Source organism: Trachurus trachurus, assembly GCF_905171665.1.
Source record: "Trachurus trachurus genome assembly, chromosome: 5".
Lineage (NCBI taxonomy): Eukaryota > Metazoa > Chordata > Actinopteri > Carangiformes > Carangidae > Trachurus > Trachurus trachurus.
In genome coordinates this window covers 23,597,070-23,708,808 of record NC_139896.1, presented here as the reverse complement: position 1 = coordinate 23,708,808, position 111,739 = coordinate 23,597,070, and the positions used below count along the sequence as shown (strand labels likewise).

Here is a 111,739-nt window from a genome sequence, read left to right as displayed (position 1 = left end):
GTTATCACTCACTGCCTTTAGAGGGCAAAATAAACATAATGCTCTGTGCAAGAAATAGAGATGTCAGTGTCTGTTGTCATGGTGGTGTCTCAGTCACTGTTGTTTCCTTGATACATTATTGTGTTGAGTTTTGTAAATGGTGATGATTAAATGGAAGTGTGTTAAAGCAGTGAGCCAATCGGGTGCAAGCGTCCTGAACCAGTCATTGACAGTGAGGACAAACATTAACCATACACGTTAAAACATTCACACAAATAAAAACACCATGATCCCTTTGTTCCCGCAATGCTTCACTGACCTTCCAGCTGGTGTTAAAAGTTTTTGACTCCGTTTCACTTCACAGTTTCACAGTTGTCATTCACATTTTATTTAATTGAAATTAAGGGTTCTGCTGGTTCTTCCCTGGTTTTTACCTTCAGCTCTACTTGGGTCCAGTCCAGGCCCGGTCCGAGTGAGGCGACGGGGCGCAGAGCTCCGAGTCAGAGTCTGACTCGCCCTCGGCGATGTACGGCCGGACGGTGGCGCACCGGGCGGTGGCGCCTCCCCCCCGGTGGTCGCCCAGGTTGGTGGAGGAGTAGAAGCTGCTGTTGAGGAAGTCCAGGTTGTCTCTGGACTGGGAGATGGAGAAGCCGCTGAAGGAGCGCTCCAGCTCCTCGTGGTCCACTGACGGGATGGAGATGGAGGCGTCGCTGTCCAGCTTCGCCTCCTCCCCTCCTTCTCCTCCTCCCCCTTCCTCAGCCCCACTGGCCCCTCCCCCTCCCCCTCTCTCCTGTCTCTCGGCCCCCCCTCGCTCCCCGGTGCTGTGGCGATGCGACCGGTTCCCGCCGTGTCTCTCCCCAGCTGGAGGCGGCGGGAGTCGAACCAGTGACCCGTCTCCAACGGGACTCGGACTGTTGCCATGGCTACGCTGAGGAGGGTGTCGGGGCTGTTGGTGGAGCTGGGAGCTGATTGGCTGCCAGGAGGTGGAGGGGGGGCAGCTGGGGGCGTTGCAGTTCCTGTGTCCGGTGGAGCTGCTGGAACGAACCATCTTTGTGACGACCCGGGACTTCTCTGTAGGGTCACCAGTCACCCTGCACAACACGTAAACAAACAAACACAACATGTAAACAAGTGTGAACAACTGAAGGGTGCAGGAACATCTCTGGTGTGACAGGTTCTGGTACGTTACTGTTTCTGCCCTGTCACTCGCTGTAACTGTGTGTTCCTGGTTCTGTTCTGTCTAAAAAGTAAAAGGTAAAAAAGGTAAAGGTAGACACTGACTGCAGGATTTTAGTGCTGGACTGGCTCTTCTCCAGGTGATCCACCGGGCTGTGGTAGGGCGGGGCCGGGTCTGGCTCCTTGGATCCGAAGTAGGCGTCTGTCTCAGCCTGAGGTATCCCCATTCGCTGAATGTAGATGTTAACCAGGAAGTCTAACTTTCTCTCCATTGACTGGACCTAAGGACAGGAGACAAGCAGAGGACCAATCAGACTCAAGGCTGAAATGACATCAGTTTTCAGCTCTGCTCTGCTTAGAGTTCATTTAACAGTGGCTCTTGGTTACCTGCTTCTCCACCTTCCCCAGCCGTCCCATCATGCTCGGATCCTCAGGGAGCTCCTCACCGGCTGCTTTGGGACGGTCTTTGTCTGCAATCGGCGTTCCTCTGCCAACTATCTGATCCACTCTGCCAATCAGAAGACAGGAGACGGTGTTGGAGGCTGAAGAAACCTCAGATGCAGCATTATGTTGGGAGTCAGAGGTCAGAAATTTAGTGTCATACCTCGACTGGAGGTTCTTGATGCGGGCAAGCATGTCCAGGTGTCCAGCTGAGTACTGCTCGATCACGTCCATGACGTCATAGGGACGAAGACTCTCCTTAAATTTCCTCTTAGATACCATGAAACGCATGATGCTGGGAGAGAAAGAACACAGGCAGGAAGTCAGATGTCAGCTAACTGCTGATGGTTGGGGAGACCTCTGGTGGGATCAGACAATAGTTGCATGAGGCATGTGGCGTCTATTGGGTCTGGACAAGTCTCTCTTAGGGACAGTCTGGACTCTAGACTACTTTGATCTCCTAGACCTGGAAAGTCCTTTAAAAGGATAGTTCAACATTTTTGCAAATTCACCTATTGCCATAATCTCTATAGTCATAGAGGTAGGTTCATTACCTTTAATTGTCAGTGCATGTTGTTTTGAGAATGGTGGTGAATGTGCAGGTCACAACTTCTTCACAAGAGCATTTTGGAGTTGTTGGACTGTGTATTTGATGAGTTTTGAGGGAGAGTGGACCTGTACTATTCACCTCTATTGTGTTAACTAAGCAGCTCGCTACTCTGTCCCGCAGATCTCAAAACAACATGCGCCGATAATTAAAGGTGGGATTGTGGCATAGGCGAATTTGCCAAAATGTTGAATTATCCCTTTAAGAGCTGGTTTGGAGTGTAGACTGATCAAGTCAATGCAAACAGCTGGTCTTGTTTCCATGTAGAGAGGTTAGCTCAGAGTTTGGTGTGATCCTGAATGGAGTTGGAGGGAGGACTGCAGAGCTCACAGAGGAACCCAACACTAAGTGAACTGTTAATTCACCTGTACGTTTCCACCGACAACCAATAGATGGCATCATGAGTCAGGCACATCAGTTGCAGATTTCAAAGTCAAGATCAAAGTCTTTGCAGATATCGCACTGGACGATTTTATCTGTATACTGTCAGAACCAGCTGACCAGACAGGAACAGACATGGTCCATCACTTGTCAAGCCAAATCAGATTCATCTTCAGAGACACAGTCCTGATGCGGGTCGCCTCCATTAGTCTACAGCTTGGTCACTTATCCTGGACCATGGTGAAGCCAAAATGAGAAACTATAGACCGAAACCAGGCTTCTACTAATACTTGACTTTTGGTGCTAATCCAGAATCCAGTACAAGTACCAGTCCTGGTTCCAATACCAGACTATTGAGACTGCATCAAACCTCTGTTTGATGTTGAAGAACCTCCTACAGATCTGAAGGTTTAAGGTCAAACAGGAGGGGAGCAGTGGACTGTAGGACACCAACACCACCAAAAGGGATAAAAAATAAAATAAAAGAATAATAATAAAAGAAATGTCTTACCAAACAGCACAACAGAGGAGCTATAGTGGCAGACAACAGAAAACAGTGAAACAACAGAAAACAGTGAAGCTAACTTGAGGTCAGACTAACTGGTCTTACCCAACAGCTGATGATGACCTTTGACCCTGGGGTGAGCAAAAATAAATTAAAACAAAATAATGTGAATAAAAAGCAGAATGATTCAGTGCATAATAACCAGCAAAAAAAGGTGAGCAAAGCGATGAATGATGAGCAGATAAGCTAATAAAGTAAAATGATTTCTCTGAGTGAAATAAAAACAAAACAGTTCGTACCAGATGGCTCTGATGGTGACCTTTAACCCTGGGGTCAGATCCTGAGGAACAAACTCACAGTGACAGCTCTTGTTGTCATCGGCCATGTCTTCTCCTGGCAGGCTGGCCTCTGAAACCACAACAACATCATTGTCAGAAGCGTCGGCCAGCACCCCCCACCTGAACCATGTGACACTGCAGCACATCACTCAAAACCCACAAACTTACTATGTCTTCGAGGATCCTGGGAGAAGAATTGATTAAGATGAGGTCCAGCAATTCTCAGGTTCAGTCCATCATTACACTGAACTGCAGCATTCATTCAAAAAATATTGAAACTTTACTTGTTCTTTATTTCATATTTGCATGGACTACTATTCAACTGGCACACATTTTTTGTTCATATCATTTATATCGGTGCAAGTAATATCGAAGATGAACATTTTAATGGCCTTGATGGTTTTGAAATACAGCTGGCACTTTTGAGCCTAGTTTTGTTACAGTGCATATAAAAAATGCCTTTCACATTACAGTAAATTTTAATGGTCTCAATGGTGTCAATGGAAATCTATATCTATATCTATATATATATCTATATATCACATGATGGTCTGTGTTCAAAGCTTTAAAAAAAAAAAACATACATGATTTTAAGTACTTCCTTTTTGCTGCCCCCACATTAAGAATTTTATTTATAATAATTGCTTATTATGCAAGTAATTTGTTTGTTTGTTTGTTTTTTAATCGAACTACAGCCCTAATTATTTTAGTTTTGTTTCCAAACCATAATATTTTAAAGGGATAGTTCAACATTTTGGCAAATTGGTCCATTTGCATAATCCCTAATCCCATAATAATGGGATTTCTTGGTATGTATCAAATACACAATCCAACAACTCCAAAACGCTCTCGTGGACAAGTTGTGACATACACATGCACCACCACGCTATGAGATAATAGTACGTTACGAGACAGAGTTGTTTTCGAGGATCATGCAAAACCGCTGATGCGCGTTCCCATCGGGAGCAGTTTTTCAGCAAGCAGGGGTCACAACTTGTCCCTGAGAGTGTTTTGGAGTTGTTGGATTTGATGAGTTTGATGACAGATACCAAGAAATTCCATGAGCCAGCATCTTGTGGCTCTGCTCCGCCGTTGTAAAAATAGCTTGCACCGACAATTAAAGGTAACACCTACTCGAAAGACTATAGGAATTATGGCAATGGGGCAATTTGCCAAAATGTTGAACTATGCCTTTAACTGGATGTTAAGAACCAAACTTGTCCAAGTGTCCCGATTGAACCTGTTTTATTTGAGTAGAAGCTCTGACTCTGGAGAGACCAACCCTGATCCCAAACAGGGATAACAGAGCAGCGTGGCTCAGTGTGTGTGCGTGTTTTCTGACCTGGGGAGTTCTTCTGTCTGAACTCTTCATTCTGCATCTCTATCAGCACTACAGGAGGAGACAGAGGAGACAGAGACCTTCAGCAGGGAACTCATCATCATCATCATCATCATCGTCAGGGCAGAGGACACCAACAGAGAAACAAACACCGGTCAGATACGCAGGCGTTTACAGACTTAGAGAAAACAGTCCAAATTCATTCAATTCTCAATTTCAGTGCAGATACATAATTATTTAGCACAAAGACCAGATGCAAACAAAAACTGTTAGCCTATCTTCGCATAAAGGCGAGGCGGAAACTGTTAGAAAAGCTTAACTTAGCACAAAGATGTGTAGGAGAAAACTGTTAGCCTAGCTTAGCACAAAGAAGCAGAGATAAACTGTTAGCCTAGTTTAGCACAAACACAAGAAGCAGCGAGAAACTGTTAGCCTAGCTTAGCACAAACACAGTGGGAAACTGTTAGCATAGCTTAGCACAAACACTAGCAGCAGAGGGAAACTGTTAGCCTAGCTTAGCACAAACACTAGAGGCAGAGGGAAACTGTTAGCCTAGCTTAGCACAATGACTAGACGCAGAGTGAAACTGTTAGCCTAGCTTAGCACAAAGACTAGAAGCAGAGGGAAACTGTTAGCCTAGCTTAGCACAAACACTAGAGGCAGAGGGAAACTGTTAGCCTAGCTTAGCACAAACACTAGAGGTAGAGGGAAATTGTTAGCTTAGCACAAACAAAAACAGGAGCATAAAGTCTAGGTGTACAAGAAGAGAAAACTGGCAAAGCTTAGCAAAAACATAGGTTGCGCAGGAAAACTGGGCCTAGCTTAGCACAAAGACTAGAGGCAGAGGGAAACTGTTAGCCTACCTTTGCATAAAGACTGCAAGTAGCCTACTGGGAAAGTATTTGCTATCACAAGGCTAAAATCATGTGAGATTATTCAGTTGTTGAATGTTAAGTTAAATAGCAAGGGGTAAAAAGCAATCATGTGTAAGCCAATTAAATCCAACTAAAACGAGGTAGATCCAATATAAAACACCCAGGTCCTGTATCAACCAGTTTTCCCAGATGATGAGGGTTGGTCTGTTTCTCCCCATTTCCTTCCCTGTCTCCTTATCTCCTCTCATCCCAGTAACAAATCATATGTTTGGTTCATGTCAGGTTTTGCAGGTGTCTGGTTTCACTGTGCTTTGAGTGCTTGCTCACGATGGTAAGTGTTCGGTTTCCCCCAAGCTCACTCTGGTAAGTGCTTTAACGTAATACTGCTATGATTTTGCACTGTATAAATAACATTAAACTTGTTTTAAAAAGTTTTTACTGACTTAATGTGTTTCTGGCATGTATTAAGTTTAAGTATGGTGTCCTGAAGAAGCATTTTTTTCTGCATACATGATTAACAAAAATATAATTTACTCTATAACACATCTACCTCCAAAACATTTAAGCACACCTCAGACGTCTCACTGCTGCTGTGGTTCCTGGGCGATTTGTAAGACCTGGACACTGGACTTGGTGCCCAGTCAAGTGAACCGAGAATTACTCATTGAGAGTGAGTCTAGAGAGTTTTAAACTCGTACCCAAGCTTGTTTGCAGTTTGATGTGTCCATTTTACAGATGTCTAGTTGTTTATAATGGAGGTCAGTGGGAAAATGATTTTTAGCTGCAGTACCTTGAGTGAGCAATTGGACTGAAAGGACCAGTCCTCGCTCTCGGCTCTGACTCGCCTTCATTTACCTTCAGAGTTCTGGCGGGAGGCAGCTCCGCGGATCCTGAAGGCCTGTCGGGTTCTGCTGCGTTCTCCAAAGCTCCAGCTCTTTGGGACCTTGCTGGGACTGTCCTCCAGATTGGGTTCCAGGCTTGGGGACCGCCGTAGGGCCTGGACTCCCCCTGGACCTCCAGGTACTCCAGGACTAGGACCCACACCAGGAGTACCACCAGGGGCTGTAGGAGCCACTGAGGAGAGGAAGAAGTGAAGGACAAACCGAGGTCAAGTACAGGACACAACATAATCTGAGCTACTGTGTCCTCATCAAGACTTTGCTCCACATCATAGGAAACATGACATTAACCTGATTCATTTAGTGAACTGTCCAATGACATCAACATCTTAAAGATTTTAGTTGTTTGACTCACCATGCTGAGGAGAACCTTTTCCTTTGGTCCCTGAACTCCTCGGCGATGAGAAGACCCTCTCCTTCAGACTGACCTTCTGACTGCAAACACACAGATTCAGTTGGACCTTGTGCATTAATTTGATGTTTTCAACCTTTAAACCTTATTTCAATTTAAGTTACAATATGTATTTTGTTGTTACTTTCTATCAGTGATGGTTAAATTTATCCGATGAATTAAGAAAATCCTTTCTCAGGAGATTTGAATAGCCTGTTTGTAAAGGTCAGAGGTTTTAGGGTCTCAGTAGAGGATTTTCCTGACGTAAGAGTGAACAAGGACTCTGGACACGCACCTGGGAGATTGTTCAGTCTGGACATCTTTCCTGCAGGGACATATAGACAGGTTGTTATTATAGTTTTGTTAGAATTTAATAATTAATAATTTAATTTAATAATTTTCTTGGTTAATGGTCATTGACACTGACTTACACATTCAACTTTTAAACCTTAAATTTACCAATTTTCACCCGCTACATAAACATCTATGTCTCATCTACAAAAACTCTTCACCTTCATTGGGTGCCTCTTTTTCTCCTTTTATAAGACTGTCATCAACAACGTTAATTTTGTCTGTGAGCTTCCAAATGCCAATATCAACAACACTTATTTATAACATGGACTTGTTATTAAATTTAGATTTTTCCCAGCAGTTTGTGGTGTGTTTGCTCAGTTTTATCAAGCCTTGTCTGTTTTGTACAGAAGGTTTATAGCCCACCAATGTCTCATATACGTTTATCTTACTTATAATTATTATTGTTGCAGTACTTGGTAAATTGTTTATTTATGTGACTTGTTACATTTCAGACCTGAATGAGAGTCCCGATTTGTTCTTAAGGTTCCTCAATAAATCCAACTGATTGAGAGGAGGAATCAACCTGTAGACAGACAGATTTACACGTGAGGATATGAAGTGACTATAAAACAAAGATGTCTGCAGGTGCACAGGCGCAGTCCTACCTGTACATGGGGACAGAAACTGTCCTCTCGTAATAATCCCAGGTTGAAGTCAGATCTGTTCGGGTCAGATTTGTGGCATAAACCCGCCATGCCGCCTAGAGACAAAAAGGGAGTGGTTGTTGCTATAGAAACCATGAAAAAGATGTTAACACTGCAGGAAATAAGCTGTTGTAAAAGCACCACTTTGGAGATGTTGAACAGATGTAATCTTCAATTAGCTGTGTCTCCGATATCTCCACAACCACTCTGAGACGTTGGGTTGTTTGTGGCATAATGTTGTGAGGCTAGTAAGTGTTTTCAATCAGTCAGTCAGCATTTCCGTTCACAGTGTGTCGGACTTCTTTACTGCAGAAATTAATCAGAGAGGAAATCTGTCAGACAGCCAGCAGCTGTCACAGATGACGAGCTCAGACAGACTGAAGTCTGAAAAAACACTGTCAGAAAAAATGAGTCTGACCTTCAACAGCCAGAGAGGAGAGAGTGAGAGTCTGACTGAGAAATGAGATACACTAATGTGTGTTACGCTCAATACTTAAATTGGATTATTTCAAGTTTCACTTGGAAAACAGGAAAGCCTTCACAGATGCAGACTCTTCTCTTTGGATTAAGACTGACCAAGGGAAACCTTTGTAACAGCATGAGTGTTAAGGTGTGATTCACGTTTTTATCTGTCCCGGGCCACTTAGTGAAAAGAACCACTGTTGACGTAATGGCTACAAAGACACACAAATATAAAATCCAGAATTAAACCTGATACAATCTATTTAACTCATTTCAGAGCAGCAGCACACTGTTTGGATTGGTTTTCATCTGATGGATGACACAAGAAAATTATACATGTATTGTGTTTTTGTGCTCTGACTGCCACATCAGCAACAGGGCTGAATAACTAGCTGGAATCATGTGTGAACATCATAGGTCAGTCTACGTTGGCAATAAAACCACGGTCATCTTCTCCGCCTACTTCCCCACAGCTGACCGGTCGGTGTGCAGGTGGGTGTGATCTGTGATGTCAGAGTGTTGGTTCACCTGTATGAGTCCAGCTGCTGGGTTTCGTCTCTTCTCAAAGTGTTTCTGTCGGTGCTGCTCCTGAACCTTCAGAGCAAATCCAGAACCCAGGATCCCCTGAGGACGGACACATGAACAGGTAACAGGAGACCAGGTGAGCTGGATGAACCGGGAGGCAGTGCCTCTGTCTGATCATTTGAGTTACTCACAGCGGGCAGAGCGAAGAATGAAACTCCGATCAGAGTGAAAGTTGCTGCCAGAAGACGTCCATTCCAGGTGATGGGGAACTTGTCTCCATAACCAATGGTTGTCAAGGTGATCTGAGACAGAAATGGACCAATCAGTCACATCAGAAGATTAATTACATTTTAAATTTAAATCACTGAAAATAGTGAAATATTTCCCTGGATTCATAAATCAGAGACTAAAACCAGATCAGTGAATCAGAACTCAAGGTTAGGAAATTCTTGATTAAACCGTATAAGTTTAAATCCTATCGACTGAAGACATTAAACAGATGTTGTGTCCTGTTGTTGCTAGTTCTCAGTCCCGTTTAAATCCACCACATCATGTTAACAGGACTGCCCGTTGTCCTAACATCTGCCACAGTGTGTGTGTGTGTGTGTGTGTCTGTGTGTATCAGTATGTATTGGCCTCACCAGTCCCCACCACAGTGCGTCAGCGTAAGTTTCAAACTGTGCGTTGTCTTCTTTCTCTGCCAAATAAACCAGGAAACTGGCCAGAATGAGACACAAGAAGCCGATATACCAGGCTGTGATCAGCTCCTGCAGAGGGGAGAGAGACATCAATTCAGATTGAGTGAGAGATTATTCTGTAATTACACTGGTTTACCGCAAGTTTTGTTTTCCTGATGTCATTGTCATATTGTTCTGCGACTGTTCTGTAAATTTAATCTGATTTAATTCTGTTGAGAGGGAGAGGGAGCGTCAAATCAAATAACTACTTGGTGCATTTTCTGCAGTTAGAAGAAAACTTTACAAGCAGATCAAACAAACCAATCAGAATAGGTTCCCTTCTGTCAGCTCTCCTGATCAAATAACAGCCAATTGTTCAACTTCAAATCAATCCTGCTGCTTTTCAACCACTAATCAAAGAAAATCAAGTTAACTTATGACAGCTATCTGTGTGACACTGGAGCGACCGACCAAGTAACAACTGTCTTAATGAATTATGTTCTTCATTCCTCACATTTTAAGGTTCAGTGATATTGTTCATCCGATAAATCCATCAATAAAGCTTATTGAATTCAAATGAAAAAAAGTTGAGGGACAGAGAGACATTAGGTCATACAGGAAGTGAAAGAGAGAGAGAGAGAGACATTAGGGTAGACTGAAAGATTAGATTCGGTAGAGTCAGGCAGGTGAAGAACAATACATCGTGTCCGTACACTGAATTTATTTCTGACACGCACACACACTTTGTAGGATCCGAACAAACTGACACTGAGACATGAGACACCAGAAACACGAGAGAGAGGAGGAGGATGGGGTAGGAGGTGATCGATAACATTGATCAATACAATGCGAGATCAATGGAAACGATCAGATGTCAGCAAAATGATACCAAGAAACCAATAATGCTGACACACAGACACACTCAAAAGCACGCACGCACAGTTAACCCATGTGACCACATCATGTTTCATGCCTAATTCTCCCTGCAGCTAAATACTGAATCAATAAGGAAGGTGATCAGGAGGTTTAGGTGAACCCTAGCATCTATACGTATATACATAGATAATTAGATATGCTGTATATATTTGCATATGAAAGCAGCCAAATGCCAGCTTACATGTGAGCATTTCAACTGCTCTCAATTTTAGAGGCATCAAGTGACAGACAGGTGACGAGGGGAACACAGGTGTTTCCAAGTTTACCTTGCTGTGGGCGTAGACCACAGATCCCAGCAGTTTCCAGGTTCCTCCTCGTCGGTCCATCCGGATCATCCTCAGGATCTGAAGGAACCGAAGAGACCGGATCGCCGACGTGGCGAAGACATTGCCCTGAGTCCCCGCGGCCAAGACTGAGATGGACGCGATCAGCACCATGATGTCTGGAAGAGAAAGGTCAGTGCTCGGAGGTCAGAGGTCAGAGGGAGAGACAGGTCGGAGGTCATGGGCACAACATCCACAAGCAACACCTGTAGAGCTGATTCAGGCCAATTCCCATTATTCATTTAAAAAAAAAGAAAAAAAGACTCTCTGTGGTGCCAAGAGCTGAGCAAAGAAAACAGCGTCCAATTTATTTATGGCACCATAAACAAATTACCAACCGCGCTCGGAGAGCTGCACCCTGGCAGCTGAGTGTGTTTCTGCCTGCCATACTTTTGGGAACAGTGGGTGAAATGAAAATAGTTGCAGGTACTCAGATCTGATTTGCACATCTCTGCAAGTATCCATTTGATTACCTACGACAGTGCACTTGTTTCTGCCTTTGAACCTGTAGTTTGATTCTTAACTGCCTCTCAAGTCATCAGATCCACCTTACCCAGGATAAACATGTTGTCATGTTGTCATGACGACACTCACCTGTCTGATTTGTTAATGTCATTGTAAAAGATCATGACACACATCTGTCTAGGCATAACCATGTTGTTCACCAGACTCACCTATGACACAGAATGGTTTTCTGGCAAATTTGAGTCGTCCTCTCCATCCTCTGTACCGACAACAACAACCTGCAGCCCAGATCCTCACCATGTACTCCACCCCGAACACCACGATGGTCACTACTTCCTGTTAAACAACAACAGCAGCAACACGCTGTTAACAACCAACTAGAGCTGAAAACTAGCCACTTCTTTCATCAGTATTTTCTAGATGGAGTCCGCTACAATGAAGGGATTCAGCGAAAGAGAAAAACAGGAAATCTTCACATTTGAGAATCTGGAAGATATTTTGGGGCATGTTATGCCTATATTTGATAGGACAGACTGTGTAGAGAAACAGGAAAGTGGACAGAGTGGCTGGGGGAATGACATCCAGTAAAGATTATCGGGGTCAGGAATCAAACTGGCGATTACCACTTTGCCCTATGCCAACCCAATGGGATGTGCTGTAACCACTCATCCACATCATCTCACCAATTAATCGATTAATTGCTGCTGCCGCTGCTAAAACAAACCCACATGGAGGAAACATGAACTGAAGTAAAAAAAATATCAAAGCACAGGAGGAGAGGAGCTATAAATATCAGAAATCACAAGTTCTATTCACAGAAATGTTCCAGTTCATCAGCTGACCTCAGATTAGATTAGACTGAGGGCTGCAGATAAACGGTGCTGTTGAGAGGTTTTACCAGGATGTAGAGCGCGTCCTCTGAACTCTTCTCGTACTCTTTGATGGTGGAGAACACAGACAGAACCAGACAGGAGAGCACCAGCAGGAACCTGAACACAGAACATTCAACAGTAAAACACACATACTGTACTCTGCCGTGGGCATGAAAACTGATCTCAGGTCTTTGTTCCAGGGGGAAGCTTTAGACTGTGACACCTGATCTTATTGCCTGTCTTCAGATATTGATCCTCAGCTCTTCCTGAAAGTGGAAACTGACCTGAGTGCAGCTCCAACCCATTTGTTTTAATCACTGATGTTATTAACGTCAGTTTTATTTTTCCGTTTGACCGATGATAATTTTCTCTTTTATTTGATGCTTGAGACAACACTTTGGTGCCGATATCGATCAATCACTCCTTGTTTGATATTGATTATTATGGTTTAATCAGACTCTAAGTTTGTTTTAAAGACCAAATCTCTCAGATAGCTGTAAAAAAGTACATCAACTGAAGTACAAATCGGAGGTGTCCATGTGACTTTTGGGCTTAAAAGAAATATATATAAAATTTTAGATTAGACTAATTAGACAGATGATAGATAGATAGATAGATAGATAGATAGATAGATAGATAGATAGATAGATAGATAGATAGATAGATAGATAGATAGATAGATAGATAGATAGATAGATAGATAGCCATTATTCATGAATACATTATCATAAATATATTATTTATATAGTATTACAGTAATTAACATAGCTCTTACATTAGCACCTAATATGTCTGTTGTAAATATAATTTTATTGTATAATGGGGTACTTAATTAAATGAATAATGTATCCATTTATGGCCATAACATAACATATGGTATCTTGTAGTGTAGTCTGTTATTACGGGCACGCAGCGGTCAGTTTATTAGGAACAGCAGCTGAGGCCATGTGAGTGTGATGCAGCAGGTCTGTAATGGATCCTCCTGGTTCAGTTTGAGGTGCTGACTCAGCTCTATCTGGTCACTGTGGAGGCTGCAGTTTGTGCCGCTGCTGAACTGTGCTTCATGACACATGGAGGTGCTTCTGCAGCTTCACCTGCCTTCACTGATGTGAACAACGGGGTGGACAAGAAAACAGGAGCAGCTGTGTCCCGTCTCTCTCAGTGTCAACTAGGTGCTGTGTGTACACAGGTGTACGGGACAGGTATTTACACGTAGGCATGGTAGATGAAGGCCCATCCCCGAGGTCTCTCCAGGACGTTGTACAGGAAGTTCTGCAGTCGTCTGTAGAGAGCGTTTCGTTTTGGAGGTTTCTTTCCTCCGGAGACGCTGCTGCGCTGCCTTCGAGGACCCTCTTCCCCACCTGAGCACACACACACACACACACACACACAGATTTACTGATTCTGAGGCTGCAGCGATTAGTCAATTACTTAATTAGTGGACTGACAGCTAATTATTGAACACCCATTCCTGTAGAGTAATTGTTTTAGTCGTTTATCAATCACAAGCACACAAACATCCCCTTAGTGAAATGTTTGTCCTGTTAGTGTTAATTACATTTTGATGTAAACATTTCTATTCCTCCCCCGCTCATACAAATTGGTAGCGTTTTGTTTCTTTAAGTAGCATCAAGACAATTATCATAATTTGTTATGTAAAAAGAAATTATTCTTAGTCTTATCAGCATTATATTACCAGCAGTTCCATATTTTAAGAGGACAGTGAAACATCAATGAGACTGAAACATCCCAAAACTATTGTCTGGACAAGAGCACAAATGAAACAGACATAACACATTATGGGAAATTGAGAATGAGTCTAAAATCAAGATTTAGATATAGCATCAGTGAGGTAATGTTTAACTTTAATCAAATGATGAAGGTTTTAGTTAATATCAGATAATTCAGACATAAAATGTTGAACTGAAGATCAGCTTCCACATATTTCCAACACAACAAACAATGAAATATGTGCCATCACCAGCCAATCGCATCAGAGCATTGTGACACGTTAACAATTAACACCTCTTCCCTTAGCGTCATTGGTCCAAACCTGCAGGTCCGGTTCTGTGTATTTATATAGCTATATTTATATAGCCTTCATACCCTGATATATTTCAATGCACCACAGTAAACATCGACAACCTCCCGGATTATTCCCGGATCTGTTCCTCGTGTTTACAAATATATTAATTCACCGCATCACAAACACCTGCTCCGTTTTTACTCCCGAGGCTCGATCTCTCACACACACTCATACACGTCATTGTTTACTGACAAAACACACACACGCACACATTATCTTCCAGTGGCATGCCATCTCCACTTAACGACCTCCGACCTCTGATTAAGTCGCCCTGATAGCCGTGGTTTCTCCCCGTTTACCTGAGATGAGCAGCGCTCCGTCCCTGCTGGACTCGGTCCCTCCGGCCTCCAGACCCACGAAGCCGACCTTCAGCTTCTTCTGGTCGGCTTGCGCTCCGGGGAACACCCCGCCGTTTCGGGATTTCTGCACCATGGCTGAGAGCTGCGACCCGCACCGATCTACTGCCAGCCCGCAGACAAAGCACTGAGGCCGGCCAGGCCTGGAGGGAGCATCGCTGCTGCTGCTGCTGCTGCTGCTGCGGAGAGGAGGAGGAGGAGTGAGGAGGAGAGGAGGAGAGCAGGGAGATGTAGAGGGAGACAACCCGTAGAGAGACAGGCCGGTGGCAGATTGTCAGATCAGCAGGTTTTTTTTTTTTTTTGGTTTTTTTTTTTTTTGCTCTGCTCCGACTTCCCTCACAAATAGGAAACAGAATGACGTCACCGACGGCTTATTGATCACTGATAAAAGACCTAAAAGACCAAACAGTGATCAGTTAGAGATCAAGCACAACAACAAGATTTATGTGTGCGCACACAGTATGTTTAATCATCTCATCTGTCATCACCATGGTAACAGGATGACCATGGGGTGGTAACCTAGGCAACCGGAGGAGGGACAGGTGGAGTTAAACAAAACAAGATGGGGGGGGGGGGGGGGGGGGGCAGGAGGAGATGGTTAAAGGCAGAGGAGAAATTAAAGGGTTAAGGATGCAGGAGAGCGAGAGTAGGAGGTAAAGAAGGAGAAATGGTGGACCAGAAGAGAGGAGTAGGGATGAGAAGTGAAGGAAATCAAGGAGAAGAAGAGAATGAGGGAGTAGCAGGAGGGTGTGAAGGGGGAGAGGGGAAGGTGGAGAAATGAAGGAGCAGAACAAAGAGGAGGAAGAGAGTTAAAGGAGGAGGTGGAAAAGTCCAATAGAATGTAGAGGAGAAAGCAAAGAAGAGGAGGAGGAGGAGGTGGAGAAGAAAAGCAGGAGGCAGTGCTTGTAGAAGAAGAAGAGGAGGAGGTAGTGTTTTGTTTGTGGAGTCCAGTTAAGCGGTTACATCGCTCACCAGTGGACCAATCAGCAGGTGAAGTGAGGTTTTTACATGTCACACAGAAACACAGCGGTTTAACACACACACACCATTTATTAGTCACACAGATGACATCATCACTCAGTAACACGTGTCATCAGTAAACCGCTAAGCTCCTATTCAAAAAACTACAGTAATAACTGATTCTGATTGGCTGATTTACAACTTCACACTGCACGGCTGTGTCAGGGATCGGGTGGAGGTCAGAGGTCACGAAACAGGGCAGAGTAGAAGGCGGGCTCTGAGCAGCGGCTGCGGTAGCGATGGATGATGTCATTGATCATGTGCTTCCTCCTGATGTGCGGCGGAGGGGCAGAGTCACTCTCCAGCCGCCGTCGATGGCAACAGTTGATCACCATCTCTCTGACCAGGATACCTTGAGACAGACAGAAGATCCTTATTAATATTAGATTAATTAACAGGATCCTTTTCACATTGAAGACAAACTGGATAAATCTACAGACGATATCACAGACTGCTTTTAGTTTTCAAACAGTAACAAACACGGCTCAGGCCCAGGCGCCCCGAATGAATGTAATGCTGCAGTAGAAAGTGAGTGTTGGAGATGTGACTGTCAGGAGACAACGCACCTGGAAAGAGCCTGAGCTAACATCAACAATGGGATGTTCAATAACATTACATTTGAACTTTAATTAATTCAAACCAACTCGGCTGACGAGGCAGCGGCACAACCTGATGTATTATTAGCACCTCACAGCAACCAGACACTGGCTCAGCTGAACCTAATGTGCTGGGAGCCTCAGTGTCAGAGTATCAGTGGTGGTGCAGGGAACATCCAAACGTTTAGATACGTCACAGCAGCAGGTCTGCTCTCATAATGATTAAAGGCAAAAAACAAGTAATGAGGTGGTGGGACATGAAACTTTCTGGAGAAGAAGTTGGCTCCAGGGAAAAGTAGGATTCAAATCGCTGTGTTGCAAGTCAAGGATAAAATTGATTTATTTACAATTTGAGTAGGAGTACACAACCAAAGATTAAATATTTAGTTTATACTGAACTCAACCCACCATGTTTGCTTGTTTTGTTAAATATTTAGTATCAAACTGAGTGAATATATATAAGAAATTCATCCATCTATTAGCTATACCAGTCATCGTGCTGGGTTGCAGGGGAAACAGGTCAGGCCATCAGTCTATCACAGGGCCAACACGTAACGACAAACAACCTCACACATTCATATTCACACCTACAGGCAGGCTAATTAAGCTAACAACAATAAATGATAATATAATAATAGTACATAAAATACTATATATATACATTATATAAATAAATAAGTCATTACAATTAAATTACTGGCCTTGATGTCATAAGGAAGTGTCAGACTCGGTTAGGAGACGAACACTGACCAGACACCAGCTGTGTAGCATGAAGCATGTTTTTCCCTGCAGCGATGAATGGCTTGGTTGAGGCTGCATTAAACAGCATGAGGTAAATGAGTTATGAGGGGACTGGTATGTGCTACAGCTGTGACTTCTGTATTATATCAGACAGCATCACATTAAAGAGAGAGGTCCAAGAGCTGAGCAGGATAGACTGATTGTTTCCCTGATACAGTAGTAATATTACTGCTACGCGCTGATGATCATCAGGTCTCAGTGGTGTTTATGTGAGGCTTCACAGAGACAGGAAGGTTGCACAGATACGTATATAGAGATAAAAAAAAACAACGCGCTCGGGTTGAGCGTCCCCCTCTGTCCACCTAGAGGTGGGGATAGGGATAAAAATCCTTTTACAAAGGGAAGGGGATGAATGTGGTAGTAATCATCTCTTCAAAATGTTGTTTGTAAACATGCTTAATTGTATTAAATGCTTGTGATATTAAAAAATGGTAAAAAATAATAATAATAATAATAAAAATAGAAATAAAAAAAGATTTTAAAAAAAACAACAACAACCTCACATCAAAATATATGTGAGATTACTAAGAGATGAATATTAATTAAAATATAGGCAGGGGTTGATGTGCCTTGATAATGTTTTGGGAGCTCTGTGGAGCCACGTTTTTCTCTTTTTTTCTTTTTTGTTGTGGGATAACTGTGTTATATTTCTTGACTGTGTTCAGCAATGTTTGTCCCGTGTGTGTTTTTTTCTCTTTTTTTCTGCTCTCTCATCACTGCAGCTGCTGTCAGTGATTGCTGATAAAAAAAAAAAACACCTGTGTATGTGGGTTTGCAATGGTTTACCTGTTATTACATGCTGAAGAAGGGTTTTCCCCGAAATGTTTGTGTCATAATAAAATACTTGAATTTTGAGTGCAGTCCTGTACGGTTGGTACATTTTCTATATACGCAGATATACTGTATAATCAGACAGAGAGACAGGTAGACCGAGATGAACAGAGACAGCTGGTGAAAGAGAGCCAGATGAAAGACAGAAAGACAGGTGGTGATGGACAGACAGACAGACTTACCCAGTGACCTCTTGCTGACCACACTCCCGCTGACCAGTGGACCAACTGGACTGAACTTGCTGGAGGTGTTCTCGTGGAAACGGATGCGGTAGAGTCCAGTTTTCAGCGGATGTATAAAGATGAGCTGGACGTCCGAGACACTGTGAGACAGGTTGGTGGACAGACATCATCAGGTTGGTAAAGAATCAGTGAGTGTCAGAGGGAGGACGTGTCCGTGTGTCTGTACCTCATCAGTTTCCCCATCTTCGTTGCTGACAGTAGATCGGACAGAGGAAAACTCTCTGAAACACAGACTCACTGGTCAGAGGGATATCACTCCTCCATCTCTACTGATGGTAAGTTACAGTTACTTAGTTAGTTACTCTCTGAAATGCATTAGTAATGGAGTTATTTACCAATGTCATCAAAGTGCTCGACCCAAACTATCAGCAGTTTAGATTCAGAGCCAATGAATGACAACACAGAAGGAAAAGACTTCCTGTCTTCAACTGGAGAAGTCTGGACAGACAGATGAGAGAAGGACAGGTCAAAGAGAGATGGGACTTTGATAGACATACAGTTCAGAGAGAGACAGACAAGTCAATGATAACCAAGTGAAAAGGGCTTTTATTTTGAAGGTACGCACTGTGGATTGGTGGGTGGAGTCTTGGCCAAGCTCAGAGTGGTGTCTGTGGTATGACGACTCAGTTGGAGACTCCGCCGCCTTTGGGCTCTTCAACCCAACAACTACTTTGAACAAAAAAAGGGATTAGAGTTAAAAGGATATTCCAGTTTTTTTTGAAGTTTTTTTTATTTTATTTAACCTTTATTTAACCAGGCGAAATCAATTAAGAACATGTTCTTATTTACAATGATGGCCTGACAAGAGGCATAAGCTTCTTGAGGGGGGGGGGGGGGGGGCTGTGAGGGAGAAAAGATAGGTTAAAAGACAATAGCAAATATACACAACAATACAAACATTCAGCAGAAACAAGGCATAAAAGTTAATAACAAGGATATTCAAGCATAGAAGACAAGATTATTACAAGCATAAAAGAGAGTAAATGTCTGTTACAGATATTACAGGATTCATTAGAGAGCAGTGTGTCACAGAAAGTGGCCTAGGCCAACGGCGGTAGGTATGGGCGTTCAACAAGCAGAAACTGAAGAAAAGGGTTAGATAGTTGAGTAGTTAAATAGTAGGGGGTTGTATGAGGTAAAAATGGCCACTAAGTTTAATATCTGTAGTAGAAAGCCCCCCCCCCACCCCCCACTGAAAAAAAGCAGCGCATTACGATACACAGGCAGTCCATTGTTGTGAATGAGGGACAATTCATTAGCGTATTTACGCTGCTCACGAGAAGTCTCGTTTCAATATCATACACCAGTTCAAGAGTAAGTTATAAAGTAAATATTTACAGTGCATCAGCTGGTCGGAAAAAAGTTAGTTTATCTGGAATTAACCAACTGACTCACTATTCCTCCATGCAGGTAGGCTTTGCGACGCGCTGTATCAATTCACCTGAAACGCTAAAAAACAGAACTATCTCTTTAAGTAGGCCTATTAAGTGGAAGGAAATACAAGCTAATAAAACTCCCTTCTCCTTATATGGTCATGAAGGAAACTGACCATGTTAGTCACTAGAGACTATATTTTCTGATTATGACATCATCAGACACTGACTGTGGGTCGATGATGGGACGATGAAGGTGAGCTCCGTCAGAGCGTCCGCGAACCTCAGGACGAACCTCTCCCCATCGAACACGCCCCCTCCACTGTCACCCAGCACAGCAGGGAATTCTGGGAGTCAGAAAACAATCAGTCGGAACAGAGTGACCTCTGATGACCTCAGACATCAAGTGGACCAATCAGAGCGCTCACTTGTCCTACTGCTGTCAGTGCTGCTCCCCCGTCGTGGTTCCACCTCCACTGGCCAACCAAGAGAAGACAGGAAGTCCAGGAAGTAAGACGGGACGTTACACCTGGACTCAACGTTCCTTAACATCTGCAGAGACACAGACAGACAGGTGAGTATAACTTCAGCAGCAGCTGATGTACAGGTGGGACAGACAGGTGTGTGTGACCTCAGCAACTGTCCTCTGTCCAGCTTTCATGTAGAAGACGAAGGCAGAGTCACAGTTTCTGAACGGCATCTGATCCAAACGTCTCAAGTCCTTCGGGAATCCTGGAAGAGACGGATCCAGAGACACCAGCTGAGGAGGGACGCCACCGGTACCTCGATCCTACGGACAGGTGAGGTGGGGACAGGTGAGACAACACAGGTCTAAATACATCAGTAGACTTCTGAATTGAGCTCTGTCCTCTGTACCTTCAGCGTCTCAGGTGTCAGCAAACCCAGGTTGGACAGGAAGAGTCTTGCCGTCTGAAAGCTGGTGACCGGAGGCGGCGGCTTGCAGGTCGTCATGACAACTGAATGACGACTTGCCTGTAGCATTTCCTCAACCTGGCGCTGCCTCTTACATGCCGCTCGCAGACGCTCCAGCTGCTGCTGCACCTGAGAGAGGAGGAGTTTAGGAGGAGGACTGGTACCTGAGGAACGCCACAGTAGATCCAGACAAGTAAAGACCTAAATATCATCAACTTCTTAACGTAGTTGAAGTTCCTACCCCCTCGCTAATGGACTCATGCAGCGCTGGTATACTCAGCTCTGCTTTGGGTGAAGGAACTCTGTCGCTGTTTTCAGGAACAAGCTGCTGTTTGATGGCACATCGTACGGCTGAATCCTCCTGGACCACACCAGCGTGTTCTGGGATCAGAGTTTTCTGCGTTAAAGGAACAGGCGAACATGATAAAACACTGATCTGGAGCCTGTTTGCGTGTCACTTTATTGTTATTACCACTTGTGTTGTAAATGTGTTTACCTGTGTAGGTGTTTTTCCCTCTCTGGGCTCCAGGTTGAGCTGTAGAGTCCAGCTGTGCCGCCCTGATGGACCTCTGATCAGCATTGTGAGCGATGGGCATGATGCTGCACATACCAATATGTTAAAGCATTATCAATGAAGCAACTCACTTTCAATTCAGTTATTAATAATTACACTGCATGTCATGGTTTTGGGGTTTTGTGTTGCGGCTCCTTCAGGGTCAGTGACAGGACTCACCCTGCTCAGTTCCTGGTGGTCGCTCCAGCATGGCCAGTATCACTGAGCTGTCCACCACAAAGTACCTGAACTTCCTTACACTGCTGTCACTCAAACTAGGACAGCCAATCAGAGCATCCTCATCCAGCAACCCACCAACGAACGGCAATCCTCCCGATACCTGCATCACACTAATAAAAAAACAAAAACAGCTTTTGTTTATTTTGCACTTTAATTTTCCAAGTCCAAGAGAACAGCGGAAACAGCAAGGTGACGTTTCAGGGTGTGTTTGTTTTGCTCACCAGCTCAATGTGGCCTCGGCTGCCTCCTTGACCCGCAGAGAGGCGGGGTTCAGCTCCTTCTCCTCTTTGCTCTTCACTTCCTCTTCCTGTCTGGACTTACTGCCTGAAATCCCCAGTTCCACAATCTCCAGAACCTCCAACAAACACTCCTGAAACACATAACACAACTATATAGCCTACTGCACACAACTAATACACGTGAACATATAAACACACACACATGGAGCGGGGTCCACAGTGGAGCCACGTTGCCACGTTGCCTCCTATTCACTTTGAATTAGGAAGTGGTCTGAGACTCTTGGACCTAGTTTTATATATATGTTGGTCAGTTACCTTTTGATCAGTTACTGACTGTGTGTTGGTCATTTACCTGATGGTCAGTTACCTGGCGGTTAATTACCTGTAGGTCAACTGCATGAGTTAGAGTTAGTTACATGTCGGTCACTTCTCTGTTGTTTAGGGGTACATTTGTGTCTTTATTATTCAATCAAAGAAAAAAAAGTCTTTCTTTTGATTGAAAAGGGTTTTTTTTGATTGAAGTGAAGTTTGTTTTGATTGAAAATATATTTTTTGTTGAATTGAATAATAAAGACACAAATGCACCTCCATAAGTTAAGTTTAGTTACCTGTGTGTAGATCAGTTACCTGTTGGTCAGTGACTCGTCAGTCAGTTACCTGTTGGTCCAACATGGCAGGGTGCTGAGTGAACCAGATGTTCAGACAGTGGAAGGCAGCGACGATGATGGAGTGAAGATCTCTGGAGTGAAGGGGAGGAGGACGACTGCACTGAAACACGATGTAAGTACAGACAGAACTGACCGCTCGCCTCCTCTCCAGCTCCTCCACCCTCACCTCAACCTGCAGGACCACACCACAGAGTTACAGGTCGAACAACGTCAGTTCCGGTGTGTGCGTGATGTGTGTGTGAGTGTGTGTCCACCTTTGCCAGTCCTCCCAGTACTTCTAGTGCAGAAAGACAAACTGCTGAGTCGTTCCTCCACTGAGACGTCAGACGCTGAGTCAGCAAACGCACAAACTGGACCCACAGAACCCCTGCTGCGTCTGATTGGACAGCTGGTTGTCATGGACACACACACACACACAGAAAAAACACATGGTCACTGTCAGATATCCACAACACACTGGGTCAATATTACAAATCATTACAGTGCAACAAATCAGAAACCAGATGATGATCATTAACCAGTGGTTCCTCTGGTTCGTCTGTTTCCACTGGTCCCACTAGTTCCCCCGGGTCCGGGTCCCGCCGCCCATCTGGTTCTACTGGCTCCACCATGCTGGGACTGATTTTCCTAGAAAACCCAGAATTACAACACTTAAAATAAACAAAAAAAAAGTGTGATCAATGTGCGATTCATCGTGATTAACTATGGAGACTCATGTGATTAATCACCATTCAATTTCTTAATCAACTGACTACTACTACACTACTTTTTACAATTTTTTTTATTTATTTACTTTTTTACTGTAGGTCTGTTATCTTTATTATGTTTTATATTTTTTGTTGTGTAAAGCACTTAAAAAGCTGTCTAGAAGTCAGGAGTAGACGTCAGTAGACATCAGTGGATGTCAGTAGATTCACCTGAGTTTGTCCTGCAGCTTGCACCAGAGCCAGGTCCTGAACCAGGTTCAACATGGCGGCTGCATCAGTTCAACAGAGACCAGTCAGAGCTGTGTTTAATGTTTCACTGTGTCGAATTATAAACAGAACCAGGATCTGCGACTGACCCAGGATCACCTGCGTGTTGGAGGCGTTCGTCTCCGTCTGCAGAGCGCCAATGAGAACGCTGATGAGGCGGGGCTTCAGGGACAGGAAGCTACCTGCTGTGACTTCAATACCGGTGATATGCTTGTCCAGCAGCACCTGCGCACACGCACACAAAGGTGAACGTCAGTGTCACTGGTTATAACTGGATGTCATGTCTGCTCAGGTGTAGGTGTTTAACCCGGTGTGTGGGAGGTTACCTCGGATTGGATGGATCCAAACTGCAGAGAGAGGGGCAGCAGGGACAGAAGGATGAGGATGGAGGCTCGTCTCAAATCCACCGGACTCACAAAACTCTTAAACCTCAGCAGCTCTCTGGGCGAGAGAGAATGAGAGAGAGAGAGTTACCTGCAGTCACACATGTCTGAATCAGTAGAGTAAGTTGTAGGTATCTGTAGGTGTAAGTAATGACCAGGGTTGGGAGTATCGCATTACTAAATAAGTAAGTAACTGAGTAACAAATTACTAATTCTACCACTTTTTTCAATGATGAGTTGTGTAACTTTTTCAAATTTAACAACACAATTAACTATTATTGAATGAAATCATTACTTGTTAATTTATGTGAAAATAGCAACAACTTTAAATGATTATTGTATGATCATTTATCTCCTGACTTACAGTAATGGACGTGGTCACAGCATGAGCCCAAGCCCACACAATGGTAGATCATTTAGGGTTGAATTAAAGCAGAAGTAAGCGGAATATTTGTGTTAATATAAGTCTTAAATAGTTATATCTTCCGACGGAAATCACTTACATAGAGTGTTTGGTCTGAAACACGGGTCTGTCAGTCACTCTGCTCTGCTATAAGCCGAGGAGAAAACTTTCCTTGTATCCTACAATCTTTATCCAATGAGGAGAGAGAACAGCATGAAGGGCTGTGTGTGCAGCCAAGGGATGCGCGTGAATGTGGTGACGTAGGGACGAGGGCGGGGACTGCTAACTCCATCGGCTGACAAGAAGTTAGCCAAAACGACCAGATCGCTTACTTCTGCTTTAACTGTCATGCAAATACATTAAAGCCTGTTTTGAAGACCTGTTGAGAGACATCTATCAGAAGTTTCAAAACCTATCTATTGTGTTTTATTCTCCCACTGATACTGATGGATGATGATAGACCTTTGGCTGGTTAGGTGTCTTGTACCACACTGAGCCACAGGAACACCGAAATAAAAGCCACGTTGACATTAATAAGTGAACAAAGGAAGGGGGAAAAAGTAGTGCAAAAGTCAGTTTCCCTTGTAACTAACATTGAGAGAAGTAACGAGTAAGTAAATAAACCTAATTACAAACTGTCAGATATTTGCCCAGCACTGGGAGTGACTCACACACACGGTTTGTGGTTGTTCTGACTCAGCTCTCAGAAAGAGCTGATCCTCATTTTGCTGGATCACAAACAGCAGCTCCCACAGCTCAGGTGGGTGGTTACCTGTGAACTACACATCAGTGTGGGTCATAATATCTGTGGATGAATAGTGGTTTGTGTGTGTGTGTGTGTGTGTGTGTGTGTGTGTGTGTGTGTGTGTGTGTGTGTGTGTGTGTGTGTGTGTGTGTGTGTGTGTGTGTGTGTGTGTGTGTGTGTGTGTGTGTGTGCGCGCAGCAGGAAACTCCTCTGTTTGACAGAGGAAGTGAAAATGTGCCTCAAGGGAATCCTGGAAGTGAAAGTAGTTATCTCAGCTCATGTGTGTGTGTGTGTGTGTGTGTGTGACTGCTTTCAGCATGTCACAGTGTCAGTCCTATACACTCTGTACACTTTGTACAAGTCATTTGCACCTATTCACACACACACACACACTCAAACTTTTTCAAGCCAGAAACAAGTCTGCATTAGTCTGTTGAGGCAGGAAATTAAAAAATATGTTTTTTCTGGAAATAAGGAAGAGAATGGGTCGTGGTGTTTCATTTAGAACCATTGATTCCATGATAGATAAAAAATAAAGGACATGATGTTCAGCATGTCAGGGAGGGCTTCAGCATCAGGATGTAGATGTGGTCACACAGGCGGTTCCTGGTTCTGCTGGTGGAGGAGAACCACAGAAAATTGCTGCTGCCTCGCTTCTGCAGCGCGTTAATGTCATGTGACATGGCGACGTTTCACAGCGCCAGTCTAACGGTCCAACACACCTATTGTCACCGTCCCCTGTCCCCAGCAAAGACTCACTGAGCCTCATCGAGCTTCATCAGATTGTAATGAGAAGTAATGTTCTCAGTAGTAATGTTTGCAGTTGTGGTACTTCACGCATTCACAGTAGTACTTGTACCTGTCGAGTAGCACGTTCTCCAGAGCTGGGATGAAGGAGGGGAGCAGCAGGTTGACTCCTCTCAGGTCGCAGCAGAACAGACAGGTGGAGTTTAACAGGACGGACGCCAGGACAGGGAGACACGCCCCCTCACACCCCTGGAGACCCTGCAGGAGAACCATGTAGAACCTGAGGGAGGAGACGAGGAGAACCACAATCACAACATCATCCATGTAGCTGGAGACCTGCACAGGTTAGCAGATACTACGTATGTACCTGGACAGGTAGACAGGCAGGATGTCCTCCGCTGACTTCTTACAGGTGACGATCCTGCAGAGCGTCCCGCAGGCCTCGGCTCGACCCGCCGCCCACCGCTCTGACATCACAGTGACATCACTGTGACCAGCTGCAGGAGACACAGATCTTATCATGCGGACACCTGCAGTATTCCCGTAGTACAGTGTGCAGCATGTGTATTACTGCAGTAGTACTGTAGTAGTGCAGACAGAGTATTGACCGGACTAACCGGGGTCTCGGTTGATCAGAGCGGCATCGAACAACCAGGAGCCAAACAGGTGCAGGATGGCATCCACGTTGCACCTGAGTGGGGAGGGCGGGGGTCTGGGACTGGAGCATAGAGAGGAAGGGAAGGAGGGAGGATGGGGAGAGGACTTGCAGTGCTGGGGGGAGGAGAACATCTGAGAGGAGAGAGGAAGGAGACCCACAGGTCAGAGGAGGGATCAAACGTACCGAGACAAGACAGAAGATAGGCGTACAGATATCAGACCAACATTTCTGCCAGTTGACTTGGAAACTTGTGCAGGTTTTAGTCGTCTGTGCATTGGGGGAGACGTGGTGGAGGGAGGGGCACTGGGCAGACTCAGGATGTTGACTGGGGTGGGCGGAGCACTGCCAGAACGAGGCCGGGAGAAACCTGAGGAGATCACGCAACATGAGGACCACTGTTCTGAGACTACAGATCCAAATCCACCAGTCAAGTCAGGGCTGGGGGGCGGGGCCTACCGTAGGCAGGGAGGCGGTCTCTGAAGGGGCTCTTAGTCACAGCAACACCTGGGGGGGACAAGGTAAAAAACAAACGTCCAGGTAAGATTAAAGGTTCGATTTTAATTAATGTGGTCAATAAAATTATCTTTAATCAATCGAGTTGACCTCTACTTTGATTGGTTTATTGATTAGATTGACATGATCAGTCAGGTTAATCTCATTTACCAAGAGACGGTATCCGGTCTCTGAAATTGATCCTTGATGTCATCCCTGGAGAAACACATCAACTGAATCATATTAGTGTAAAGTTATCATGTGTTTATCAGTGTATGCACTAAATGCACTTTTTTTCCTGCTAGGCTCCTCTGGACATTAATATAATGTAATATAATAATGTAATATGCACTTTTTGTACTAGTTCTGCATCAGTATTAAGCTGCTTTAATCGATAACTCGCCACAAAAACCACTGTCCGATTTCAACCAAACCTTCTGCGTTGGACTCCACTCGGTCCCCCCAGATTATATATTGGAGTTTGGAGAAATTTGAATTTTGGACCAAAATGCCCATTTTCGACACCCCCGGGGGTTAGAAGTTTTGAAAATCGCCTGTTTAGTTTTTGGTCACTGGTCCGGTTTCAACCAAACCTTCTGCGTTGGACTCCACTTGTTATTTATAACTGTGTTATTATGACAATGACAATAAAGTATTTAAGTCTAAGTACATAGACAACAAGTGTAAACAAGTGTGTAAGTAATGTGTGTATACCAGTATAAGTAATGTGTGTATACCATTGTGTAGGTACTGGGTAGTGCATGAAATGCTTGTATACCATTGGGTAATGAGTGTATGATATGTGTATATATTCATACATAGTAGTATAAATGTGTAGTATGTGTGTATACCAGTGTTTGGCAGCAGCAGCTCTGTTGTTTCTTTGTTGACCACCGTCACCCCTGCAGACAAAAATGTACATTTACTACTCACACCAACTACTCAGCATTTTGTTCACATATTGGTCCAAACAACGAAAGTAAGATTCAGATTGTAATAAAATTATTCTTCACCTTCTCTTCACACTGCACTGTGAGTGGGAAAACCACAGAGCAGTGAAGCTGATTGTGATAGGACAGTATGAGAGACAGGGAATCATAATGTCAAGGACTATGCCTTCATGGGCTGTGCTCTTCAGGGTGAGCCACTGTGATTAAGGTATACATATCTTTAAACTGATGATTTGTGAAATGATAAACGGGAATGTCAGACTGTCATTAGTAGGTTAGTTTGTGGTCTCGGTTCAGGAAGGGTTCAGGTTTTAAATAGGTAGACATCTGGTCAGGGAAGGGTAGGGGTCCGAAGATGAGATTAGAGTACCCAGGAAGGCATCAACCAGTGTGCTGACTCCTCTCATGGCTCTGAAGAAGATACTTGGCTGCTGACTGTCCCCTCCTGCTCCTCCTCTTGACACCTCCTCCTGAGAAGAAGGAGCTGAACCAACAACGACCGGGTGACTGAGTGAAGGCAAAGAGTGAGTGTTAGCGCAAAACACCATGTCATGAAGTCAACTGCATTTTATAGACATTAAAACATGTTTCAGGATGTGCTACCTGAACAAGTGTAGGAACCTGAACCAGGTCTGAGGGACTCTGTCTTCGTCCAGGTCCGGAGGGATCAGAGCCGCGTCCTCGTCTGGGACTTTAAACTCAGGGAAAGAGGGGCCGAAGGTCAGCAGCAGCAACCTGTCACAACACAACCATGATGGCACAACAACAATGCAATGCATTAATGTACCACCATTAACGCACCATTAATGAAATTATGTTACATTAATACGCACCATTAATGTAAAATGATGACAATGACAATACAATACCATTACACAGCAGCAATACTACAACACAACAACACTGACTGAAGAATGTAATGGAACAACGTGAAAACAACAATTATTAAACATTAAAAACACAAAATCATCAGAACAACATAACAAAAACAACAACAAAATGCAACATTGCACAACAACATAATACCACAACACAACAATAACAACATAATATCCACATAACAACAATTCCACTAAAGCAACGCACTAACAATAATAACGCAATGGCAAGGCAAAACCACAACACAACGGATTAACAACATTAACACAACAAAACACCTAAATAAAACAGCACAACATAAGAAAACAAACAACACAACAACCTAAGGGAACTCATCACACCTCTGTTAACATGTATAACCTGTAACCTGCGTGTGTGTGTGTGTGTGTGTGTGTGTGTGTGTGTGTGTGTGTGTGTGTGTGTGTGTGTGTGTGTGTGTGTGTGTGTGTGTGCGTGTGTGTGCGTGTGTGTGTGTGTGTGTGTGGTCACTGAGACGATGATGACCTACAAACTGAGTCACACCTGGAGGTTAACGCTGCAACGACTCGGTTCCACTGTTCCACCACCACAGGCTGATGTCTCCAGCCGCTCAACATCTGTCTGCACATCTGCCACAGGGAGTGAGACGGGAAACAACGGGAGCAAGACAACAACCAGACCTCGAAGAGGATCGACATCGACAGGTCAGAGACACCAGCCGCTGAGAGACAGACAGGTGAGAGAGAGAGAGAGAGAGAGAGAGAGAGGTCACAAAAAGAAGAGAGGAATGGAGAGGTGAGAGAGAGAGATGAAAGACAAGTAAAAGACGGACACGTTCGAGAGAGAAAGGAGAGAAAGAGCCAGGAGAGAGATGGACAGGTGAGACACTCCACCTGCTGACTGACAGACACGAGTGAGTGCGGTCATTGTCTCACCTGCAGGAGTGGGCGGGGCCAGGATGGAGTGGTTGATGCGGAGCAGGAAGTGCAGCAGCGTCTCCCAGGTGTCTCTGGTCATCGTGGTGCTCTCTCTGGCCAACGACCGCACCGCAGACAACACCTGCTGACAGAGAGACAGGTAGACCGGACTCACCTGGTCTGACCTGCCGAGGGACTTCATTAGATCAGAGCACCTTCGGGTCCATCAAAGGTCACGATGAGGTCAGCAAAGGTCACCAGGTACTTTAAAGTGATGGAGTCAATAGGTCACAAGTCAGTCTACCTGGCCAGGAACAGACTGTACAGGTGTCGGAGAATCTTCTGGATGTACAGGTTGGGCTCTCGGTTGATCGGCGGTGGGATGGAGTTCTTTGGAGAAACCAGGGCCATCAGCCAGTCGGTGTAGACGTCGACACAGAGCTTGACCGTGACCGTGTCTCCGTCCAATGCAAGAGTCAAACCGTAACACAGCACCTCCATCGTCCACTTCACCTGGAGACACAAGCCAAGGTGACACCAGGTGCTGCTGTGATGTCATTGTCCAGTTTATTAGGAACACCTGTCTCTACGTGGAGCAGGCCTGTGATGACCCCTCGCCCCTTGTGAAAGACCACGATTTAAATATGACTGTTTAACTCTGTGAATGATTTTTAGACTCAAACGCTGATTACAGATCAACACCAGAGTGTGTGTTTAACTTTCCATACAGGTCACGTACCCATACACACACACACACACACACACACACACACACACACACACACACACACACACCTGTCTGTCTGTATGCAACTGGCTGTGGGCGTCAGGGTTTCCCAATGTGGCTCCCAAGGGCTTCACCACAGCAACTGCAATGTCTCTGCCCACAGAGGGCGGGAAACAACTGAGCACGCTCAGATGACCCCGCCCACTGGACAGTGATTGGTCCATGGCCTGCCAATCAAAGCTCACCTAGAGACCTTAGACAGAGAGAAGAAGTTAAATAAGTTAACTAGTAGTTTTTCACTTGATGGAAAAGCTTCACTTTATCTCTTAGGTTATTGTTGTGACAGATAAACAGTTACATTTCCCATAATGCACTTGGATGGAGTCTTTCAAACATGAGTTACTGAACATTAACAATGATTCAAACATCCTGTTGTGGAAAAGACAGATTCAATGTAAAATTAATATTAAAAAGGATATAAATACAGTTAACATGCAAAGTGCAGAACTGGAATAAATTAGATATTTCCCTCCTGACAGGTCGTTTATCAGTTTTTTTAAAAAAAGCAGAGAAAATCTAGATCTCACAAACTACCTAAGACACCAGTGCAGACGGCTGAGGATGCCTGACACCTGTTGTGACAATGTAAAAAAAACAACAACAAAAAAATGATTCAAATGGTGACAATGAACTCACCATCATCAGACACCTGTCCAGTCTGAAATGCCATAGCCTACCTGTGCAGGTGAGTCCAGGAGAATGAGCTGCAGCAGGTGAGTCGTTGAGCTAACGTGCCAACATTGCCAACTCAAACAGTGAAAGTGCAGTCACGTTGAAGGTCAAAAACACAAACCTCCTCCTGCCGCTGCCTTCAGGGTCAGCTGGGAAACTCTGCCTTCTCTCTGTGTCGGTTCAAGAACTGATTGAGTGCTCTGTTCCCTGAGCCGTGACTGGCAGGTGACATCACAGGACTGTGTACTGTGACACAGTTTGAGTTTACAGTCAACATGTAGACTGATGCAGCATCAACATGCAGGTTGAAGGTCTGACAGTATCTTGTTTTCATGCTGATAGGTTTTAGCTGCATCTGCACTGGAGGATTGTTGTGACTGGTAAAATACCCAGTTTTTCACCCTTGTGTGATACCACTCAAAGATTATTGGTAATCAAAGAGAACAATAACCAAGGAAGTTCACACCTGCCTCCTCTCATAGGAAGCTTCCCTGGTTATCTTTGTACTTGAGGTGGTTCTCTGCAGGGACTGGTCTCTCTAAAACCAGGACCAGCTCCTGGTTCAGGCCGTACCAGACCAGCAGTGCTACAGGTGTGGACGCCCCAGTGATGTTTTCTTTGCATTTGTAAGCTTGTGCATAACAGCCACTTCCGTAGAGAACTCCTTTGTGTCTGAAACATCACAGTAGAGCAGAGGATGGCCAAAGTTCAACCACAGTGCAGTGAGTGGGTGTGTTGATGTAGTTGAACAGTGCTGCTCTTTGTTTAGAGAATGCTAATCGGCATAGATGCTCTTTCTTTGAGAAAAATCTTGGAAGAGAGAGCTTGGTGTTTAAAACAAACAAAACAATGTGTAAAATGATCAATAATTTAAAATAACTTTATATAGCCTATGTGTTGGGATGTTTGTAAAATTGTATGCTTTGTATTTCCAGACCCATGAATAGTAAGAGTCCTACAGGACAGGAGTGGGGCAGAAAAGAAGAGAAAGGTGTTAAGCACGTTTGATAATGGAGGACAAGACCACATGGCTTCTGTTGTTCCATAAAGATCCTTGACAAACCTAGGTATGAAATTTGCAATTTCAATCCCCCATTGGTTACTGCACGGCCCAGGACCCTTGGTGTCTAAGTGGTCACAGAGTGTGACCTCTCTGAAAGTGAGGCTGAAACAGTTTTGCCAGTAGGGTTGTCTATCTCTGTACAGGCTAATAAGCTCTGTCATAGTTTTAAAAATGCCTGCGTGCCCCTTGTACTGTATTTGAATCAGAGGAGAATAGTAGAACCAACTCACAGACAAAACTACTGTATGTTTCCTGCCAGTGTCCCTGGGGATTTTAAACTGACACTTTTTTTTGGAACATGACCATTTGAAACAAAGGCTGAAAAATCATTATCACTTTCAGAGTCAAACACAGTGGGACAGAGGTCATCAGAGGGACACTTCACCTTCAGTGCCACCTGCACTGGAGCCAGAGGCAGCCCACGGTTTCAACTGCACACTATCTGCACACTTTGCCTTTTTATAATCATAAGAAGTGGGCTAGATATAGCCTTGATATAGCTGGACAGATTCAGAACATCCAGAAATGGAAATTAAAATTATTATAGCACAATATGGACTTCAGTTGCAGATCTAAGGCATTAACAGTTATTTGTGTGATATATATAACATGTAATAAATGAATTTAACTGCTTGGGTTTAAAGTGGTCTACGTTCAGCTGGACATATTCTGGGCTGAGAGTTACTTTTTTTTCCTATTAATGACTTTTTATAGACTCCCTCCTTGTTCTTGTCTTCTCCTTTGTTAAATGTGTTAACAAATGTGTTTCCCTATCTTGTTATTGCTCCCAAATACTCTGGACAGAGTGTTTGTAGTGCCCCTTTTCCTGTTGTGTTTGATATATTCCTTGCTGCTTTTATCATTACTCTCAAAACACGTCGGTCAAGTAAAGTTGTCTTCTTTTGTTCTTGTGACCTTCTTTGTTAAGTGTTGCTGGAGCTTTTTTTTTTTCTCTCTTTTTCAAGTATTCTGGATTCTCCATGGACCTTGTTAACTGGTGAAGTTTTGCCAGATACCCCTACTCTACTATATGAGAGCTACAACATAGATGCAACATTAAAATGACATCCAGTGCTCAGTGGATTGGCTGAAATTCCGACTTTTCTACTATTCCACCAAGTTTGCTTTTTAAATTACTATCATGTTTTCTTTCAATCGGTCATGCCAACGCTCCCGAGCTTTGCTCTCCCCATGTTGACAACACTCAGCTGCTCAGCCCATCTCATCAGCAAGAAGCCTACAAAAAAAAAAAAAAAACAGCACACACAAAGAACCCACAGAAAGAGTGGGAGGAGGTCGTCACACTAGCAAGACGAGAACAGCCAGACTTTAGACAGAGACATGAATCTCTGCTGCTTCTGGTTCAGGTTCTGCCTCCACAGTCGGAGCGGGTCGACATGAAATCAAGCATCAGTCACTTCCTCCATTAGAATCAAACTTTATTCTCTGGTTTTTCCCTTTAAATCAAAACAAGACATTTCACATTAAAATCAACGGACAGACTGTAGGCAGTGCTCGTTTCCATGAAAACCACATGAGGTTGAGTGATTAGATGACATTTCATTTCTCATAATAATAATGATCTCGTTGCCAGGTAACACAGGGCAGAACTGTACTGATTGGCTGACGGTCAGGAAAATAAAAATAAAACTTTACAGTAGCCTGAGAAGTCCAAACCGAACAAAGAGCAGGAAGCAGTGGTGGTGACTCGTAGAGGTCAGAGGTCAGTAGGGTTGTTTCTTGATAAATCTGGTGAACATGGCGTAGGCAGCGATTGGTTTATCCGAGGGCACCATGTGACCAGAACCCTGCAGGAGGACAGAGGTCATAGGTCAGCAGCAGCCTAAACAGTAAAACCCTCCTGTTGGTCTCCCATCAGTGGACAGTAAAACATCCTGAGCAACCTGAAAATTATTACTATTAATGAAACCTTCCATCAACAAAATACATTAAAACCTGACAGGTGAACAGTGACATCACAGGGCCAGCGGGGTCAACTGACGATGACCATGGAGGAGGTTTACCTTGATGGTGAGAAAGGCGATGCCATCGAACTCTTTGACAAAGCCTCCTACTTGCCGACCGTCTTCATCTTCGTAGAACCATGGACGTCTCTGGACCTCCACCTGAGAGACACCGGAGCTTAATACACCTGCGACTCGGACACCATGAGCATCACCTGCGGCTATCTTTGACACGGAGACACGGTCGTTGATTTAAACAGGAAGTTAGTTACCTGCTGGTGCAGAGATTCGACAAACCACTCGTCTCCCATGAAGTTACAGGCCATGTCCACGTCTCCGTTATAGACCAGGACACGGTACTTCTGCAGAGAAGACATGAATAAAGACGTCCGATCACAAGCTGAGCTCATCGTGGACAGAGGTTTGTTCTTTACAGGTTTCATAATTGAAGAGGAACAGGTGTGCGTGAACCGACCAGAGCAGAGAGCAGCTTCAGGTACTGATCCTTCACATCCATGTAGAGACGACCATAGTTCAGATTCACCTCAGAACTGCAACGCAGGTGTGAAAAAAAATCACAACTTGACAAAATCACATCAGGAGAACATCAAAAAACACACAAGAAATCAATTATGAGGTCACAAATTGTGCAGTGTGGAGTGGGACGGATGTATCTCACAGGTGTTAAAGTACAGATGTGTCGTTATATTAACAGGTATGATCGTGTATGAGTGGGCAGTAGGACAGATGTACAGCTGTCCAGATGTGTCGGGTGTGTAGCGTTACACAGAGATGGGTGAGCAGGTGTGTCAGGCAAACAAATGAGACAGATGTGTGGTGTTTTACAGGTGTGAAATGGGCGTCACAGGCTGCACGTTACCTGCAGATGGCCCAGTCCAGGGCTTTGGGACTGATGTGCAGAGCGGCTTTGACGTACGGGTTGTTCAGGTAGAGGGAGGAGGAGGTGGAGTTGGTACAGGGCGGGTCCAGACGGACGGACAGGTGGATATTTGCCAGACCTCGTAACTTCTGTACACAGTCAGAGGAAAACCAGGAATGCATCCATTCGTCAAGTGAGGAAACTCTTATACACACACAGACACACAGATAGGTGACCCCACACTCACCTGGTTCCAAAGCTGAGTCAACGGGTGATTGATGAACGAGTTCCCCAGATCTCTGATCACCAGCTCCCCTCGTTCAACACTGGTAAGCAATAAACAGCCGATAACAGAAGTCAACAGCTGCACGAGTGACTTTGAATCCAGGAGTAAACTGATGTACTACATTCCTTCAGTAAAATCAAACAGACATGATGAGTCAGAGGTTAAAGGTCAGAGCTCACCTGACTCTCTCGCCGACTCCACCAAGACAGGGAGCGTACAGGTTGTACATGTTCAGTCCTGAACTGTAGACGATTTGCTGAACCTCAGACACCTAAGACAAATCAGGATTCAACTCACTATAAACCAGTTCAAAAGAAACCAGAGCAGCTGGGTCCAGGGTCGGACCGGGAGAAAAGAAAATCAAGGCCGGTGGTTATACTGGTAATGAAACAAGATTCACTCTGCGGTTATCTATGAATCAATTAGGACTGACTGCATAAAAAGACTGGTTTGATCTATAGTAAAATTAAGAAGATAAATTCAAAAAAATTAGCTTTATTTATCAATAAACCTGTTTGGATTGACAGCATACGAGTCTAGACCAAGGGGGGCAGTTGTCGGTCTGAGAAGTGAAGCTCACTTCCGCGTTCAAAAAACTGCAATCCCCTCGGCTGTCGCTGGGGGCTGGCTCCAGAAGGGAGCAACTCCAATTGAGCCCCATGTTAAAATAGCCGACTTTACAGCTTAAAAAAACGTATTTACAGCCTGGTACATTTTATTTTTTTGGTCTCAACTGATCGTTTTTTTTTAAAACTCTACCGTTTTACTGTTATTAGGTTTAAAATTCTGGCCAATTAGGGCGCGGAAACGTTGAGTGACAGGTCCGGAGACCGCTGCTACGAGGCCAGTGGGCGGGCCCTCGGCCGGCCAACGGCCGCACATCTCCATATATGGCAAGTAGAATCCAACATGGCGCAGTTCAAACCCCCGTAGTAGCGGCACAAAACAGACTCCCCCAAACCAATGGGTGATGTCACGGGTGCGACGTCCATTCTTTTTACAGACTGACTCAGACCGGTCCAGACTGGTTCAGACTTACGCTGGCGCTGCAGTTCTGGTCCTGGTTGTCGAAGAAGTTGCACGTCTTGTTTTTGCAGCAGAACGTCTGCAGCTTGGTCCACAGCTGACTTCCCAGCAGGCCGTGGTAGTACGCGAAGTACACCAGAGAGTTATCGTTCATCTCATAACTCGACATGCCGTTTCCCACAGCAATGCCCTAACAACGGGAGAAACACAGGTCATGTGACAAGGTTGCTACTGCCAACAGTGGTCCAAGACCTCTGTCTTCACCCTGCAATATCATCAGCATGTAAAACTATGTACCAGTACAGACCTGCAGGTTGAGGCTGGGGTCCTCCATCACCCTCTCGGCCAGCGTCGGGATGTAGATTCCACCGTAGCTCTCTCCAGTTAAGAAGAGTTGGTTCTTGCTGAACTCTGGAAACAGACTGAAGAACTCCTTCAGAGCCAGGTAGTTGTTCATAGACACCTGAGAACCAACACACACACTTTTTATGATCCAAACAAACAGAGACACCAGGAACATGAGAGAGAGAGGAAGATGGGGTAGGTGGTAACCAGGAGCTGAGTTTCAGGTGCATCACTGACCTCTGTGTCATTAGTGATGTAATTCTTGTCATCAGAGTACGAAAAACCGACGCCTACTGGAGACTCCAAGTACAACATGTTGGCAATCTGCCAGAAACAGGGAACCAATCAGCTGTCAGAAAAATCTCAAAACATATTAAACACAACCTGAGTCAAAGAAGATTTAACCTGTAACTTTTTTTAAAAACTCACCTTGTTCCAGGAGTACGGGTTGTACTGCAGCGTCGCTCCATCGTCCTGGATCTTTAACCACAAAGGTCAGAGGTCATCATCACTGATACAGTGAGTGTAGATTAACGTGGGCGGAGGGAAATTTTACCTACCAGGAAGGGCCCGTGTTCAGTCAGCAGGCCGTCCAGAGAGCTGCAGCCGGGGCCACCGTTCAACCACAACACCACGGGGTCGGCTGACGGGTTGCCCTGGGACTCGAGGAACCTGAAAACAACCACACTCTCAGGTAAGGTACCCACAGGTGGTGACGCACCGACACCAAGGTGGACGTAGTGTTCAGGTCGATTTAACAAGGTTGGATTAAAGCTGGGGTAGGCAGGATTTGTTTTAAAAACAAAATACACTGCCAGTCCAAAAAAAAAGTCACCACTTGGATTTAACTAAACTAACAGGTAAGAGCCTCCCATTAGATAATTGATGCATGGATGATTATGTTTCAGCTGGCAACAAGTTATTGAACCTTAACTCTGCCCACGTTAATCTACACTCACATATGAAATTACAAATATTTTAATGATTTTTTATACCTCCTCTATATGTGTGAATAAACAATTGAATTGATGCAGTCTCATTTCTTAAACGACCATGTTGGAAGACAAGTTTCAAAAGGGTCAAATTATTGGCATGCATCAAGCAAATAAAACATCTAAGGAGATTACTGAGACAACTAAAACTGGGTTAAGAACTGTTGAATGCAATATTAAAAACTGGAAGGATAGTAGATTGGCCACCACAGAGTCCAAACCTTAACCCAATTGAGAATCTTTTGATACAGTGGGTCACACAATTCTTCTCAATAGACTCAAAAACATTGTTGGCACTAGGGGTTGCGACTTTACTACTCCACAATGACGTTTTGAGCTTGACGTCGACTAGTTGCTGATCATGTAACAGTAGGCTACAAGAGTAGCGGCTTGAAACAACAGCTGAGTGCGCTGAATGAAAAAAATACGAGCGCCGTCAAGCTGGATGGAACGAGCGCGTACCAGACAGGAAGTCGGGCACAGAAAGAGAATCCGGTCAATTTTCAAAATAAAATAAATGATGATTAAGTTTGCTTGTCCGCCCAGATATTGTCAGTTGTGTCTGCACACAAGACACACATCCATACACACAGCGCTAGAGACAGACCTGTAGCCTACAGACGGGTCGATGTTTGACCGGAGCGGAGAGAGAGAGAGAGCAGGAGAAGCTGCTGCCTGACACCAGCCAAGCGCCTGTGAGGCGCTGCGCTGCCGCGGCCAGTGTGTCGGGCTGTCGGCAATTTAAAAAAAAAAAAAAAAACTCCGCTCATATCGACAGCTTTACGTCGCGCACAACGACAACCAACAACAGCAACAACCAACCAGAAAAAAAATGTGAGTGAAACTGTGAGTGAGCAGGACTGTGACGGTGACGAGGCCTGTGTGTCGTTTTCCTCCCTAATTGTTTAACGGACAGTAGCTACAGTATTATCTTTTGCACTTGTATAGGAGTGCATGTTACAGAAAAACAAACTGATTTACAGCTTGTTGTTTATAGGCTAAAGCTGCTGTTCTGTGGACTAATTTCTGTGCATGAGCGTCTGTCAGTGAATAATCTACAGATTGTTGCCAAGCATTTCCCTCCTCCTGTAATTTATGATGGGAAAAATATGAATGACGTCATCAGCGACTAGTCGACGTCGACTCGACTTTCATAACATTAGAGTCGACTTTTAAAAATCTGAAGTCGTGCAACCCCTAGTTGGCACAGACGGGACTGCATTTAACTGGTTTTCTTCCTACTTGACAGACAGGGTATTCAGAGTCACTGTGGACAACAGGTTCCTCAACAGCTGTCATGTCATGCAGGGTTCCGCAGGGCTCAGTCCTTGGTCCTATTTTGTTCCGTTTATATACTATGTTGCTCCTTGGACATATCATCCGCCATTTCACCCCCGTGTCATATCACTGCTATGCCGACGATTCCCAGCTGTATGTCTCATTCTGCCCGGAAAACCACAGTAAATTGGACTCTCTACACAGCTGCCTCACTGCCATTAAGGACTGGATGGCTTCCAACTTCCTACAACTCAATACAGATAAAACTGAAGTCCTGGTTATCGGCCCGATCATATCTCTAGCAGTACTTCCCCTCACAATTAACACGACACAGTCAGCTCGGAACTTGGGAGTCATATTTGACCAGCAACTCAACTTAAAAGCCTTGTTCAGTCCTGCTACATACAACTCAGAAACATCACCAAAGTCAAACCAATGCTCCCCAGAAACATACTCAAACAGCTCATCCACACTCTCATCTTCTCCCACCTGGACTATTGTAATTCATTGTTCACTTGTTTAAATTATGCAGCAATTAATAGATTACAGTTGGTACAGAATGCAGCTGCAAGACTCCTCATAAAACACTCGACGCAGTGAACACATCGCCCCGTCCTCGCAACTTTACACTGGCTCCCCGTCCGTTACAGAATTCAGTTTAAAATCCTCTTAATCACTTACAAATCTCTTCATGGTCTAACTCCACTGTACATTTCAGAACTTTTAACCCCCTACTTAGCACCGAGATCCCTCAGATCTGGAGATCAGATGCTGTTAGTTGTCCCACGATCTAAGCTCAGGATAAAGGGAGATTGTGCCTTTTCTGTTTCCCCTCAGCATCAGATCAGCTGAGTTTTTAAAAACCCACATGTACCGACTGGCATTTGTCCAAATATTTTAATGGGTTTTTTTTTTTTTTTTTTTTATATTTTGATCTTTGTTTCTATTATCTTATCTATTTCCATTATTTTATCTTATGCTTGTTCACTGTTTTCTGTATGATGTTTTCTTCATTTTTTTGATTGCTTTATTTTCTCCATGATTTTGTATTTTGTGATGCACCTTGTAACCTTGGTTTTGAAAGGTGCTATAAAAATAAAGTTTATTATTATATTATGTGCTGGAGAAGACTTTGCACAGAGGTCCAACTCACCCATCATCAATACAAGATCTTGGCGAAAAATGAATGCAACTCTGGACGGAAATAAATGTTGTGACATTGCAGAAGCTTATTGAAACGACACCACAGCAAATGCATGTCGTAATCAAAGCTAAAGGATGTCCAATGAAATATTAGAGTGTGTGACTTTTTTTTTGGACGGGCAGTATATTAACTTTTTTGGAAGAAATTTGTGTTTTCCCATTCAGCTATCAGTAAGGAAAAGTCTGTGTGTTTGGGGCAATCACAGTGTTTCTCTACGTCTCTGTCTGGCCCTACTCTGTCGGGAGGCAAGGCAATTTTATTTGTATAGCCCATTTTTACAGTTTGTCTCAAAGGTCTTTACATAGCATCATAACAACATCCTCTGTCCTTAGACCGTCACATCGACTGAGAAAAAACTCCTCACCTCAGGGTGAGCAACAGAGGAGGGATCCCTCACCCAGGACGGGCAGACGTGCAATAGATGTTGTACACAGACAAGAAAACTGTTTATAACACAAAATATGGAAATATATGGAGAAACATGGAAATGGGAGGCCCTACTCTGTCCTGCCGTTTTTGTTAGGACAGATTAGGGCCGGCCCTTCAACCAATCAGGAGCCCCCTGACCAGAATGGCTTTGATTGGTCAAAGACACCGGGAGCTGTAGACTTTTCAAAAAACAAATCTTGCCTATCCCAGCTTTAAGGCACAGGTGAGTGTCCTGACAGTCAGATGGAGGTTCAAGTGTGCCTTTAGACACTCAGGTGTGGATATTCTGGCGAGTTTGTTAGGCCTACAATAGCTGATATTTTAAGATTTGGATGAACAAACACAAAGTATCAGAAATCCGCGTGCGTCTCAGGTACTGACCAGTAGTGCAGGTGTTTTCCATCAGCAACAGTCAGGTATCCAGAGTACTGTCTGAAGCTCGGCTGTTTCTGCAGGCCAGGCAGGTAAGTGATCTCGTCTGCATCTCGAGCTGCGTCTCCGCCCAGCAGAGAGGACAGGAGGAAACACGACAGCAGCAACACTTTCATCTGAAATAACAGGACAGGAGCTGACGTCATCATCAACGCCACATCTAAGAATGAGATCCAGACAGACCGGTCCCACCACTCCCACCACTCCCATCCAACTCATCTGGCTGAGTGGGAGCTGGGAGCCCAGTGCAGGCTTTACCAGCTGGGGGCGCTGCGGGATTAAAGAGACTGGGTCTGGTACTGTAAAAGGAAGTAATGCTGTGTGTGTGATCGACTGGGACGAATGAAAAACACATGATTAAGAGGAACTAATGCTTATGATCCAAGCTGAATTAATCACGAGACCCATCAGAGTCAGAATTTGTATTAAAAGTGAATAATTATGTGGTTATTTTAGCCCCTCGTCAAAATAAATGTAAAATTCATGTAGTTTTCAGTGGAGTTTGGTAAATGACGCACAGCGGGACATGTAGGCAGGAGAGGAGCAGAGTTTGTTCATCCTGCTGTTTCTCCATCAAACCAACTCTAAACTCAAACACTCTCATTTAAAGCTGCGCAGTTCAGCTCAGTGAAGTTGGTTGTTAGTTTCCGCGTGTTTTAAACCGGAAACATTAGCTCGGGCTAACTGCTAACATGCAGAAACTAAAACTAAGTCTGAAAAAAACATTTAAAAACAAGACAGACGGAGATCTGACTGAGGTCCCGTCAGTCGACAGAGTGAAACACTCACCGTGTGTCCGCACCTGGCTTCAGTCTCCACAGGTAACGATGCGACTGCAGCTGCCGACAATGAACAATCACAATGGTCATATGACAGAGGCCGCTCACGTGACCACATCTGACACCCCCCACTCTTCCCCCACCCCACCCCTTTTTACTTTCTTTTTTAACCGAGCATGTCAAGTGTACATTTCTTTTGTTAATATATCTATAATGTATACATATTGCCAAAATATTGAATATCTATTATCACATAATACCGTATTGTATCAAAGGCTCTTATTCTGAAGATATAGTTTCCTCACGCATATAAGTTTTTACACTGAATCATCAGATGTAGGTTTTAGAGACTTATGAGCACAAACATAAAATCTGGGCTCAGTATTTCTTGACTGCTTATAATTTGAATATTTACATGTATTGTTGTTGTATTGTTTTATTTGCTTTGTCCTGGCTACAGACTTAACAATCACTCTCAAAATGGACACAGCTTATTTGAGCCCTGCTGATTGCTTACATTTGGAGTCTGATTACTTAGGTTTCATATGCAGACTGGAAGTAATAAACACAAGTAATCTGATATCATATTTATGTTTTCAGATTTCTTTTCACAGAAATAAAGAAAAAATGTCCTTTCTTGAAACATGTTAGTTTGTATTTCCCCTTTTCCCGTCATCTTGCATGCAATTGAATTAGTAGCCTGAATACATGCTTGCAAGCTTGCCGACAGTTCAAATAAATTCATACACAGTGATTAAAGTTGTTATACTAACCAAATTATTTGAAAATTTTTCTTTATCATTTCTTCTCTACTTTAAATAAACACAACCGCTACTAATAACCATCACACAATCAACCTTTGCGTTGTGTGTGACTAAAAGCCAAGGGTGGGTGTTGCTAAATGCATATAAATCAACATCATACATTGACTTTAGAAGTTCTATTATAGGAAAAAAAAAAGTTGTGATGTATTTTATTAAACCAGATCTGATTTTCCAACACTTACATGGTTGAACATTTTATTTTCTCTGTTTGTATCCTGATGTAAATAGTAAGCACCTTACCTTGATAAATTCAGTTGAGAGGCTTTTTTGCTAGCATTACGTATTGTAACCATTAATGGCACAAAATAGTTTCAATGACTTTCCTGAGTAGTAGTCAAACTACATTACATTTCTCTGGGATAACTTTGCTGTGGTTCATCTTCTTTGATGGTGCATTGTAACATTGTGTTATTGTCCTGTTACTATTGTCTCGCGCCAACTCCACCTCTGTGTAAAATATTAAATAAGGTAATTGTGCTGTGGTCAGCTTTTGCTCCAGACCTTTGTTGAACTGGTTACCATGGAAAATGAAAACACACCCCATCTTAAATCAAACATCCTGAGGAAACTTTATTTAAAAAAAAACACAAACGAGACTTTTAAAAACAAAGAAAAAAAACCTATACAACACAGGTGAGTGATGGAACGATGCCTCTTCAGGGCCGGGGAGGCGCTCTCATCCCGGGAGGGGGTGGTCCTGAAACATCAGAGCAGAGAGGTCACATGATCTGATTGTATCAAGTCTGACGATCAACGATGCTGCAATCTGACCCAACATGTCGGCTCACCTCTCATGCCAGGGGGCGGCGGCCTGATGCCTGGGGGAGGCATCCCCATCGGAGCTCCTCGCCCGGGGCCTGGAGGCATCCCCATTGGGGGACCCATAGGGGGGCGCATGCCGGGGGGTGGGCCCATCATACCTGCAAGGAGGGGAGCCAGTAACAATGAGAATGCATAGCATCAGAGAACAGGAGGATGAACTCTGCGTCAGTTCAGGCATTTGGCGTCCCAGTGTCACACAGGAGGCGTTCACGTGCAGGACCGAGTGTGGGACATTTCAGCTCCTCTTACCTGGAGGTGGGGCGCCCCGACCCATCGGGGGTGGGGCTCCTCGTCCAGGTGGGTACTGTGTGGGGGCACCGGCGATGCTTGCACCAGCGGCTGCCGCTGCAACCGTCCCTCTGCCCTGCGGGGTCATCACCTAGGACACACAAAGGCAGTCGTCACCACCTGAACACACAGACACACACCTGAGCACCGAGGAGACGCCGTTGTGATGGTTACCTGCTGTGAAGGCCCGCCCACTCCTCTGACCGGTCCTGCGAGTCCAGCTGGAGCCTGAGGCATCGGCGCTCCTGCAGGGACACCACGACCTGCTGCCCGACCCACGCCTGGACCCCCGGCGACGCCGGCCAATGGGACGCGTGCAATTCCAGTCTGAGCACCAGACAGAACAAACATGAAAGAGTTAAACATATGTTTTTAAAATCCCGTTCTGAAGAATCAGACGTGACTGAGCGAGGCTGGAGACGCCTGCACTGAGCCGTTACCTGGCTACGAGCAACACTTACATCTTTAGGAGGTGGGCCCTCCACTGTCATAGAAACCAGGTTCTCCCCCCTCAGCAGAACGAGGCCCAGCACTCGCTTCTCCTCCCGCTCCGGCTGCTTTGAGTTCTTTGGCCTGAGGAAAAAGGACAAAATGTTTCATTACCAAACATTCATCAGCAACGACTAACACAGGTTTGCACAATATGATCCATGTATGATTGTTCCATCGTCACCCTGTGGAAATTACAATAGCTGATATGATGGCAGTTGGTGCGGGGAAGAGTGTCGTCACTTAGAGTGAGAGAAAGAGCATCTCTGCAGGGTGAGCAATACAGCTAAAGCCATGTTAAAACTAACTTGGATCACCATCTCAAAGAAAACATTTAATAATCTGGGTAAATCCAGCAGCCAGCAGTACATAGAGGCATTTGTGTGTTGAACAGCACTAAGTGAAGTGTTTTGTCTGTCTCCTCCGCTCTGATTAATCACAGCACACCTACACAGTCAGCTGGTTGGAGAATGAGTGTGTCACAAGCACTGGTTATGTGCAGGGGGATCCCAACATGTAACTATAACAAGGCAAAAACTACATTCATGGGAAAACAAGCCAAATATCACATGAACAAAAAGGCTTAAGCTTTTAGTAACAGCTCTATCACAAGCTGAGGGATGACCAGTATCCTCAGATTTACCTCCTGAAAGAAGTTTTTCATAAATGAAACTGATTATCTGCAACCAAACTCTCCTTGGCTTTCCACACAATGAAAACTTGAAACTTAACTAAACTCTTTCAGCTTTCCAAAGGAGGAAGGAAAATTTGAAAAATTATTTTAACAAGACTGAAAAAGGCCAAATCATTCAAAATACAGCTAAACACAATTTTAATTGGCAACTCATGTGAAAAAAAGAAAAAAAGGAAAGACTAATTTCCCAGGTGAACAAATAAACAGTCTAACCAATATTCAGGGTAAGGATCAGGTGACAACTACATATTTAATCTCTGAACTTACTTGATCTTCCTGAACTCGTCGCAGTCACACAGGATGAGGTTCATGTGTTTGTCGAAAGCTTTAAAGGTGCCGATGAAGATGCGGCCGTCCTGCAGGATGCACCTCATCCTGAAGTCGATGTGCTGCAGCATCTTACTACTCTTTCCCACCGTCTGAAAACCAGTCAGAGAACAAGTGAACAATTAAATCACAATGTAATCAAAATCACAGTATCACTAAGTGCAGGATCCAAAAAGCACGAGGTGGAAGTTCTTGGAGGTAAAGGTAAAATCAGAGATGCACGGGCTGGCAAATCATATTCAAGACACAGGGGACGTGCTGGTTTAGTACAAGACCAAACAAAAAGCACATAATCAGTTTATATGATTTAAGGGGAAAAGATAACTTTATTCCAATTGGAATTGCAATATGGACGCAGTAGGTAGGAAACTTGTAGGTAGAAACTGCAAGTAACATCGGCAGCTGTTGATAACATCACCTGTAGATCACACATGTGAACTGTGCAACTTAACTCTGGAAAAGATTGTTAGCAAAGACTTATTCTGACCATGCACAGTCCCCGTTCAGCTTTTAATGCAATAGTTTGATAAGTGGATCTCAATGAGCTATGAATCAGGGTCACGTAGCTGGCGAAGATCCAGGTACAAGGGTCAGAGACTGAGACCCTGAGACCCAGAGACCCGGACACAGGCTGCTGAGACCAAGACCCATTGTTCACGGCTGGGTGAGTGTAGCCATTAGCCTCGGTACGGAGGTTAGTGCATAAACAAAGCAACACAGTCCGACCCCGGCCCACCAGCAGCCCCCGGCCCAGTGTTTACTCCGGGTCCAGGTCCCGGCTCAGACTCGGGCAAACCTGGTCTTCACGTTTCTGTCCAGGAGACCGGACCGACCATAACAGCAGCGGGAAGCTAACCGGGGAGCTAACGGCTAACAGAACAAGCAAACAAACAGTGTTACCGACTGTTTGTTGCTCGTTAATGGACCGAGGGACCTATACCCGAGAGGGAATTCATTATTGATCTGTTTTATGGGTTTGACCCGCGCGGAGCTGCAGCTTTTCACCGACGTTCACCTGACGTTCATTCAAACTCCCGCCACCACAACTATTAAACCGTAAATCCGTGGAAATACGAGCCGCCCCGCGGAGGGCAGCTCCTTGGCTCTCTGTCCGATAAACACTCACCATGATTGCGGTTCTGATGGCTCCGATTCACCCCGGATTCACCGAACAAACCCAAAAAATTGACCCGCGGATCACCCGCCAGGCCCGTCTTTATCTGCGGTTACAGGAAGTGACGTCGGAGGCGTGGTGCCACAGCATAATTGTTCCCACGGAAACAAAGACACTCAGAAGGGTCCGTGCAGTGCAGTGGCGCTGAGTGACGATCATGCAAACAAAATAAATACTTTAATATTTATCAGTAATGGAATTCAACTGAATGTCTTCACTCCAGCATTATACGTGTGTTTTATCATTTTAGGAAAAAAGGGCTCAGCTACCTGCTGATAATTAAGACTCTCATCATGTAAACACAACGTGGTCATCATGTTTAATCAGCTGCACCTGGACCATTGAGATGCTGTTTGCACTACCCAAAATATACTGTGTAGCCTACACTGAAAGGTCGATAGCTTGTTACTTCTGATATCTCGATATAATTACTCATTTGTTTTGTTAAGTAAAATTGATATTATCCATAGATGTGTGAGATTGTTTGTGTAGGCTATCTGCAGATCCCTTTTATATATGCACAGTTGTTGTTGTTTTTTTACGTGTAGAGGGAATGTTTATATTAACAGATTACACATTTACTCACTGATTGCAGGCACACAAATAATGTTAAGATAAATCTGCCTCCATAAATTGATATACATGTCTGGGGCTGGCCTGCTGTTTGTTCTCCAAGTCTATGAGGTAGTTTTAATCCCTGAGTAGTGTCTGCAGGTAGCCTGTGTAAATATGTAAATTAATTGAATGTATTCGTATTTGTGCATAATATTCCAGGAATTTTGTTGCGTATTTCTATATCAGTTAAACAATGACATTTACGTGTTTCTGCTTTTACAAATGTACTTTTTTATTTATTGAAGATGGGACCTTTTCCTAGGTGCTCTAAAAAAAAATTGTCAATTTTCAGCCCTGGACAGTGTCTACAGGTGCCCTCTTCCTTTCAGGTAAAGATGAGGACCTTGTAAAGCTGAAAGTAAAAAGACATCAAGGATTTGACGACGACGACAATGATGCTTCTGCTTCTCATTATCTTTGAACTGGTGGTGATGACTGGGCAGTTATGAAACAGCATTGAGAGAGAAAAAAAAAAACTTTGATTAAATGAATAAGCCTACGAAAAAATCGACAGACATTATTCAAATTAAAGGAAAACCAACAGATTTTATTCAAATTGAGGCGAAAAACCATGAGGAAAACCAACAGACTGTATCCGAATTTAATTAAATAATAAATAAAAAACCTGACACTTAATTCAGATGAAAGAAAAATAACTAAACAGACTTAAAATCTGAAATTAAGGAGGGCAATCAAAAGATTTTATTAAAATTTAAGAAAAGAAAAACAAATATAAAAACAGAACAAACAAACAATAAAGAGCAAAAATGGTTCATTTTAATGAAATAGAAAATATTTTTTGTGGCGAATAAAGTGCATATAAATGTGTATTAACGGAGATTGATCAGGTTTATTGATCCTTTTTTGCGCTCGCGGCCCATCACCGGGAGATTTCCCGTCATCCTGCTGCGGGCCGGTGGTTGCCATGGTAACCTCTGCTCCAGCCGCCGGCCGCGCGCCGCAGTGAGACGGAGGAGAGACGGTGAGTCACCGACACAGAGACCGACCAACCCCCGGACAGCCACCGGTAATCGGTAATCGGTAACCGACGCCGAGCGACAGCCCCGACCGGAGCCGGGAGCTCCGCACGGCCGTTACCGTGTCGTCCGTTAGTTACCGTCACCGTTAACCCCGCTGCGGCTCGTCAGAGGAGCCGAGCGACGTCGGCGGACTGTTAATGAGCGCGACGACGGCTGCAGCGGCACCGCAGTGTTGCCTCAACCTGAGACAATACAGCAACTACAGCAACAACAACCAGCACCACAGCATTAATGTTCAACCACCGCAGTGTGGCTGAGGCAGCACGGGAGCAGAGATTCACCCGGACGGACGGACAACAACAACTACAGCAGCGGCAGCGGCGGCGGCGGCGGCGGCCAGACTGTTGCTGCAGTGTGGCTTCAGTCTGACACAGACTCCAGCATGTAAGGCAAGTGCTCCTCCAGCAACTAGCTGATAAACTGTTGCTGTTGTTGAATGACCACCATGTTGCTTCAGCCTGACAGAGACCACAGCAACTACAGCAGCGGCAGCAGCCTGCTCGGCAACATCCAGGCTGCCAGCACCTAGACCTGCAGTCACAACAGGTACAGCAGCTACACAACACAATGTACTGCAACTAAGGCAACCTTTGTTTTTACTACTGTGACTGACTGAGTGGCATACTTTAAAAAAATATATATAAGTAGAAACTGAGCAGAGGAGCATCCTCCTGTATCTCCTCCACAGTCTCACCAGGAGTGTTAGACCCAGACTGACAAAACATCTGGAAGCAGGTGGGAGTTTAGCCTAGCATAGCACCAGGACAGGTAGGACAACACTGTCAGGTTGGCCCCAGTCTGTGTTTGTGAACGAAATCACTATCTAGGGAGTCCAATGTAGGCATCATGAAAATAAAATAAACACTTTTGGACACTTCTAGCAAAAGACAAGTGGAATGCATGATAGATAGATAGATAGATAGATAGATAGATAGATAGATAGATAGATAGATAGATAGATAGATCTGCAACAACACACAATAATATTTTGTGTAAAGTCAAAACATTCAAGTGAATACAAATAAAGAAATATAAGAGTATATTACTTTTCATAGTATTATGTATTATACAAAATGACAAACTCACTACATATGGACTATACAAGGATTGGTGACTGATTTTGGATACAGCCCGTGTCTGTATGGTCACGGTGAAGGATCACTATCAGTGGGTCCTGGTGGTTCGACAGGTGTAACACAGGTTCAACATGCTACATGACTTTCCCTGTGTGTCCTCATTTACAAAGGGGGAAATATTAACACAACTGTCAGTGATTATTAGACTTCACCTCACCTATTAACCACAGAATACTTACTTACAGTTGTCAAAGATGCAAATAGACCCACACTTCTGAGCTCATTGTCAAAAGTTTCATTTAAATTACTTAAAAGAAATAATCAAAATCTTTCAGAAACTTCCAGGATCCACTCAGGGCTTTTTCAGTTTTCAATTATTAAACATCTCAGTCAGAATTTTTTCTCAGCATTGGCAGGATGCCTATTAAGTTAAATTGAGTAACAGACTTATAAACTCTTAATGATGACTGCAGATTAAAAATAAATATGAGTGAACCATCACAGTAATAAATCTTTCTTTTTTTCTCCAGTTATAGATTTATAAGGACAAAAGTCATGATGTAAAATCAGATTTATCTCGCTGTCATTTAGCTGCAGCTTTAATGTCAAACAGTTAAAATATGTGTTTTATTCATGAGATTCTGATCAGTGAATCAGCTGATCAAACAACACGTGACCAAATCTGACTCATCTGGTTGGCCAATCTGAGGTTCAGGCACAGGTAAAGCTGTTGCCATAGCAACGTCAGCATCCCCAGTGCCCCCCTCCCTCCTTCCCTCAGTTATATAACAACTGCAGTCTATAAATACATCCAGCACAGAGTGTGTTTCTGCGCGTGTGTTATCGTGTTTGAGTGGCTGCCCAACAAATTAACATCAATAAAAACAATAAATCAGATCTGACAGATACGTTATTAATCAGAGGCTGCAGCATAAATCATAGAACGGGGACAACATGAGGACACACACATACAGATACACAAATAAAAACAGATTTAATTAACTTATGAAAACCTACCAATAAAATACATAAAACACACATTACACACATTAATAAAAACACGAAACACACATTAAACTTACTGCTAAAACATATTAAATACACTAATAAAAATCATTAAACAAAGATAAAATAATGAACTCATTATGAAAAACAGATTAAATAAACACATACAAATAAAATATGTGAAACATATTTAATACAAATTAAATACACTACCATAAAACATGAAACAAACTATAAACTAATAAACTCATTATACAAATGAATAAAAAGAAAACATTAGATAGACTAATAAGAACACATTAAACAAAAACATTAAACACATTAAACAAAACAAACACAAAAACATTAAAGGGAGGAAATAAGTCTGAGATATCACCGTTTAATTTAAGTTTAAAGTTTATTTTGGACATTTTGCAAGACAATATATTTCTCACAAAATGTTCTCTCTGTTCTTTCAATGTTTATATTTACAAGTGTGAGTGCTCTTTTTATATTTTAGTATTTACAGTTTGTCAGGTCATATACTACCTCTCTCTGTCTTTCTGTAGATGGACGTCCTTGTCAGACTCTCAGATTGATCTGCTGATCTGAAATCAGGTGGGTAATCTCAGTGGAGGGAAAAAGCAGCGGACGAACAGACAGACAAACAACTTCTCAGTTCTAACAAATAATTTTTCAGTCTGCTGTTGTATTTATTTTGTTCTCTTTGTCTCTCAGTCAGGGGACAGCCTCAGGTTGAGCTAAGCTGTGCACATCGCTGGCCCTCTCCCTCTGCCTCAGGTGAAGACAACAGCTAACAGGATGAGCCAGCTGAAGGAGGCAGAGTCTGGCAAGGAGCTGGAGGGGAAGGTAAGATTTCCCATCATCCGTCATTGCAGCACCAACTCAGACAGACACACTCCTCATGTTTGCTACTTCTGTGCAAAGTGATATTTAAAAAATAATTCTATAAGTGTGAGCAAAGCTTGGATAAGCACACTGAAGACACTCAACTGTCCCTATGTGTTCAGGGTTACTAACCCTCAGTTATGGCCTGTTCAGGTGCAGACATGGGCTCAGTCTCTGGTTTATACTCTGGAGGAACTTGAATGTAAAATTTGTTACAACCGCTACGACACTCGCAGCCGGAAACCCAAACTGCTGGGCTGTCTGCATCGAGTATGTGCCAAGTGTCTGAAGAAGATGGTCGACATGGGTGAGTTTACTTGACACCGACCAGAGCTGCAGACCTGAGACCTGCAATCAAGTCAGGCGTCACAAAACAGAGGACTTTTTTAAAATAGAAATATTGGATGGTGTGTCTGTAAAGCTACTATAGTACACACTAGCACTAGCACGACACTCTACTTTTGAAGAACAGTATGAAACACTACTAGCTAATGTAACCCAAACCAAAGAGTTATGCTAGCATACTTTGAGATAATTGGTGCCCACTTATTTGTTTTGTTACTTTTTTATTGTAATTAGTATTTTTTTTGTATCTGTCCTATCTGTCTCTTCAGACAAATCTGAGTTGTTACGTGTCCAAATCTTTCGTGTGAATTTGCCCTAAAACATTTGACACTGTCAGCAGGGGTCACACTAACGCATAGTAGTGATAGCAGTCTGTAGCGTCCATATACACAAAACATCATGACCAGTTTACATCTGTTAATTGCATTACAGCCGAGCAGATCAACCAGTAACCAGTATGACATTCTCCAGTGTGTGATGGAACTCTTTTCTAACACTTTTCCTCTCAGGAGAATCGTCGCCCTCCGTCATCAGCTGTCCGTTCTGTCGCCATGAGACCCAGGTCCCAGACGAAGAAGTGAGACATTTCCAACAAAAACAAATTCGCTTTTCTATTTTTCTCATGAGGAGTTGAGATTTTAAACAAGAGAGAGAGACTGTGATGGCCTTAACTCGTCTCCTCTTCCTCAGGTGTGGTTGATGGAGGACGACCGACACATCCTGGCTGTTCTGTCATGTCAGGACCGAGCCCGGCGTGGAGGAGGAGGGGGAGGAGGAGGAGCAGGAGGTGGGGGGGAGGTGGTGCTGAGTCCCACCAGTCTGACAGGTGAAATAACTCAACACGTTTATTTATGATAAGTTTATATTCAAAGTTTGTTCTGTTGTGTTATTAATGTTATTATCTCCATCTTCCTCCAGGAGCAGGGGGAGGAGGTGCGGACACATCCCACCGCTCCTCAGACTGTCTTGTCATCACCATCATGGAGCTCCCTGAGGAGTCTCCGTCCTCAGACTCGCTGAGCATGCTCAACGTGGTGGGTCTGTACCGTCCCCCGAGCCTGGACTCCCTGCCCTGCAACCTGCCGGCTCAGAAGTGTCACACCTGGACGTCGCGTAGCTTCCCCCGCTGCCTGCTGGGGGTGCTGTGTCTGGTCAGTGCATACGACACCAGTAACACCAGTCAAAACCAGCAACACTGATTGGACCGAATCCCCTGCTGTTCAAGAGAGCGCTACAAAAAATGATTCATACCCACCGAATCTATCTATCTATCTATCTATCTATCTATCTATCTATCTATCTATCTATCTATCTATCTATCTATCTATCTATCTATCTATCTATCTATCTATCTATCTCTTTCCTTATTTTTCTCTTTCTTTCTACCCCTCTCTATCTCTGTCTCTTTCTATCGACCCATCCCCCTCTCTCTGGCTTTCTTTCTTCCTTTCTTTCTTTCTTTCTTCCTTTCTTTCCCCTCTGTAAGTAAGTAAAAAGTAGTTACGTACTCCTTTCTTTCTTTCTTTCTACCCCCTTTCTCTGTCTTTTTACTTCTTTCTTTCTCTCTGTATTTCTTTCTTTCTTTTTTTCTCTCTCTTTCTTTATTTCTTTCTTTCTACCCTCTCTGCATCTTTTTAATTCTTGCTTTCTCTCTTTCTACCCCTCTCTATCGTTATCTACAGTATGTACCTCTTTCTATCTATCCATCCCCCTCTCTCTTTCTTTCTTTCTTTCTTTCTATCTACCCCTTATCTCTGTCTTTCTTTACTTCTTTCTTCCTTACTACCCCTCTCTGTCCCTTTCATTCGTTTCATTCATTCTACCCCCTCTCTATTTCTATCTATCTATCTATCTATCTATCTATCTATCTATCTATCTATCTATCTATCTATCTATCTATCTATCTATCTATCTATCTATCTATCTATCCATCCATCCATCCATCCATCCATCCATCCATCCATCCATCCATCCATCCATCCATCCATCCTAGTCAATACGAGTCAACACCAGTCAACATGAGTCACCAACAGTAACGCCAATCAGCACCAGTCAATGCAGCCACCAACAGTCAGATCAATGACAGTAATCGATACAGGTCAACCTGGGTCAGACCGGTCACATGTGTGTAAGGGCAGATGTTTGTAAGGGCAGATGTTTGTCTGAGCATCTTGACAGGTGTGCTATTGTGTCATTGTGTGTGTGCAGGTGTACTTCAGCTCCCTGCCGCTGGGCATCTACCTGCTGATGATCGGTCAGCTGTGGCTGGGCGTCGTCCTGGTCAGTCTGGTTCCGTCCACGCTGCTGCTGCTCGTCCTCTACGGCTTCTGCCAGTGTCTCTGCCATGAGCTGATGGAGGCGCTCGCCACACGCACGCACACGCTGCCATGATGACGACAGTAACACGAGGGCGACTGCAACACCACTCGCTGCTATGACGATGACGATGCACATGACCACGCACATGACAACGCCATGACGATGGTGCCAACACAACTAGCTGCCATAATGACAACATGACAAGCAGCCATGACGCCGGTGGCAGTGTGACATACAGTTGTCATGACGACAAGACAAGACAATGCCATGCTGACAATAACAACGTTGCCATGAGGCTGACGACGACTCAACGCGCTGCTATGACGACGACACAACACGCTGCTATGATGACGTGACAACACAACACACTAACACGACAACAACAATATACAGGACACGATGCCATGATGACGACGACACACAAGCAACAGCATAAATCCCAAGGATTCAACAGTCCGGTTGTCACAGAACACGACTGACCCCAAACCAGAACAACAACGGAACCAGAGGAACCACGACCAGAACCACGACAACGGGACATCACCTTCAAATCAAGAACAATCACCACTGAAAGAACTGAACAAACCCTGAACCCCCCTGTCGACCCACCCATCGAACTCTGACACACCTGTCCATGTCGACTTGGCCCCCATCTGAATACCAGCATTACCCCGCGCCCCGCCGAGGCTACAGCCAATCGGATAGGACAGGTGATGACATCATCACAGAGAGGAGGCGGAGTCCTTTGATGTTTTACTGTGAAAGTTTTTTTTTCTCTCTCTGTCTCTCTCGCCTCCTGCTGGACAAACTGAGAACAAACAATCAGCTGATCACAAACTGACTTCTTCGTCATCTCCCAGGTGTCCTGATGTTGAGGAACACCTGTCGGACCGAACCGCTGCACTGTGCAGACTGACAGACTTCAAGTGATTAAACACTAATTAACCATGTTGGAAAGAAACATGTATCTCTTTAATATGCGTAAATCTGTGACTCTGAGTCTGAAATCAACACTCACACTGTCTATGAAACCCTCCTGTTCTCTGTTCAGAATCCAGTACAGACCGAGGTCCGGGGCTGTTCGCCAAAGACTGGAAACAGGGGGAAATCGTTAGCCTAGCTTTATTAGAAGAGGAGTAAAAAGCAGCACACATCAGGTTCATTAGATTTCTATAGACTGAGCCTCATCAATGCTAATCAATTTCCCTGTTAAGATTATTAATAAAAACAGAAAAATAGGGAATAATAAGTAAAATACAGGCATGGATAAAGATATCATTCTGCTGCTGAGAAAGTGTAATCATTATTTTACATGTCTTTATAGGTCAAAGGTCAGTCACATGACCTGCTGATGGTGGTGATTTGTTAAATTTCTCTTCCAATGCAGCCAAGCTAACAGTTGTGAGTATTTGTGCAAAGCCTGGCTTGCAGTTTTTCTCTACTTCCCATCCTTGTTCTAAGATAGGCTAACATTTTCCCTCTAAGTATTCGTGCTAAACTAGATCCACAGTCCTGGATTAGACTGGTGAGTGGGGCCATTCCTGAAAGGTTTATGTCTTTATAAAAGTGCCATTGTTTGATTTGATGTTTGATCAATGAGTCCTGTGATAATGATGATGATCAGGTGACATCAGGGGACACCTATTGATGATCAGCTGGCCTGTTGTGTCACTTCCTGTCTGTGTAGTGGGCGGAGCATGTGGAGGATCAGCTGTGTTTAGTTCCAGTGATAAAAATTTATAAAAATCAAATAAAGTACAGACACACACATGACTGTTTAACCTCCTTTCTAATAAATGAAACAAGTAAAAGTTAGCCACAATGATACCCAGCTTTATAAGATAACACTTGTACAGCCAATAGCAATAGCTAGTATTATGTATCATTTTAAAGTCAAGAATGTATGATAGACTGTTAGGAGTCACTGATGTTTACTTAGTAAACCCAACAGCTAGTGAATCTTTATGCCATTTATATTTATAATTATTTTATAACATTGACAAGGAAATGACCCAACATCATGATCATCATCGCACTTGACCCCATCTTCAAGGACAGAGGTGATGGAGTCAACATAGTTGAATTCTCTTGTGACAAGTCTAAGCCTGAAGATTTTATTATTACCTATGGCACTAACACGTTTATCAATCCCATGCAACACCGGGGACATTTTTGTCCCTGGATGGAAAAGTCTCCAACACCTGATTACCTGACCCAGGTCAATCTATAAATAACATCTATCAGCCGTCATGGTGGAGTCTCCCTCGACAGGTGAATTCATGCGGTTAGCCTGTTAGGCAGCGCTAGCGGTACAAGGAAGAGCCTCCTGGGGGATGCTGAAGCCAAGCTGGAGGCTTTAGGCCTCAGCTGGCCTCCGAGCATTAATTAAAAACACTGACGATCCCTAGAGAGGAAAAGAAGTTGAGTGTTTATAGAAACCTGCGCAGTCCTCCACTACAGAAGAAGAAGCTGGATGGAGTTGTGATCGGCAGCAGGTAGGACTGTTTTTGTTATTTATTCACACACTTTTCCTTATTTAGTTGAGTTGAGTTATTATCTATGCTGATTATTTTCACTTAATCAGATTTATATGCAAATGTATTTTGATACATGTCAATCAATATACAAATAAACATGTATTTAAAGCAACATTATGCAGTTATACTTGAAGCTGTTTTGTAAATATATAATATTTTTATATAACATATTTAAATCGTTTGGATGATGCTTTGACTTTGGTTAAATAGGTTTGAGTCCCTCTGATAAATGCATAGTACATTACAACACTACATTACACAACATTGTCAACTGCTGTCTTAAAATGAATGGGAAGCATGATTGCTGATTTGCACAGCGATGGTGATTTTGTTTATTGCAGGAGCAACTGATGGATTCTATTTTCTGTTAGCTTCTGAGTGTGAAATGTCTCCTAAAAGCTGAGTCTGCACCCATCAGATTTTAATTTCTTAACATATGCTCAGAATTCAGTCTCATTTTCAGTTGCAGGTGTTTCTGCTATTGAGATCTGATTCTGCAGTTAGTTTCTTTAGCATTTTGGCCCTATGCCTCTAAGAAATATTTGTAGAAACTGTGGCAATGCTGAGGTTGTGAACACTGCCATAATACAACCTGTTTGCACTAGAAACTCTGCCTTAGTTGGATGGCAGCTGTCCAATGGTGGAAACATGATCACTCAGTCAGTCAAGGAGATTCAAGGTTACATGGCTGACCTATCTGACTTACGGATAGTAACTATGTGTACTGAATTCATAAATATTTGTCAGTATGGCCTGTTAAAATCTATAGTCTTATGTAAAAGACAAGTAGTTTGAGGAACACCAGAGACCTCAGTGTTTAGGTCAATTCCAGGGTGAAATTGTGGCAACTGATCCATAGACCTGTCCTTTCTCAACTCTCAGGTGGGTGGTGACATCATGAGTCGGTGGCGTCGTTCAGTGGATGAGCTGGGGGCACGGCGCCGGCAGCAGGCTGAATGCGAGCGTGCTCAGGAGGCTCTAAGTCGGGTCACTTCCTGTTTCCAGCAGTTGGCGGCATCCCTTGGCAGCTCAGCGGACTGCAGCTTCCTGCGAGATGAAATGGACGAAACAAGGGTGCTTGCTCACCGGATCTGCAGTGGTAACCCCTGACCTGTTATACCTGTATACACCTGTTCATACACCACCAACTGCCTCGCTCACCTGTCGGTCTTTGTGTAGGTCTTTCCCGGCGTCTGCTACGTCTGCTGTCAGACTGCGACTCCACCCTCTCAGGTGTGGAGGACAGGCAGGTGTCAGAACGTCTATGGGTTGTCTGCCTGTCAGCATTGGAGAACTTCCTGTTTGACCTCCGTAAGGCAAGCGATCTAATCGGACAGTTCCCTCTGACTCAGCGCTACGACCGACGCTCATTGGTCAACACAGGTCAGCTCTGGTGTACCTTTCCTTCTTATACCTCTTACTTTACTTCCTTCCTTATCCCTTCCTTACTTCTTCTGCACTGTATGTCAGGCACTACTTTAAGATCTTGATAAGCTCTTCAACGACTCCCATCTGCTCCCCAAGGATTCCTGGAAAAAGATTCAACTCAAGGACTCATAGAAACGCTCAAATCTGCGGGGGGATACCCTTGAAAGTTCAGGTTTAGGTCCTATACACCTTTCAAGAATGATTCAGAAACATCTTCAATGGCCTCTGTAAGGACTTCAGTGGGCTCTTCAAGACTTTTTGCATGCTCTTTCAGGCTCCTTGAAGGATTTCTGGTTTCCTCCTCCTGGTTCTTAGACATCGTGTCTTGGGTGTTTCCTCTTCAGGTAGAACCTCCTTTGGGCGAACAGAAACATCCTTCAAGACACCAAGGATATCTCTCCTTCAACTGGAGCCTTTGAACTTCCATAAAGGACCAAGAGATAACCCATTCACTTATCTGATCTCCCACCTGTCCCTCTCTTTCCTCTCCAGGATGCATCGATGGCATGGTAGGTGTAGCAGCCCGGGTGGCTTTAGTCCAGGTGCCATGGCTCACACTGGAGGAGGAGCCGAGTCCTGACCTGACCAGTCACATTGCAGGACTGGAGGCCATGCTGAGTGAGATGCAGCTGAGGGTGAGACAGAGCCAAAGAGAGAACACATAAAGCATAACAAGAACATGATTCAGGGTTCAACTGGGTCTTGAACCTAATGGGATTGTGTCTGGTGGAGGGGTCATGCACCTGAGAGTATGGAGCACTTATACCTGGGGAAATCTGGCAGTGCTTTTATTAATTTATCTTTATTGTGTGGTGGATTCTGCAGGTACCTGTCCCATTCTGGTCGGTGGAAGCCACCCAGCCAGCCTGGGCTGAGGCACGTGGTGAACTGGAGGAGCTAGACGCCAGTCTGGAGGACCTGATGGAGGTTGAGGTCGTCTCAAATAACACAAACAAGATGGTTGTCTGTTGCCAGCCAACCTGCTGTGGACTGGGCTGTATTGGGTAAAGGGAGTAGGACCAAAGAATCCTGACTTGATTTTACTGGTGTGAATGTGAGGCAACGAAAGAGATTTTCACATAATATGGAGTAAACTTATTAGACTCTGCTGCTGTTGTAAATTCTTGACACTGTCATAATTTCATTCGTTTTAAGAATTAAATTGTGGTTATATTCCTAGTTTTCAAATTTCAAACCTACACTGTCAAATTTAAAGCAGCTGATATTTATCTGAATTAAAAGGTATCTCATCTCTTCTGTAAAAACTGTATAAGGTATAAGACAAGTGATCAGTTTGGCATTTAATAGAAATGTTTTAATTATAAGATTTAGAGCTTTTCACTGTACAACATTATCTTATCTTCCTGCAGTGACAGTCAGTTGCAGAATAACGATAAACATTTTTCAAATGTTCTTATGCAAAAACAAGAACCCTACTAACATGGTTTAAACCCGAGTTGTCATGGTTACAAAAGCATTGTTTCTGCATCTACAGTAATGTTCATAGAAGTAAAGAGGCAAAATACTGCTCTCAGGTATCAGCGTTTCTTTCCCCAATATGTTCTTTGTGTATTAGGTACCCATTTTATGGTTCCAACAATCATTTGTATAAACAACTTTGCCTCTTTCGCATAAACAGGCCCAAAACTGGATGTGTTAACTGACGAATAGCACAGGTTATCATGGATGACCAATGTTAGGTTCAGTTAAGCCTCAAGTTTTAACACCAATTTGACTTTTAAACATTCCTTCAGAAATTCAACTTTTTTCTAATGAATTTAGATTCACTTTCTAAACATTTTATAGCATGGTAACATTTCCCTTTAACTTGGAAGTACAAAAAGCAGAATTTTTCCATCAGGGAAATCTGAACATTTGTCAACATCTATCAGACTGAACCCATCACTGTTTGCATGTTGAATTAAGAACTTTATTGATACAGCAAGGTGAACAAACATAAAAATATTGTACAAACACAGGAGACAGACAAGCAGAAGAAGAATAAAACAGGAAGGTGGTTTCACTTCTGGAAGGTTGAGTGTAGATGAGCTTTAAAGGCTGAAAGAGACAAACAATAACATTGAGTATCATTATACACAAATATAGCTGATAATATTAAGATGAGTTGAATGAACACAGTGGACCAATGATAAATAACCTAAGAGTCATCTATGCAGAAATAATCTAAAAGTCTAATTCATCCTTTCTGAAATCATGTTAAATCTGATGGGTCCAGGCTCTAATATAACATCTGTATCTTTAATTTACTACAGTAAATGATACAGAGTCTCAATGTTTCTCACCTTCCTGATCCTCCCAGAGTTCAGCAGCAGCAGTGTTCAGAGGACTCTCATTGTTTGGCTCTGAAAGGGAATAAAACGCCTTTATTTACATTAACCCTTAGGCCCCATCCACACGAAAACGCGGCTTCACTGAATCCGATCTTTTTCTTAATCGTTTTGAAAAAAATCTCCGTAAACACGGCATCGTTTTCAAAAATATCTGCGTCCACACTGATCCAGTGAAAACGACCCAAAACGCTGTAGTACCTACATACTGCAGGCGTGTGTGTGGAGTGTGTGTGTCGCTGCAGCGCTGCCTGCCACACATAAACACTTAAAACAGCTGAAGAAGACGGGAAGTTCCCGCTGTAATTCAATAGAAGAAGAAGTCCCCCGCTGTATTCAAACTCAAACATGGGATTAAATGTTGACAGGGAGTCGTGTCAGAGTAAATATGACGATCAGTGATGATTAAACAGACGTGATTCAGCTGCAGCGTCTGAGCGACGCGACGTTAGTCGGCCGTTGTTGTTGTTACGTGCATAGACTGTCAGTGTGCAGCTGCTGCTGCAGCGGTGTGTGTGTGTGTGTGTGTGTGTGTGTGTGTGTGTGTGTGTGTGTGTGTGTGTGTGTGTGTGTGTCAGGTTACAGGTAGAGCGGCGGGGGGCATGACATCATCGTTTCTGAAAAAATCCGTATTGGCCGTCCACACGGAAACGCTGGGGCGGCGTTTTCAAATTTTCCCACTCTGGGACCCGTTTTCAAAAAATACCGTTTTCACCCCCTGAAAACGCCGCATCCGTGTGGACGCGAGGCCAATCCGATAAAGTATTTATCCGGATTCGAAAAAAACGAATTCGTCTGGACGGGGCCTTAGATACACTAGATCACCATTTAGAGCAAAGTGGAGTGTAAACAAGTGGGCTGCTCTCCTTGTTCTTTTGGCTCAACTTTATTTAATATTTGTCTGAATTGAATGCTGAAAAACTATTCTAATAACATAAGTATTTGCAGCTTGGTTTTAATCATCCTGTGAAGAGTTGATGTTACTTTGACTTACTGTGCGTTCACACCAAAAGCTTCCAAAGCGTCAAAAACGCTCGAGGGGGGGCGTCAGACAAGACAGCTCCCAAAACGGCAAATATTTTCAGCCGCTTTGGCCGCTCGTCTGGTGACTGACGTCAAAGTTCGATCGCGCTGGTCATTGGGGAGCCGAAATACAAAAAAAAGAAAAAAACAGGCAACCGACGGACATCTCTATTCTGACAGGCTGCCGCCGGTTGCCGCTTGACCGCGTCATAGCTCATTACCCTAAAGTTAAACCTGGCTCAACTTTTCATCTGGTGACGCTTTGGACGCTTTGGAAGCTTTGGACGCTCTGGAAGCGCGGCGACGCCTGTTGACGCTTTGGACGCTCGGTGTCGCCGGGCGCTCATTGAATATGAATTGACTTCCGGCGTTTTTGACGCTTTGGAAGCTTTTGGTGTGAACGTACAGTTAGAGGGTCAGAAGATCATTAAATGCAGAGTTCCCAGTACAGTTGTCTAGTTCCAAGACTTCACCACTAACAGCTAATTTAGCTACCTTTAATGGAGTTCAGTGGAGTTTGACTACATGTGTACACATCGACAAAATCAGACCTTCACTACATCAACATTTTGACGTGGCCATTGAAAATCAATGTAAAGTTTGCTCTGTTAAACGTCTGAGCTGCATAAAAATTGTAGCAGTTTTAGGGATTGAGAACTTGAGATTTTAAAACCACATAACGGCTTTTGCATGAGGAAACTGCAATAGGTTACCTCCCAGCAGGCTCTGGATGGAGAGAAGGATGGAGCGGACATCATAGAGCGCCGACCACTTGTCCTTTAGGATGTCAAGACAGATGAATCCCTGTTCATCCACATTAGGATGAAAACAGGGAGTGACGAACTTCACACGAGGAGCCTGGTATGGATAACCAGCTGGAAACTCCAGGGACAGCCGGTACCGGAGACCCTCATACACCTGAGACACACAGGTAAACAAAACGTTTCTTCCACTGACTGATGTGACTGCAGCTCACATCTACTTGATATATTGATTATTCATCTATCACAGCCACGTGCGAACGTACTGTGCCCTGTGCTCCATCGATGGTTCCAACCCATTTGAAGAGATTATCTGACTCCGGAAACGCAGAGATGCCTTTATCACCCGACATCTGCAACATCAGAGAACGACAGGTTGTTATGACTCCTGAGAATACTTGGTTATATATTGAGACGTGAATCCATATCATTTCAGCATTTCCAGCAAATCAACATCAACATTTAAGCATTGGAGAGTACATAAAAGTTGATCTCACCATCAGAGTCATGAGCTCCTGCTGCAGCCTGCAAACACAGACACATGTTAAACATCTGAAGCCCGAATTCAGTTCACATAGATCACTATCACCATTTACTCTGATGCTATTGGAGTAAGGACACTGGCAGTGATTTATCAAAAGAAAAAAACATACAAAAAACTGCTTTGATGACGCTGTTACAGGAGGTAGAGCAGACATGCAAGACAGACAGACTGGTCAGGGGTTCATCCTACGGTAAGATAACGAACTGAAACATTAGAAGAAAAGCCCAAACAGTGACTTCACATGATGGAAGTTTAGCACTCCTGAGTTAAATGTCACAGAGCTGGTTTGGGATTAACTGGATAGAAAGTGAAAGCAAAGTAAAGCACTTGTGTGGGAATTTCTGCAACAGCGTAAGGTCCAACTTTCTAAACAGTCTTTTCCACGTATGGCCCAAGTTGTTCAGTCACTGGCTGAATATTTACATGGTCTCTTAAAAGCGTATGAAGACTTAAAGCAGATATCAGTGGAATGTTTTTGTTAATATAAGTCCTAAATAGTCCTATTTTCCGTCAGCAATCACTTACATGAAGTATTTCAGCCTAAACACGAGTCTCTCCGTCACTCTGCTCTGCTGTAACCCGAGGAGAAAATTTTCCTTGTGGGATACAAGTGTTATCCAATGAGGAGAGAGAACGGCATGAAGGGCTGTGTGTGCAGCCAAGGGATGCGCGTGAATGTGGTGACGTAGCACGAGGACCAATTGATGCCTGACAAGGGCGGGGGCTGCTAACTCATGGTGCGTTCAAAGAAACTCGTACTTTGTGTTTTTCCTTCCTGTGAAGTCATACCAGTTCGATCTGGTACGAGTTCACGGGTCGGAAGTTACGAGTGGCCGTTATAGGGAACTTTCACAGACAACAGGATGGTAAAAACACGAGCTACGGGTTACCTGGAACGCTACCAAGTCGTAGTTGTGACTTGAAGCTGTAACTTACGGTTTCAAAAGCCTGCCTTGAACGCAGCATTAGCCGAAACGGCCGTGAAGCTGATATCTGCTTTAAGACCTAAAACTGAGACCAAAATCAGTCCTCAGTCAAAGTGTCTGTAAATAAGACGATTTAGTTCTGTAGATGTTCCTCAAAGTAATAAGCAATAACATGAGTATAACAACATAAAGCTTAAAGGAATTATTAGAGCAGGTGAATCTTTCTGTTCATGAGCTTACCACACATAAATCATGCTGCATGTTTGCATAGGATATGTTGTCTTGCCATGGACACGACAGCCCAGAGGAAACTGCTGCTTTCCTCCCCAAAACACTACTGGGAAAATGTTTTATGGACTCATGAAACTAAAGTTAATATGTGGTGACGCAGCCTACCAACATGAAAACATCCACCAAAAGGTAAAGCAGGATGAAGGGAATGTCGTGGCCCTCTTTGGTCCTGGACAGCTCAACATCATCAAGTGGTACATTATTTCCTGGGTTTATATAGGTCTTTACAGGATAATGTCAGCGTGACTGTCTAGTGTCCACCTCCTGAAGCTTCATGACAAAGCAGGACAACGACCCACAAAAGGCTTTTGAATTTTTTTGCTCCTGGTTTCCTCACTGTTACAAAGTTAATGGGCCCTTATAGCCAAGAGTATAGATAAAATATTAATATAAAAAGAGGGGGCAAGGCCATGTAGGGCTTTTAAAAGTAAGTGAGTAAAAGTTTAAAATCAATCCTACATTTCAGTTCAGTCCAAGGATTCACCTTTTTCCCCCACCAGCACCACAAATGGTCATGGTTATGTTCAACAAAGAAGCAAAATATTATAATGGTGTCATATTATATTATGGTCACCGACTCTTCCGTGAATCAAGCTCTAGATGTGCGAGCTGCATCACAAACATGAAACCCACATCCTTGGCGTCCTCCAGTCTGGGTGATGGTTTCAAACTCAATTCTGACACTGAGATGTAATACACTTATTTTATGACTGGATCCGAACTGAGACCAGGGACCCGGCGATAGTGCAGTCAGTACAATTAACGTTAGTGCCAGCTGGACAGAATAAGACCGGACCACCGGTGGGGTTGTCTCACTCACCGTTTGGACACCGAGCCTCGAGCCGCACTACCGCCGCTTTCGCTTCCCTTCAGCGCGGCCGTGGAAGAAGCTGCAGCCGCTGCAGGGTCCATGTTCTGGGAGGCCATGTGTGCGATCTGTCCGGTTACTGCTGGACACAAAGACGGAGAACGGGGGTCACGGTGGAACAAACGCCGACACACAGCTGCCACACTGCGGATACACACTTTGAGAGTGTGCCGTTATTTAGCACCAGCTAAGTGTTAACGTTAGCTGTCGGATATAACGTTAGCAGAGAAATGTCAAGTCAACGACGAACCGTCAACTACACAACCCTGTGTCCGTTCAAACAGTCCGTCGCCCGGTGAAGTCGGTTCGTTAGCAGCTGTCTGTTTTTCCCCGGTGCTGTTTTAGCTTCGTGCTAGCCACGTTAGCTCGGTCGGCTAACCAAACTGGTTGTCTGTCCGTTTACCATCAGACATACACAGAGCAGACAAACAGTCAGCTGCTTACAGCTCTAAAGATACACACGGAAAAAACGTTTATCAAGTATTCTGACAAGGTGTTACACGTACCTGTGGGACTCACCGTGTTTCTGGATGTTCGTGACTTGAACTACAGTCGCTCTGTTTCAAACTGAACACGCTCCCGCCCCCCGGTTTAAACAGACTCTCCCTGGCACATATAGCGAATCAGCGCCCGACTTTCAAAAACAAACCACCTCCCGCTGACCAATGAGAAGAGGGAGTATGGACGGAGCGGCGCTGTGATTGGTCAGGAGGCATTTCCGGAACTGAGCCACGAAACCGATCGAACCAGGAAAGAGACAACAGTTGACGTAGTGCTCGTTTGTTTTTACGCAGTGAGTGCACGTTACTGTCGCAGTTTAAAAGGGTCGTCCTTCTTCTTTACCTGACAGGTCATCTTTCTAAATTGTTGGCGTTTGAGGTGGGTCCAGTTCTGGTCCAGTTACTGCACACACAAAAATAAAGAAAAGAAACCCACCCAAATGTTAGCTAACTAAAAATTAAGCAGACAAAAATACAAACGCTTGTCTCTCATAGTAAGCATTTTGGCTCTCACGTACTATAAATATTCACTACCACAGTGACAGTTGACTGTTTTGGTCAACCCTAACCCTCTCAAACACTTTACTGGGTTAAAATGGTTAAAATATTATCAGATGGCAGTATGTGGTCCAATTTGTTTCAGTTTTCTTGGTTTGATGATACCCCTCACCCAAACAATTAAATACAGACAGTAAATAAAAAATCTAGACATAAAACACAATAGGTACAAACTGAGCTAGTATAAGGGCACTCCACAACATTCAAAGCCAAGTCAGATGTTGAATTGTGTGCTCAGAATAGTGATTTAATGACATGAGTCTAGAAACTCCTGTACAACAGATGGCTCTAAACTAAAGACTTAGCGCCCTAGTGTTCTCAGTATTTGTTTTTAGGGGCATAATATACTTTTATTCAGAGATAGTCTGGTGAGAGATAGACAGAGAAAAGAAATGACCTGCAGCGGCCACAGGTCAGACCTGAACTCATGGCCTTTACAGGTAGGACTCAATCCAAGTGGTGTGAATCCCGTTAAAAGATGGTATCTGGTCTCTGAATCTAATATTTGTTGCTGCCAGTTTGTTCTGAAACTAACATCCTGCTTATGTGGACTCACAAACGTAAACAAACAAGTTAAGTGAAACCCGTGTTTAATAAGGGTAATTTCCTGAGCTAAGCTGCTGTTCCAGCTGCAGCCAGGTCCTCCTCGGAGGTCTGGACATTCCTCACTTTGTATATCCGACGAGACGAAGAAGAATGAGCCGGAAGTCCTCGTTTTATTTTGAAGGAGTGTTTCTTCTTGTTGGTCCGAGCACTGACTCGCCGCCTCGCATCCAGGGAAAATGAACGCACCTCCAGCCTTCGAGTCGTTTCTGCTGTTTGAAGGCGAGAAGAAGATCAGCATCACCAAGGACACGAAAGTCCCCAACGCCTGTCTGTTCACCCTGAACAAGGAGGACCACACGCTGGGAAACATCATCCGAGCGTAAGAGGCTAACGATGCTAACAATGCTAACGTGCTAACCACGGAGCTAACAGGAGGCTGGCAGAACAGAATAGAATAAAATGATACTTTATTAATCCTTTACAGGAAATTATTGCTTCACAGCAGCTCCAATAGAATATGATAATAATAATAATAATAAAAACACACATACGATAATTAGAAGAATACAATAATATAGGCTAGGAATAACATGGATACAGTAACACAACCTGTCTAAAGTTATAAGGAGACATAAAACACATTTACAGTTATTCAGGATGAGCAATTGTGCATTGTAATGTAATGTACAAGTAACAGGAGGCTAACAGAGTGCTAAACGCGTTGGCAACACGGAAAGTCTTAGTATAGCAGCTTTTATTGTGAAATGTATTAAAACCAGTACCACTGTATTAATGTTATTAGTTTCATTATTAGCTGATCAGAATGAACACAGATGATGTCACAGAGCTGATTAGTAGAGTCAAACCATACCTAATGTGTCTTGGTTTCTACATAAGTCACGTGAAGACATCAGCTGGTGTCATCACATCACAACATCTATGACCAACAAAACTGTTGATGAAGAAAGTAAATGAGTGGTTGAAAACAAAGTAGAGTTACAGCTTAAGTGGTAAGCCTAGTCCTATTGATTACTTGAAGGGAGCATATCAATTCGCTCTGAATGAGATGCACGCACCTACATTACCAATATAAAAGTGAAGTTCATCTAATCCATCTGATGCAACACGACATCAAAGAGGAAAGCCTCTCTCGGTCATCATTTGATTGCCTGTTGTATGATCAATATCTCTGGTAAATTATGAGTTGACTGTTGCTCTTCAAAGTGACAACACCTGACTCCAGTCAATATGAACCTGATTAACTCCTGATTGTGTGTGTTGTTGTACGTCACAGGCAGCTGCTGAAGGATCCTCAGGTTCTGTTTGCTGGTTATAAAGTTCCTCATCCTCTAGAGCACAAGATCGTCATCAGAGTACAGACCACACCAGACTACAGTCCACAGGTAACACACACACACACACACTCTTACACACTTTTATTTTGACAGGATGGGATGTGTTATTAACAGATTGGGATGTTCAATTGACAGGAAGCATTTACGAACGCCATCACAGATCTGATCAGTGAGCTGTCCCTGCTGGAGGAGCGTTTCAGAGTCGCCATCAAAGACAAACAGGAAGGGATAGAGTGATGCCCCGCCCCTCCTGATGATATCTTGTTGTTCTTATTTGTTTGTTTATTTTTTATAAATAAAGTCTGTAATGTCACAACCTGCAGCATGTGGTGTGTCATCTGTTTACCTGCCTGTCAGGTGTGTTGGTGTTGGTTTTCAAATGTCAGGAGTAAAAACTGGAGGAAGCTGAATCGACCAGAAGCAGATTTTATATTGTAAAAAAAGAACGACACAAAAGAAAAGACACTTAAACTCTGATTCTGATCTGGAAAAACATGTTTTCATGTCAGTTTTTATTTCATTTTTCCCATTTTTTCTAAAAAAACAACAGTAAATAAAAACTAAATAAAGACTCAATCAGTTCAGAGTCTGGTGGTCACATGAGCAATCTCTCCTCTCTAAGTGGCTGATTGTTTATCCAGTACCTGGCTGTTTTTTCTTCCCAATGGACTGCTGGTGTGAGGGGGTCAAAGGTCATGTGTACAGTGTGTGTTGGAGGGGTCAGAGGTCAGCGTCTCTCTGAGCCTCCATGGCTCTCTGCATCTTCTCCACCATCCATATGGGAACATTGAATGGCTTCATCTCATCCATCTTGACATCTGGGCAGTCCCTGAACACACACACACAGAAGTGTTACCATGGTAACTGGCAAGGGGAGGTAAACCCATGTAGGCGGTTACTGTGGCGACAGATTACATCAGACTCACTTGTACTCATCACTGCGGGAGAGATCCTGGATGTCCTCCTCAATCAGCAGGTAGGCCTGAACACATACACACAACAAGTGTTACAGACAGTGGTGCGTTCAGGAGCAGCTGTAAAGTCTCAGGTGTTAAAGGGATAGTTCAACATTTTGACAAATTGGCCCATTGCCATTGTCCATTACCTTTATTTGTCAATGTAAGCTATACAGCGGAGCGGCAGGCTGCTCAGAGCTACGCTAATGGAATTTCTTAGTTTCCCTCATCAAACTCATCAAATACAAAATCCAAAAACTCCAAAACGCTTTCATGGACAAGTTGTGACCTGCACATTCACCACACTATGAGATAATAATGGAACGTTACGAGACGGAGCCGTTTGAGGTAAATACAGAGTTTGCATGCTGAAAAACTGTCCCTGAAGGCAATGCGCATCAGCGGTTTTGCATGAATTTACCTCTAAAACGACTCTGTCTCGTAAGGTTCCGTTATTATCTCATAGCGTGGTGAATGTGCAGCTCACAACTTGTCCCCCAGAGCGTTTTGGAGTTGTTGGATTGTGTATTTGATGAGTTTGATGAGAGAAACCAAGAAATCCCATCAGCCAACGTAGCGTAGCTCTGAGCAGCTCGCCGCTCTGCTCCGCCATTCTAAAAATAGCTTGCACCCACAATTAAAGGTAACAAACCAACTGCTATGACTATAGCGATTATGGCAATGAGCCAATTTGCCAAAATGTTGAACTATCCCTTTAACGTGTGTTTCTGCATAAACTTGAAAGTTATCCACCTTTTTCCGAACGTCAAAAACGTAAGCCTGTTTTGCCGGTTTTGCTCTTCCGGTGGAATTTTATGTTTACGTTTCCATGGTTTCAGTAGTCGCGGTAAATGCATGGATTTCTTTCTTTTTTTTCTCCAATGAAAATCTGTAAAACGCATGGATCATCACACCAGCTTTTAACAGTGGATATCACAAAAATTGACATCCGTGTTAAAAGCCGGCGTTAATAGACCCATGCGTTTACCGCAACTATGACAACGACTGAAAACCATGGAAACGGAAACGTATAATTCCACCAAACTGGCAAAACTGGCTTCCGACGTTCGGAAACTTGTGGATATTCAGTATTTTTTTATATCACACATGAGGTCCAGGGAGCCTTAGACCTCGGCCCCTGCAGACCTGTGATGTGTCCAAGTCCTTCTAATACATTATGATGAAACTTGAAGTCCCAAGGGTGTAAAAATCAGGTCAGGTCTCTTCTACTGAACAAGATAACACTGATGTGGTTTCACATAAGAAAGTCTACTTCCAAACCTAGACTCTGGATTAGAGAACTGGATGCAGGACACTTGTTTGTGGTTCCATATTCTACATGTCAGTGTTCATTGTGTTTCTTCTCACCATCTTCCCTCCTGTTGCTCTCATGTGGTGTCGCTCAGCCAACCATTGTTTGTCCTTAGCGTCTGCAGCATACTGACACACACACACACACACAGATCAGTATTCAAATGCGGCACGACAGAGCGATCAAGATGATCACAGTACAACGCTGCTTTGTAAGAGTTTCTCAGTGTTATTACCTTGAACAAGTCGGCGTGTTTGATGTAGATTCGGCCTCTGGTCCCACCCATCCCCAGCGCCCTGCACAGTGACAGCAACAGGTTTACAGTCTGTCTACCTCTTACATGAGCAATTTAAACTGCATTGTATATCAACAACATGACCACGCTAAAAAGTACAGGAAAAACAACAAGACACAAAAATCATCATCAGTATTTTCCCTCTACAGAGTCAAACCATTGATGTCTCTGACTACAACAAAACAAACCGCCCCTGACCCCAGATCAGACATGTATCTGAAGCAAACACTGTGACAGTAAACATATGTGGACTTCATCCTATTGATGTAAATAATTAGTATTTTATGTATGTGCTTGTAGTACTCTTACTTGTTTGCTCTTGAGCCGAGAACAAATGTGCTGCGTTCGTTCAGTCTGGAAGGCTCCCACTGAAAGACACAGAGAAACAGGTTAAGCACACACACACACACACACACACACACACACACACACACACACACACACACACGTATGTGTGTACATATTGAGGCTCACTTTTACCAATAACACTTCATGTCTTGTTTGGACAAGTCCCGAAATTCTATTATAAAGGCATTAATTAGCTCCAAGCAAAGCTGCTATCGGTCTACATCTGGGGCCGTATTCACAAAGAATCTTAAAGCAGAAGTGAGTGGTCCGGTCGTTTTGGCTAATGCTGCGTTCCAGGCAGGCTTTTGAAACCGTAAATTACAGCTTCAAGTCACAACTTACGACTTTGTAGCGTTCAAGGCAACCCGCAACTCGCGTTTTTCCGACCTGTTTTACCTGTGAAAGTCACTATAACGGCCACTCGTAACTTCTGACCCGTGAACTCGTACCAGATCAAACTGGTACGACTTCACAGGTCGGAAAAACACGAATTACGGGTTGCCTTGAACGCACCATAACGTCTTGTCAGCCGATGGACACACAGCCCTGCATGCCGTTCTCTCTCCTCATTGGATAAAAACTGTAGGATACAATAAAAGTTTTCTCCTCGGCTCAGAGCAGAGCAGAGGGACTAAGAGACCCGTGTTTCGGTCCAAACACTCACGCTTACTGTGCGTTCACACCAAAAGCTTCCAAAGCGTCAAAAACGCTCGAGGGTGGGCGTCAGACAAGACAGTTCCCAAAACTGCAAATATTTTCAGCCGCTTTGGCCGCTCGTCACGTGACTGACGTCAAAGTTCGATCGCGCTGGTCATTGGGGAGCCGAAATACAAGGCGGTTGCCGCTTAACCGCGGTTGCCGCTTAACCGCGTCATAGCTCATTACCCTAAAGTTAAACCTGGCTCAACTTCTCATCTGGTGACGCTTTGGAAGCTTTGGACGCTTTGGAAGCGCGGTGACGCCTGTTGACACTTTGGACGCTCAGTGTCGCCGGGCGCTCATTGAAAATGAATTGACTTCCGGCGTTTTTGGCGCTTTGGAAGCTTTTGGTGTGAACGCACAGTTACTTCTGCTTTAAGGTTAAAAGTAGCTCCTAAGGGCCGAATTTAGGAGCAACTCCTAAAAAAAGTGGGCGTGTCAGTCTTAAATTTAGGACTCCTAGTTTTTTAAAATAAGAGTAATTCAGAAAGTATTTTAGACCTAAAAGTAGCTCCTAAGTCTGGGAGAGCTTAAAAGTCCTCGTGAGGACTCCTAACTCAGTAAGACCTATTCACAAAGAATCGGAAATGGCTGCAGCCAGGCAAATGTATGGAGGACTGCGAATTGCTGCAGAGGGGGGTGCTGGAGCACCTGCCCCTTTGCCCTTTGATGCCCAAAGTGCCTTTTTGTCGGTGTTTTTTTTGTTTTGTCGGCGGCGGCGGCGAGGAGGAGGGAGGGGGGGGGGGGCGTCGGACTCGGCACTCAACAACCAATCACCGTGTTGAGCGCCTCGAATTCGTGCACGAGAATTGACGTAATCCATAGCAACGGGGCGTCACCAGGGCGTCACTCTTACTTTGCTCTTAGTGATTTATCCTTAGTAAGAGTAGGTCTCAGCGGCTTTGTGAATAGCTTTTAAGAAAAAACTCCTACGTAAAAACTTTTAGCGCGAGTTAGGAGCACTCCTGGCGGTAGATAAAAGGCTTTGTGAATACGGCCCCAGGTCTCCAGAAACACTGGCATAACAATCTCAATAGAAGCTTTTACATTTTTAAAATTGTTTTACTGATTATTCTTTCCTTTTTTGTTTTTATTGTCTCATTGTCTTGTCTCTATGGACCTAATCTGTGTCCAAAATAAAGTTATATTATTATATGGTCTCAGCTGTTCTGTGGTTGTAATGCACCTGTCAATGACCTCTCACCTTTGGTCCTTCTCTCTTGATGGGGTCAGACTTTGGCTTCACTCTGAGGACGAACGGTCGGAGCATTAGTCAGGTGCGACAATCTACCCGGATACTGATGATGTCACCTGTCAAATACTCACTGAGAGGAGAAGGTCAGAGGTCGATCGGAGGCGAGTGCAGCGCTGGGACGAGTTTTTCTCTGAAGACACACAATTTGAACACAGTTAAGAAAACGTTCACCACCACATGTCTCACACCTGAGTTTTGGTTCAGGTTTAACAGCTTCCAATCAACATTGTCAGAGGCCATGCTACCTTCTTGAGGAGGGGGCTTCCTCTCTGACTGTAGTCTTCATCAACAGCTCTGGACCTCTGTCAGGACACAAAGAACCAGCACAGGATAAAAAACCAGACCAGGCTACAACCTGTTCCTCGTGATCCTGTTGTTCACTTTGAGGGTTCCTACCTTGTTGGCGACCTCTGGCCCTGTCGTCTTCACCTCCCCCTCTGGAAACAGCTGTTTGGCCTGGAAATGACATGAAGAGACAGAGGGAAGTCGTGGTCACCAAAGACCGGTAAGGTCAAAGCGTCATGAGGTCGTCTCATGGTCTCAGTCAAATGTCTTTGTTTGTTTATGATGAATCAGAGTAAATACTGTGAGTTAACAGCATCAGAGACACACAGGTGGTACAGATGGTCACATGACCATCAAGGTCCAGGGTCAGACAACAGAAAGTGAGCTCACATGTTCCAGTACGTTCCTGCAGGCCTCTTTGATCAGCTGATCGGTCTGAATGTCTTCTCCCACGTTCTCCTTCACATTCTCTGCCGCCTTCTCAAAGAACTACAACACAACGACACCGTTCACACACTTATCTGAATAAGGAAACTCAGAAAACTCTGCATTTTATCCAACAGAAAAGTAAAAAGTGTCAGAAAGCTAAAAATCACAACAATCATGTGTATGTGAACGTGACCTCTGACCTTGTGGTACTTCTTGAACACGGCCATGATGTCATCGTTGAAACTGGGCTGAAGCACCGCCCTCAACAGGTCCATGGACACCTGAGGATCTGTGTAGCTGCACACACACAGACACACACATAGCTGTTACTTGCACCTGTGAATCACTCATCTGATGTGAAACCATTGACCACCGGTTGCTTAGCAACTCTGACATCACAGCAACGTCACTCAGTGATCTGTAGATGTGTTTCAGATGTGGTCACACAACACGGTACATGAACTAATTCATCACTAGAAATGAATTGTAGAGAACAAACAGTGTAAACCAGTATCAGTCGGTACTGACCTGACAGTCATGTGTGAGCGGCGTCCTCGTCTGTGAATCTGTCTGTGTTTGATCATCACATTCCACGGCTTCTGCAAAACACACACACACACACACACACACACACACACACACACACACACCATGAGAAGAAAATGTTTTGCTGGAAAACAGCAGGTTTTGGTTCTTGTCCTCAAGCTAAACAGTGGGTGTGTCCATTGGCTCTGATGATGTGAGCTGTGTTTAGTAGCCTACTGGAGCCATCCGCACCTGCTGGTCCAGTTTCTCGTAAATAAACAACTGTCATGCTGGTTAGTGGTTACCTCGCAGGTGACCTCACTTCAGACACTGTGACTGTCCTCACACCTTTTTTTTTTTTTTTTTTCAGTTTCTTTCTTTTTCAGGTTTTGTTGCTTAATCATATCTTGGGAGGATGGAGCCGGTTTTGGCAGATTTGTAGATCAAATACAACATAACTGTGTTAACACCTGAGTCTATGGTTAACACAGGATGAAACATCACATAATAACCCGTCCGGGGTTCGGGTTAACGTTAGCTTCGAGCTAAGCTAGCCCGTTAGCCGCCTTTAGCTCCGGCTCTTACCGGGACCTGCTCCGGCTGCTCCTGCGCGTCCTGCTCCAGCCAGTCCCGGCCTCCCTCGCTGCGATGGGCTCCCATCGTGGACACCGTCCTGGTCCCGTTCACTCGGGTCGGCTGAGCTGACTCTGGTGGGCCGGGCTGCGCTAACGGGAACTACGGCTAACACCGGAAGCTAAGTGTGTTTACTATCCGGCTGATGACACAAACTGGACGTTACTTGGACGTTACCGGACTCACAGCGCTGACAGATGTCGAGGGTAAATGTTTATCGATATCCTAGTATCCAGTAATCATCTGTGATTGTTTGACGTCTGTTTCCTGTAAATTACAATCGTTTCCGCTGGTGTGAAACAAGCTAGCAGCACCGACAACTCTTCCGGTTACATTTCAAAATAAAAGCACCAGCTACAAAAATCTAAAAGGGGTTTTATTTTGTATTGTGAACACACAATACAATACAATTGTTTTGGTTTTTCCCGGTTTAAAACCCTAATATTTACATGTCCCTCACTTTAATTGTTGAAGCAGTGATAATTATAATAAAACTGCTATTCTACTCAAAAAGCCCAACAGCACAGTTGTTAACACAATTTTATATTTTCCACCTGTTGTGGACAAATGATATTGTACTATTGTTTTTTGTACTAGAAAGCATTTCTGAAATCTTGTGAACAAACTTCTACATAACACTACAGAAAATCTGAAAAATTTAATTATAATCAGCGTGTTTCAGTGTGTCCAGTATAAATGATCAGACAAGTCGGACTGGTTGTACTGGGTTGGATATATTTTTTACTGGGAGAGTGAAGCTGCAGTTTGTCTGCAGGCAGGACGAAGGACAGACTGTATTTACATTCTCCAGCTGTGAGGACCACAAACAGCCGAGTCTTCGTCGATCAGACTCACTTCACATTAACCACCAGACTTTGATGAAAAGGAGAAAATGTTCTGTTTTGTACCTCAGCTACGAATAAAAACAGATATTTTCATTGTCGACTTTCTCCAATGCAAAGAGTCTGACGCTGAAAAGTTCTGCTTGTCTGAATCAGAAATATAAAGACACATGTTTACACATTCATTAAGGACAAACAAACTGGAGACAAACTGTTAAGTGACTTCTGTTGAACAAACTGTAAATTATATAATTATATTTCAAGAAAACTATTAACATGTTATAATTACAAGCAAACGTCTTGTAATCACAACTTTCTTTTATAGAAATCCTTTTTGAGATTACAGATTTCTGAAGTAGTAATTATCACCATTTTCTTTTGATTGTGAAATCTAATATAGCAACTGGAATATAGATAAGATTTAATGAAACATTTTAACTATGTGGTACAGAAGTCATGACTACAAGAAAATTTATTAAACCCTAAATTGCATTAATCAGGCATCCATATCTTAATTACAACACAATAATCTCATTATGTTACGCATCTTGTAATTTTTAGATATGCATGTAAAGACAGAGATAATATACAATATTACTACATAACTACAAGATTTAAACCTTGTACTTTTTAAATACAAATCTTATTAAAATGACAATAATTTCTTACACTTATGAGATAAAGATCTCATAATCTAGTGTTTTCTCACAATTGTAAGAAATAACTTTTCTTTAAATTATACAGGAAGTCCTCATTATGAACAAACTCCTTGACATGTTTTTGTCAAAATTAATAAGGGATGTGTATTTAGTAGGTCCAAATCTTATGATCTGTATGATAAATCACAATAAATTTTCTCCAGTTTGTTTTCTTTAGTCAGTGTAATGTAATGTGGTTTCCTAGAAATACCAAGGTGTGAAACATTGGAGCAATCCACCATGCACAAAGTACAAAGACCGGAAGCAGGCTGAAACTATGAAACTTAACTTACCAAAATCAAAATAAACCCACCTTCAAACAAATACAAAAACAGCTATGCACAAAATGTCAGCATTCTCCCTTAAAAAAGCTGAACACAATAGTTAAAATTAAAATGTTGAGTCGAGATAGAACATGTTGGGTGACTGTTTTCTGCAAAGCCTGATGCGGTGCAGTGATGCCAATCGGCCCGGAGACTCGGCCTAAAAACATTCAGGATTACAAACATCATTAAAAGTCTGAAAGGTTCATGCACAAGAACAAAAACAAAACAAAAACAAACTAAAACCCCATTAAAAAACAAAACAAACAAATCACTTACAGATAAGAGAAGAGCTGAGAATTATAAAAATAAGGTGGAGGAGTATTCTGCTGGTAAGACGTCAGCATACTGATGCATACACACATCTACTTTTACATACAAGTTATAGATTTTCTTAATAACACTTTGGTTTAGTTCAAAACAAACTATCGTAAGCTTTGTAATACAGGAAACAGATCTCCATCTCTTTAAAAAATTGTTAAATTAAAATCAAATAAAAAAAGAACGGTTAAACATTTTAATTTGTTTTTCAATCAATTTAACAGCAGATGAGGAAAATAACATCAACAGACTTCACATCAGTTGAACTGTACATTATCTACACAGCTGCTGCCGCCGCAGCAGAAAATGATGTCACACAGCAACAGACGCCTGATAAGACGACTCATCAGCCAATCTCAAAAATAGTCAGCTGCTGGCTGCAGTGATGGATTACGAAGTGTGAGGAGCTCCGGTTCCTCATAGATTTCTTTTTAAATATTTACTCAACGTTATTTAACACAAAGTGTCAGAAGTCTCCTTAATGATGAGGCGAACTATTACCATAAAAAAAGTCGCAATGTTTTGTGAAAAAAAGTCACAGTATTTTGAGAAGAAGTTCATACGTTCACCAACATGTTGTATGGTGTGAATTAATTCCATCTGTGCACACAGAACAAGAACCAGACTTTTACTGCAGGAACCCTGAAATAACTCCTCACACTTCGCCTCCTTTTTCATGCAGCTTTGAGATGAAGAATCATCTTCAACAGCTCCAGCTACGACCAAACACACCTGGGTAAACACCTGCAACACAAACACCCCCCACCCCCATGTCTGATGAAACCTCCTCTCTAATGAAAGCACAGGAAGTAAAGGGACCAATGAGGGAGCTGGAAGATGACGTCTGTCTCTCAGCCGTCTGTTCTCGCTGAACAGTCTGAAGCTAAGTCCCCGTTCTGTCTCCGCCTCCTTGCACCAGTAAATCTGACCTCACCATGGAGGCTCTGCCCCCTACCACCTTGCTTAATTTTCATTTTTCCCATAATGCACCCTGATCCGAGCAGGTGCATCATCTGAACGACGAGTTCTGATTAGACAGGCCATCCCGAGGAGGCGGGACCTGAAGCAGGATGCTGCTGAATTCTGTCCGACTCAACAAAGAAAGATAAGTCCAATAGAAACAATAGCTGCCTTGTCAACCAATCACCAAGCCCAGTCGGTGTGGGGACCAATCAGAAGTCCTCCAGTAATCCAGAGGAGCAGTGACATCACAAGTGAAAGAAAGGGTTTTTTTTATTGCTGGAGCTCCAACACGTCGCTGCTCACTGATCAACCCTCCATTCTTAGTTAGCTGATGTTTGTTGCTAAGCAACAGTAGCAACAACGTCAGGAAGTGAATCAGCTGCAGGGTAGAGAAAAGCTCCAGGCGCCGTGATGTCAGAGCTTTGAGTAACCAGAACAGCGGATGCAGAGCAGACGGGGCTGAAGGGACAAATGAAAGCCAACTGAACAGCAGAAAGGGTTAATCAGGTCTCAGCATGACTCTCTGACAAAACGGCATTGTGGGTTTGTTGAAAGAGACCGAGGGTGTGCTACAGGTGCTGGTGAGGGACAATCTGAACAGACGAGACGACGATCAGAACAAAATAACTCTGTGAAACACAGAAACGTACACCGACTTTTCAGCAGGTGAGGGGGCGTGGCCAACCCACTACACAGCAGCCACCTTGTCCTGCGGACTGCTGCTGCTGCTACTGCTGCTGCTGCTGCTGCTGTTGTTGTTGGTGTTACTGTTGTTGTTGTTGTCGTGGCCCCCCGGCGACGCCACACCGCTCTGAATCCTATCAGCGGCGGCCTTAGGGGCGGAGTCTCTGTCTCCAGGAGCGGTGTGGGCGGGGCCAGGAGAGGACAAGGAGGATGTGCGGGAGGTGGCGGGGCGGTATGCGGCCGTCAGCTCGGCCAGGCGCTCCGGAGTCGGACCCCACTTTGCAAAACCTGCATCGTTCTGAAGGAAGAGTACTGCAGTACCGTGTACTGCCCGGTAGTACATCTCATCCCTGTAAACACATAGACAGAGATCAATACAGTACTGTCAAACAAACAAACAAACAAACAAAATGCAGTAGTTAGTTAAACATAGTACTGTTTCATTTAGTACAGTAAGTGCTAATGTGTCATTAAAGTTTTTTGAGCTTTTCACATGTTCCTGTGGCATTTTTCTTGTGTTAGAGGACATATCAGCAGAAAAGGAAGTGCAAAATTGCATTTCTGAGTTTTTCTGCCTTCAAACTGCTGTTAACCAATGGCAGACGCAAACTGGCAGTTTCAGGGAGACTGGAGCTGATGTGTCACAGCTCCAGGGGAGGGCACTAGTGCTACAAGCTCCCGCCCCGCTCTGCATCTGGCTCAGAGGTGAAAGGCTTGACAGCTCGGTGTAGCTGTCAAGGTAAAACAGGTATAGCTCACCTGGTAGAGCAGCTTGCACTGTGAGCAAGGACTATGCTCCAGTCTGGGATCGAATCTCAGTGTGGAGTTTTACACTAAACGCGCTGAATCTGTAATTGTACAATGTCCAGCTGTCAACAAGCGGGGGGTGGGGTGCAAGGAGGTGGCTGGGCGGTTGCAAAGCAGCGCAGTCTCCGCCCACCCCCCAGAGGTGCATTGCTAATGTGCATGGCTAATGAGCTGGTTTTAAAATGACCAAAAAGGGTCGCGGGAGTGGGACTTTAAGTTCGATGTATCGGTAGATAGTTTTTAGTACAGCTAAGAGTGATACAGTAGTGGTTGTCTCTCTTGCAGGTCTGTTGGATGCTGGAGCAATACTTGTGCTTCTATGGTGTATGATGAAGTATCAGAAGTATAGTGCACTATCAGTGTAGTATGGTAGTAGACACAAACGGTACCTCTTGCAGATGTGCTGACTGCCGGATCGATACTCGTGTTCATAAGCCGGGACACCCATCTGGTGACGGAGGAATCGACTTGCCTCCATGCGGGTCAGAGCCGGGGTGACAGGGTCACGCCACTCTGGGACGAAGACGATGAAGGACAGGGGCTCAGAAGACTGATCCAACAGTTCCTGCCAGAGAAAGAGAGACAGCCAGTGAGTCAGTCAGCTTTACTTCTACGACGCTTTTCACAAAGTGCTCTACAACAAAAGTGCAGAGTGGCATAAGACAAAAACCATTGAAATAACATAACCAAGCTACCCAGACAAGCCAGTTAAAACACAACATAAGGGAGTTGCATTAATCAAAGCGAGGTGAGACAAAATCATGATTCATCATCTCCCGATCAGAGCAGAGACAGCCACATATCCTCAGACCAGTGCAGCCTGAGCTACTTTTTAACCTTTGGCCCAACCACTTCATGCAGCACCAGTACAGTAAAAGCCCAAACAGCCAGGCTGCTTCATACCAGTACACATCAGTATGGTTGACCGACCTCAAAGTGTGTCACCATGGCGTCCATCATCTCTTCACAGAAAGGAGGGTTCGCTTCAAATGAGCCACTGACCGGAGAGAACGACAGGAACGGCCTGAAAACACACACTCAGTTAATGAATGCTCCACACACACACACACACACACACACACAGGGCGTACAGGCCGCCGCTGTCCCACAGTGGACAGGTGTTCAAACGCCCGTCTCACCCTCTGGACCCGAAGAAGCCGTCCATGTCGGGGAACGCGGAGCAGAACTGTTTGAAGTAGCAGTTAAGCGGCGAGGCGAAACACTCGAAGGAAACTCCAAACTGTCGGTTCAACGCCTCGAACACCGTCACTGGCAGCGCCCCCTGCAGACCTGTCCCCTCATTAGCACCGCTGCCAAACATCTCCTGGAGACACACACACACACACACACACACACAGAGCACATACATCAGTGAACTGAGTTGATGGTCATGAGAGGGCAAGTGAAAGCCGTTTGGTTAGAGAGAGAGCTGCTGACCTGGTATCGTTTCAGGAGGCACCAGACTCTGGACAGGAACCTCTCGAAGCGCGGGTCGTCTATACAGCTGTACCTGTACAACAACTCCTGAAGGTACAGACAGACAGAACAGAAACCGGTCAGTGTAAACAGAGACGGATGTTCGTCATGATGTTTTTCAGGTCAATGTCGCCCTCTGTGGGTGAAGCGTACAAATTAAAAACTATTTCTTGTGCATCAAGTTTGTCACTACAGAGATGTTTCATATTGCAATGCCTCTGTTTGTTTGCAATGGCTCGACAGGGCACGACCTCCCTGTTTTCTGGAGGCCATTCAAGGGGCTTGTTCTTTTCACCGATGGTAACAGAACAGTGATTTTAAAAAAGGTGGTTTCTTTTAAACACAAACAGATAAAGATAACTGTTGTTACAGAGCTTCATGGTGTCATAATAGTGACATCACAGTAGCATAGCAGCAGCAGTGTCAGCGGTATTTGTCGGAAAACTTTCACCAGTACTGACCAGTTTGCTGAAGTGACCTCTGTTGACTTTGACCATCTCTCCTCTGAAGCGCAGACAGGCAACGTCGTTCTCAAAGTGCAGCTCCACTCGGGGGAGGGGGGGCGAGGGGATCGACAGACGCACTGGGTAACAGTAGACCAGCCGGGACTGCGGAGGCGACGCACACGCTTCTGAACACAGGAAAAAAAAAGGGCAATCTTGAAAATAACAGCAGCAGTACAGGCAAATTGATTTTGGTGTGTGTGTGTGTGTGTGTGTGTGTGTGTGTGTGTGTGTGTGTGTGTGTGTGTGTGTGTGTGTGTGTGTGTGTGTGTGTGTGTGTGTGTGTGTGTGTACCTGTGGGGGGGTCCTGCAGCAGGCTCAGGTGCGTCTGTCTCAAGCGGCGGCTGTATTCTGCAGACAGCTGGTAGATCTTGGAGCAGATCCCCTCCACAGAGTCTTTAGCGACGGCAGTGACATGAGGACCACACTGTTGCCTCAGATGCTCTAGTCGGTCCTTCAACCACACACACAGACACACACACACACACACACAGTTTCCTCCATCAACAACGTGATGACCATGACCTCATATGTATCTGCGGCTTTAGGACTCTGATGGGACCCTTTCTGTTTCCCCTTCACATCTAATGACATCGAGTTGGTGATGATGATTGTTTTGGAAACTCAAACACTAACTCAGATACTCAACATCTTGATAAATAAACATACAAAACAGAGGAGGTTTAAGATGATGAGCTACCATGTAGTCCTCCTTGCTGGCGGAGTGATCCCGGCGCAGCCAGCTCATCGTGTCCTCAGCGTTCCACTTCACCACCTTCCTGCTCTCCGGACTCGCGTTCCTGCACAGGTCAGAGGTCAGAGGTCAGAGGTCACAGTTTCCTCAACGTCAGTCTGCCTATCAGCTGAAGACTTCACCTACCTGGAGTCAATCATCTTCTTGGCGGCTTCGGCGTATTTAAAAAGCAGCTTCCTGGCCTCCTCCTTGTACTTAATGCGCGACAACCTGAGACACACAGGAATCAGTATTTAATAAAAATAAAGGAATTGATTTTAATAGCATCCAGTCCAGGTTCACGTCAGCACAGAAGACACACAGGTACCTGATGGGGATGTCGTTCATGACCTCTCTGAACATGGACGGGGAGATGACGGGGTCACAGTCGCTCGGCAGCAAGGGGTCGTGACCTTTGTCGATCACTTTCCTCTCCAGTAGCCAACGGTTGAATGACTCCCGGGGCGGATCAATACCTGAACCGCAGACAGGAAAACAAACATTAAGTTGCAACACATGGGACTTTCAGATGGTAACGCAATCGTAAACATAGATTAAGTGACCAACAAGTAAATGGATTGTGCTCATACATACATCATACAGCTTTCATACATACCTTCTCTCTGGTGACACAGCTCGTGGTAGTGTTGCCTCAGTTTGGTGACCAGCTGAGCTCTCTGCAGCTCGATCTCAGGGTGGGGGGGCAAGTGGTTGGCTGGGGGGTGCTCTCTGATCACAGCGTTCGTCTGAATGTCCAGATCCCAGTAGATACTTAAGACAACAACAAAAAAACAACTTTAAAAGCAGAAGTAAGAGATCCGGTCGTTTTGGCTAACTTCTTGTCGGCCAATGGAGTTAGCAGCCCCCGCCCTCGTCATGGATCTATTGGTCCTCGTCCCTACGTCACCACATTCACGCGCATCCCTTGGCTGCACACACAGCCCTTCATGCCGTTCTCTCTCCTCATTGGATAAAGGTTGTAGGATACAAGGAAGTATACAAGACGTTTTCTCCTCGGCTTGCAGCGGAGCGGAGTGACTGACAGACCCGTGTTTCGGACCAAACACTCTAAATAAGTGATTGCTGTCGGAAGATATAACTACTTAAGACTTATATTAACACAAACATTCCGCTTCCGCTTACTTCTGCTTTAACAACAAGCGTTGAGACCAAGGACCTCCACATGAACAAACAAGAGGATGTGTAGTAGAAGTACTCACACAGCTGGTCTGTACGGGGCGGGGGCGGGGGCGACGGCGGGGGCGACGGCGGGGCTTGGGGTTGTAGGTGTGGCTGGTGGGGCCTGTTTGTCCTCAGGGGCAGCGCTCCAGGGTTTGACCCCTGGCGTGCTGGGTGAGATGGGCGTGGTGGGCTCCACCTGGAAGAAACAGACCGACCTTGTTTGTTTATACATGATACACAGGTAGTTAGCAGACCACACTTCCCATCAGCCTCTGCTGCTCACTCGTCTTTATAAAAACATGATGCATACTGCACTTCAGACAGTGTCTGCTCATGTGGCGCAGTGGGTAGAGCAGGCGCTGCATCGGGCAGCCCTTTACTGCATATCATTCCCCCCTCTCTCTGCCTCCCCATTTCCTGTCTCTCTCAACTGTACTATCAAAAAAGCCCCAAAAATATACTTTTAAAAAAAGGAAAAAAGAAATGACATCCGACTTTGGCAGGTGCTGTAGAACGTCACGTCACATGACCCTAAGCCTGATGGGAACATGGTGAAGGCACTTTTCTGGATCAGGCGCTGCAGTAGCTCTCCCAATGCACCAACTGGGCAACATCTCCACGAAAACAGATCTTGAACCTAATATCTTTTAGTTTAAGCAACATGCTTGAAGCTGAGGTGATGCCAGTCTTTTAAAACTCCACCACAGCTGCATGTTGAGCATTACACCAGTCAAAAGTCAAAATTAAAGTCACACATCACTGAGCCAGGTGTGCGCTCTGGCTCAGTTGCTTTTACCTTAGGTCGCTTGATGCTGTTGGGCCCTGCCACCTGCTCCTCAGAGATCCTCCTTTTCCTCTGGCCATTACCGAGGTTATTGTCTGCGCCCTCTGCCGGAGCTGCATTCAGACCTAAAGGATCAGACTGCAGAAAGACACAGGTAAAAGACAGCCCACATATACTGAGACATACAGTATATAATACAAATTCTGTATGTGGGTCAGTGACAAATAAGGTTGGCAAGATAAGAAATTGAGAAATATATTTGAAAAATGTTTAAAAAAGCATGCTTGTTAAAATGTACATTTTGTATTCATGTTGTTTTTTATTACATTTGAACCTTTTTTATACACAGAAGTAAAAATGCCCTGAAAATATCAAATGGTGTAACCACAAAAGTAGCCCATTAATTATTTTATCCACCTACAGTGGATTTAAGTGTAGGTCTACTATTAGAAGAAGAAGAAAAAAATCTTCAGAAAACTTTAAATTGAAAAAAAAGTTTGCTGCATTTTCTATATTTCAATTTTAATGCAATGTATTTGACAACACTGAGCAGGACATACACCTAAAAACATTGCTTTTCTTCTAAATAATATGACAAATTATGTACAAACTGTCAAGAAACATTGCAAAAATGAATTACATTTATTCGACATTTGAGTCTAGATTTATTTTCCTGTATATAGTCAGATTTCTTTTTTTTAAATACCGGTTACACCACTTGACATTGGGTTGTTATTGTTATATCATCATAGTATTAATAGTATTATTCTATTAATTGAAACTCACAATGACATCATGCTGACCCAACACTGGGACCTCCCACAGACTTTGATTGGTGAATCTGTTGAAATAGTAGGGCCTGTTCTCCCTCCGGGACCAGCACTTCGCCCATCCAGCCTGGACCAGTTCATCTTTTAGACAGATCAGAAAGACAAAGACAGATGAGAGAGAGACCAACACACACAGATGTACCTCTGTTTGTTTAAAAGCTTCCTGCAAACTATCAAAAACCTCTGTACACATTTGGAGCTCAGGCAGACAGAGACACAGACAGGCGTACCTGGGAGTTCAGGTGGTTTGGAGGTGGTGGATGGAGAGAGGGGTGGTCCTTGAGAGGAGGCGGAGGCAGAGGGAGACAGTATCGTGGCTGCCTCCCCCTTCACCGATCCCTGGCTGTCATTGGACATCTCAGCTGCTCATCAGAATGACATCTACCTGCCTCAACAGGAGGAGACAGAGTGACTTTCAAAATAAAACAAAGGTGTGATGAATGAAAGCATTTTAAAATCTGACTTCCTTGAGTAGGATACACCGTGTGTCCGAGACATATGTGGTTATATTTCTTATTGATGTTATTTTTTTTACCTGCAGCATTACAATGTGATCTATATTCAAACATTTAATCTGGATAAGGAAAACACATGTTAATGGAAAGTGTAGGCTATATTTAAAAATGTGGTTGGATCTGTCTGACCTCTTCTGGAAGTAGTCAAGCTCATATTGTGTTCACATTTCATTAAGGTATGACTGCAATGTTTGATGTGGCTGATTTACTGCCAGTTCAAATTACTCACAGGCATGTTTAGCTGTGGACAACTGAGATCTAAATGAAGTTAATCCAGTAGAAATACTAGGTGTAAACGCAAAGGCAAGGTTGTATTACTTATTTTTTTAAGGAATCTGGACACAGACTGCACGTGTAAACAGGGGGAAAAGTCACAGCAGATGTCTGAATATTGAAATAAAGACAAATCAATTATAAATTATAGTTGAAGATTAATTTTAAGTTCCCCTTAAAATGTGAAGCTGTCTCCTTCAGCTTTGGGCTAAGTGGGGTTCTCTGAACTGACAATCTTTCCTCATAAAAACATAAAAGTTTTCATTGACATTTGTTATTGTTTGTGTTGATATGACAGTGTTTGACTGGTGATTGCAGTTACAACAACATGAAATTATATCGTGCTTTTTTTTTAACAAATCTGGTCTGCAGCAGAAACAGTCATTTAAAATGTACCGGTACGCGACGGGAAAAATAAAAATTAATCTAATCTGATAACAAATAAGTTTCGTTTGCTTAGTTTCAGTCTTTCTCTGCTTGCGATCTCAGAAACAGGATCTATTTGGTAAATGAAACAAAAAATCTGAGCATCTCAAGGACGTTTTTTTCGTCCTGTTTTTAAAATGTTATCGACCAAATGATTCATCAATGAAACGAGTAAGTTAGATTAGTCGAGAATGGCAGCAATCATTGATTGCAGCATAATGAAGTACTTTGATCCCATCAAACCCGTGTGTCAGAGGTGATGGACGGCACCGTGTGTATATAAACCTGACTCTATCGGATTTAAACGTCATACACTGACACTTTAATGGGTTTCCAGTCGGAGGGAAAATGAAAGTCCAGGCCGACTGGTTTATCATGACGGCTGAATGTGGCGGCAAAAGGAACAACACCAATGTATGCAACTGATGCCGAGCATCGATAATCGATAGATAAACCAGAGCTTGTTTGTATCGGTGTCTTATCAAAGCGCCGTGTTTATAAATTTCATCTTTTCCTGATGTTTTCTCTCATACGCAGAGACGAGCGCCATGGTTACACGCATGCGCCTGGCAGGCTCTCCGAACAAACACGGAGGGGGAGGAGGGAGAAGGAGGGGGGAGGACAACAAAAGGCTGCGGCTGCTCCTCCGGAGCCCGGGCTCAACACACGGACACCGCGGCGGTCGGTAACGGCATACCGTCGCGTCAAACCGGGCTAAAGCGGTCCAAACGTAAAGAGAGGGCACCGGGCCGTCGTTAGATCCACCGTTAACGGCCATTTCACGCCGCGCGCTCGGAGCGACAGCTGCTGTTTAGGCGCCACTTCTGTTACAAGATGGCGGACACGCCCCTGCCAGAGCGCGGAGTGTCCTGCACAACATTTCTGCTCTGGTTTAAGATCCCAGCCGCCCTGCGTGCTGGTAACCCGGTTCATCTGAAGGCCCAAACATTCCGCCGCGCCTCGGTGCGGTCGGAGCGGCTCTGCGGGGCCGGCTGCCCTTACCTTGACCAGTTAAGTTGCGGACAGTTGCGGGTTCTGTGTGTTTGTTTCGGGTCCTCCGCTCCGCTCCCTCCCCGCCTGCTCAGACATCTTTACAGGGACCCGGGCTGAGCCACTGCGCAGGCGCGGCGTTATACTCGCTTCCTGTTCCGAGGTGTCCTGCTCTGGACGCCATGTTGAGCAGGTCATAAACCCGCAAAGTCCCAAAAGACACAAAAGTAGTCCGTCAAACACTGCTCCTTACTTGATTAAACGAGAAGTCTTCACTATTCCATGTTGTTTTTAGTTTTCAAAGAAAAAAAAATCTCTTAATTGGTCTTTATAGAAACATTAAATTTACAGTGGCATCTAGAAAAAGTGAAATTAGTTTATTTGAAATAAACTTTGGCTAGATGGACAAGATCGTTCATTGGAGAAAAATGGGAATGTTTAACATCTCCATTTCCATTTCAGTGACAGCTGAGTTTAACTCTGCTGAGCTGCATGATTGAAACCTCCAAGAGAAGTTCACTCACTGTTGTACTTAATCATAGCCTAAATACCTTGTTTTAACAGTCTTGTGAAAAACATTAATCTTATTAACAAAAATGTCACCCTTGTAATGAAATTAAAGAAATTAGTAATGTAATAGAATCCTTCAACACCCCTGTGAAAAAATGATACAGTATCAAACAAATAACAGTCAAATGCACATTTTGGCTCCTACAAGTTATACTGATGATATTTTTTTCCATCTTTGTGATGGATGTTTATTTATTTTCACTATGTGTTTTTGTCTTTTCATGTCCAGACACTGGATGGTGCTGTCACGATATGTAGCTATGTGGTTTGTATGGTGAAGTACAACAGTGAACCTTAGTTAACTGACGTAAGAAAACATCTTGACACATTTTTCAGATTCAGGGTTTCCTATGTCCATAACTGTAGTGTTCAGAAAATACAAAACCTTAAAAACATCCTTTTAAAAAGTCACATGTTGTACATGAACATATTCATTTAGTTGTCTTTATTTTATTTCAGCAAAATAAACAGTATCACTGTATTCAGACAGTCCACTTATGAAATCATAACATCACAAATGTTAAATTATCTGACATGAATCAGAGCACCAGTAAGTTCACTGTTAGTTACTGGTTATCAATAAAGGTACTACAACAAGTCATGTTCTTGGCAGTCAATTGAGTTAAAAGGTTAAACTCTTCATGGTGCAGCCTATACAAATTAAAATTAGTTTGACACATTCTGCAGCATTTCTGAGGTCAGAGGTTGTTTAAATTCATCTCTGACTTGAGGTGTTCATAAGTGCTTTAAAGATCTGTTAAATCCATTAAAACCCACAGACCTCCTCCAGAGCATAAGCAATCATCTTAGGGACCGGGCCTCATGAGGATTATTCAGCACCAGAGACCAGTCACACCTGGACTCACACAGTCAGAGTCTGAAGTCAGTAGTCCAGACTCTCAAGCTGATTGTACCAACCTGACTATACCTAGCTTTTCCTGATTTACCTGACAGCATATGACTTCACTGTACCTAACCATATCTGACTCCACCTGACTGTGTCTGTCTGACCTGACTACACCTGACTGTAGGCTAGCTGACTGCACTGGACTATATCCAACTATACCTTATTTACCTGACTGCACCTGACTTTATCTAACTGTACCTGTCTGACCTGACTTAACCTCACTTTTCTGTTACAATAAGTAAAAATATAATTGAAATTTTTAGTCCAAAACTTAATTTCCCCACATTTCCCCACATCACACTATTCTGTACAGGATGGTGACAAAGGACTCTGACTGAAAGCTCATCAGAGTTCATTTATTTTGATAAATGGACAGTATGTTGTGAATCTAAACCATATCTAAAGTGACATAAAAACAGACAGCTCTGTCTCTCACTCAAAATCTGCCTATGGTGCAGTGGCTCAGGCGGTAGAGCGGGTCGTCCAATGATCAGAGGGTCGAATCCCGCTCTGTCCCAGTCGTAGTGTCGGCGGTTCGAATCCCGCTCTGTCCCAGTCGTAGTGTCCTTGGGCAAGACACCTTACCCACCTTGCCCCGTGTGAATGTGTATGAATGATCATGGTGGTGGTCGGAGGGGCTGTTTGGCGCGAAATGGCAGCCACGCTTCCGTCAGTCTGCCCCAGGGCAGCTGTGGCTACACACGTAGTTTACCACCACTGGTGTGAATGTGGTATGAATGAATAATGGTTTCTGTAAAGCACTTTGGGTATCGTGAAAAATGCTACATAAATGTAAATCATTTATGTATCCTAAAAACACAGACAGAGTGACACCTCTTCAGGTCATTTGAAGTGAATCCGGTCAGGTGTCAAGGTGGAGATGTCAAGAGTCAGAGGTCAGATGTCAAGAGTCAGAGGTCAAACATTGGCCTATGTGTCAGGGGTCAAATGTCATGAGTCAGAGGTTAGTCGTCAGAGGTCCAATGTGAGGTGTCAAGAGTGAGATGTGGTCTTGTCAGAGGCCAGGTGTCACAGCGTCCTCTTTTTGCAGCAGCAGGTCAACAGCAGCTTCCACATCCTCCACCATGTGACTTGGTTCCACCAGGTCTGGCTCCAGGACCAGGTCTCTGTGACCATGGATCACTTTCTCTGTGATGGTGCTGCTCTGGTTACTTGGCAGTGGCGAGCGGGGGTTATAGACACCTGTGCACACCTAAAAACAGGCAGAATAGCTCTGAGTATCTCAGTGTCAAAACAAAACCACAGTCATTACAGAGCTAAGATCAGAGACATTGTGTTCGTCGTACCAGTATTGAGTGACACTGAGCAGCAGCAGACACCAGCTCCTCCTCCTCTGGGACCACCATTGTCACCTGACTCCCTGTTCCCTGGGCAACAACCTTGGTGCTTGTCGTCACATTAGTGTGCTGCTGAGCCAGGTAACGGTTGTACAGGTTAGCACCGTAGATGTCTGTCATCAGGTTGTCGCTAGGTAACAGTAAGAGAAAGGATGAGTTACCCAACAACATAGACATAACTCTCAAGTCTTTCCACTTACGTTTCAAATCGAGTCTTATACTTTGAGTTGAATCGTAAACAAGTAAATAATACATAATGCTTCGACACCAACTATAATGCCATTTCTACGACAATTACCCACAGCAGTAACTAATTCAATTGATGTAAGTCCGATTAGTTTCTGTTTGTGTGTAGGAGTCAATTTGCTAGCATTTCTTTTCTACATGTGTGTAGATGATTCATTTCTTTGGCCACATTTGTAGTTTCTTAAAAACAGTAGGCTATTGAATCTTAATGTGCTGGTGAAAGTTGAGAGACAGAGCAAAGACATCTTCCGTGTTTCTAGCTGAGTGATTCATGTTGGTTGTTATAGGTGGAAAAAAGGGTGAAATAAATTGTTATAATGTGGTATGATCAGATGATCAGAAACAACAACCAGAACTTCAGTCTGATTTGTGTGGAGGTACAGGAAGCTAGCCATACAGACGTACAACAGGGAGCCATTTGTGTATTAATGGTGGGAAATAGGACTGAAATGGCCAAGAGTATGGTAACAAACACAAACTGCATAGGGCCCAAGACTGAGCCTTGGTGAACTCCAGATAACATGACATGCAGGTAAAGAACTAGAATTGTCAAAAAAGACTTTCAATCAGAAAATATAAGAAGGGCAACGTATATGGTGTCATGAACAATTTGGTCACCCGACAAGGTAGACAAGGTGCGGCAAACAGTTTGGTTACCCAACAGTGGGCTATGGCATGATGAACAGTTTGATTACCCAATGGCGTAGATGGTGGTTAGCTTGCGGTTGGGATTTTGCAGCCGTAGAAGATGCTCAGCGTACTGGTACGTGAGTAAACTAGGTTTTCCAAGCAGCGCCTGGTACTGCAGCTCCCGGCCCGTCATCTTCCTGTAGACGGACTCCAGACACAGCATGAACATCCCATGACCAAACCTACAGAAACACAGTGGGGAACCAGAACTAGAAACGCATCCATCCCCACAGAAATAAAAATGTATCACAGGCCATTCACATTATTATGGTTTGGTTTTGCCAGTTACCGTGGAGATGGGGCTTCAGCCATCCACATCAGGTCCATGTTACAGGCGAGAACTGGCAGCTGAGCCGACAGGTGAGAGTCATACTCACAACCAGGGCTGCCATTGGTCAGGAGCACGTCAATCAACAGTTGCAGGTTTGTCTCCCATCTGATTGGCTCTCCGAAGAGGACAATTGCTATGGCAACACAGGAAGTCAGTGGTAAGTGCTGTGAATTCAGTGTCTTTAGCCAATAGAGTGCCGAAGCGGAAGCAGGAAGTAACATCGCCATGGGTCCTCAATTCGGAAAAAGTCTCCATGTAAGTGAACGGGAGTCAAAATTTTATTTCGTGATCTGATTGAATTGTGTCATGAGTGTTTCTCAGTAGACTACATCATTTATCATTTGTTTATCATGATGCCTTTTATGTGTTTATTTCCATACTACTCAATGAATTTTTATTTACACTCAATGAGGATATGTTAAAAACCCTAACCCTATTTAAGTTTTCTGAGATTACGGCATAAAATGGATGAAGTGTTAACCAAGGTAAGGAGAAATAATGAAATCTGAACACTGCACATCAACTATAAAAGCTAAAATCACCGAAAGGCCAAAATAGTACTTGAAATATGAATTAGAAAAATAAACTCAATATAAAACATAATACTGTATTTAAAGAAACCAATAATACTGTGTAGTTGTGTATTTGTTATAGTTACCTTCTATTTTGGGAAGAGTCTCCAGGAGAGATGACTGAAACAGAACAAACATTTACAGCACAATTACATTTTTTCTCTTTAAGCCTTTTTAGAGTGCAGTTGACACCTCACATCCTGTGAGATTACATTATTTTACTAACCTTTTATTATATGACATGGTGACAAGATGTGAATTTAATGTAGATGAAAGAAATGCATGTTGTCATATGTTACTGCATGTTTCTTGCTCTATGCTACAGCAGTTGCCTACTGCAAACAGTAATAAAGCAATGATCAGAGACAATTAATCCAAATTGCGCTCCATCAGCTGACTGATATCCTCATCTTGTTCCTCTGCAACTATTAGCCAGATGGACTATTTCTGAGATCTGAAGGACCATTTGAGATAAATCCTCCTTTATCCTGCAGAGAGCTAACACTCCTGCAGCAGGTGTCACCCGTCACCGGGGCGATACTCACAGATAGTTTGGGTCGTCTGTTGTGGTCGACCATATCCAGAAGAGGGTGATGTTCTCTGAGCTGATCGATGCTCACCACCTTCTGGAAACCTAGACTGACGATGACACAGTCAAGGCTTCAACACAATAGAAAACCCATTCAATTTCAAGTGTAATATCCTTTTTTATATAGTATTTTGAGCTTTTGAACCTCAGAGGTCAAAGGTCAACTGTAAAGGATACGTGTTGGCAATGTCAGTCACTGGTCCTTGTCCGGACACCAGGACACACTTGTCATGGAAATTCTTCATCATTCGCAAAGGACTATGGGAAAGAACCACCTGATCTGGAGAAATCTACAGAGAGATAGAGAGGTCACATGATTGTGATGGTCCAATCACAGCACAGCGCAACAAAGCCATGGCTTCACCTGTCTGTCTCACCTGGACGTCCAGTAGGTTAGATAGCTGTTGTGCTTTATGATTTCTTTGACAACTTCCTGCGTTGGTGACAAAAACGACTGGAAGCAGGAAGTTGTTGTTCCGGTCCAGGAGCTTTTGAAAAGCTCGACGAGCAGCTGGGATCACTTTGCCACCACGGAGCAGGACGCCGTCCACATCAAAGAGGACGCCCGCCTGGTAGAGACAGAGATAGCAGAGACAGATTTGAGAGACATTTCAGTCATTTCAGCAAATAAATCATTCTCTGGCTCTAATTTATTTTTCATAAACTTGCTAGATCCTACTTGTTTCCTCAATGTAAAACCCAAGACAGACAGACAGACAGACAGATAGATAGATAATGTACATTTTAATAAAATTGTATTTCCCTCAGCTGCTGCTATGACATAAAATTTATGTCATAGCAGCAGCTGAGGGAAATACATGGCACAATGACAAAAAAACAACATATATGATTTATAAATCACAGAAAATACAAAAAACAAATTAAACACATAGACAACCCCCCACCCCAACCCCCAGCATTGCTAAAACTTGGCAGGAATGCAAGCACCAAAAAGACTTCAAAAAGTAGTGTTTGAAAAGTTCTAAATAAATGTTTAGAATATGTTAAAGACTATAAGTGTAATTGTTAGAACATTTTAGCCCCTTTTTCCGACTCAAGACAAGTTCCATATTAATTTATCCAAATACAGATGCACAGAAAAGATTAACTTCTTGCCTCTGGACATCTCATTTATGCACTACTAAACTAGACTTTAACTGACTTGTAACAAAAAACAAAAAACAAAAAAAGACCTAAACAAAAATTACAGGTCCCCATGGGGAATGAGAGTTCCCAGAATGTCAGTAATTTATTATGTGTCCCCATAAAGCAAGCACACACACACACACACACACACACACACACACACACACACACACACACACACACACACACACACACACACACACACACACACACTTACCTGTCTGCTGGTTGACATGTATCTGATCGACTGCTGCAAGAAACTTCGGCACCACATGACTGGTCTGTGTGTGCAAGAGCTGCAGCGTGCCGCTAATTTATCCTACCACAGCTGTGACCTCATCTGGAAGAGGGAGTGGCTACAACATGACAGTGATGTCAGTGAGAAAAACTACAATACAACATTTTAGTAAACAGCAGCAACAAACTGTCACAGAGCAGAAGAAACAGTAAACTATCTCACAAACTCTCCTCAGTGGGCAAAGTCAGCCACAGAAACCAGATACCACAGCTGGACTGGTGTTTTGCTGGTCTGTTGCATGGTTGACTTGACAGTGAAACATGGTGTAAATTTAACTCTAGTATTTGTTTTTTACGCTCTGCTGGACCATCTGTGAAGTCCTCCCAATGTGTTCTCTGTGCGATGATGTTTCTTTTGATTTTACACAAATGGTCAACACTTTTTTATTCACTTATTGGCTAATAATGTATTTTTGCTCAACCACAATTAATTATGAATTGAATTGAATTGAATTAACTTTATTAATCCCGAAGGAGGGAAATTTGTTTGTCCCAGCAGCACACAACAATAAAAAAGCAAATAGGTACACAATAGATCTATCTCTCTGCAACACAGGACCAGGACACAGTTCATCCTGAGGGGAACATGAACATCTCAACCACACACACCTTGTAGGTTTCAGTTCGGAACCAGGTGATGGATCAAAATTAACATCTTCAGAGTCAAGCTAGAAGTTTAACCAAAAATGCTTAAAAGCTAAAAGCTAAACCAATAACACACAATAACATGTGCGTGCGTGTAGGCAAACATCAATTATAAGAAAAACACACAAAACACATTACTTGCACCGGCTTATTACTTGTTATAACTACTGGACACATTTACATTTGTTGCCTGTGCAAGTCCATCTTATTGAAGTAAGACCCTTTCATTTACATAGATATAGATTGAATTACATTAAATTGTCTTATTTTACCGTCCTGCTCTTTAAATGTTGCTTTAAAAAAAACAGAATGTTTGAGGACATAAGAGACTTTAATACTACTGAGCCACCCAGCTGCAAAGTCAACACTGCAGAGTAACACACACACACACACACACACACACACACACACACACACACACACACACACACACACACACACACACACACACACACAGCTACTGATTAAATGTGGCTGATGGCAGTTTTCTCTCACATGACATCACATGCAGCATTCAGCCATTAATCAGCCAATCACATGCTGCAGCAGACTGCCACCAATCAACCAATCAGCTGCCAGATTGAAGCCACATGATAAAATACAGAGACACTCAGGAACCTGAGGAAGCCGGACTAGGACACAGACACAACTCTCACCAAGTAATTTGACAACGCTGTATTCGTACATTGTAATGCAGAAAAACTAGACTGGGATTGAAACCATGGTCACTTATATAAATATAAACATTAATATATTGAACACAATAGAAACGTAATGTTCAACAGCAGATTAGTAAATGAATCACTCTCCATTAGTTGCAAAGTTTCTCAGGTGTCACTGAAGCGTTGTTACTGTTTTGTAATCAGCTCTCAGCCGAGTTCAACAGAGCTAATAAAACACCTACATTATACTGCAAATATAAATAAACAACATAAAACTACAGATGTGAAGTAAATCTGAGTAAATATTCTGAAAAAGTAAAACTTGGTCTAAATCTGAAAAATCTTTTATAACGAAAAGACGTCATTTATGAATAATTGATAAATAATACATAATAAAATGTTTAGAAGTAACCAGACTTACGAATACAACACAGTAGAGATGCTTACGTACTTGTGTACATTCATTGAGTAAAGGTAACACTATGTGTACTGTTGTCAATCATTATGGTGTACCAACATGAAGCAGAGCGGTCGGCTGAGCTGGAGTAAGTTTTAACTATGTTCAATTATATTGTGGGTAATTTAATCCAGTTTATTTTATAAGACCATGTTGTGTTCTTCGTGTCGTCTCTGCAGCCGCCTGAAAGACGATGCAAAAAGTCAAACCTTCTCTTTCAATTACTTTTAAAATTTACAAGGCCTTCAATAATGTACTTGTGCACTCTCTACTTGTATAATGTACATTTCCCACCATTGCTGCTGCTGCTGCTGCCACATTATCAGGGATTTAATTTATTTAAATAATGATACACTGACTGCTGTGGTGTCATCTCCTGCATGAAACACTTACAGATGCTCAGTGTGGGGACTAATTTATACATTCCTCAAATTTGGGCAGAAAACTTTGTTAAGTGTCAAATCCAGGTTTTTAAAGTTGAACACGGATGCCTGCACCCCAATGTACACAAGTGCACCAACACTGGTGATTTTGGCATCGACGTTAGCTGTGATTGTTGGTTTTCAATACTTTTATGCCTACAGACACGCTGTGAACAAACTTCTCACAATATGTAGGAAACAATACACGACAAGAACAAACTGATCTTAACAAAGTTTTAATAAGAAACGGGCTGAGAACAAAAAAGCCGATATTTACATCAACATTATCACAGACAAACAGACAGACAGGCAGACAGGCAGACAGACGTTAGAGTCCCAGTAGTGTCCTGGCCTCTTGGCTCTGAGCCTGAAGAGTCTCACTGGCGTAACGCTGCAACAACTCCATCTTCTTCCTCCTCACCAGAGCCTCCTCCACCTGAGAGACAGACCGGTCAGAGAGGTGAGTAAATGTGACTTATGTTAATTAGGTGTGGGCGACGTGTAATGAGACAAACATCGAGTCTCACCTCTTTCTGTGATGGAACAGGTACGTGCGCGAAGAAAGCGATTCCTCCCTCCTCTCCCTCCTGCTCCTCCCGGCTCTCGTCATCGTCAGGCTGCAACAGTGACACAAAATAAACACACGCGTTACCATCAAGGAAACCTGGGAACACCTTTACTGTTGATCTGAAAGGATTAATTAAGATTATTTTAAAAGATAATCCCAGCGAAGGGATGGCTCACCTCATCGTTGTGGACGGTGTAGATGTTCTCCTCCTCTTCCTCCTCTGGTTGTTTCTCTCCAGAGAGACGAGATTCCTTCTCTGTTTTCCACTTCTGCACTGCGTCTAACACAGCTACACAAACACACACATTCGATTATTGGCTTGTTGTGTATCAGTCACTGATCGACACCGTTGTCTGACAGCAGCTTCTCCTACAGCCTGAGATGTTGATACCTGATACCGAGGAGACTCTTCTGACTGAAAATACAGTACTGTGCAAAAGTTTTAGGCAGGCATGAAAAAATGCTGTCAAGTCAGAATGCTTATCCATCATGCAATACCATCAGTGAGGCGTCTGATATTGGACCCAAATTTATTCACAACAACCCCAAACATTCAGCCAGTGTCATTTAGAACGATCATCAGCATAAAGAAGAACAACAAGTCCTGTAAGTGATGGTGTGGCCGAGCCCTGAGCTCAACATCATCCAGTCTGTATGGGATTACATGTAGAGGCAGAAGGATCTGAGGAGCTCCAAGATATTTGGAAAAAAAACAAAGGCCAAATTCCTTCAAAAACTGTGAGCAGATGTACCTAGCTAGAAGAATTTATGCTGTTCTGAAGGCAAAGGGTTGTCACACCAAATATTTATTTGATTTAGGATTCTCGTCTCTTTATTCACTGCATTTTGTTAATTGATGAAAAAAAGAACACTTCCATCTTTGAAAGTATTCATCTTTTTTCCCACACCTTGCTAAAACCTTTGCACAGTACTGTAGTTTGATTAGACTGTAAAGTAACGTGACCGGACTATCAAATAATCCGGCTGGACTACTGAATAATCTAATTAGGCTTTATAATAATCTCATTGCACTATAAAATATTCTTACTGCACTATACCATAATCTGACCAAACTATTAGATAACGTGATTAGACTGTAAAATAATCTGATTAGACCACACAATAACCTGACTGGACTACAAAATAACATGGCGGCACAATAAAATCATCCGACTGAACCGAAAAAACATGTGATTAGGACTTCACCTGGTCAGACAAAAAAAATTCAGATTGGATTTATGAATTTATGATTTATGAATCTGCATTTCAAAAATCACATGAAGTAATCTGATCTGATTGCACTTTAAACAATCTGCTTAGTCTATATTATAGTCGGATTGCACTATTTAAAAAAAATCTGATAGCGCTGTCAAATAATATGATTGTACTAAAATATTCTGACTACATTATGAAATAATCTGACATCAATCATCTAGCAGCAATATAAAATAATCTAAATAACCACACTGCACTATGAAATACTCTGATTGGACTGTAAAATAATATGAAATACTACACTGCACTATAAAATAATCTCACCTTGTTTTTCATACTGTGACTCCAGAGGAAGCAGGACTCCATCGTCTTCGTCTCTATACCCATAATACTCTGCATCCACTTCCTTCATCAGCTCCGCCCTCGTCTTCCTCAGCGCTGGGGCAGCTGGGGGTCACATGATCAGTGAGGACGGGTCAAACGAGGGCTCCGCGCAGGTTTTTACTAACAGTCTCTTTTATATAAACAGAAGAGTTTACGTACGCTCCTTCTCAAACAGCTCTCTGACTCCCGGCAGGTCTCTGGCTGCTCCAAAGTATTTGTAGCCTCTGTTTCCTGGAACCTCCTTCCCCTCGTGGTCCAACATCCTCGGACCAACGCGCTAGAACACAAACACACCAACGACAGCCAATTTTATTGATTCATCTGATGATTGTTTCCCTCATTAATTGGTCAATTGTTCCGTTTATAAATTGTCACAAAAGTACTTTATCAGAAAAACCTTTTATACTATATCATTTACCGCATAGTCGGGTCCTCCCAGCTCTTTGATTCGCACTTCCCAGTGACCTTTCTCTCTCAGCAGTTTATTGATCTCATCATTCAGATCCCGAATCTTGAACTCCCCCAGGCCAGCTGGACAGAGACAGACACACACAGTCAGACAAATGCATCATCTCAGTCATCATCTCTCATGCACACGATAAAATTTTATGAACTGTAAAACAGAAATGCGAGACTGACGAGTCATCTCAGATAAGTCCAGTCAATAAAATCTGTTACACACGCAGTTGTTTTGTTTTTGTTCCGTGCGAGTTGTGCTCCTTTGCCAGTATAGTTCCAGCATAACCTCTTTTGGAAAGTGTCGGTCGTGAGGAATCTTTACGATTAATTAACCGTGGCGTTCAATACTGCGGTTAATTGTGAAGACAAGTAATCGTGACATCCATAGTGAAGTCTGATCTCTGTAGCGTAAAGCAGGAGGTCGGTTTGAACTTACCGTTCTGGATCTGAGCAACTTTCTTTGAGATTTCACTGATGATCTGAAACACAAACATCAGACAGATGAGAGCTGCAACAGTGTAGCGACTTCTCCCGTGGTAAAGCCAATACTGAAATGTCCCAGCAATAACAGTCTCATAGATTAAACTCCAGGTTCAGCCAAAAAAAAGAGAAAAACTTCAGGTGAAGCTAAATCACTAATAATCTGCTTTGTAGAAACCTGCTTAAACAATCAGCTGCTGTGATACAAACAGGAAAACTGAGGATCATGGGTACTGTAGTCTTTACTGGCAAAACCAAAAACTGGAGCCGAGGCCAGCACTGTAGTCAGTCGTACAGAGTACGTACCTGTCGTCTCCATTTCTCAGCTTTAGGAAGTTCACTGCACTCTGATGCCAGAAAAGGTCTCCTCTCCTGCAGAGAGAGAGAGTCGGGTTAGATCGACTGATCCATAGACAGATTGATAGATGCACTGATAGACTAGTAGAGTCTCACCTTGACTTTTCCCTCCTCCAGCTGAGCCTGTCTGAAACGAGCCAAGGCCGTCCTGAGAGACAGAGTCGCAGAACCCAGTTGAAGAACAGGAGAACACAGGGAGAACCAGAGCAGATAAACAGATGGACTCTTTATCATGTGGCTGCAACTAAGAACTATCTATACCTTCAATTAATCTGTCAATTATCCTCTTTATTAACCAATTAGTTCTGAACTGATTGGTGTGAAAAATATCCCTCTCATCTGATAATGACTGATTATAACAAACACCTAATATAACACACCATTTACACTGATTCTGGTGTTAAATAAAGGAAATGATTTATCCACCAATCAAGAAATTAGTCAGGTGAATCCACAATGCAAGAACCTTAACCCGAGCTAACGGCTAACATTCAACATCGCTGTGAGGAGGAGCTCGACCATTCAGCTTTATTTTCTCTGGCTGTGCAACACAGTCACACTGTTCATGACTGAATGTGGCTAATTTTAACACAGAGCACATAAATTCATCCTAATAAACTCATAGCGCTCGTTCGGCTCCTCATTACAGACTCTAAATAAAGAATAAAGTTGCATCTGGCTGCTTTCCTGCTCTCTTCAATACAAACTGACGGAAATGATCATGGTACGACTGACGATAAAACTTCCTCCATTAGCCGACAACACTGAAACCCGTTACTGTTCTGCTGTGGTAGCTCATAGCGGCTGCCACGACAGGTAAACTGCTGCAGGTGTGTTGTTGTACTTACATGGCCTTCTCAGCATTCCTCGCCTGCAGAAACACAGACAGACAGTTAGAATACAATCACTGCAAATAATCAATACAAAATGTTTCATGCATTTTATAATTGTGAATTCTTAAAGTGCACTCTGATGCCTGGAATAAACCGAACAGGATGAAGCTGAATGTTTATATGGTTTAAGATTTGTTTAAAGTAAATCAAACGCAGGTGAATGCATCATCTGACTGGTGCAACGGCCGCAGGTACAAAAGCATTTCTGTTGTGATTTGTTTTTCCACCTCAGCTGAAGGTGAGAGGTCACAACGAGCCCGCCTGACAATTTAGTTTATGGCACTTTTGCACTTTTGTTTTTCAGAGACAGGTTACCACAGCATGGCACAGATTCAATAAAGTCCTGAAAACACAGATTGACCATGGTTTATCAATGTGAAAACAGACTGGCATCTTGTGATGAATGACGGCCCTGAAATACTTGAGGCTTCCTACAGAGCCACACCGAGTCCCTGAATGACTGTGGTCTCGTAGCTCGAAGCATGATGACCACATCCTTGGCCTCCGAGATGTGTAACGCATATCAAAGGTTATCATTACTTACTCCCGTTTTCCATACACACACAAATACACACTACATGTTTGTCTAGACTAGAGAATGTAAAGTTGAAGAGAAACGGTTTGTCCTGCACCGACGCATTAAATGATGGGGTGATTTGACTTCTGTTGCAAATTTGAAGACTTGAGACAAACACTGATGACAGACCGGACTTTGACTTGGTACCACTGTATGCTTGGTACGTATAACTGTAGGTGTGACTGATGACAACGCTGTCTTTGTTTTTTAATGTTTGCATTTTGGTTTAGAACAGTGATTCAGTGATTACTAGTTGTTACATGCACAATAATGCACAGATGCATAGTAGCAGTAACATTCATGTAATTTAGATATGGGAGAGATACAATCCGATATCGGATCCTATATTACCATAATTTATTCATCAGATATCAAACTGATCCCCTGCTGATTTTGTAAATTTGCTCCCCCACAAAGAAATGCACGGTCTATAGTTTTTATCGAAAGTGTATTTTAACAGGGGGAGAGACAGAATATCAACAAAAAAAACCCAGAAATAATATCATTATATAAAATTACATTTCCATTTGATCAAGTGAAATAAGGACAAAACTCATTTTGTCAGTTCATTTCTAATATTAGTGGTAATTATGGTGGCTAATGGCCAGGATCATGGGACAGTAGGCTGCAACAGTTATATTAACATGTTGAATATAAACGTTTCATGGCCACTTGCTTTAAACTGATTTAATGTGGACACTAGGAAAGCTGATCAGACGTTTTCATGACTTGAGATCTCACCACAGTGAGTCTGAACTTGTTTTCCCTCCTCCTGTACTCAGAGCTGTTGTATTGATAACCATGAGTCTATCTGGGTTGTTTTTATTTTTGCCTGATTACTTAACTTTTCACATACAGTAATATGCATATGTAGACTGTAAATAATGCAATTTTTAAATGTACTAATATGATAATTTAGCATTAAAGCTGGAGGCTAATTCACATTTAATTGATCCTCATTGACTCGGGTTACAGAAGAGATCTTCCATTTACTGATCACATGTACCAGTGACTGACTGAGGGAACAGGAGAAACGTAAAGACAATGAGGAGTTTTAGTTTAAGTTCCGATGAGGCTGAAACTTTTCCTCTGATGAGACCACTGACTACTGAGCTACCGTGTTAGCAAGCTAGCAAGCTAGCAAGCTAACCGGCTGCGTCTCCGAGATAAACGCTGCAGAGGCAAATTAAAATGTGAGTCAGACTGAAAGTCTGCTCCGCTGCTTACCATCTCTGTTGTTGGGCTTTGTTTTATTCACGAATCCGGTGGAAAACTGAAGAAACTTCAACCCCAAACGACCAACACACGCCGAAAACACACCGGAAGTCCGCCAACTGCTTCCGGTCTGAAAACGACTGTAGTTCCAAACATTGGTTCCGCTTTGTACCAGCAGCAGCACACAGACCAGATACAGACCATATATACTGTATAAAAAAATATATAGATAGATATAGATACAGACATACAACATTATACAACATACTGCTGCCTCCCGCCTTAGGAGTAAAGTAAAATCAAATACTACTCAAAAGTTTAGCGATGGGTCAGGTCCAGGCTATCTTTTGGCAAATTAGGCAAATTCTCAGCAACAAACAGGAGAATAGGAAGACAAGACAGTTGACCATATAATGCTCAATTTGCACCTGTTGAGGATTGAACCAGAGATGTTCTCCATAACTTCTAGAAACAAAGACCATTGTCTATCGCACTGAGCTAATTGGCAAGTGGTAATCTAACAGTGGCTTCAAAAATTGAGTAAGCAATTTGAAACCACTCAAAGAAAAGTCAGTTTTTGAGGTAAAATTCTTTTCAATTCTATCTATTTTGGTATTTTGATGTATTATCATCAACTCCCTCCTTGGGTATTGAACCCACATCCTCTGACACCAAGAACCAGCTCCTAACTCACTGAGCCAATGGTCTAAGAGTGAGACTTGGTGTGTGTCTTCTCAAATAGACTCAGGGAGTCACAAGCCAGGCAGCAGGTGTCAAGGCAGATTTCAAAAATGGTCAAAATGTCACAAATTGTGTTTCTAAACAAAAATCTGATAATAGGCTACATAAATTCTATCTTGACAGCATGGAAATGTTGGTGATTTGTTTTTTGTGACAAGTGTTTTGCTTCACAAGAGAAAATCTGATGTTTAAAGATACCACTCTTATATTGACTGCAGTTGTTCCCATGAGAGCAGAATTCAAAATGTTCTCGAAAATTCAGTTTTTGAGATAAAATTCAGATATTTACCAAACTTCATCAACCATGACTCCAAAATATTCTCAATTTTTTTCAGGAAGATTGAAAATGTATTTAGCAAGAATTTGATGGTATATGTTTACAGTAGTGTTTACAGTCAAACGTTTTCATGCACTGTAGGCTCAATTTTTGATTAATCAAAAATCCGAGAAACAAGTTTTGTGGAGGACAGTCTGGAGATGCTCTGTCCGGACCCTAACAAGAACAACCAGCCCTGCAACAGATGGTCCGGCTCCCACAAGGCCCTGATCTCAACACTGTGGTGTCAGTCTGGGACTACATAAACTTTGTGACGGTGGACACTGAGTTTGTCTCTTGTACCAGGACATGAAACTTTGTTGACTTTCTTTTTAATGTTTACTACACTGTGATTTAAAAAATGTAGGCCTATAATTAAAAAAGATTTTTTAATCTCATATATTGTAAATGTTAGAGTGTGACCCATTGTCTCAGTATCAGATTTGTATGTTGAATCTTAAAAGTCAGCAAAGTAACAAGTTGGTTGCAAGGATAAAAGTATAAAAGTAAAAAGTATAGCGCTTGTCTCTAAGTGGAAGAATAAAGTTGCATTAATGGAAATACTCAAGTACAAGTAGGCCTACCTCAGAACTGTGCTACTGTCAGTTATAAATCCAGCATAAATAAGCATAGATTTAGCTGCTATAAATTCCACACATTGTCCAGTTGCTGTGATTTCTCCCTCACAACTTGCAGGCTCAGACTCAACTCACGCAGGTGTTTGGCTTTTGGATAATAGGGATTTTCTTTTGCACGACATCGTGGGTTGTGCATAAAAGTAAAACATGTTTGCATCACATTAATCTGACAGACAAACGGCTCCTCTTGCTGTGTTATGCATCACAATGTAGGCCTATGTGAGACTGAGGTTGGCTACATATCCTACAGATATTAAAGCGTCTGTAGAGTTGTAAAATGCAGGAGAGTGAGCCGCCTCCCTGCAGCACGAGGAGCCAGGTGTCATCAATCAGCACGTTACTGCTTGACTTGTATAAAAGTTGTGTTCTGTGTCTCAGTGTGTAGCTGCTCTCTGTGTGAAAGGACGTGCCCAGTACTGGTGAGTGTCAATGACCGGTTGGTGTAGTTTAAGCACTCTGGTTAATTTGTGTTTTATTGGCTTCAGTTTTTAAATGTTAATTTGATATTTTAATCTTTTATTCTCCTGTCTGTTATTCAGACCAACGGCCTATACTCTCAACGCAAACTAAAGATGTCCGGCCGTGGAAAGAAGACGGCGCCAGAACGAAAGGCTCACATGTCTCGTTCCGCCAAGGCGGGGGTCACCTTCCCGGTGGGCCGCATTCACAGGCTGCTCAAGAAAGGCCAGTACAGTCGGCGAATTGGCACTGGCGCAGCAGTGTACCTCGCAGCCGTCCTGGAGTACCTCTGTGCTGAGGTCCTGGAGTTGGCTGGAAACGCCAGCCGTGACAACAAGAAGCACCGCATCGCTCCTCGTCACATCTTGTTGGCCGTGAAAAATGATGAGGAGCTCAACAAACTGCTAGGAGGGGTGACAATCTCTGAGGGTGGTGTCATCCCGAATATCCAGGCAAGCCTTCTCCCCAAGAGGACCAAGGCCCCATCCAAAGACGACAGCTCTGCTAAAGATGTTCAGTCTCAAGAGTTTTAAAACTGCATGTGCAAGTTTTGGAAATATTTACACTTGTTATTAAATTAAAGTCGATGCTTTTAAATCTATATGCTTGTCATGTCTGACATGTGTCTTGTTGTCCAGCTTGGATAAACTGGCTGAGAGCTTCAGTAGCCAGGGACACTTCTCATTTCTCAGGGGTTTTGACATCCACTAGAACTTGGGTTTCTTCACCTTGAACCCTGGTTGTGCTATTGTGACCTATGCAAAGGTTGTCTGCCTGTGTTGACTCTCAGGGAGTCTACATGTGGAGGTCTTGAACATTTCAACTTGAAAGAGGCATTACTAAAATGTTGACTGAACCCTCAAGTTCAGGATCAATGACGAGGGTCATCGTCTTGGAACACACCTTTTGGCATCCATTCCTGTTTTAGGTTTGTAAAGGAGAGGGAAAATGCTGCAAAATTGTAAATGTTCTGCAGTGATGTTTCAACATCACAGAATTTCTTGATGCCAATCACTGCTTCAGTTACTGTAATAGTTACGCAAAGACCAAAGTAAATTCAAGGAAGGTTGACGGAATTGGATTCAGTAGCTACTGTGGGAAGTGTTAGGGACTGTATGTAAATGCTTATCCATCATGCAGCACTGTCAGGATTGGTCCTTAATTTATTCAGCAAGATGGAAATGATCTCACACAGCCAGAGTCACAGAAAACTATCTTCAACAAGAACCACCAGCCCTGCAACAGATGGTCCGGCTCCCACAAGGCCCTGATCTCAACACTGTGGTGTCAGTCTGGGACTACATAAACTTTGTGACAGTGGACATGAGTCTGTCTCTCGTACCAGGACATGAAACCGTGTTGACTTTCTTTTTCATGTTTACTACACTGTGAATTTATATCGCTATATAGGCCTACCCCCCCCAAAAAAAAAATTATAGCTGCACTGTGTGCCCCCCACATGTCCGGAGTTGAGTAAATCTGGCATGGGACTGGACCTTGGTGCAAAGTTTGGTGATTTTTCAGCCATGGGAAGTAGGATTTCCGAAGAAGAAGAAGAAAGGGTGCTGGCAGCTTAGCTGCCCGGACCCTAAAAACAACAACATACACAGAAAAACATAAGAATGAAAGAAATTGACCACAAACCAAGTATAAAATCATTACATAAAAATAATAATGGGAAACTCCAACCATGTGCTAAGAACCATTAACCATATGATATGGCTGAAATATCTTACAGTCACAGTTTTCTCTAATCATGTGTATGATTAACCTCAGATTTTACCTTTTGACAACTCTGATTTACTTGAATAATCGTCAAATTACATAAACTCTTATTTTCATCATGCACAAATTTTCATCTGCAGCTTTGTTGAAGATTTTAAATTCTTTTTTATTTTTGCATATACTCCTATTTCATTTATATCTTCTGTAAAGCTCTTTGAATTGTTGTTGAAACCTGTAGTCCAAATACTGAACTACAGTTCGCCTTTTATGGTGGACCTCTGCTTTAATTGTGCTGGCATTGTGAAATAAACAGATCAGAGAGCGGTGTGGTTCAGCTCCATCCTCTTCCTCCTCCTCCATGTTTTTATTGTCAGGTTAAACTTACAGTCTGCAGTACAACCAAATGACATTTTTTACAGTAGCTCTAAGTGATATATTGTACAAAAATAACATTTGGATCTTTTTTTTTTTTGTGAAAACATTCTTCTCTCCCCAAACTTAAAGTCAATGTTTTTTTTTTTTTTTTAAAAAATGCACTGTATCATCATCATTATCGTTATGATTAGTTTTATGTTTCCATCGGTACGTTGCTCCATCTGGTCCAAACAGCAACAAAGCGCATCTTTAACACATGAGTAATTAATGTTCCTTTTGTCACCTGCTGTGGCTTGATTGGTTTGTTCGTTGTGAGGTGATTGGCTGGTTTGCTGGAGGCGGGACCAATCCCTTTTCTGTCAGACAAACATGATTTTGTCCAGATATAGAAAATAAAGTTAATGTTGGAAGGTAAAAACTTCCGTCACTCATTTTTCCCTCCATTATAGTCCCATCCGCTTTAGACTAAGGGGAGGGGCTTAACTTTTTTTTTCCTTTTTTTCTCTTAAATCACTCTACTCTCTCAGCCAATGGGCTGGGCAGAAAGTATTCTTAAAACAAAGCTTTTTACGTCATACACCGCTACCAAACTAAAAACACAGATTCTGTTTGTTCTTTTAGAAATGCAGAGGAAACTTGTTTTTTAGTGTCCACTTCTCCTCCTCCCTCCGCCGGCTCTGACTGGCTGCGGTGAGGCTGACCGACAGGCCTCTCAACCACTGAGAAGAGGAGGATCAGAGGGAATGAATAAAGAGAAAGAAGAGATGAAAGAGAGCGAGGTGCGCAGGCGGCGGCGATAGCTAGGCAGTGGCTTCGATGGTGCACTCCTTGGCCAGGTGTCCCGACTTCCCACAGTTATAGCAGTTCAACTCCGACGCCTTACTGCAGTGCACCGCAACGTGGCCAATTTCCCCACACCTGCAGCAGACACAAGCACAAGTTATAGACAGACTAAAGTAGTGAACTGGCAGCTACACCAGACACCACACTAAACCAAAAAACCCAACCAAACCAGGTGGTTTACCTGTAGCATTTGACCTTCTCGCAGCACTTCTGGATGTGTCCGAAGCCGCCGCAGGAGTAGCACTTCTGCTCGTGGGCGTGGTTGCAGTCCCGTGCCATGTGTCCAGCCTTCCCACAGTTGTAGCAAAGCTGCTCTCGCTCTTTCTTCGGCTCCTTGCAGTCTCTGGAGATGTGACCTCCTCTGCCACAGTTATAGCAGGCTGCAGCGACGACAACAACAGGCTCGGGGTCAGGTGTGTTTAACACTGCACACTCGGTCCTCAACACTTCATTAGGCTTTTAAAGGGATAGTTCAACATTTTGGCAAATTGGCCCATTGCCATAATCGCTATAGTTTTAGCAGTAGATTCGTTACCTTTATTTGTCGGTGCAAGCTATTTTTAGAACGGCGGAGCAGAGCCACGGGCTGCTTAGAGCTATGCTATGGAGGCTAATGAAATGTCTTGGTTTCCCTCATCAAACTCATCAAATACACAATTCAACAACTCCAAAATGCTGTCGTGGACAAGTTGTGACCTGCACATTCATCACGCTATGAGACAATAATGTAACGTTAGACGGAGTTTTTTTTTGAGGTAAATTCATGCAAAACCGCTGATGCGCACTGCGTTCAGGGGCAGTTTTTCAGCAAGCAGACTCTGTATTTACCTCTAAAACAACTCTGTCTGGTAACGTTCTGTTATTATCTCATAGCGTGGTGAATGTGCAGGTCACAACTTGTCCACGGAAGCGTTTTGGAGTTGTTGGATTTTGTATTTGATGAGTTTGATGAGGGAAACCAAGAAATTCCATGAGCCTCCATAGCGTAGCTCTAAGCAGCTCATGGCTCTGCTCCGCCGTTCTAAAAATATCTTACACCGACAATTAAAGGTAACGAACCTACTGCTATGCCTACAGCGATTATGGCAATGGGCCAATTTGCCAAAATGTTGAACTATCCCTTTAAGGTAAATATCAGAGCTTACGTCAGAGCAGGGGCTACTCTGTGAAGGTGCCACTGGTGCTCCGTGATGCTGCCATCACTAATAACACACCAGGGATATGGATCGTGCTCCCCCTTCACGTTAGGCAGGAAACCTCAGTAGATTATTTCATTATTTAATGATTTTATTTCTTATTGCATTTACTGATTTTTCTTTTCTTTTCTTTTCTTTCTGTGTGTACTTCATATGTCTGACTGTCAGAGTTAACAAATATGACCCACGTAACAAAAATGTGCTGAGTTAATAAACTGTTAATAAGCTGTTTGTCCCAGGTTAATTAAGTCCCTGGTTTGTAAAGTGTTTTCCCGGTTAAGATTTGTTTTGAGCTTGGTCATGAAAAAACAATGTTTTGAATGAGGGTAAACACTTGTCAGTTCATATAGGAGAGGCTGTGGTGTACTACAACATGCTGTCGGTGGAAACAGTGATATAAACCTTTCTGTGTTCTGCTCTATTGTTTTTCCTCTTTCTTTTTAATCCGTCGACTGCGAGCCTGACTGCGTTGTAGGACCGACATGATGAATCATCTGTTAACTGATCGAAAAATGGAAAGATCCTTTTGGAGAGACAGTAGGAAAATGTTTGGCTGTTAACTCACAGTCTAATAGGCTCAGTGATTTTCCAGCTGACACCTGTATTTGCCTGAGACAGCAGGTAGGTACTATACACTGCGTGCAGGTGTGTCCTCACCATCCTCAGTCCTCTCACAGTCTCTGGCAACATGTCCGAGCTCCCCACAGCGATAACAGAACAGATCTGAAACACCACACAACAACAACAACATGTGACTCTTCGGACATCTCAAATAATATATGATTTTCCCTACAGAACAAATAAAATAAAAAACACTATAAACACACAAAACATTAATTTCACGCTTTTTGTTCATGTCTCACTCCTTCAGTCACACTAATCAGCACAAAAGTTCCACAAAACTGAGCTCAAATAGAGAAAAAAACATTTGTTTAGAGCTATTTAGTATCAAAACACTACGAAATTAATTAATTAATGTAATTAGAAGTTTTGAATAATAATGTATTTTCTGGAAAGAGTGGTTATCTGAATCACTGAGTGATGCTTGATGCTGGACTCTGTGCTCTGCTGTCACGTGACTGGCTGATTGCACAGACCAGCAGGTGCACAGATGTTCCTCATGAAGTGTTAGGTGAGTGTATATTCCACATCTGTCTGAGTAAAAATCACCTTTGCCCCTGCCACGACCTTTCCCCCGCCCTCGGCCGCCACTCGGACAGTTCTTCACCCAGTGGCCACTGCGGCCGCAACCAAAACACTCATTAGTGCTCATCCCCGCGACGACGCCTGGACAGACAGAGACAGAAGAACTTGAATATTACTTATTTAGTCAATCAGTGGTCAAACAAAAATATAAAACGTTTCTATTTTCATAAATAGTCCCCTACAAAATGTTGTCGTTCACTCTTCACATGAATATTGGAGCTACTGATCAGAAACTTCGATTCTAAATGAGATCCAGATATTGATCTGATGCATCAGCTGATCAGCTGTCTGGGGAAGTGTATGGTGACTCAACACCCTGCAAATTAAAAAATACTAATGAAAGGACACAAACATGCTACAAAAGCAGAAAACAATGTCATCGATTTGACAATACACTGGGGCACCATATAGACTAGTCTCTGAAACACAGGTCATCGGTGGTTGTGCATATACAGTAGTAGGCTATGTGTCACAGAGCGATGTCTCTCTTGTCCACAAACCATCTCTGATATCACATCAGAGCTGTGTGATGTCAGGTTGCATCTTGTGCAGCTACGTGTTAATTTTCAGCAGCTGTAACAGGAAGCGCAGGTCACCCAGACAGACCGGATCTGACCCCGATGTATTTCAGTGAAGTGGTTTTGCTCTGATTTGGTTGAGTTTGTCAGGTTTCCTCAAAATGGGCTTTTAACAGTAAGAACCGTTTAAGTTTGAATCAGACCCTTAATGGAGGAGCCTCAGGACAGAGGACATACATTATTGTTCTGGTGCACTTTGTTCATATTCTTAGTCTTTGCTGTGCATGTTTTAACTAAACAGCTGAGAACTGGGCTGGATTAAAGACTATTGTTGAACTAGGCCGGTGCATATTCTCATTTGCCCAGGTCATAGTATTTCAAAGGAGGTTAAATCGAAAGCAACTGGACTTAGTTATTTGTCTAGGAAGACGTTTCACCTCTCATCCAAGAGGCTTCATCAGTTCATGTACGCACTACGCAACTGACCAGGCTGGGCTTTAACGCCCACACAAGAGGTTAAATAGTGAGTCTCCACACCAGATAGTTGGACCAGTCCCAGCCTGGTCAGTTGCGTACATGAACTGATGAAGCCTCTTGGATGAGAGGTGAAACGTCTTCCTAGACAAATAACTAAGTCCAGTTGCTTTCGATTTAAGCTCCTTTGAAATATTGTTGAACTAAAACAAATTATTCAGTTTATTAGTCTGGTCTCAACTTCAGAAAACAGTGACAGTAGGCCTATAGTCCAAGCTCCTGTTTTCAGACAGTTAAAAACGCAGACATATTCAGTTCACTGTATCAAAACATTAGAAGAACGGGAAGTTTTGCTTCATTAATCACTTGAAACATCATCAAAACATCAAAACTAGAAATGCTAATTCTCATTGTTTATATTCATGATATGAATCACTTGGTCTGTCAAACTTCAGATTCTGACCAGACCAAGACGGAATCGGAAAATATGCTACTCAATCAATAATGATCATCACAATAGTTAAAGATGATAAATCGATAGCTGGTTCAGCTCTGATCACCACAGCGGATCAGTTTTCTGGTGGCGGTGGACTGGTATCAGTCTGGGAGCGGGTACCAGACCTCTCACGTGGGTCCACGGAGGACGGACTGGTGGTTGTTGTTGTGTTTTCTGCTCCACAGGGGACAGGCTGAGCCAGCTCCGCCCCCCTCCCGGGCTGCGCGGCCTCACGGCGGCAGCAGCAGCTCCGTGCGGCCGCTGCCCGGAGCTCCAGCTCCCCGCCGGGCTCCGCTGCACCGGTCACCGCGGCTCTCCCCGCTGGGTGTGCGGCCAGAGGCGGCCGGGTCTGGCCCGCGGCCGTCATGTTGTCACTGAGCCGCTAGCAGCTTAGCACTGTGCTCCACAGCGGAGGAAACAGCGACACCGTCCGCTCCGCAGCGCCTCCCGTGCGGCTGCGTCCCAGCGGGCAGAGCGGCGCCGCTGCCCGGGGGCGGCGAGCCTCCTGTGGGGGTAAAAGAGCGGATCGACCGGCCGGAGCTCAAACTCACCTCAGACCCCGAAACTGTGGTTGTTTGTTTTCTATCCTCCTCTGCGCCACACGCGGTCTGCACACGGCCCCACACCCCTCTCTCTCTCTCTCTCTCTCTCTCTCTCTCTCTCTCTCTCTCCCTCTCTCTCTGTCTGACACACACACACACACACACACACACACACACACACACACACACACACACACACACACACACACACACACACACACTCTCTCTCTATCTGCTGCATTCAGGTACACACATTGTTAAAATATGGGACATTTGTGTGTTGTTAGTCTGAGGTCTTTTCTTCACCTACAAAATTACTCGACAAAGAGACAAAACCGCCTCTGTAGCAGTGGTAGGTGCAGTTGTGAAGTAACGTGAGTACTGGTGAGTCCGTTTGACCTAATACGTTTGGATGTTTTCGTTTTTAGAGAAAATAATTTGTGAGTGCTTCTATGTACGTGCTTATGAGACGGTCATGAATGCATCGTGTGCACACGGCCCTAGCGGAAAGTGGAGGGGGCGGGGTCGCGCGCGGGGGTGGGAGGGGCACGGACGGTTCTCCCAGCTGATGCAGCAGCCGGCTGGTTGTTGTTGTGGTAGCAGCATGGATGTTGTAGATCCACGGGTAGCAGCTGGTAGCATGCAGCTGTCAATCAGCGTGACGCCATCGGACAGTGGAGGAACTCCCTCCGCAATAATATCGACGAAAGATGCGGAAACATCAGGGTTTACATTTTTAATTAGCGCATTTACCTACTCGTTTCCAGAGAAAAGTCTTCCTTTTCCCACTTTTTTTTTTTTTTTTTTTTTTTTTTTACAGACACTTTATGCTCTTTCTTGTTGTAAACTTTACAATGTAAAGTGTTCTGCACAAAACAGCTTAATGGTAACAAATGTAGCCTATATTTTGATGGGCTAAGATAGAATAAAATCATTATTTGATTTGATCTGATATTATTTTGAACAAAACAAAAAAAATTTTCAAAAATAAGTAGAGGTAGGCTATAGCCTATGATCCCAGTTATATGCTGACTTTCAATTTATATGTCATTACTAAAATGATGATGATGATAATGATTTGGATGTGTGTGATTGCTGCTG

General features: G+C 43.5%; 14 protein-coding genes across 17 annotated transcripts; 4 read left to right on the top strand and 10 right to left on the bottom strand.

The window, feature by feature from the left end:
* Nucleotides 1-421: 421 nt before the first annotated feature.
* kcnq2b (potassium voltage-gated channel, KQT-like subfamily, member 2b) lies at nt 422-14,707 on the bottom strand (the record flags this gene model as incomplete). Its single annotated transcript, XM_083972691.1, has 19 exons — nt 422-1,070; nt 1,261-1,436; nt 1,543-1,663; nt 1,760-1,891; nt 3,389-3,497; nt 4,770-4,817; nt 6,497-6,715; nt 6,896-6,975; nt 7,227-7,256; nt 7,740-7,808; nt 7,891-7,985; nt 8,920-9,015; nt 9,108-9,218; nt 9,558-9,683; nt 10,796-10,971; nt 11,527-11,653; nt 12,216-12,306; nt 13,400-13,550; nt 14,575-14,707. The coding sequence occupies 19 exons, from the start codon at nt 14,705-14,707 to the stop codon at nt 422-424; spliced, it is 2,739 nt and encodes a 912-aa protein (XP_083828817.1).
* A 1,123-nt stretch (nt 14,708-15,830) lies between these two features.
* ralgapb (Ral GTPase activating protein non-catalytic subunit beta) lies at nt 15,831-30,693 on the bottom strand (the record flags this gene model as incomplete). The annotated part of the gene is made up of 32 exons (XM_083972136.1): nt 30,678-30,693; nt 30,050-30,234; nt 29,559-29,767; nt 29,273-29,439; nt 28,881-29,058; nt 28,083-28,214; nt 27,850-27,986; nt 27,381-27,431; nt 26,494-26,541; nt 26,262-26,404; nt 25,997-26,168; nt 25,747-25,876; nt 25,492-25,659; nt 23,428-23,542; nt 23,191-23,326; nt 23,045-23,103; nt 22,646-22,754; nt 22,382-22,515; nt 22,117-22,299; nt 21,442-21,590; nt 21,161-21,330; nt 20,924-21,027; nt 20,669-20,824; nt 20,371-20,556; nt 20,126-20,284; nt 19,932-20,046; nt 19,725-19,841; nt 18,687-18,787; nt 18,457-18,559; nt 18,288-18,312; nt 18,062-18,201; nt 15,831-16,003 (listed from the first exon to the last, which is right to left on the bottom strand). The coding sequence occupies exons 2-32, from the start codon at nt 30,203-30,205 to the stop codon at nt 15,831-15,833; spliced, it is 4,125 nt and encodes a 1,374-aa protein (XP_083828262.1). The 5' UTR covers nt 30,206-30,234; nt 30,678-30,693.
* Nucleotides 30,694-33,198: 2,505 nt separating this feature from the next.
* On the bottom strand, nt 33,199-41,486 carry ctsa (cathepsin A). The gene is made up of 14 exons (XM_083971609.1): nt 41,402-41,486; nt 40,562-40,728; nt 36,838-36,949; nt 36,707-36,757; nt 36,515-36,601; nt 36,240-36,395; nt 35,946-36,122; nt 35,086-35,177; nt 34,868-34,946; nt 34,621-34,769; nt 34,216-34,291; nt 34,013-34,102; nt 33,801-33,902; nt 33,199-33,584 (listed from the first exon to the last, which is right to left on the bottom strand). Exons 2-14 carry the CDS (start codon nt 40,726-40,728, stop codon nt 33,501-33,503), a joined length of 1,422 nt encoding a protein of 473 aa, XP_083827735.1. The 5' UTR covers nt 41,402-41,486; the 3' UTR covers nt 33,199-33,500.
* Nucleotides 41,487-42,766: 1,280 nt separating this feature from the next.
* snrpb (small nuclear ribonucleoprotein polypeptides B and B1) lies at nt 42,767-46,086 on the bottom strand. The gene is made up of 7 exons (XM_083972064.1): nt 45,962-46,086; nt 44,776-44,927; nt 43,787-43,898; nt 43,500-43,652; nt 43,287-43,416; nt 43,004-43,135; nt 42,767-42,912 (listed from the first exon to the last, which is right to left on the bottom strand). Exons 1-7 carry the CDS (start codon nt 45,962-45,964, stop codon nt 42,872-42,874), a joined length of 723 nt encoding a protein of 240 aa, XP_083828190.1. The 5' UTR covers nt 45,965-46,086; the 3' UTR covers nt 42,767-42,871.
* A 4,460-nt stretch (nt 46,087-50,546) lies between these two features.
* On the top strand, nt 50,547-53,369 carry LOC310986243 (E3 ubiquitin-protein ligase RNF182; the record flags this gene model as incomplete). The annotated part of the gene is made up of 6 exons (XM_083972078.1): nt 50,547-50,594; nt 50,787-50,940; nt 51,488-51,555; nt 51,669-51,804; nt 51,897-52,129; nt 53,187-53,369. 6 exons carry the CDS (start codon nt 50,547-50,549, stop codon nt 53,367-53,369), a joined length of 822 nt encoding a protein of 273 aa, XP_083828204.1.
* A 3,362-nt stretch (nt 53,370-56,731) lies between these two features.
* LOC310985431 (regulator of G-protein signaling 9-binding protein) lies at nt 56,732-58,270 on the top strand (the record flags this gene model as incomplete). Its single annotated transcript, XM_083971017.1, has 4 exons — nt 56,732-56,933; nt 57,014-57,217; nt 57,755-57,897; nt 58,088-58,270. The coding sequence occupies 4 exons, from the start codon at nt 56,732-56,734 to the stop codon at nt 58,268-58,270; spliced, it is 732 nt and encodes a 243-aa protein (XP_083827143.1).
* Nucleotides 58,271-59,203: 933 nt separating this feature from the next.
* On the bottom strand, nt 59,204-64,572 carry LOC310986024 (ubiquitin-conjugating enzyme E2 C-like). Of its 3 annotated transcripts, none has more exons than XM_083971726.1 (7): nt 64,543-64,572; nt 63,976-64,102; nt 61,892-61,919; nt 61,661-61,747; nt 61,347-61,551; nt 59,566-59,625; nt 59,204-59,320 (listed from the first exon to the last, which is right to left on the bottom strand). In XM_083971726.1, the coding sequence occupies exons 2-7, from the start codon at nt 64,080-64,082 to the stop codon at nt 59,283-59,285; spliced, it is 525 nt and encodes a 174-aa protein (XP_083827852.1). In that variant the 5' UTR covers nt 64,083-64,102; nt 64,543-64,572; the 3' UTR covers nt 59,204-59,282. The 3 variants fall into 3 exon arrangements, with proteins under 3 accessions (XP_083827852.1, XP_083827851.1, XP_083827850.1); XM_083971725.1 differs by having other exon boundaries at nt 64,530-64,568; XM_083971724.1 differs by having other exon boundaries at nt 63,976-64,105; nt 64,530-64,564.
* Nucleotides 64,573-65,689: 1,117 nt separating this feature from the next.
* Nucleotides 65,690-67,292, top strand: polr2j (RNA polymerase II subunit J). Its single transcript, XM_083972702.1, has 3 exons — nt 65,690-66,006; nt 66,922-67,030; nt 67,118-67,292. The coding sequence occupies exons 1-3, from the start codon at nt 65,864-65,866 to the stop codon at nt 67,217-67,219; spliced, it is 354 nt and encodes a 117-aa protein (XP_083828828.1). The 5' UTR covers nt 65,690-65,863; the 3' UTR covers nt 67,220-67,292.
* A 175-nt stretch (nt 67,293-67,467) lies between these two features.
* LOC310985747 (deoxynucleotidyltransferase terminal-interacting protein 1-like) lies at nt 67,468-74,008 on the bottom strand. The gene is made up of 13 exons (XM_083971384.1): nt 73,672-74,008; nt 73,090-73,160; nt 72,762-72,858; nt 72,523-72,621; nt 72,244-72,303; nt 72,093-72,149; nt 71,919-71,977; nt 71,797-71,839; nt 69,855-69,913; nt 69,486-69,546; nt 69,307-69,378; nt 67,909-67,964; nt 67,468-67,811 (listed from the first exon to the last, which is right to left on the bottom strand). Exons 1-13 carry the CDS (start codon nt 73,744-73,746, stop codon nt 67,703-67,705), a joined length of 918 nt encoding a protein of 305 aa, XP_083827510.1. The 5' UTR covers nt 73,747-74,008; the 3' UTR covers nt 67,468-67,702.
* Nucleotides 74,009-74,471: 463 nt separating this feature from the next.
* Nucleotides 74,472-86,180, bottom strand: pcif1 (phosphorylated CTD interacting factor 1). The gene is made up of 16 exons (XM_083971383.1): nt 86,082-86,180; nt 84,096-84,250; nt 83,822-83,946; nt 83,048-83,173; nt 82,290-82,447; nt 81,686-81,840; nt 81,398-81,545; nt 81,217-81,300; nt 81,037-81,136; nt 80,631-80,790; nt 80,295-80,464; nt 79,795-79,881; nt 79,497-79,681; nt 79,288-79,381; nt 78,747-78,922; nt 74,472-77,900 (listed from the first exon to the last, which is right to left on the bottom strand). The coding sequence occupies exons 2-16, from the start codon at nt 84,220-84,222 to the stop codon at nt 77,555-77,557; spliced, it is 2,241 nt and encodes a 746-aa protein (XP_083827509.1). The 5' UTR covers nt 84,223-84,250; nt 86,082-86,180; the 3' UTR covers nt 74,472-77,554.
* A 2,381-nt stretch (nt 86,181-88,561) lies between these two features.
* LOC310986291 (haloacid dehalogenase-like hydrolase domain-containing 5) lies at nt 88,562-92,752 on the bottom strand (the record flags this gene model as incomplete). Its single annotated transcript, XM_083972135.1, has 9 exons — nt 88,562-88,759; nt 88,854-89,034; nt 89,846-90,022; nt 90,130-90,304; nt 90,830-90,863; nt 91,289-91,382; nt 91,510-91,622; nt 91,710-91,901; nt 92,696-92,752. 9 exons carry the CDS (start codon nt 92,750-92,752, stop codon nt 88,562-88,564), a joined length of 1,221 nt encoding a protein of 406 aa, XP_083828261.1.
* Nucleotides 92,753-95,250: 2,498 nt separating this feature from the next.
* On the bottom strand, nt 95,251-101,238 carry isy1 (ISY1 splicing factor homolog). Of its 2 annotated transcripts, XM_083971202.1 has the most exons (11): nt 101,122-101,238; nt 99,273-99,295; nt 98,521-98,572; nt 98,374-98,439; nt 98,024-98,066; nt 97,547-97,659; nt 97,288-97,405; nt 97,069-97,191; nt 95,706-95,818; nt 95,489-95,578; nt 95,251-95,397 (listed from the first exon to the last, which is right to left on the bottom strand). In XM_083971202.1, exons 1-11 carry the CDS (start codon nt 101,122-101,124, stop codon nt 95,290-95,292), a joined length of 852 nt encoding a protein of 283 aa, XP_083827328.1. In that variant the 5' UTR covers nt 101,125-101,238; the 3' UTR covers nt 95,251-95,289. The 2 variants fall into 2 exon arrangements, with proteins under 2 accessions (XP_083827328.1, XP_083827329.1); XM_083971203.1 differs by lacking the exon at nt 99,273-99,295 and having other exon boundaries at nt 101,099-101,233.
* Nucleotides 101,239-103,361: 2,123 nt separating this feature from the next.
* LOC310986436 (histone H2A-like) lies at nt 103,362-103,796 on the top strand (the record flags this gene model as incomplete). The annotated part of the gene is made up of 1 exon (XM_083972338.1): nt 103,362-103,796. Exon 1 carries the CDS (start codon nt 103,377-103,379, stop codon nt 103,794-103,796), a length of 420 nt encoding a protein of 139 aa, XP_083828464.1. The 5' UTR covers nt 103,362-103,376.
* A 1,748-nt stretch (nt 103,797-105,544) lies between these two features.
* cnbpb (CCHC-type zinc finger, nucleic acid binding protein b) lies at nt 105,545-110,807 on the bottom strand. The gene is made up of 5 exons (XM_083972512.1): nt 110,648-110,807; nt 108,573-108,689; nt 108,060-108,125; nt 106,388-106,586; nt 105,545-106,281 (listed from the first exon to the last, which is right to left on the bottom strand). The coding sequence occupies exons 2-5, from the start codon at nt 108,673-108,675 to the stop codon at nt 106,164-106,166; spliced, it is 486 nt and encodes a 161-aa protein (XP_083828638.1). The 5' UTR covers nt 108,676-108,689; nt 110,648-110,807; the 3' UTR covers nt 105,545-106,163.
* Nucleotides 110,808-111,739: the final 932 nt, after the last annotated feature.

Bases quoted from the DNA above. Each gene is read 5' to 3' on its own strand.
- polr2j (XM_083972702.1), top strand. From the start codon at position 65,864: ATGAACGCACCTCCAGCCTTCGAGTCGTTTCTGCTGTTTGAAGGCGAG. The intron at 66,007-66,921 runs GTAAGAGGCTAA...TGTACGTCACAG, and splicing joins CTGGGAAACATCATCCGAGC to GCAGCTGCTGAAGGATCCTC. The intron at 67,031-67,117 runs GTAACACACACA...TTCAATTGACAG, and splicing joins CACCAGACTACAGTCCACAG to GAAGCATTTACGAACGCCAT.
- snrpb (XM_083972064.1), bottom strand. The intron at 43,417-43,499 runs GTAACCATCACA...TGTGTGTCCTAG, and splicing joins TGGGCGGGCCTTCACAGCAG to GTGATGACCCCGCAGGGCAG. The intron at 43,136-43,286 runs GTAAGAGGAGCT...CCCTCCTTGCAG, and splicing joins TCGGGGCGCCCCACCTCCAG to GTATGATGGGCCCACCCCCC.
- ctsa (XM_083971609.1), bottom strand. From the start codon at position 40,728: ATGAAAGTGTTGCTGCTGTCGTGTTTCCTCCTGTCCTCTCTGCTGGGC. The intron at 36,123-36,239 runs GTCTGTACTGGT...TCCCGTTGTTAG, and splicing joins ACCCCAGCCTCAACCTGCAG to GGCATTGCTGTGGGAAACGG. The intron at 34,770-34,867 runs GTGAGTGTGGGG...GACTGTGTACAG, and splicing joins TGACTCAGCTTTGGAACCAG to AAGTTACGAGGTCTGGCAAA.
- LOC310986024 (XM_083971726.1), bottom strand. From the start codon at position 64,082: ATGGCCTCCCAGAACATGGACCCTGCAGCGGCTGCAGCTTCTTCCACG. The intron at 61,920-63,975 runs GTGAGTGAGACA...CTGTGTTTGCAG, and splicing joins CGAGGCTCGGTGTCCAAACG to GCTGCAGCAGGAGCTCATGA. The intron at 61,748-61,891 runs GTGAGATCAACT...CTGATGTTGCAG, and splicing joins AGGAGCTCATGACTCTGATG to ATGTCGGGTGATAAAGGCAT.
- isy1 (XM_083971202.1), bottom strand. The intron at 98,573-99,272 runs GTAAGTACAACA...TCTGTCTCTCAG, and splicing joins AGGAATGCTGAGAAGGCCAT to GACGGCCTTGGCTCGTTTCA. The intron at 97,660-98,023 runs GTAAGTTCAAAC...GTCTCTGTCCAG, and splicing joins AGTTGCTCAGATCCAGAACG to CTGGCCTGGGGGAGTTCAAG.
- cnbpb (XM_083972512.1), bottom strand. From the start codon at position 108,675: ATGAGCACTAATGAGTGTTTTGGTTGCGGCCGCAGTGGCCACTGGGTG. The intron at 106,587-108,059 runs GTGAGGACACAC...TCGTCGCTGCAG, and splicing joins CTGTGAGAGGACTGAGGATG to CCTGCTATAACTGTGGCAGA. The intron at 106,282-106,387 runs GTAAACCACCTG...TGTCTGCTGCAG, and splicing joins GAGAAGGTCAAATGCTACAG to GTGTGGGGAAATTGGCCACG.
- LOC310985747 (XM_083971384.1), bottom strand. From the start codon at position 73,746: ATGGGAGCCCATCGCAGCGAGGGAGGCCGGGACTGGCTGGAGCAGGAC. The intron at 72,622-72,761 runs GTCAGAGGTCAC...GTTGTGTTGTAG, and splicing joins TGTTCAAGAAGTACCACAAG to TTCTTTGAGAAGGCGGCAGA. The intron at 72,150-72,243 runs GTAGGAACCCTC...GTGTCCTGACAG, and splicing joins GGCCAGAGGTCGCCAACAAG to AGGTCCAGAGCTGTTGATGA.
- pcif1 (XM_083971383.1), bottom strand. From the start codon at position 84,222: ATGTCCAATGACAGCCAGGGATCGGTGAAGGGGGAGGCAGCCACGATA. The intron at 81,546-81,685 runs GTATGTATGAAA...TCTGCGGTTCAG, and splicing joins GCTGTGTCACCAGAGAGAAG to GTATTGATCCGCCCCGGGAG. The intron at 78,923-79,287 runs GTCGGTCAACCA...TTTCTCTGGCAG, and splicing joins CCATGGTGACACACTTTGAG to GAACTGTTGGATCAGTCTTC.